The sequence below is a fragment of the Sinohyriopsis cumingii genome, unplaced genomic scaffold, assembly GCF_028554795.1.
Source record: "Sinohyriopsis cumingii isolate HCF-2022 unplaced genomic scaffold, ASM2855479v2 utg000624l, whole genome shotgun sequence".
Taxonomy (NCBI): Eukaryota; Metazoa; Mollusca; class Bivalvia; order Unionida; family Unionidae; genus Sinohyriopsis; species Sinohyriopsis cumingii.
In genome coordinates, this window is record NW_028315919.1 from 2,699,924 (window position 1) to 2,844,102 (window position 144,179).

Below are 144,179 nucleotides of genomic sequence, written 5' to 3' on the forward strand. Positions count from 1 at the left end.
TACAGTGAATACAATCATCTTTAAAAACGTCTTTCTTGGGAAAACAAATGTTTGATTGCCATGACTGATAAGTCATTTGTTAGAAAAGCAGACAGCTATTTAATACACGTCTTTCACAGAAGATATTTGATGGAAAGGGAAATAGACACAGAGTCCAGGCGACTGCTAAATTAATGTGCCCATTACCTTTGGTCTGACTACATATTTAATTTTCTGACATCATTTTTTATTGGTTGTGAAAGATAACTCAAAATCATGTTAAAAGATTTTTTATTACCTCCAATCAAAGTATCTGATTCTCCACCAGATAATTATCTCTTTAGAGAACAAGATGAGAAAAATTTCGTCACATGCGACCAAGCATACCATGATCAAACTGCTTTGTAATAGCATATTAACAATGAAAATTAACAAAATCATACATCAATGATTTTATCAATGTCGTTTAAACTTGTGTTAAAATTCAGAAAATACCAGCAAGAGCATACAATTTTTATAATGATTTTGCTTCATAAGTAAATATTTACAGACCATGGAACTCGCTATGCAGTAAGAATTTATTATCAGCATTCAGTGCTACCATATGATACAGCTAAAGCATTTCTCAGTAGCACATACAATTATACTAGTTTTACACATGAACACTCAATAAATAACAGTTATTCCACACATTTATATTATTCATTCCCAAAAAGACAAAATTATATAGAGAAGTATGCAGTATGCAAACATTTGCCAAAGCATGTGGGAAGACTTGAATTAAATTAAGTTCATTCCCAGGTGATCCGGCTTGGCAAGCTTTTGCACACAACAATTTTTGTATAATCATTCTTCATACATGCCTAAAGAGTAATTTTCAACAACAATGACTACCAAACAAAATGATCTGCACTGATGACAAAAGAAGTAGGCTGCAAAATACTCGTTGTTTGGGACAAGTAGCTACAAACAAGTCACTTGCAAACATGGTACATGTATTTTTGAATTTTTAAGTTACTACATACTCCTGTCTCTCAAATAACAAAATCACACATTCTCCCACTTTCTGCCCAAACATCAGCACCACTCCATCTCACTGTATTATTATCTGCAACTTGTACTTGAATCATGAGAAAAAAACATAAACTGTACTCTTGCAATATGCACATTTCTTATTTTGACTGACAGCCTACAACAAAAATGCATATATCATAGCAAGTAAAAGCTGCATGATTGTGTATTAATGGACTTCCTGAAAACAGTGTCTCACCTATATATAACGTTGCCTGTAAGCAGTTTTCAGTTTACATTGCTAGACAGGAGCTACAGGACCAACATATCTGAACAGGTATTATACATATATAAGGCATATGTACAATGATATGAACACTTGTATTGCAACTGAATTTTATCTATATACTATCATGTCTTTATTTCAATTAACTATATACATTAATTTAACTTTATGTTTTAATATCAGAGGACAGACTATACGAATAAGGGTTACGCTGAATAAAACATCTCACCAGAACACTGTTCTATTATATACTCCTCTGTACAAGACTTGCAAAAGCTTTAAAACAAAACTTTCAAACATTATGTTGCAGATGTATTCACCAGAAAAAGTGACAAAAATCACCATCAGTTAAATACAGGCTTGGCAAGAAGCTGGTCATCTTAAATGAATTAAGGGCAAACTGGTCACCATCAGAAGTCATGTTGTGTGTCTGTGTGTGTGTGTGATTTGGATTTTTAACATAGCTTTAACAACTAGCACTTGGGCATCATGCTGCAGACATGTAGCATCATGTCCCACTCAGTCACATTTTCCGGAAACCAGGCAAACCATTCTTAACACTAACGTCTGAATGCTGAGTGCCAAGCAAGGCAGCTACTAGTACCATTTTTCTAAGTCTTTGGTATCACTTGGCTGAGGTTCAAACCCACGGCATCACACATCTGAGGCGGGTGTTCTAACCATTTAGACCACCAGATCAGTAGAAGTCATGTTGATATGACCATCCATTATGGAGAATTACAATATTTTCAATATGTTCATACAACCATATCTGATGCCAGATTGCCACTGTTTTCATTCTGGACCAACTAGATATCAAAATTATTCTTTTGGTAAAAACCTGATGTAAATACAACTTTCCATTATGGAGGAATATCATTTTTAAGATGGCTGCCATAATGGTCATATCAGATGTCAGATTAACATAATTTTCATTTAGTAACAACTAGAGACCATAAAAAGTCTTCCAATGTCAATAGGACTTACTTTCAAGGAGTAGCTGTAAGATTTTCAATATGGTGACCATACTTGATATCAGATCAGCTCAAGTTTTATTTAAGACCAACAGGACCTAAGACATCCTCTGGTGGAAACCCTTTGCTGACATGATTTCCATTCAGGAGCAATAGTTGGATTTTCAAAATGAGTGCTATGGTCGCTATACTGGATGTCAGATTGGCACCATTATCTTTAAGGATCATCTAGACATCAGAGAAAGTTTTTTAATTCTAATCTCATGCTGATATAACCATCCATTCATGTGTTGCAGCGATAACAATATTTTCAAGATGATCACACTGGCAGCCCTACCTAATCCAGGTGGAACCATTTTCATTTTGGATCAATTAGACACCAAAAGAATTCTTCTAGTGGAAACTCCTTGTTGGTAAGACTTGATGTAAAGGAACAGTAGCAATAATAATCTTTTCAAGATGGCCACTTGGCTGGTCATAGTGGATGCCTATAGATAGAAGTCTTCTGGTGAAAACCCCAAGTCAATATTACTACCATTCTGAAGGAATGACACGATTTTGAATATAGTATTGACACAGTATTAAGATGGGCACCATTTTCATTTGGGTGTGTGTGACTAGGATTTTTAACGCAGCTTTAACAATTGATTTTATAAGTAAGGTAGAATCCTGTTAGAGACGACAGACAGCAGTTTTGGATGACCAAGAGGTCAAAACAGCCTTAGCCTCGTAGCAGCGATATATCCTGCAAGAATTATGAGCTATAAAGTGTGTGTGATTTGGACTTTTAACATAGCTTTAACAATTTTTCATCACATGGCTATGATGTCTGCAGTGTAGCAGTTTATAATGATGTCTAGCACTGGGGCATCATGCCAACAGACATGTAGCATGATATCCCACCCAGTCACATTATCCTGACCCCAGGCAGACCAGTCCTAACAGTAACCTCTTAATGCTGAGCGCCTAGCGAGGCAGCTGTTAGTACCATTTTTATAAGTCTTTGGTATGACTTGGCCAGGGATTGAACCCACAACCTCCCACTTCCGAGGCAGGCACTCTAACCAATAGGCCACTGGAGCAGTCACTTTTCATTTGGGACCACATGAAAGTCATGTTAAGTCTTCTAGTGTAAACCACCATTTCAATATGAATATCCAGATAGAAGGAGTTACAATATCAAGATTTTCACGATGGCTGCCATTGCAATCATACTGCATGCCAGATCAGCAATATTTTCATTTGGGACCAACTACACGTACTTCAAAATGAAAACCCTTTGTTAATATGACATCCATTCAAGATCAGTAGTAATGAGCTCTGCAAGAGGGCTTCAGTGCTGGCCATATCTGATGTCCAAGCGTTACTATTTCATTCAGGACCAACCAGATCTTGGGATGAATGTGTATGTAAAGTTTCATGGCAATCCTCCAAGTAGATTAGGAGTAGCAATAACGAACCTATGCTAATGGATGGGCAGATAATGGGCAACTAGCCATCTCATAAGCTACCCTAGTCCATGACTATTACAGTTATAAACTCTTACCATACAATAATTAAAATGCATAGTTCTATTACATAAGTACAACTATTAAAAAATCGTTATGATAAAAACACTACTTAGCTAGAAATAAGTAGAAATAAGGAGGAGAAAATGTCTCATTAGTAACAAGCATAACCAAACATATACAAAATCAACTCATTAATACAAACAGATCTCTCTTGCATATAATTCTCTCCATAACCACTGATAAAGATTATTTACCAATGCCAAGGAAACTCTGATTTAAATTTAGTCTCCTCGGTGGTAACAAACACAGCCATTAGACACAGATTATCATATTAATATGATTAGATCTTGTTTATAATCAAACTCAACCAATCTGTTGATGATATAAAGCACTTTAACAACTTGGATAAAAATCTGATCATCAATAAACTCAGCATGATTACTTCATTCACAAAATTCAGCATGATCACAAAACTCAGCATGATTACTTCAATCGCAAAACTGATGAATTACTGAACTTGTCTAAGATCATGATGATATAAAATTATATCCAAAGTTTGATCAAAATCAAATGAGAAAGACTGCCTCCAGAATGGTAAGAAGCTTGGTCAATTTGAGGCAAGATCACATCATTAATATGCGTGGATTTCTCTTGTTACTGCACTTGAAGAAGACATTTATGAATCAGACCAGAAATACTCAGTTCATCAGATGCAAGGTCACAGCATGCAAGGATTTCACTTATCGCTGAACTACTCAGAAACCTTTATGATATAAGCTTAGATCCCAAGTTTGATCAAAATCAGACCAGACATTGCCCAACCAATCAGAAGCTACCAATTATATGCATGATTCTAGCTCATTATTTAATCTGTCCAAACATCCTGATGATATAAGCTCAAGTTACAAGTTTGTTCGAAATCATAACTATAATCATGGTACCTAGCAACCGATGAGAGATGCAAGGATATATCATTACATCACTTGATCTTGAAGTCTGGTATTTTAAAATTGGCAGACTATTTATAAAACCCTAAAACAGTTTATAAACACCACAAATTAGTTATATGTGAGAAACATCACTCTTACCAATACGAATCTATTTACATGTCATGAACATGAGCTGCCAACAAAATTAATTGCCAAACAAATTGTTTTACATGTAATTAACACAAAAATACCTGCAAAACTAATGATTCATTGAATTAAATGCTTTCTCTTTATGCAAAAGACAAAAGCTGATTTTAATTTACTTTAATTATTTGCCTATATTGCACATCCTTGTGAAAACACAAGCCAAATATGTGAAAGTATAATGCACTGAGCTCAACCAAGATCTTGATACAACACCAAAAAAATTCTCCCTTAAATTGACATTTTGTAAAAAAAAATTAAATAATTATGGTAACAATTATTCTGTCACATAACACTCAGCATGCACCAGAAATTAAAAGATGGAAATACAATTTTCAATTTCATTAAAGGAGGGAAAGTTCTGAGGATTTCCTCAGCTCATTTTTCAAGAAATGTTAAATTTAAATCTATCAAATGATGTTGCAACAGCTTCCAAGATTTGAACTACTAACAAAATTATTTATATTATCTGAACTATTATCAGCAAGATAATGTAAAATCTCAGAGACTTGTTTAGAATTTTAGTGGGGCCGAGTTGTAGCTGTTCAATTAGGAGTACATACAGAAAACTTTCAAAACAATTGGAAATCCAACTTTCTTCCCTAAATTAAATGCTAAATATATAAACATACAAATACATGTAGAACATGCACAGAATTATCTTTATCTACAATGAAAGCATTTGACACATTTACTGAACTAGTAAGATTTACCATTTTGATATGTCATTGCTTGATATATTTGATGGATTACATTAAGAGTCTTATCTACACATCAGATATATATGTCCATTAAAATATGATTTTAGACTGAAACATTATCTTTCATGATTATTATATACAATTTTGTCTCACTCCTCCAACTCTATCAGTAACAAGTGAAACAGTTGCCTGGATACATTTAACATTTCATACAAGCAATCATTTCAATAAATATGTCAGACAAACTGAACTATACCAAGTTATGACTTCCTAATTCATTAAGTTCAGTTTGACTGTACAGTGAAATGTCACCTGACAATTATTTTTCTGGAACATCTGTATAATAATAGTAATAAAATAATAATTTCAAAGAACAAATTTAAATCAAGAGAACATCCAAAGGTCCAGATGGAGGAAAAATCTGAAATTAACTTATGTATGGAAAATCATCATTTTTCCTATACAATCTGTTGAACTGGTATCACACAATATTTTTTATACTGCACACAAACATGCCATTCAGCAATTATTCATAATGTTTTAAAGCCATCAAGTGCATAGAACATCCAAAATCTTCTTAACATCAAAACTTGGGTTACTCTAACACTTGAGTAAAGAGAAAATGCATAAAATACCAACATGGAAATTGTACAAAGATTTTCATGAAGTATTTTCCTATGACAAGGCTTGCAGATATTGCTCTTGGACATGTCTTTAAAGTCTTCATTTTGCTTTCTTTCTCTCATCCATCCATAATGGAGTTGCAGCCGCCTGAGGAACTCGTTCCACAGTGATGTACTCATCAAAGTTTTGAGATGCTTTGTAGAGATCCCTCAATTCCTGAATGGCCTGCTCTTCCATCTGAAGGAACATAATTTTACATAGGCTTAAATCAGATTTCTTTAATTTGTAGGAATAGTTGACTGAAACTTATTAACATTTTGATACATTCATTATAACCTTCCATGTTACCTATCTAATTTACATAAAACCATGTCAGACTCCCCTATTTTGTCTACATATGAGGTCTGGCATCTTCACAGATTAGAACAGGAGAATGAGTCACTTTGAAACCAAACATAACAAAACAAAACAGAAAATGCGTAAGAGTCTCTCAAAGAGATGATATTCTACTGGGTGAAAAGAATTTCCCAGGATGCAAGATAAGACAATTTCTTTCTTTTAACTGCTGATCACTGAAACCATCTCCTATATTTATCAGTGATAAAACAATTTTCCACTTAGCTGCTATGATGGGCGTACTGGATGTCAGATTGGCACCATTTTCATTTAGCACTGAATAGACATTATTAGAAGTTGTGGCAGCCATACTGTATAAACAATTCACACCATTTTCATATAGGACCAACTAGACACCAGATGAACTCTTTTGATTAAATACCCCATGTCAAAATGACCTTCCATTTAAAAGAGTAACGATGTGTGTGTGATTAGGATTTTTAACATTCCTTTAACAATTGTTCAGTCATATTGCTACGATGTCTGCAGTGTGGCAGTTTATAGTGATGTCCAGCACTTGGGCATCATGCCATAGACATGTAGCATGTCTTACCCAGTCACATTATCCTGACACCAGGCCGACCAGTCCTAACGCTTACCTCTTAATGCTGAGCGCATAGCAAGGCAGCTGTTAGTACCATTTTTAAGTATTAGGCATGACTTGGCTGGGGTTTGAACCCGTGACCTCCCGCTTCCGAGGTGGATGCTCTAACCACTAGGCCACCGGAGCGGTTCTTAAAGAGTAGTGATAACAATTTTTTCAAGATTGCCACCATGCTGGCCACAGTGGGTGTCACATTAGCACCATTTTAATTTAGGACCAGCAAGACGTTATAAATAAGTCTTCTGGTGATATGACTGTCTGTGTTGGAAGAGTGAAAATAACAAGATTCAGGACATCAGATCAGCACTATTTTCATTTAGGAGGACAAACTAAATATCAATGGAAGAAAAACCCCATAATGATATGTCCATTCAGATGGAGTAGAAATAACATGATTTTTAAGGTGGTTGCTACTGTAGCCATATTTGATACCAAAATGGCACTCATAGGCTTTTTTCCATACCCCATGTGCAAGCCATTCATAAAGTGTGGTGTAGGTATGCAAATACATATAATGTTACTGTTCAGAACCAAGTCTTCTTTTATTCATAATGACCTTGAACTTTGACCTTTTAGCCCAAAAATTAATACAGTTCTTCAAATGCAAGACATAAATAAAAAAATAACTGTAGATTGTGGAAAACTCTAGTTATTGTACAGAAACCATTTTAGTTCTTTTAGTCACAGGTAGTACAAACCTTTATAGCTAAATTTTCAACACCCAAATTAATAGGATTCCCTTCCTCACCCCAAATACAGGCCATCCACAAAGTTTGGTAACTTTAGATGGTGAACAACCTGAGTTATTATGAAGAAACAAAACTGGCAATAGACAATCAGATATGCAGACAGATGGCAATCAGAACAGTGTGCATATGAAAACATAATGAAGAATGTAATGGTTACAACATATGCCCATGTTAGCCCACCAGCTTCCCACCACCTCAGAGTGCAGGTTCTATGAAACCCACTCCAACTTTGCCTGGTACCTCAAAACAAAGAATGGTTGAGAAGCAGTGAAGCTGTCTGTCTGTCTCTCTCTATATATAGTTTAATATGTGCTGACTGACTCCTATGTCAATGTCGACAACAACAATAGTGTTATAACTTTAATCTATTAATCTACATCATTAAGGTGGCTAAAAAATGGATATTAAGGACTGTTCAATTTGGCTCTATTCAATAACTTATAAATAAGGGTGAAATGATACACCTATAGCACATATTGATATCATTCATGATACATTATTGATACACAATTAAAGTCTGATGATCATTGCATTGTTAAAAAGTCTGTTGATGGTGCGGTGGCACTAGGAAATCAGTTAGAAGTGAGGGAGCAGAGATGACTAGCAACCAAATCCTTCACAATCTACTTCCTGCACATGCAAAACTAGTGCCATAGACTCAGACCAGTGAGAAAAGAAACTGACAACACCCACTTCTACAAATTAACAAGATAACTACAAGTCATGCAATTTGGATTCTGTCCCTTAATTTTTTTAAATCTCATCACCACATACAGTTGCTGATTACATGTATTTGGGTAAAAAGGAGACATTACAAATTTGTTCCCCAAGTATGATTTAAGTACTTACAATCATTTAATAGGCATTTCTGCATAAAGTTTCTGTTGTTTTGTATCTAAATTGACCCGTATACTTCCAGTGTGTCATGCAGTATAAAACATCACAGTTCTGATTGGATGTTGTTGTTCCTTTTGTTGGGTTTAACACCATCTTTCAGCACAAGATAGGCTACACATGGTGGAAAGTATAATTCATGATGGAAGAACCCTGGAAAACCCCGGGAAGACACCTTTACCCACAAGAAGCTACTGGCAAGCTTTCTCACATACCCAAATTAGCCGAGCCCAAGACCCGAACCCACACAGACAGAGGTGAGATGGCAGTGATCCAGAATGGTGTGCACTGTTAGACCACTCGGCCATTTGGGGTCCCTAGTTCTGAGTGGTGGTTATTGTTTTGCTCTTGCTTGACCATATAATAACCACCAATCAGAATTAAATGTGATATATTTCTCTGCATGAAACACCAGAAGTACAGCCCTCAAACTCAATGTAAGAATACATGATGCAAAGCAACAACAAAACTTCACATTACTAAATGATCAGTAAAGTACTTAAATCATAGATACAAATCTGAAACTTCTTTACATTGATTGATACATGTCATCAGCTGCTGAACATGTTGATAAGTTAAAATAATCAGTATAGAGCTGGCAGGGTTGGGACATATTTCAAACTGTGATTTAGCCAACTTGTGTTTGTTAATTTATAGGCAACAATTAAGTATTGTCAACAGATTTTCTTTCTTACTAACAGAAATGATTGCATGTTTCTGCTACAGCTGCATCAAATTAATTCTCAATTTAAAGAATGAAAAGGCAAAACAAGTAATAATTATTCATGACTTTTTAGATTAAAATAACTTGTTCAAAGTATCATTTTGTATTGATTCTTAACCATTTGTTGATATTGTGGTTGTTGTTGTATGGTTTAATGCCATTTTTCAGCACAGGATAGGCTATACATGGCCAGCCAGTATATAAATGGTGGAGGAAGAACACGTGAAAACCCTGGAAAGAACCACCAACCCATGAGAAGCTACTGGCAAGCTTTCTCACATACCCATATTGGCTGAATCTGAGACTCAGACCCATGCAGACAGAGGTGAGATGGTAGTGATCAATAACGGTGATCACTTTAGACCACTCGGCCACTTGGGGCTCCCCTTACCTATCTGTATTGGTATGGGTATCTCTATCGAAAAAAATATTGATACATGGATATATAATCATTTCACCCCTGCTTATAAAATATATTACAAGAACAAAATTTTCTAGCATAATTAAACTTTGACCAATTTACATGATCTTTCCTCAACCGTAACCAGCAGGTTTACAAATTAATACAGATATGCAAAGCTGATGAACACAATTACCTCCTGCAGTTTGAGCAACAGGTAGTACATGCCATCAAGTTTCTTGGCCATACATTTATATATATCAGACACTGTACTTGAAATGGATTTTCACTGTGTTCATATGCAAACTGTACATTACTATACTGTAGGCAACACAATCTGTCTAGTGGTTTTCTTGTTAGCTCATTTATTAGTATTTCCCACCCTCTTCACCACTCCCTAAAATGAACGAAATGGGAAAATAATCTGAATAATGAACAGCAAAGCCTTAAAGGTTGGGTTGGAAAATTTAATGCATGATTTTTGTAGATTTGGATATTTTTCTGTGTGATCTCTTAGAAACATGTGCAAATACAACAGTACCATGTTGTCCTAAAATTGATCCTACTTGAATGGAAATTAGACATAAAATGATTGGTCAAAAGAATAAATTTTTTTACTTAATGTTCACAATCCAAAAACCACTCCTCTCTCAAATTTTACTCATGCAATTAGACTGTGCAGTATGCCTGCTGTCTTTACTAAGATAATTTCACTCTGTGCAGTGTGGCTGCTGTCTTTTATTAGTATTTCCTTACTGACATAATTTCATCTGTGGTACTGACTATATTGCAACTTTCATCTACATTCTTATCAAAAATAATGAACAAGCATCAGTCAGCTGTGATACCAATCAGGTTATTTTGCAGAGGCTAAACTCATGAAATAAAAAAATATATGAAGGTGCTGCAATGTTGGCTGCATTATGAAAATAAAAGAAAAAGTCCCATTTCTGTCTAAATACCTGTATTAGTCCAAAAGGCTTCTTTCTAGCCTTGATCAGAACATCTCTAAGTTCCATTTCATCCTTAACAATTTCTGAGAAGTTGCTGGCTGAAATTGACGGTGGACTTTGGGCCAAGTGATTACTCTTCTGCCATGGATTTTCAGGAGAACGTGCCATAGCACTACTCTTCTGATCACTTTTCTTTGGATCTATTTTTGGCACATGGACTTTAGTTGATGGCAGTCCCCAGCTGCAAACATATATAATAATGCTACATTAAAATTAATATGTGACCTCTTTCACTTGAGTACACATCCCAACTTCATCTTCAATATCGTTCGCAGTCATTTTGAAAAGTGCTATCAAACATTTAGGATTTATTTCAGTGCAAGAATCAAACATGATGATGATCATAAGAAAAAGATTGGAGTAAGAGTGCAAACCTATGTTGAGTAGTTTTCTGAATATGGTATATAATCATTGGTAAAGTGTTTCCTTAATTACCCATCCAGATTCATTCAAAATACAAAATGGCAGGTATCTAAGGGTGGCAGATGATCAAGGATTTTCTGATAGACAGATGAAGGTAAATTGAAAAAATTAATGATAGTTCAAGAAAATGAATTTTAATTAAATTAAGCTTTGCATAATGTCATTGCAATATTGGTTTCTCTGGACAAGTAGAAGCCAAGTTCAGATCATACTAATCATCTTTACCATACATAATCGCTTATAAGTTGAGTCGAACTGCAAACAACAATGATCATGATCTGCTGTAGCATAACACATCTGCAGATCAGGGTCTGTGTTGTTTGTCCTACGGATTATTCCTAACAAACTGCACAGATCCAGATCTGCCAGCACAGTTTGGGATGGCATATCTGGGTCCGTGCAGTTTGCAGTTGGACTTGTCTTATAAAAGAGTATATATGGTACTAAAGGCAACCAGTAATTGAAATCACTAATATGTAGGTTGTGTGAGGTCTGTAACAATTATGTATAAATCATTTGTACACTGATGAGGCTTAATGAATGGCAGATAACAAGGGTAGCAAATAAAAGTGGGGATTAAAAAGCATATCAATTGGTACACTTAAACTGATTGTTAGTAGGTAAGGGTGGCAAAAGACTGGGTGGGAAGCAAGATATCAGGAGAACAGTGTACAGTTTAAAAAAGGCTTCACTGTGAAAACATTAATGTCTCTGGTTAAACACTCATGAATGGCAAGTTTAAGAGAATCTGACAATACATATTCCATTTTTGATAACTGCATTGGGTGACTGTATTTGACTATATACAGTACATAATTATGAAACAATCTCAGATATTTCTGAGACAAAAACATTTTTGACTCATTGTATACAGGAAGTTGCTTTAAGATAGATCACTTACAATAACTAGCAACATACCAGCATATGTGTATTAATTTAGGAAGCTCATAGCACACTACACGATTCAATCTGTTTCATAATTTTCTTAAACAATTTTCATTGTCCAACAAACACTCTTGTAATATTCCCTATTTATCACTCACCTGAGAGTACCTGCAGTCAGACACTGAGGACTGCTTGAAACAGCAGGCGTCCTGTGTTTGACGGGTGGTGTAGCTAAGATTTGCTGCTCTTCAGTCATCAGGTTCCTAAAAGACTGGACCATCTCATTCTTAGAACCCCTAGCGATGAAAAACAAGAGGTCAAATTGGGCCTGATATTGCTCATCAAGGTGTTGAATGAGTTTGATAACAAGCAAGAATCTATGGATATTAATAGTCAAATGCAAAAGCTATATCCTGACAACATTTTTCTGACAATAAAAGCATAATGAATATGCCATATTTTGTTCTTTCACATAATCAAAGGCATCCAACAGCTTGATAAAAACCTATTTACCAAATTTTATTGAAACTAGATTATAGTCTCTTGATCTAGCAAGGTCACAAACTTGCCCAATCAAACACAAGGTATCTCATTAATGTTCACTGATTTCACTTATAGAATCTGACACAGATAATGGTAATACAAGCTTAAGGTGGAACAAAATCTGATTGGAGTTTGGTCTCCAACATTATAATCAGTTGATTAGTTACAATATTACCTCATTAACATGCATAGATCTTGCTCATAATCAAACACATCCAACATCTTGATGATAAAGTCTATTTACAAAGTCTGATTAAAATCATATAATACACTCAGTGTTTAGTGTAGTAAAACTATCTCCATATTAAATGCAAGAGCATCTCATAATATGTACATGTCTGGAACTTAGTATAGATCATCCAACATCTTGATTAAAATTCAACCAGAAATACAGCATTTCATTTGGTAAGAAGTTCAGCCAATCACATGCAAGATTATCTCATTAAGATGCATGGAACTTGCACATGATAAAAATTTATATATCTTGGTAGCAAAAGCCTATTTACCAAGTCTGATAAATAAATATGATAAAGTGTCAAAAAAGCACAACCACACAATGCAAAAAAATCTCATTAATATGCATGGATTTTGTTCAAATTGTGCTCATCCAAGATATTATTAATTTAAGTGTACAGACCAGACTTGGATCCGGAATACAATCACTAGAGTGGTAACAAGCTCAGCCTATCACAAGCAAGATCACCTCATTAATAGACATGTACAACAAAAATTGTCATACCTGAGCAAAATCTTGGTTATATTTCAAGTCTGATTGAAATCTGATAAAATTTTGGCTTAAAGAGTGGTGGAAACTTCAGCCAGTAAGATGCAAGACTGTTTAACTACCATCTACATACATGCCAACCTCTGGCGAGAAAAAAGTGTAATCCAAGTGGACAAAAAGAGTAATCTAATCAAAAAAAGAGTAATCCACATATAACATGATAAAAATTCAATGAGCATAATTATGTACCAAATGATTTATTTACCCCTTCTGGTCTTTTAACATCAATTACTACTTCAAATTTTCACATACAGCACTTTGAACTTTAAAAAGCAAAAGTCTCTCATATTGCATTTCAAAACACTTTGTACCAGCTGAGATTATGAATGTTTTGCACACCAGTAAAGAACCAAATGCTTGGTTATACAGCTTGGATTTGAATTCAGTTTTATTTTTGTTAACAATACTGAACAGTCTCTCACAGTCAGCATTAGGTTGGTAAAGAACCAATATTCCTTTCATAACATGACAAAGAAGAGGAAATATATATCTTCCAGTTATTGGTTCTTTTAGTTGGGAAATAAGGTGCCATTGCACATCAACTCTGTCCTCTTGAAGTACACTGTCAGGTAGAATGTCAACTTGATACTTCAGGGGTTCTCCTAATTTATCAGCAGCCTTTCCTGCAGCAAGGTGCATCATATGACAGGGACAACCTGATGTGTACACTGATGGAGACATTTTTCAAAATATATAATGCAATTTCTTTATGAATTCCAGTCATCACTGATGAAGTATCAGCTGAAAACCCCATACAGTTCTACCAACTTGTGTTTATTCAAAGCATTATCAGGCAAATAAAAAAATGTTTTCTCCAGTGGAATCGACTGTTAATTCTGATAATCAAAGAAGAGCACTCTGACTTTGCCCTTTATCTTTGTCAAAATCTCTTACAAAGACTAGGTACAACATTTTGTCATCATAATCACTGTTCCTGTCAGTTACAGTACTAAACAGCCCAATTTTCATGGTTTCTGCAATTTTAAGTAAATTATCTTCTAAACACCTAACAATATTAGATGATTTTGATCTTGCAGATGAATACTTTCTGCAATTCTGGAAGCAGGAAACATCCATTTCAACAAGGGACCAGACTTCTACTGCTCTAGTCCATATTCTATTAAGAACTTGGTAAGTAACACCTCTGCATTTATTAGTTCTGCTTTAAAAAAGTAACAAGTTACCTTAGTATTGGAGTTTGTAAAATGAGCTATTTCAAGTTTTTTTTGTTTTACCATAATGACCAATATTAAAATCCTTTCCACACAGCCTGCAGTAGGCATGAAGCTGCCCTAGAATGGAACGCTTGTGTAATTCATGTATTCATCTTTGAATCAGTTTTTCGTCTGTGAAATTATTTGAACATTTTTGCTCGAACACACGTATCTACTAGAATAAATCTGACTGGACTTTTAGCGCCAAATACCTATAGACTGGTTCTGTATCAGATATGAATTAGAACAAAGAATCTGCAAGGAAAGATTAAAATTTAGAAAACCAATCTGTACTCTCCTAACGAAGCCATACAGCTGCTATAAATAGAAACCGAAGTCAAAAGTTTGAAAGTAAAACCAGAATGTTTCTTGGAAATAGGGCAGATGCTATAAATAGAACATAATACTGTTAGGAAAGTGCAAGCAAGGTTATGGACAAGTGTACTCTTATGTCGTAGTTACACAGCAGTCGTCTTTTCCAGAATACGGTCTGAAAGATTAATGGGATGTTAATAAAAATAAGAAAACAAATTATTAATTTTTATGGGAGGGGGACTTATCAAAAATGCGTAATCCGAATATGTTTACACATAAGGCATAATTTAATGGAAAAAAAAGCGTAATGGCTGGCATGCATCTTTACTCACTTACAGGAAAAGTACAACTGCAAACTGCACTGACACAGATCATTATACACCGGCAGATCTGGATCTGGGTAGTTTATTATGAATAATCAGTAAAACAAACAACAAAGGCCCTGACCTACAGGCACATTATGCTACAGTAGATCAGGCTCTCTGTTGTTTGCAGTGTGATGCAAATTACAATTGAGTATATACAATAATATGAGCAGATCTTGGTCACTTTCGAAATCCTCCTAGATTTGGATGATATAAGGCTATATTCCAATTTTGATCAAAATCTGTTCAAAATTAGGACTTGATGAGAGATAATAAGCTCAGGTAATCAGATGTAAGATCACCTCATTAATCAGCACATATCACAACCAGTGTCAAACCTATACATGATCTTGATGATATCCAAGTTAATAACATTCAGATCACTGATATGGCTTCCAGGGTGGTATAAAACTCAGCAAATCATATCTGATATGACTGCCAGGGTGGTATAAAACTCAGCGAATCATATCTGATATGGTTCCAGGGTGGTATAAAACTCAGCAAATCATATCTGATATGGCTGCCAGGGTGGTATAAAACTCAGCAAATCATATCTGATATGCCTTCCACGGTGATATAAACTCAGCAAATCTTATCTCATATGGCTTCCAGAGTGGTATAAAACTCAGTAAATCATATATGATATGGCTTCCAGGGTGGCATAAAACTCAGCAAATCATATGCCAAATTACATCTTAAATACATGTAGATCCCATTCATTATTGAACCCATCCAAGATCTTGATGATGTAAACCTATATTTCATGTCTGATCAAAACTGGATCAGAAATATGGCCCCATATGAGTGTGTAATTAGATCCATTAATCACATGCAAGATCATCCACATTAGTATGTACGGATCTCACTCATTATCCAATACATTCAAGATCTTAATTATATAAGCATATATTACAAATTCAGATCAGATGCCTGACATCAAGAGTGTTTACAGTGTCAGCCGATCAGATGCAAAATTATGTCATTATATCATTAATATACCTGAACCTCACCCATTAATGAACACATCCAAAATCTTAATGGCACAAGTCCATATGTAAAGTTTGATCAAAACTAAGATCAGAAATATAGCTTTCATCAGGGTTAGAAGTAAAATTCAATTTTAAAATATGAGGATTTGTTCTCTCTTCTTTTTAGGATTTTTCAAGGTTTAAATAAAAATGCAGTCCAAAACACAAACAAGTTACAACATTACTTCCATGATGGTTTACATTTATTAATAATTTCATAAAGTATGCTTTGAATTTGTTTTTAAATAAAATTAAAATAAAGATAAAGTGAATATTAATTAAAAAAAAACAAATACCTGTAAGAGCTAAGAAATTTGCATGCTTTCTTTATGCTAGGCTAGCCTGAAGAAACATTGTGTCTAAAAGAACATTTTTGTATGGTTAGGGAAGAGCCATGCATATGTTTTTTTAATTGGAATGTGTTTTGGTTAAATTTAGGTTTGCTTTATTTTTTATCCATTCTTTAGGTTTCTAAGGTGAAAATGAAGACTTAGGTTTTTTGAGGTTATTAAGGTCCATTTCTAACCCCGTTTCACAATGGAGTAACAAGCTAAGCCAATAAGATGCAAGATCATCTCAGTATGCATGGATTTTGCTCATTATTGAACTCATCTGGAAAAAAATATGATATAAGCATGTATTCCAAGTTTGATCAAAATCAGATCAGAATTAAGGCCTCCAGAGTGGCAATAAGTTTAGCCAATCAGATGCAAAATTACCTCATTACTATGCACAAATCTTGCTCAAAATCAAAGTCATCCGAAAGTTTGATAATACAAGCCCCATGTCCCTAGTCTGATTGAAATCAGGTTAGAAATTTGGTAAACTAAACAAATATTGACAGACAGATGATGCACACTAAAGTACACTAGGCCATACCCAAAAAAATCATTAAATATGTGTAGAATCAGTTTCTGACTAACTTTTTTCAGATGACTGCAGATAGTTGTTCATCGGTGCAGCTGAAGGGAGCTGGGAGTGGGGAGAGCTAAAAAGTCTGCCTAAACATTAATTTTCAATGCATCATGGGTACTTGATAGGCTGAATGCAGAACATGTATTTCACATAAAGATCTTCCTACCAGTACATGCTCTTACTAGACCGCAGAAAAGAGGAGATAAAACTAAACATTAAAATTAATTTTAACTTGTTCCGAAAGAATTTTTATAAATGAATATGAAACTGCAACTACTATCTAAAAAAATAATCAGTGTACGTATGCTCATGTTGTAGCTGAATGAATTTGTATTTCTTCCAACTCCAAAGGAAAGAAGCTAATACCTGACAATGAAATTTTTGACAGTGCTCTATTCTCATCTTTTTCTAATTATAAACATTTTCTACTAAACGTGAAATTTTCTTGACAGCCCAACATGAAAGTGTGTTATCTGAAATCTGGATAATGTGTCTGATACAGTGAAGATTTTTATTTAAAAAATCCTCATTAGTATGCATGGTTCTCACTCATTATCAAAAAAGGATTAAAAATTAAACTGCATAAAATATGTCCCTATGACCAGTGTAAAATGTATTTAGGATCTAAAGACATCATTTTTAAAATTAAGACTTAGTAAAACAATTTGTAAAATGTTTTAAATTTCTTTTATAACTTCAATAACATTTAATTAGGGACATAGGAGGTTGGAAAATCAAAGCTACCGATGTCTCTTACCAAGGGCAAGTGGATTTGACTGATTGGTCTGATAATTGCTGACTAGTAGTGTTCTTTCTGATGTCTTGCTCTTGTTTCATTTGCTGTTGCTTTTGTTCTTTTTGTTGGTGTTTCTTGACATCCTTCCAGGAAAACTTGACTTTCTTTTCAGACCTGAAGAAAATATGATATGTCTGTAGAAAAAGAAGTAAAATACTTTTCTTTGAAAATATTTACCCAGTTATTTGGAGTGTCATGCATTAGGAGTAAATCCACTGCCTTAAATATCCAGACTTTAAAGATTCATGTCTATTGACTGGTTTTAGCAACAAAAGTGCAAAATCAAAATGCTTGCTTGCTGAGACTGAAGTCAAAAGAGAGTAGTACATTCCTGGATGGTTGAGTTAAAGCCATAAATTATGTTCCTTCTGGAGCAGACATGCTTGATCTTCCATGGATGTAACTGTGAGGAGGGCTTACGTGGGTGTTCTCATGATATGGGTAGGTAATTATTACCAAAGTTTACACCATAAATTGTCTTCTTATTCAAATATGTTTCCCAATTAAGGGAGAATAAACAAATGGCTGAGAGTTATATCCCCTTATCACACAGGTGTCTTTGTTTTTGTCTCCTCGTTTTGAGTCTTGTCTGTGATACTGACTAGGGTTAGCATTGGTCAATGAATAGACATTGTCCTGAGAAATGTTATGCTCCTGCCAATCAAGTGAATCATTACATAGAGGTGGCTGAACTGGGAAGGTAGCCTATTGTGCTGCTATCCCAAAATGTCAAACTGAGCACTCTGGAATGAAATGATTGGTTAAAAAAAGCTATCTGACATAAACCATTCATTGAAATAATCAAGATGTTAGGTTAAAATGACATTTAATTTAGAATAAAGAGGTGTCATCTCTAAATTCAGTCAAAGAAGTCACCCAAACTTGCAATCTTTATTTGAAGGGCTCCAAAGTAGTGATGTGATATGTTCAACAAATTCCATTAGTGACTAACCTAATAAAAACACTCATGGGTGGCTCACACATTCATTTGAGAGGGAATGAGGCAGGTTCACTTTTATAAGCAGATCTGAGAAGACAGAGCATGCATTAAATAAAAATGAGACTCAGGTGAATATTGGTGATCAGCTGGGGTACTGGAATATACACTGAAGGGCAAACTTGGAATCCACTGAAGCATGGTGTCAGCTTCTCGAGTTTACAACAGCAACATCATAATGTCTTGTGTGCCAGCTTTCAAATGAAATCAGTTGACCCACAGATATCACTAATTAACAACAGGTTAATAATTACACATGTGCAAAATAGCAGGGTATCTCAGTTCGTGGGAGAAATTACATGGCTCATAATGTGATGGAATGTTAATATTATCTGGTTTTAATGGAACCCAATGAGATTATGGAGCAATATCTTTCAAGATTTCTGTATTATTCAGATGTTTCGGCATATACGACTCTTTGCACATAATGGTGGCATTTGGAATTTAAACAAATAAAATGTGTGGCCTCCCACTCTGCATTGTAGAATAATATTTCGCATTTCATTTGTTTAATGATCAATATGAGACTTCTGTCTTGGCAAACAGATTATTTTTTGAACGCTTAAGCTACCAAAAGCCAAAAGATATGGTGAACAGTTTGGATAGGGCTGGATCTGTGAGTTACTCAATGTACTTCTAATGTGTTATGATTGGGTAATGAATCTGAAGAAGAAACATTTTGGTTCAACATCTAAAGAATTTTGCACATACATAACATGTGCCAAACAAAGAACAACAGAAGCCCAGATCTGCCATGATATTATGTGGTAACAGAGAAAGGTCTATGCATGCTTCACAGTCTATTTAACAGTTTAAGTTAACTGCTACCACATTATGAAACAACAGTTCACTACTGACTGCATGTTACACATAGAAGTACATTAGAAAAACAACAAAGCCACTTCAGGTCTGCCAGTTGTTATTAGGTCACAATAGTTAATTAGTTATATTTAGGCTTTGAGGTAACTAGTAAATCAATGCTCTGACCTTGATTTGAACTGATATTGTTGCTATTGTTTTCTCAAAACAAACATGTTACTGCTGAACACCAACAGCAACAGCTGTTTAAGAGTCATGATGTCAAAACAACTTCATAACATCGTGGCCCCAGGTAGCCAAGTGGTCTGAAGCACTCACATTTTCCGATCCCTACCAATTCATCTCTGTCCATGTAGGTTTGAGTATGAGACTCGGCCAATGTGGGTATGTGAGAAGCTGGTCAGAAAGCTTCCCATGGGTTGGTGGTTCTTAACAGTATTTTACTGGGTTCTTCCTCCCACCAGGTATACTGACATACATGTGTAGCAGCCTATCATGCACTGAAAATGGTGTTAAACCCAAAACTACATCTTCATTATGTCATAATCTCATATAAATATTTGGTGGATGTTGAAGTAGACTAAATTTGTCTAACATTTTCTTTCAAAAAGCAGAAACAAACATTTAAAATGCAGAGGATGGGATCTCACTCATCTGAAATTTCTTCCGAGGAGATTTTTCAATAACCTTATTTTATTATGTGGGTCTACCACAGTCACCCTAGGGACATGGACTCAGGATGCATCCACTTAAATGTTCATAATGCAAAGTATCAGCATAAATACCACTGAGTTTATTTCTAGAGATGACTACATATGTCTCTCTTTGGAAAGAGACAAGGGTGTTCCAAATGAATAAAATTATTCATATAGTCTTTGTAAATTACTATCAAGTAAACTGTTCATTTGATTAAGGAAACAGTTTCTGCCCTTTAGGTAAGTCAGTCCATAACTGAGGGGTTAGATGATTAGTCTAACAGGAATACATCTGACCCTCTCAGTTGTAGGGAAGCCCATAAAACTGTATTTCTTCACATGCCTTATTTAAAAAGTGAGCAGTAAGATCCACAACAATAAAAACCCGGTTTGTTTCTCTTAGACCTATCTACCATATGTAAAGAGGACTAAACTTTATTTATTTGTAACTAACCAAACAATGCAAAAAAAGAGACATATACCCAGTATCTTTCACTTCAGGAGATTGTTGTTGTTGTAATGGGGTTTAACGCCATTTTTCAGCACAAGATAGGCTATACATGGCGGCCAGTATTAATGGTGGAGGAAGAACCTGGGAAAACCCTAGAAAGAACCATGAGAAGCTACCGGCAAGCTTTCTCACATACCCATATTAGTCAAGCCCGAGACTCGAACACACACAGACAGAGGTGAGATGGCAGTGATCCATAACTCTGAATTTCAGGAGATAATTTGTACCTAACCAAACAAGGCAAAAAAGAGACACCTACCCAGTACCTTTCATTTCAGGAGATAAATGCTGCTCCTCTTCTTCCATTATGTCTTTGAAACTTACAGACCCAGTAGGGCTTTTCATACACAAAGATCCTTTAGGGACCTGTGGGGACATACTGGATACTGGAGATTTTGGGGACCAGGCCTGAGTGGGACTGATAGAGCTATGGGCTCCCTTTGGAGTCTGACCAATGCATGGCTTAATAGGTGTGACTTTCTGCTCCACGGGGATGTGAACGGCATTAGTGTTGACATTTTCCTGAAAAGCAACAAATATATCTACAAAAAAGAACTCTGTAACATACTCTATAACCTTGATAGTACATTATTTTGTAACATACTCAATAACTTGCAAAGTACATAACTGCAACATACATAATAACCTGCAAAGCACCTATCTGTAACAAACAGAATAACTTGCAAAGTACATGACTGCAACATACACAATAACTAGCAAAGTACGTAACTGCAACATAAACAATAACCTGCAAAGCATATGACTGTACCATGCACAATAACCTGCATAGCACATGACTGTATCATACTAAATAACATGCACAGTACACTGTACATGACTAATATACTCAGTGAATTACATAGTACATGTAACATACACAATAATTTGCATAGTACAGGACTAACATACTCAGTAAATTTAATAGTACATGACTAACATACTCAGTAACTTACACAGTACATGTAACATACACAATAATTTGTATAGTACATGACTAACATACTCAATAACTTACATAGTACATGTAACATACAAAATAACCTGCAAAGTACATGACTGCAACATACAAAATAACCTGCAAAGCACATGACTGTAACATACATGATAACTTGCAAAGTACATGACTGTAACATACACAATAACCTGCAAAGCACATGACTGCAAAATACACAATAACCTGTAAAACACATGACTGTAACACACATAATAACTTGCAAAGTACATGACTGTAACATACACAATAACCTGCAAAGCGCATGACTGCAAAATAAACAATAACCTGCAAAGCACATGACTGTAACATACACAATAACCTGCAAGGCACATGATTGCAACAGACACAATGAACTGCAAAGTACATGATTGCAACATACACAATAACCTGCCAAGTACATGACTGCAACATACACAATAACTTGCAAAGTACATGATTGCAAAATATACAATAACCTGCAAAGCACATGACTCTCTAACATACTCAATAACTGGCACAATACACGGTTAACATACTCAATAAGTTGTATAGTATAAAGAACAATTCAAAACTATAAACATGCAAATTTATAATACACACAACACTCCATATATATATATATATATATATATATATATATATATATATATATATATATATATATATATATATATGTGAAACTTGAATGGAAAGTCATCTGGCAACAGAGGCCTCTATACGCAACTATAAATTCTGACAGGCTATAAATATCCCAGCTTGGTACGCATTATATTTATTCAGTGTATGTATCCAAACTGCATGGTAAAATGACAGGCTCCAAAATATTATAAACTGACCTTCATTGTTTAATGTCTTGCAAAAATGATCAAGTAAACAGCTGACAGAATCATGCTAGTTAACTGTGACAGTCTAGGAATAAAGAAAATAAAACATGGCTTAGAAAAATATGGTTCTGTTTCACACTGTGAAGTAAATGTTTAATAATAAGTAAAAAGGAGTTTATATGCTGTGTTACTGACTCATACAGATAAGGCTCGAGTTTTATGATATAGTCACATATAATCACCAAGATATTTACTGGAATCTAAACTCCATCCTGTCGTAAGAAAGCTAGCCTTTCTGCAAAACAAATAAGGTCTGCTTTGGAGTTTTCTGGCACAGCAAAACATTATAGTTTTATGTTATGCAGAGGCAAATGGATCAAAGTGCCTTACTCAGGAAAACACCACTTTAGCTAGCCCGATCTGAACTGATGGTAGTTTCAAACAAAAACCCTTTTTGGTTGCAAGTCAGCCATACTAACCAGTGAGTCATTTTGGCTCTTATTAAAACAAACAAATAATTTTAACTGTTAAACAAGAAAATTGTCCATAGCTTTTTTATAAAATGATCATAATAGCATCCTAAAATGTTTATTATTTAACATTAAATTTTGGAGAAAATAAATAAATATGGATACTCAAAACTAAGTTAGACAAATGATCTACATGCAAAACTTAACCAACATGGGGTGGGTGGATGGATGGATGGATGGATGAATGGATGGACAGACAATGGTAATACAATATTCCCTATCACTGTTGTGCTGAACCATAAAACTTACTTGAGAATATACTTACTATATCTCCCCAATGGGATGGGCTGATAAACTGTCCATAAAACTTACTGAGGGTATGTCCTCTATTGGACTGGCTGATAAACTGTCCATAAAACTTACTGAGGGTATGTCCTCTATTGGACTGGCTGATAAATTGTCCATAAAACTTACCGAGGGTATGTCCTCTATTGGACTGGCTGATAAACTGTCCATAAAACTTACTGAGGGTATGTCCTCTATCGGACTGGCTGATAAACTGTCCATAAAACTTACTGAGGGTATATCCTCTATCGGACTGGCTGATAAACTGTCCATAAAACTTACTGAGGGCATGTCCTCTATCGGACTGGCTGATAAACTGTCCTTAAAACTTACAGAGGGTATATCCTCTACGGGAATGGTTGATAAACTGTACATAAAACTTACCAAAAGTATATCCTCTATGGGACTGGTTGATAAACTGTACATAAAACTTACTGAGGGTATATCCTCTACGGGAACGGTTGATAAACTGTACATAAAACTTACTAAGGGTATATCCTCTACAGGAATGGTTGATAAACTGTACATAAAACTTAACAAGGGTATATCCTCTACGGGACTGGTTGATAAACTGTACATAAAACTTACCAAGGGTATATCCTCTACGGGACTGGTTGATAAACTATCCATCAATTCAGTCAGATCCTCATCAGACTTAAAGCTGACATCAGAGCTAATTGAGACCTGTCGCTCTGTCTTACTACGAATGAAAAGGCTCCCCTTCTCTCCCTCTTCACTGACACTTCTCGATTTTTGTCTCTTTCTCTTGGCTTTAGGTTTCTTGGGAATGGAAAATTCTGATGTTCCTGTAGGGGATTGATCCTCGTCTTGGTCTACTAGGGATTCCAAAAAGGCTTTATCTGGCCTTTCATTATAGGGAGTAATTATGCGATGAGACATACAGGGTATCTAATATATAAAAGAGAGACAAATTAAGACATAAAATGTGCAGAAAAGCGACTGTAAAAGATAGTAAAAGAAAGCATATTTTAAATTATGTTTCCCTCAGAATATGTATCACATTAACATTTGGAATAAAAGCCTGATATCTTCCAAATCCAGCCCTACAAAAAAAAGAAGAAAGAAATTCATCTGTATGTCTATATCATATGGTCATCATCTGCTTCTACTTCAGGATATACCATGCCCTAAGCTAACAATGGTGCAATGCAGTCATCCCAGAAAAAAAACATGCTTAATACCCTGCTGGAAGGCAGTGAAAATAGGAGAAGATGGTTTTGCTGGAGATTTTGTCACACCTGGGCAGATGGCTGGTTAGATGACAGTATGATCAGCCTATTTTGTCACACCTGGGCAGATGGCTGGTTAGATGACAGTGTGGTCAGCCTATTTTGTCACACCTGGGCAGATGGCTTGTTAGATGACAGTATGGTCAGCCTATTTTGTCACACCTGGGCAGATGGCTCGTTAGATGACAGTATGGTCAGCCTATTTTGTCACACCTGGGCAGATGGCTCGTTAGATGACAGTATGGTCAGCCTGGTTGTAAGATGTTCAAAAGCAGGACTGATCAGCTTCAGTACCAGGAGTGTCAGAAGCATGGCTAGATGGACAGATTTTCAGCTTCTGTTGACTTCACAATATGTATGTGCACCCATCAGCTTGGCTATATGGATGATGTTTCACTAAGATTCCCATGCCTTGGGACTATGGACTAGCTGGATGGCTGGTATGGCTCCAGATAAGATGGTAGTACATGCTGGATCCAATAGATCAAAAAATACTCCATGTGAACATTCTTTCTGGCCTGAAGTCCAAGCTCAGGCTTGCAGAGGGACTTATGCCTACTGGCCTAAAAATATGGGAGCAATCCCCATTGTATCCAAGTCATCTCTGGGAGTGAAAGATGTAAAGAGAGGTCAAATATGGCTTCAAGTCAGGAACTGTGTTGCCATCTTCTGAACCAGTGGAAGCATATGCTGCTGAAAGGCAGCATGTCCAATTGTGAATGCAACACATTTGTTGATGTCATCATGGTGGAAGGTGTCATGGGGTGGGGGCCCTAGTAGTGTCCACAAGTCTCACAACTGGTTTTGTATTCAGATTTATACTAAGTACATCCATATTTGTCTTACATGATTTTCCTCTCTTCTCTTTGCCTTTGCTGATTTTTGCAGAATGGCCAACCATGTCTCATCATGGGGAAATGAGGTACTTTTTGCACACATAAGGCAGACCTCATGCATCTTCCCTGCTTTGTATTACATGCATTTACTGCATTTAGAAGACATGTTTCTGAAATGATAAAATAACAAATTAAAACATTAGTGTGTTGATAATTCATTAAATAATTTGTAAAAGAACACCCAATAAACAGATTGCATGAATGACAGATATCATGTATGTGCAAATACAGGGTTCATACTGAACTCTGATTGATAAATTCAAAGACTTTTCCCAAACTTTCAAAGACCACAAACATAGATTTCCAAGACCTATTCTTGCTAACATTTTGTATACAGGTTATGAGAAAACAATGAATGCAAAATACTACAATATTGTTTAATGATAAAATTCAAACTATAATTAATTTCTTAAAATTGCTTTATAATGATCTGGAAGATAGGTTAACATTCATTGTTATTTCAGAAATATGTAACTTATGCATCAGATTTAATACAAAAATAAACTGTTCTCTTAACAGACATCAGCACTGCTTTAAATGCATTATTATAGTGGCTTTTTTTTTCTCTTCAATCATTCTGGAATGTAAAGCCACTGCTGTCATCTTTTGCTCTGCTCTTCTCCTAAGAGCATCTGACTGTGACAAGCACAGGCAGTCCTTTTAACTCTGCTTCTTCTGCCTTCTGAACAGAGGAAGTATGTAGTCTGGCAATGTCAGCTTCAAGATGCAACTTTTTGTCTTTAAGTTCTTCCACTTCATCCATGGTTAACTCCCGTTTCTTTTCTTTTCTAATTTTATCCTCATGCTCCTCCTCTGCTTTTATCTTATCCAGATAGGCATGGTACTTATGTCTTGCAGAGGAGACATATGTCATAATTTCAATGCTAATGTTGACTTCCAACATCCACCTGCTTTTCTCATTGTGTCAATGATTAGCCTTTGACCTCTGAGGCTTTCTCTGCAAAGGTTCTCAAAAGATACATATTTGTTGACAGAAAATCGTCTCTCCTCTGCTGCCTGCCCATGTGAAAACAACAACATTTTCTGGAGAACATTCCAAAGTTCAGCATATTCCTTTCTTTTGGAAAAGACAGAATAAAACACTTCACCATGACTGTCATCTGTTCTACTGAAGCATTTCAAGGGATGATTGTCCGATTGGATGACTTCATCTATTCATAACAGTGTGTAGTTACTGTGTACAAATTTGTGTCTCACCTTTGGCATGACTTGTAAGGGCTCCTTCTCCCATTGAAGCCAAGTTGATTGTCTTTTTACACAATGTACAAAATGCCTTTCATTTACATGTTTCATCTTTTTTCAGCCATTCCTTGTATTTCTCTTGTTCAAGCCAGATATCGTTGAAAGAGCAAAGACCTGGCATTTTTAAACAAGACGTGAAACAAAACTGAAGACGTAAATCAACTAAACAAATTTTGAATCCTCAAGCGTGTGTTACTTTCTGCACTTTCTACATAGAGTGAGCACTTGTTCAATGTAACAAAATTCAACTGGCTGAACAGTCTTGTTAAAAAAATTGTGAATTAGTGTAATGAACATTTTGATTGTCCAAAGCTGATGGACTCACTCTATCAAACTGAACGTTTCATCAAAAGAAAGAAGCCAGGAAAACAGACTACATCCGAATCTAATGACCTAAAGCAATTTTGTGATTATAATAATAATATTAATAATAATAATAATAATAATAATAATGAGGACTTTGTATAGCACCTAATCTTTAGAAGCTCTAAGCACTTTACAATATTAGATAACACCTAAAAACAAATATGATATGATTATGAAAAACAAACACCGTGAAATTAGAAAACAAAAAACATGCTGAAAATAGTTATGGTGCTGACTGCCTTGTGAAGGGTGTAGCAGGCTTGCTTTGATGGAGAGTGCATGTGTTACTGAAGTCATCATGAAGGCCAACTTTGGATGCTAAACAAATGCTCGTTTGTTATTGAGGCAGCAATGCAACTGAATGGGTCATCAAAAGAAAGAAACCAGGAAAACTCAATTATAGTCTGACTAAACATCTCATTGTTTGTAAAAAAAAAAACAACCTAGATTTCAATAACAAAAACGTTTAATGTGATAAAAAGTGCACAGAACTAAGTCAATTGAATCACTGATTTATAATTTATAACCTGGCTGTGACCAGAATGGCAGTAATACTGGCATCCCCTGAACCTTGCATGCTTAATGGACTTTCCATACTAACATGACACCATATTGCATACTCTATCTGCTACTTTCTTTCCATCAGAAAACATAATAACGTAGTTCATCCTATTTGGTAACTGCCAGATATTTCCGTAAATTACCATAACCTTGAGAATTTGAAATTATAACCCTTTGCACACATGAACACAGAAATTAAACTGCTTGTTAAATCCATGTGATAGGCAAATCTGTTGTTTTCATTCTTTTCCTTTGCTTGCTTCGACATTGTAAATATCAGAAGCAGACGACATATTTATGTACATCTGTAGTCAAGCACACACCCCTTTGCTAAAAATGAACTCGTCCAGGAACTGGAAATGGATCTCGAGCATGTCCGTCTATTATATTAAAAACTTCGGTTAAGCATGAAATGTGCAGATTATGACAGTGTTAGAGTCACTCTACTCACAATCAGGTTAGAAATGATAAATCAGTGAATGAATTGACGAAGTTCCTTGCACTGTTTATGACATTAAAGGTTTCCATTATTGAAATCAGTAGGGGGGTACAAACAAACGGGATCGTTTAGTCAGACGAGTCATCCGAATCCAACAACCTTGGACAATTTTATTTGTGATTATGGAAAGAAATTAAAATTTCTGGGTTTAATTCAATTTTCAAAGACTTTTAAAGACCTCAGGGTAATCTGCTCGATTTTCCCAAACTTTCAAGGCCTTGAAAATGTTACCTCATTTTTTCCAAACTCTCAAAACCTTCAAAGACCGTACAAACCCTGAAATAATTTGAAAGTCAACATGCATCAATGAGGCATGTTGTACCATGCAGTCTAAAAGAACCAAATCTGAGAAAAAGATAAATTAATTAAAAAAATCCACCAAATTACAAAAATAATACACAACAATGCTATATGAATCATATTAATCCAAAGAATTCAAAAATTTTGAATGGATGTCTTGAATTTCACACATGAAGACCTGGATTTAATAGGAGGCTTATTCCATACCCTGTTGCACAAGGAAGTGAAGGCCAACAGTTAGCAGTGGCAACAGGAGATAATGAACAAGAGTTACTGCCCTTTGTATTACACAGATACTCCCCGCTATGCATCAATTGTTCAATGTTGTTTTGTTTTTAGATCAAATAAAATATAAATTCTTTTTTCACATTAAGTCAATGTTATTCATTTTTACATTGTCGTTCATGTCCATGCCCAGCCAGCCAGCCACAAGTGATGAATATGGCTCTACTAAGTAGCATCCTAGATGCTGTCAGCATACTGCTTGGATTTTCACGACTGAAGTCTATTATCAGATATGGTACTGTACGTGCAGAGTCTATAAAATGTCCTTCAATTATTTTCATACCATTCAAATGCTTTAACAATACTATAAACTGTGATTTTAAGGTTATGTACTTTGTTTTCGATTGCAATTGAATATATAAAACATAGCAGAGTTTTACTTAAACCTTGTTGATTTATTTGGGGGTGGGGGGCCTATGTGCACACATCCCCATACTAATATATAAATTACTATGAGAATAACTGGCATTGCACATAATGTCACTATACTTCATACTTTTCATGCACACATCCCTGACGTTAAGTGTGGTGTACCTCTATAAACAGCAAAGATGAAATTTTCATCTTTTAGTAGGGCTGGATTTGGGAGACAACAGGCTAATATTCTTATTGTCAATGTGGTCAGGGAATTTATTCAAAGGTAAAACTAAAGTGTTGTCCCAAGCATGTTTTAGAACAGCACAACACATCGACTTCCCTATATGCGCATTTTCTGGGAAACATCATGCCCTCTTTTGGCTTGCACTATCTTAAATATTCTGAGATTCATTGTAAGGCATATGGTATCACTCAACATGTGCCTCAACCTGACATCATTTGACTCTAATTTTCACTTGCAGTGCAAACATTATCTTAAAGGAGTATTAGTAGAGAGCACAAAAATGCCCTCTCTTGAAGACAGGGTGCCCTCAGTGATCTGGGCAACAAAAATGATTTGGCTTGGTTTGATTTGGTTTTATATGCCACATCAAGAGAAGTAGGTTATTTATTGCTGAGGCAACTGGAGTAAAAAGTCTTGCACAAGAATACACCATAGCAGTTGCCCCAATGGCAGGATTCAAACCCCATCCAGCTAGAAAATTTGACATGATAAAAACTAAGCCACCACAGCTATGCCCCCAATCAGTCTCTTACAATATGCAGGAGAGCACACTGGACCTATTCCGCATCCTCAAAGCCACAGGTGGTGCTTAAAAATGAACAAGAAATATGTTAATAAAAAACAAATGGGCTGCCAACCCGCCTCTGTATGACCTCAAGCCCCAATGTACAAGAGAAACTGACCTCAATGCAACTTTGCAGATCATTTAAGTGTGCAATATTGATCAAAGAAACCAATCTGGGTAAGACAGAGTTGAATTCACCATATTACATCCATAAATGAAGGTTACTGACTATAGTAACAATGCATCAGAAACGAACCTAAATTCAACACAAGCCACCAGGGACCTACTTTTGGTATGGCAATACTGTATTCTGACACTTTATGCTCCTTCCATGTTTATGGTGGGGCATGAAAATATGCATGGCAAAGAATATTAAGTAACTATCTAAATTTGTAAAGACAGTAACTAAGGTAAACTCAAGACAAATAGTTAATATAAGTAAAGTTATGTGCAAGTGTGCATTTCATTTTGACAAACTTCAAATCTGAAATTTACCTTCAAAATTACCTTATAACTAGATTTAAAGTGTCAAATGGTAACCCTGGGTATGATCAAATTTACTTTGGTTTTTAATACCCATCAACACATAAATATCATGCTAGTTTAACTTCTCACTGTAGTGTTGATAAAAAGGTCAGCATGGGCTGCAATGTAATCCTAAGTCAAGATAAGGACTATTTTCTTATTTATTATCCAGTACTATACCTCTTTTTCACTTCATATTTTGCTCATGTTCAATAATAAACAGTTTACAAATGCAACTTTTTGGGCTCAGATGTACCTCTATTCTATTAGGAATAATCATATTTTTAAAAAGTTTTTTATCCTCACAGTCCAAAATATTTACTTCAATAGCTTTTTTTACAGATCAATATAGCACATCAAACATTTTCCAGGTAATATTCTGAAAACAAAGGAAAGTACAAAACTCACAGAATTTCTGTAGTACGTTGTGAGATCTGACAGTACTTCATCACTTAAAACATCCAGAGCCCTGAAATAAGAGAGACAGTACCATTATTTCAAACTGATGTGTTTAAGTATCTTTTCAAGTTTACACTGTAAATTTATTTTTCATCTTCTTTCTTAAGGTGAAATATTTTCAATGGGCATTTTGCTATTTTAAAGTTGCACCACTATTCACAAAACACCATTTTGATTCTGACCCAAATTTTTCATTCAGAAACATGAGAAAAGATTTCTTTCTTATACATTGGTGTAGTATAGGAAATTGTCACCTATGTGATCAGAATTTTTTAAAGTCACCTGGCAAAGCCTATTATATGATGTAATATTCTAACCCTAAGGCAGAATATTCCTATCCTGCACCACTGCACATAATGGATTCTATTATTCACACCCGCATTTCTCACCTGAATAGTGCTAAGCATCCACAGAAACAGATGTGTCATATCCAGCCATTCATTTTTAATACAAAAGATTTTACAGCTATTAAAGTGATTCATTAATTAATTCTGCATCTGTCTTAAGATGAAAGGCTGTTTTCTTTTCTCATTACTTTTAATGAGCCTGAAGCTTGATTGTCTAGGAAACTGTTTGTTTACATGTTGTGGAGCATGTCAACTGCTTTTATTGATGCCAACTGCTACAACACTGTCAGTTAATCCACATGATAATTCAAGTATTCAAAGCAGTTTCATGCCCTGATGCTTGACTACTCAATCACCTGTTTTTGAGTGCAAGTAAAACAATTCAACATTTATGTTCCCACTTGCAATTTTAGCTTTCATCATCTTTTTAAGAGAAACTGGTAGTCCAGACATTTTTTCTACTATTACAAATTATTTAAAAAAAAATTAAAATGCTTTGTCCTGATAAGTGGAGCATCTATTTCTGTTCATTACATTACAATATATACTTGATTATATATTGAGTCCATCTGCAAACTGCATGGACCTAGATCTGCAGATGCATAATGCACTAGCAGAGCTGGGTCTGTGCAGTTTGTTAAGAGTAATCAGTTAAACAAAGAACATAGACCCTAATATGCTGGCACATTATGCTATGGCAGATCAGATTCTTTGTTTATTGTAATTTGACTTGACTTGTGAGTATTTGGTACATTTATGCCAATGTGTTAAGATCATTTCTTTCCCTCTTTGTTTTCTTTGGTCAGATCAAAACCACTTTTTGTTAAGCAGATATACAGGAAAGACATCAGTGCAACACAGACACAATGATCAGACCTAGTCCTAATGTGGCTTAAAGCACCAGTGGATCAGTCCATAATGTTTGCTTGCAATACCAGAAAAATGATTAGCATAGATGTGATGACACATTATGTGATGGGGTTACTATTATACACAAGGGATATGATAGATTATGTGATGAGGTTAACATTATACACAAGGGACATGACACATTGTGTGATGGAGATAACATTATACACAAGGGACATGACACATTGTGTGATGGAGATAACATTATACACAAGGGACATGACACATTGTGTGATGGAGATAACATTATACACAAGGGACATGACACATTGTGTGATGGAGATAACATTATACACAAGGGACATGACACATTGTGTGATGGAGATAACATTATACACAAGGGACATGACATATTGTGTGATTCAGGTAATGTTATACACAAGGGACATGACACATTGTGTGATGGAAATAACATACACAAAGGACATGACACATTGTGTGATGGAGATAACATTATACACAAGGGACATATAACATATACACAAGGGATATTATGAGGCAGTTACCTTGCTTCCAAAATGGTAGACAAATTCAGGCAAATAAACTGCTGGCATGTGGCCTTCAGCTGACTGGCATTGTACACACAGGAAAACTCCAACAGTTCTGCTGCATTCTTTATTGTGACTAAGACAGTGAAAAAGTGGGGGAAAATGGTTAGACCATATCATCTTTAATATAACTCACAATTAGGATGAAGAAACATAAAAAGTAATTTTAACACGGTAAACAGAGTTCGCTTTATGGGACTTTGAGAGAAATGTTGGAGAAAACAATAGTGTAGTACTGAGTCAATCAAAAGCAACAATTTAAATGGATAATATGGTGGTAATTAAAGCTGCAATGTTTGCTAAAATTTAACTGAAGCAATGCAGTTTAATTGGAACAATTAGAAACTTAATCTTTCCTTCTATCCACCCTTTAGGCATACTGGATTATTGTTATAATGTGCTTACATATAGAACTTGTGACTGTTTCATTTTTGATGTAAATGTTTTTGCTACTATTATGAAAGGATTCAGCACATAATTCGTTGTCTTTTGTCAAATATATCTGACAAGGATCATCATACTGTTTCCTGCTGCTATGTTCACATATATGATGAAAACAAATACATCAAGGACCATGAAAATGTCTTTTTACAAAACCACAAACATTTCTATTTATGGACACAAATGAAAACACAGTCTCATTAAACTCATCCAAATTCTTGTTACGGTGAATTGCTATGAACCTGACTGAAATCAAGCAAACAATGTGAATGATTGTCATTGGAATGACTATTTTAATTTGAATAAGGGCAATAAATCGTCAAGATACAAAAAAAATATGCTAAACACCAAACTCATTCAATCTCTTCTAAAGGTGAAGCACCGCTGCAAGCTTGTTTGAAATCAAATGAAAACTGAAGATGTAAGTGTTGACAATGTAGTACATTATCAATGCATATGCAAAGATGATCAAGGGCTGTAATTCTAACAAATATGGGCAGAATGTACCCATTAAATAACTTATCCAAGTTGTTGTTGACATGAGGCATCACATTAATTAAGGTTAAAATCTTTAAATAAATGTTGAAGCTAGTGTTCACAACAATGTATGTTACAAATGCATAGTCTAAAATGATCAAGGGACATAACTTTTCACAAGCCATAACTTATAGAAATACGATTGTAGAAGATACACATCATCAGACTTAACAGAACTCTTGTTGAGATGAAGCTTAATGTCAAATTAGGCTGAAATCTAAAATTCAATATTAAAACTGCGTGTTAAGAAAGATGTGCATTAGCAATGACGATGATCAAAATCGACAACTTTATTAAGTCTGTTGTCGAAATGAAGCTTCACATCTAATTCTATTCAGTATTAGGTTGCTCGTGTTTATAGGGCATGGATGGACTGAGGCCACTTCTATGTCCATGTCTTAATGGGGGGAGGAGGAGGATTACATAAATAACCATCCATTTTTATTGCAAAAAAATGTTTCAAGAAAAATTACAGCAAAATAAATAATCAGTTCTATGATAAGATAGTTCATAATGAGATAAAATTTAATGGACCCATAAAGTTTGGTTATAATTAAAGATTGGATGATAGTAGGTGAATGCCCATCCTAAAAATGAGAACAGAGAGTACTCACTAAGATTAGCCAAGGCCACTTCACAAATTTCTTTCAGACGTCCAACAAGCATTTGATCTGCAACTACCAGAATGTTACAAAGCAGCTCTGCATTCCCGCAACCTGTTGAAGAATTTGAAGTCTCAAATTTTACCAAAAGACAGCATCTCCTTAAATGTACAATTTGATTCTAAACACAACAGCATTCCATAAAAAGGAACTGAATTTTGGAACTAAGGATAACACTAATTTTCCAATGTATCAGAAAACCAATAAGCACGCAGTATATTAGAGGTAAATATAATATTTAAAGGGACAATATGCTGCCATATCAAAATTTAAAGTAAATATACCACTAGTATACATATATCCAAAAGTAGATATACATCTGTTACAGATACCCAACAGCAAATGTACCTCTAGTATAAAGACATCCTAAAGTTAATATACCTCTAGTATACAGACACCCAAAAGTAAATATACCTCCAGTATACAGATACCCAAAGTAAATATACTTCTAGTATACAGATACCCACAAGTAAATATACCATTAGTATACACATACCCACAAATAAATATACTTCTAGTATACAGATATCCACAAGTAAATATACCATTAGTATACACATACCCAAAGTAAATATACCATTAGTATACAGATACCCAAAGTAAATATACTTCTAGTATACAGATACCCACAAGTAAATATACCATTAGTATACAGATACCCAAAAGTAAATATACCTCTAGTATACAGATACCCAAAGTAAATATACTTCTAGTATACAGATACCTACAAGTAAATATACCATTAGAATACACATACCCAAAGTAAATATACTTCTAGTGTACAGACATCCACAAGTAAATATACTATTAGTATACACATACCAACAAGTAAATATACTTCTAGTATACAGATAACCACAAGTAAATCTATCATTAGTATACAGATACCCACAAGTAAATATACTTCTAGTATACAGATACCCACAAGTAAATCTACCATTAGTATACAGATACCCACAAGTAAATATACTTCTAGTATACATATACCCACAAGTAAATATACCATTAGTATACACATACCCAAAGTAAATATACTTCTAGTATACAGATACCCACAAGTGAATATACCATTAGTATACACATACCCAAAGTAAATATACTTCCAGTATACAGATACCCACAAGTAAATATACCGTAAATATACCATTAGTATACACATACCCAAAGTAAATATACTTCTAGTATACATATACCCACAAGTAAATATACCATTAGTATACACATACCAAAGTAAATATACTTCTAGTATACAGATAACCACAACTAAATATACCATTAGTATACAGATACCCACAAGTAAATATACTTCTAGTATACAGATACCCACAAGTAAATATACCATTAGTATACACATACCCACAAATAAATATACTTCTAGTATACAAATATCCACAAGTAAATCTACAATTAGTATACAGATACCCACAAGCAAATATACTTCTAGTATACATATACACACAAGTAAATATACCATTAGTATACATATACCCAAAGTAAATATATTTCTAGTATACAGATACCCACAAGTAAATATACCATTAGCATACACATACCCAAAGTAAATATACTTCTAGTATACAGATACCCACAGATAAATATACCATTAGGATACACATACCCACAAGTAAATATACTTCTAGTAAACAGATATCCACAAGTAAATATACCATTAGTATACAGATACCCACAAGTAAATATACTTCTAGGATACAGATACCCACAAGTAAATATACTTCTAGTATACAGATACCCACAAGTAAATATACCATTAGTATACACACACCCAAAGTAAATATATTTCTAGTATACAGATACCCACAAGTAAATATACCATTAGTATACAGATACCACAAGTAAATATACTTCTAGTATACAGATACCCACAAGTAAATATACCATTAGTATACACATACCCAAAGTAAATATACTTCTAGTATACAGATACCCACAAGTAAATATACCTCTAGTATACAGATACCCAAATTAATATACCTCTAGTATACAGATACCCAAAGTAAATATACCTCTAGTATACAGATACCCAAAGTAAATATGCCTCTAGTATACAGATACCCACAAGTAAATATACCATTAGTATACACATACCTGCAACTAAATATACTTCTAGTATACAAATACCCACAAGTAAATACACCTCTAGTATATAGATACCCAAAGTAAATACACCTCTAGTATACAGATACCCAAAAGTAAATATAACATTAGTATACACATACCCACAAGTAAATATACTTCTAGTATACAGATACCCACAAGTAAATATACCTCTAGTATACAGATACCCAAAGTTACTATACCTCTAGTATACAGATACCCACAAGTAAATATACCATTAGTATACACATACCTGCAAGTAAATATACTTCTAGCAAACAGATACCCACAAGTAAATATACCATTAGTATACACATACCCACAAGTAAATATACCATTAGTAGACACATACCCACAAGTAAATATACCATTAGTATACACATACCCAAAAAGGTACCATATATACTTGCACACAAGCCGATACATGTACATGTCAAACTTATTTAACATCTATTAAAGTTTTAATTGGTCAGCATTAATTTTACCATGAAATCTGACATGATTGATGTATGTTGAGTTTTCTCTTATTTGTCTTTGATTGGATGCAAAAGGGACAAAAGCTACAGACAAACTGAACTGGTAGTATTTACTCACTTGTGACTTGTGGTGCCTCATCTGTGTACAGGTAATCCAATAAAATCTCCAATATTTCCCCAGGTATAGGCAAGGTAAGGGCAGCACTTGCTGAGGTCTTAAAAGGACAAAAGATGTCTTCCAGTCAGCAAACATACATTTATATCATTTTATGTTTGCAAATTCAGTTTATACCAAATCTGAGCCCAATGGCTAAAATAAAGTTGGTTGAGTCTGGGCTACAATATATTTAATATCTGTAGCGCAATGTGCTACTACAAGGTACTTGATATGCTTGACATTCTGCACAACATGTGTGTGTCTGCAAGTTAGCATAATACTGGTTATATGGTGGTGATCAGATGTTAAGTTCTAAAAATGTAATGGTAATAAATTGCTCAAAAAATATTTAGGAAGATAGAGCCTTTCTGACAAATGTAAATATGTAGTAAAAAATAAAAAGGTAAATATGTTAGAAATCTATAAAATGAATTAAAATTTTTTTATATAAAAAGTCCTAAAATATTTTATCAAAAACAACACAAATCAATGCATTTTTTATGAACTGTCATATAGCCAGAATGCACTTGCATATATAACATTAGTGAAAAATGCATGGCCAGTATGGATATGTACTTCATTCAATGAAGTACATTTTATTTTGTAATTTCTATTTCAAACATTTTGACTAAATTTGTTCCTTAAGTTAACTAAGATTTTTCACAACACCTTTTTTGCAAACAAAATATGACATTAAATTTTAATTAAAATCTGATTCATATAGCATACCAAAGAAAATACTGCACTGCACATTACCAATATCAAGAAAAAGTGTCTTCTTATTTCCTACCACACTACAATGCAACATCATGTAAACATGTATGACATCTGCAGACCATGTTCAAGTGAAGAATTAGTAAATATATTCACTTACACTTGCCTTTTTTCTTTCTTTCTGCAATGCAGTGTTGCATCATGGCTGAGCTGTCAGTTGGGTATTTTATGTACTTCTGTCCCTAATTAATAATCAAAATATGGGGATTTGTTTAATTTAGGGGACACTTATTATGTAGGGAGGAAAATGTCCCATGGGTTCATTCATGGTGCAACATTACAGAGTAACAATAACTGACCTCCATCCATCCACTGGCCAGCATGCTGTGGAAGTACTCCAATCTGGCTACCAGTATACACTTGTGACAAGGGAAGATGATGCCATCTGAGGACTGTATACTCACATCATATACATCCAGCCTGGAGTCCCTGTAAATATTCAGACTGACATTAATGAAGACCATGTAAATGTTGTGCAAACTGATATTATAGAAGTCCTTGCAAATATTGTGTGGGTTTATATTATTGGAGTCCTTGTAAATATTGTACCAAGTGACATTACTTAAGTCCCAATAAATATTGCAAAGATTGACATTATTGGAGTCCCTGAATTTAATGTGAAGATTTATATTAATGGAGTCCCTGTAAATACTGTAAAGATGGACAATAATGGAGTGGCTGTAAATGTTCAGATGGCCAATTTTGGAGTCCCTGTAAATATTGAGTCAGTTTATATTACTGGAGTCCTTGTAAATATTGTACCAAGTAACATTATTGTAGTCCCAATAAATAATGCAAAGACAGACAATGACTCCCTGTATATATTGTGAAGATTGATATAACTGGAGTCTCTGTAAAATACTGTACATATTGACAATATTGGAGTCACTGTACATTTTGTTCAGATTGTTATTGCTGGAGTCCTTGTAAATATTGTGAAGATTGATATAACTGGAGTCTCTGTAAATACCATAGATGGACTATATTGGAGTTGCTGTAAATATTGTGCAGACTGATATTCATGGAATCCCTGTAAATAAATATCCCACAGATTAACATTACACAGATGGGGGCAGGGGTTTATATTTAAGCATCCCTATTATGAATCCGAGAAAAAGAAAAATTCTCACATTTCTTCTTTCATACCTTGTGCACCCCTGTTTTTTTTATTAAAGCTTTTTCTTAATTAAAAGAGTGCAACTGACTCAGGTGATGTCATTCTTTTACCAAATAAATACATTTTTTAACATAGTGATAAATGATAACTAGTGACACTTCATGCAAACAACCCTCTTCATGACAGTTGTTGTTGTTGTTGTTGTTGTGGGGTTTAACGCCATTTTTCAGCACATGGTAGGCTATACATGGCGGCCAGTATTAATGGTGGAGGAAGAACCCGGGAAAACCCCAGAAAGAACCACCGACCCACGAGAAGCTACTGGCAAGCTTTCTCACATACCCACATTGGCTGAATCCGAGACTCGAACCGCCTCAGACAGAGGTGAGATGGCAGTGATCCGTAACGAAGAGCGCTTTAGACCACTCGGCCACTCGGGGCCCCTCTTCATGACAGAGTGATCTGCAAACACACAGAGGATCTTTTGTTCTCGTGGGTGAGTGGTTCTTCCCTTGGTTTTCCAGGGTTCTTCCTCCACCAGTTATACTGGCTGCCATGTATAGCCTATCTTGTGCTGAAAAATGGCGTTAAACCTTAGAACAACAACAACAACAGAGGATCTTTTGTGGAATACTATCCAACTCAAACTGTCTCAAGTGGCTTCGCTGTCTTCATCTAGTTTACCATCTAAATCAAAACAAAATAAGCTTTGGAGAAAGATCAAAGCATTGATAAAGTCAGACGTATAATACTGGTTTTGCAATGGCCATAATAAGAACATTATGAAAAACCAAATTTGTATCCCTGGCTCTCTCAGGACAAAGAAAGTACAAATTAACACAGATGATAGATTCATATATGTATTTTCTGATATATATCATAAAAATAATACAACAGCCATGAGTAATGACCATCATATAAAGAGTAAAGCATTCTAAGTAAATTTAAGGCAATAAAAATAACTGGAAAACCTTCTTTCAAATATGCCTTATAATTTTTCACAGGCAAATGAATCAAAAATATCAAATTTTGCCATGGATTAGATTAGGGATAGTTACATTTACCAAGTAAAGAAAGAGTACATCAATTACAAAATTGTAAAATATCTGCCAACCTTCATTTAATGTTAATGTTACCTATTTTATGACAGTCTGTCTGTCAACCTTGATTTAATGCTGATTTTACCTGTTTTATTATAGTGAGGTAAAAAATTATTTCTAAAGACAAAGGCATGATTAATATGTGTGTAACTTAACTTGTACAACCTTTTTATAAAGTTTTATCAAAACTGTATGTGAGATACAGTCTTTAGATCAGTAACAAGCTCAGTCAATCAGATGCAAACCACCTCATCTATCTACACCAGGGTTGGGCAAACTTTGGCCTGCGGGCCGCATGCGGTCCACCAAGGGCTTTCATGCGGCCCGCCAAGGGTTTTCATGTGGCCTAGGAACAAGTCATCATTTGCTCTGACTCTGTTTATGTTACTCTGTTTATCAAATAAATGTGCTTCTTTTGAAGTTTAAGTTTAAGTTTTCAAATATTAACAACATATTAACAACTGAAAATTAATTAGATGTTATTTAGAAAAACCTTTTGTTTTTGCTATTTCAAATATTAATTATTTTACTTAATGAACTATGCGGCCCACGACAAGGTGTAAATTTGTGTATGCGGCACTTGCACTGGAAAGTTTGCTCACCTCTGATTTACACAGATATCATTTGTTATAAAGTTTGTTAAAGACCAAGTTGGAATAACCTTACTTAACAAACTGGAGCAAAATCTGGTCAGAATTCAGGCTCCCAAGTGGTAACAAGCTGAACTAATCAAATCTTGCTCATAATCACATACTCCAAAATCCTGATGATATATTATTGAGTTTAATAACCAAGTTTGATCATAATGCATTAAAAATAGTCTTCAGAATGGAAACTAAATCAGCTGCAAGATTACCTTGTAATGATGTTTGAAACTTGCTTATAATTAAATTCAACCAACATCTTGTTATATTATGCAGCCTATTTTCCAAGCATTATCATAAGAAGTGAAAAATACTGTGACTCTAGAGTGGTGAAAAATTCAGCAAATTTGATGCAAGAGCACCTCATAAATATGCATAGGTCTTGCTCATAAGAAAACAGATCCAACATATTGATGATATCAGCATATTTACCTAATCTGATCAAATCAGGTAAGAAGTACCATCCTAATTCAAGCATATTATTGACAGAATGCCAGTGGTAAGAAGCTCACCCAATCAGATGCAAATTCATTTCATTAATATGTGCTAATCTTGTTCGTATTCATTTTACAACTTGATGATATAAGCCTGTTTACAAAATCTGACCTAACTCAGATATAACAGAAAATTGCTAGAGTACTGACAACATCTGTCAATCAAATGCAAGATAACCTCATTAACATGCATGGATCTTGATCATAATTACACTCCTACTATGGACTAAGTTCCAGCAAAAATCAACTCAAAAATACAGTTTCATGATCACCATTATAATATGCATCAATCCATGCCATGTTTGATCAGAACCAGATCAGAATTATGGCCATCAGAAAGGTAGCAAGCTCAATGATGCAAGACCACATTACTAATTTGCTTGAATCCTGCTAATTATTGATTTCATCCAAAATCTACAAGATATAAACATATATTCCAAGCTTGATCAAAATCAGACCAGCAATATGGCCTTGAGAGTGAGAACAAGCAAAACACTGATATACAAAATCACCTCAATAATATAAATGGATTCCCACTATTTATGAAACTATTCTCAGATAATGACATATAAACCTAAAATTCTAAGTCAGATCAAAACAAGATCAGAAATATGGTCTCCTGAGTGGTAACAAGCTCAGCCAATCAGATACAAGATTACCTCATTAATATGCATGGCTCTTGCCTTCCATTAAGGTGAGCTAAAAAGAGAAACTATGAAAATTGTTTGCCCATCAAAATATGACAGGACCCTTTTAAAAATTATCATAGGGCCATTAGTCTCATAGCTTGACTCTTAGATTCAACTCAGTTGCATATGAAAATGTGACCTTGGACTCCACTCCCTGAGAGAACTGCATCCAGAAATGGAAACCTTCATTATTATATACTCACTCTAGGAAAAGATCATAACAAATGTGACCATTATTCCTCAACCAGAGAGGATGGAGTTCAGGTTATGAGGAGGAGTCCATATTACCTATGAAAATGTTATATTTGACCCTGCATCCAAGGTGTCAACATCCAGAAACCAAAACCTTAGTTGTCAAATACACATCCAGCTGGAACATACCAAAGGTTATATCCTTCTTTAAATAATGTAGATGGAATTCAGATAAAAACAGTGACAAACTGATGCATGGACAGATGGAGTGAATTATGATCATTAACAACCCCCAATATACCTGCAAATGTGCCAGTGTAATGATGTAAAATTTCACCAAAACATTATGGACAATGCATGGAGATTTACAGTGAAGAAATAATACTACCTGAATCTCTGTTTATCAAATTTAAGTCTTGGCTGTTGCAGCTGTTTGCCAGTGGATACAATAACACCATTGCTGTATCTAACACAATCAGCTCTGAAATCAAGATGACAGATTCTACAACACAGTTTCAATGAAGAGCCAAAAAAATTAAAACTAATATATGCAAAACAGATAACTGTACACATGACAACCTACCTACCTTCCAAAACACACACACACACACACACACACACACAATCTTAAAATCAACTAATTAATATCAAACAAATATTTACTTTCATTTACAGTTTCATTCTCTACTAAATGTAAATAAATGTACTGAAATTTAAATTCGTTATGTTAAATGATAAACATTTAGAAAAGAGTCATTCAGTACATAAGACTATGGTAATTTCAACAAGGAAACCTAATTTATAAATATTAACTTTGTATTTGTGAATTTAGCTATGAATAAACTAGGTACAAAGAATTCTTTTCAAAAAGATAGCTTATCAAATTGACATCAGTTAACACAAATATTCAACTGGATTATGTATGTCATAATATAAGAATGAGAGAAATGGTGGCACTTTGCTCAAATAAATCCACAACTACCTCTCCAACATTATACCCCTACCCCTATGTCAAAGATGAGTCTAAAGTAATAAAGTAAAAGTGCATCAAGTCTTCTGGGAGCACAATGACTGGTCAATATGCATGTTATCTTAAGATAACCATAATATGCACTAAGTTTCACGACAATCGTCAAGAGTAAATTACATTCACAAAATTCTGACATATACTGTGTCGAGCTGTAAGACAAAAAGGGCAATAACTCTTACAAAAATAGCAGAAGCAAAAAGATTTGTTAATATTCACATCTTGAAATGACCACAGTACAACTCATGCTTCGCAATGATGCATACAAAACAAGCTGCATTCACATCTTATATCACATTCAGTTCTGACTTGTATCACATTCAGTTCTGCCTTGTATCACATTCAGTTCTGTCTTGTATCATATTCAGTTCTGCCTTGTATCACATTTAGTTGTCTTATATCACATTCAGTTCTGACTTGTATCACATTCAGTTCTGCCTTGTATCACATTCAGTTCTGTCTTGTATCACAATCAGTTGTCTTATATCACATTCAGTTCTGTCTTGTATCACAATCAGTTGTCTTATTTCACATTCAGTTCTGCCTTGTATCACATTCAGTTGTCTTATATCACATTCAGTTCTGCCTTGTATCACATTCAGTTCTGTCTTATATTACATTCAGCTGCAAGGCAGTAAGTGTGTGTGTGATTTTGGATTTTTAATGTAGCTTTTTAAAAAAATCAGTCATATTGCTACGATGTCTGCAGTGTGACAGTTTACAGTGATGTCTAGCACTGGGGCATCATGCCGCAGACATGTAGCATGATGTCCAACCCAGTTACATTATCCTGATACCAGGTCGACCAGTCCTAACACTAACCTCTTAATGCTGAGTGCCAAGCGAGGCAGCTGTTAGTACTATTTCTGTAAGTATTTGGTATGACTCGGCCGGGGATCGACCCCACGACCTCCCGCATCCAAGGCAGATGCTCTAACTACTAGGCTACTGGATCAGTATCAAGGCAATAAGAGCAATGGCTAAAAAAATTAGAGCAAAGTGATTTCTTAATGCATCTTCAGATAATGGTCACACAAATTTTCATGGTGATTCATTGAAAACTGTCAGACTAACAGTGTTTATTGACAAGGACATAACACTCATATTACTGGCGTTTCAAAGCAAATGAAGTAAACAAGCAACAGACTGCTCGCTGTCGATTTCTTGTTTCTAGATTAGTCTATTTAAATAAAAAATGTATCATCTGTGTCCAATATTTGCAACATCTAGTTTTAATACTTCTAAAACAAACTGAACAAATAAATAGTAGGAACTCTGTATACATGTGTTCGATGAGATGTAAATCCAAAATTTATGGATTATTGAGATTTTCAAAGACACTGAACTACATCACATCTGTTGCCTGAAACATAAACTGGCCCAAGCAAATATGGCAACCATGTTGCTAAAGAAACTCCCTTTTGATTCAAAACATCGACAAACTGACAGTGTTAGGGACTCCCTAGCAACATTCATGTAAGACATTAAAAAACAATGAATGAAATTACTAAGTTTTGTGCATTTTTTTATATCCTTAATGCTTTCTCTTTTTATATTTGGTGGGGAGGGTACAAAACAAACAGGATTGTATGAGAAGACTATAGCAGCATTTACAAGATTCTGTCATACAGTTAACTGCAAGTCAAAAGGAGAAATAACTCATAAAAACTGCAGCAGCAGCAGTGATTTGTCAACATGCACATCATAAAAAATATGTGTTTCCAGTCTGCTGACTGTAACTGTTTTTTGTTGCCAACCATAGCACTTTCCCCACCCCACCCCCAGTTAAAAAAAATCCTGAAATTGACTTAGCATCTATTTGAGCCAGTTTAGCCCAGTGCATGAAGTGTTTTGTTCACTATATATAAATATACTAATTATTATAATAATATAATGTTTCAATTTTTTTCTCACAGAATACCTACATACCTTCCCTAATTTTAAAACCAGTGCAATATTAAACTGGAATATATTTGGGAATTAAGTAATGACCATACTATCAAAATCTGTTGTGTGTGGGGGGGATTTAGATATTTAACGTAGCTTTAAAAAAATCAGTCATATTGCTAAGATGTCTGCAGTGTGACAGTTTACAGTGATGTCTAGCATTGGGGCATCATGTTGCAGACATGTAGCATGATGTCCCACCCAGTCACATTATCCTGACACCAGGCTGACCAGTCCTAACACTAACCTCTTATTGCTGAGTGCCAAGCGAGGCAGCTGTTAGTACCATTTCAAAATCTGTTGAAGTGTTGCACTAAAAATACTGTGTCCCAAACAGTAGGACAAATAGATGTTACATATGCATGTGCTAGTGTTTTACAGCATCTCAGCACAGTAGTGGCTTTTGGCACCAACTAAAGGTAAATTTTAAAACAGATAAAACAAAAGAAATGCACAAAAGATAAACCTTTTATGGGAAGATGGACAGACACAAGGATTGATAGAATAAAAATAAATAGGTGAAATACACTGAAATAAATCTGACACAAAACCACCACTGTGCAGTTATGAAATTATTAGTGTTTTTCAATTGCATCTGGTATTTCTCCTTCTCCAATGCAAGTATTTTTAAATACCCAGAATGAAAACATCAGCAAAATCAACCAATGGATTTTTAAGGATAATTAAATCAATAAGTGACAGGTACTTTAATAGCTCCACCCACATCAACTGGCCTAATTTAGTCATAAATTTACACAAACCTTTTTTACAAATAAATTTACACTTCTGAAAAATAATTATAAAACAAAAAAAAATAATTAATAAATCATTTCAATTCATGGAGTGAGTGACTTTACATCAGTTTCTGGTATTTATAGCCTCCTATCATATCATACATCACTAGTAGGCAAAAACTGCCTTCTCTTGGGTTTAATAAGCCCATAATTGAAGTACCAATGTTCATAAAATTTATCATTCTGTTTTTGTGATTGCATCAGTTAAGGTTAATAATATTAAAATTCTCAATATACAGTGTGACTCAAAGATATATTCAAGTTTATTCAATGGCAATTCTTGTTGTGTTTCTTTTCCTCTGTCTTCATCTCCATATATTCAATGAGCTTAATGATTTTATTCTGACCTGAGCTCATTTTGAAGGAGTTTTGTAAGTAAATGCTTTGATTATGAACAATTATGAACACTTACTTTAAAGCTATCACAATTGTGACACTGCTATCTGATGATACTTATGTCATTCTGCAAAATGTACAGAGTGAGACAAAATTTCACTCTTGTTCTCCTTTGTACTGTCTGCATTACAAAACACATTCCTTGTACTCGCATGGAGCACAAGTCACATGAAAATATGATCAGCATGAATAATTTCAATTAAAGTTTAGTAATCATACATTTGACTCGCAATGAGTACTTATGTCTGGTAACTTGACAATTAGTTGCTGCACTCTCCCAGCAGAGGCAACAGTCCCATGTACAATACTGGCTGTTCATTTAGAGACAAATATAGAGCAGAATAGAAAAGATTACAGAGATGACAGTCCCATGTACATTGCTGACTGTTCATTTAGACACAAACATAAAACAAAATAGAAAAGATTACATAGTGACTGTCCATGTACAATACTGACTTCATTTAGAGAGTAGAATAGAAAAATTCAAGTTTCAATGTGCTTTTAATACTAATGAAATACTTTGTAGTTAAATTTATCAAATTTATTCAGGATGCTCATTTTATCCTTGATCATCACAATTCAACATGTCAGTACTAATTGAATTGTGCTAAAAGAATTTCTGTATATATATTTTAAGGGTGATGCTATCTTGCATGAGCCATTGCATGGTTTAAATCAACTGGTGTGTGTGTGTGTCTTGGATTTTTAATGTAGCTTTAACAATTTTTCAGTCATATCGCTACGATGTCTGCAGTGTGAGTTTTATAGTGATGTCCCACCCAGTCACATTATCCTGACCAGGTTGACCAGTCCTAACACTAACCTCTTAATGCTGAGTTCCAGGCAAGGCAGCTGTTAGTACCATTTGTGTAAGTCTTTGAAATGACTTGGCCTGGGGATCTAACCCATGACCTGCCAAATCTGAGGTGGACACTCTAAACACTTGGCCACCAGAGCGGTAAATCAAATGGACAACTTTGCTTAGTTCACCATCAGGCATTGGCAGGAAACAATTTCCAAGACCGACATATAGGTAAATTTTGTGCAGCTGAAGCTTATCTCTTTAAGAGTACACACTGATAATCAGTGGCATAATTGCATGAATGAGCATGCAAGAAGAGTTAGGGGCCATGTTAGCTCACTTGGTAAAGTGTCTGGATCATAATCCAAGGGTTGTCTGTGTTGGCTGCCTTGGTGTGTCCTTAAGAAATGCACTGAACTCATTCTATTGGCATGATATAGCCACTAATGTTTAACAGTTCCATCAAAACCAACAAAAAGATAAAACAAAAACCAAGAAGAGTTAGTTATAAAGCATAAAGTTTTGTTTTTCAGACAGATTTAACCCATTAAGTGAACTGGCAGCTGACATAAGACATGCACTGTGGTAAATTCCAAGAAAATTATAATTGTTCTAGATGGGTTTTAACAGCCACTTTCTTTCCATGAGGCATGCCAGTAGTGAAAAATCTATACAAAATAAGGGAAATTTTTGTGAGTTTTTACCCAAAGCATGCTTATTAAGGCAACTGTAGGTACTATGTCAAATGCAGTAGATATGCTTACTTTTTGGATAAACCTTTGATTCCAAATCTCTTGGCTACTTCTTGCAACATTTTAACAGGACTTATTAAGTTCGCATTGTGCTTCCCATTCTCTTTCTGGCATTCTTTATTCGGTGTCTTCTTTTTCTGATGAACTTCAAATGCTGAAATTTTCTTTCCACCTTTGCTCGAATCTGGCATGGGAAGGGCTGAATCCGGATCATCCAAATCCATGTGGAAAATTTCCTCTGCCTCACTTTCAATCTCCCTCATCTCAAATTTTGAGCCAATATTCAGCAACTCACAGGAGTCAGTGTACATGTAGAGAAGTGCCTGTTCAAATATCTGGGGAAGGACATTCGATAAAGTTACATTGGCTATTTCCTTCTCGTTATAAGTATCCTTTTGAAACAGGTTGTTAAAGTATGTACTTCTACTCTGAAGTATAAATCTATGGGCAGGCCATCTGTGTCCCTTGCACTGCAGAAATAAAAAGAAGAAAAGTAAAGATAAACTGCACATCCGGTCACATTCAAGAATTTTAAAAGTAAAAAGAAGCAAAGTAAAGATAAATTGTACATTCGATTGTATTCCTGAATTTCACATGTAGAAGATGTAAAAAAAAAGATAAATTGTACATTTGATCATAATTATGAATTTCACAAGTAAAAAGAAGCAAAGTAAAGATAAATTGTACATTCAATCGTATTCATGAATTTCACATGTAAAAAGATGTAAAAAAAAGATAAATTGTACATTTGACCATAATCATGAAATTCAGATGACAAACCTGAATTCTGATACACATCTACACATTTTAGTTCCACATGGTTATTTGCAGTATTCAATGAAAATATTACCATGCAATAATGAAACAACGTGCAATATTTTAAATCATAAACTTAAGAGAAAACCTGGGGAGGAAATGCAGGGATCATCCTGGGCTTTGTCAATGTCACAAATTGTGATTTTTTTCCTTATTGGTGACAAAATATAACATCTGGCAATTTTTTTGCCGACAACCTTTTTGGCTGTTTAATTTGTGCATACAGTCATGGATTTGGAGTGGAGACATTCAAAAGGACCATGAAAGGAAGCCACAGACTTGGATACACAATGCACTGGTATCTATTTGTTACATAAATCCTTTGTTCGTATTGACAAACCCATCTTTACAGTGCATTGTTACATCATAATCTGCTTATGTTGACATCTGGCCTGAGTACTGTATGCTGTGATACACTCAGTCATGCTACTGGACTATACCTACAATCGACCGACCTCTGAAGACGTGAACAGAAACAGCTACGATTAATTGATCGATGGCTAATCCTTGCTTTTTTTAACAAATGTACCAATAAAATAGTTTTTATTATTTTTTAAATACAAACTGCTGTGTATAAATACAAAGCAAATGGTAAAAAATCGCAATCAGAATAATTTACTGTCAACAGTGCACCTTTATCACGGCTAAACAAAAGTTCACCATTGCATGTTCATCATCTCATCCTAAGAGTAAGTTAACAAAATTAAGAGCATTTGGATTTAATGCAAATTCATCAGACAACAGTCACTGAACCTGATGTTATAACTGACAGGCCAACATCACCTAGAAGCTGTAATGGTAGCAATGCTTCAGGTGCAACACCACATCATGATGAACAGGTCAAAAGTTCCCAAAAATTTATCGACAGCTGAAAACTTGGGCATCCGTGGTTGCGATATGATACAAAGATAAAGCAGACGTTCTGTAATATATGTATCAAGGCACAAGTCATCAATTCACTTACAAGTGATTGTGATGTTTTGAAGAAGGAGAATGTCACTAAACAATAATCCAGGCGGGGTAAGTAATATATGTTCATTTTCCTCATTGATCATTTATTTTTGCTACCAATCCCGTATTATGACTCCAGGGACTTATACTATGTTCAAATGTGGTCTCAAGCTACCATATATGTTATAAATATTTCCCACATTTTATATCCCACCTTATTTCCTTATTGTCAACTCATATATGCCTATAACATTGCTTACTAAATAACATATTTATTCCAAAATTAGTTTTTTGGGGGCACATATGCTCTGTGATATGTTTCTTCATTCCTTCTTTTAATTTAATGATGGTAACTAATGCTTATATTATATACAGTACATTATTGCCAGGTGTTGACTCATGTAAGTTTCATTGGTGCAGACTATTTTGTGAAAGGCTTATATCTACGGCACAGCAATAATTTGTGATAACTCCAGGGTATTTCTTCGTGTAACCACAACTTTGCTTGGTGAATTTAAAACCATATTTATGAGAAGAAAAATCACTTTTTCTTTTTCTTCTTTCTCGATTTGAATTCATTCATAGGGACCAATTTTTTCTTCTGCTAGTAAAATGTTTCCTTGATAATACTTACCCAATCATAATACCTTAGGAGAACTACTACCTCGCAAATCCAGTGCTCTCAGGTCAAAACTTTTTAGATAAAAAGCTAATAGTTATCTGCCCACCTAAGTGGCAGCTATAGTGATCTCCCATTATACAGGGATTGGTGCCAAATCCTTGAATTCTTCAGTTACTACTGGAGCAGAAGGCACATTTTCACTATGGATGTAACTGCAGGAAGGCTGGGAGGGTGTATGTACTGCTCTCCCCAGTCCTCTGTGTTTGCATCCATACAGATTGTGATTGCTCGAGGTTGTACTTGCAGAGGTATCCCCAACATGAGTCTAGCAAGGTTTCCCTACCTTCAAGATGAAATCTCATTGTGTAAGCTGGTCCAACAAACATTCAACCTCCATTCTGGACCAAGGAATCATTTGTAATGGGAGCCCAAGAAGATGACCTGGGACTTAGATGTCTCCACTGAGCAAACCCAGTAGCCAAAGGAATTCTCTAGTGGGTTGATTGTTCCATATAAGTAAGGAAGCCACCACTGTACTAGTTCAAGTATTGCTCTATTAATTGAGTTTTGAGTTCCATACCTATATGACCAAAATCTTGAAATGGTATGAGGTCGTCAATGTCCTTGTTGACAAAGACACTGATGATGAGAAGGAGAGTAACAAGGGATATCATGTCTTACTCCAAGATATAACTTGCCTGCTATTTTGTAGATGTAGTCATTGTCGGTGAATCACAGAAACTTCCTGGAAACCATGAGTGCAAGTCCACACAAATAAATAGCATTTAGAACCTGTTGCTGCATTCCATTGTGATATAAGTTAACTGACTGCACTTAAGTCAACAACAAAGTGATGAGTACCATGTTGTAGCTCAGGTAACCATGGGCAAAGGAAGAGGTATGCTGAAAGGATACCTAGTCCCTCAGAAACCACTTGTCATGTTCATAAAGCCATCCCACCTCAGAGATCTATAAGGTGGTGAGGTGTCATCTGAGACAGAGAGGATCTCATGGAAACAATGGTGAAAACAATAGCCCTGTCATTGCCTTTTGTCCAGTCTAGTTCAGGAGAACTGTGGTTTCAACAGTTATAAATTTGGTAGGAATGCTTCACAGTGGCTTATGTTCTCGGGATGTCCTGGTGATCAATCCCTCTGCTGTAGCTACTAAGGGAGGTAAAGAAGGTAATCTTGGTGGTTTCTTTGTGGATTCCATCAGCCTGATCATTAAACAAAACATTCATTGATTAAGGATGTGAGTAAAGCTTGGCCTTATGATGGTTTTCAAGAGAGTACTTCATCTTGTTCCATCAGTTATAGATTTGTTGTTACAGCCTTGGCCAGAATATTTTTGGGCCTCTATGTTTAAGACATGAACTATTGTAGACTCCCACATGTCTGGCAAGATTTGGGGTGGAAGATAAGTTGTGTTCCACTTGTTGAAAGATCACCATAGATACTAGATCCAACATGAGCCCATGACCATCATGCTACACATCAACTGCTGGATATTCAAATGGAAAACTGGTGTGTGGGGCTCATAGAACTGCTGAATATAATTCAATAGAAGGTGTCTGTGAGAAAAAGCATCAATGGAAACTTGGAACTTGTAACTGATGATGTAAGCAGCCAAAATGTCAGTAAATCTGCCAGACTGTGGTAGCAACTGAAAGCAGATTCTTCCTTAGTTAATGATCACCTGTTGTTGGAAATGCAGCCGAAACAGAACAGGTATACTGTAATATGTACAAACTCCACACAGTAATACATCCCCTATTTAAGCCGAGTACAGCAACTTGTGTAGAATTCATATGACTTTCAAAAACTTTAACATAAAATCTTAATGATTACCATAGCTTATACGTTTAAGACAATCTCAGGAAAATAATGATTTGGGATGGAAAAATATATCTAACCTCTCTAGGGCCTTGGAGACTCTGATACCTGTCTCTGACACTCTTCTGGGACTTTACTCCATAGCTCCAACAGAACAAGCAATAACAACTTTGCATTTCAAAATGGCAAAATAATTTTCTCAAAGTTGAATAATTTTACCTGTAAGATGACATCATGGATAGTATCAAACTCATCTGCCTCCTCTAGAAGGACCCTGAAGTTGCTAATCACCTCAGAATGACAAACCATAGGAACATCTGTAAGGCTGAAATGAAAACAGCCAAAATGAATTCCATGTTCTTAACAATGATTGCCTTCTAAAGTGCTGGATTTGTTCTTATCAGACCTTGATCATTTCTGCATCTTTATAAGCACTCATACAAACCTTAAATACACTGCCAACTTAAGATGTCATTGTACTATATGTAATGTTATTTATTTACTCACTTTCCACACATGTATGATAAACAGAGGATCTCAAATGGGCAATGATTTAATATTGAATTTATGAAATGAGTTGAATAATTTCCAGCTTTTGCGAGCCATTAATAAATTTCATAAATTTAATATTAAATCATTAGCCATTTGAGATTGTTTATCACATAGTTTTTATTTGAATGGAAATAGGAGTGAAAGAAGAGGAAATAATTTCATTCATTTTGGCTCAGTGGCTGCACCTTTCATTTGTTGAACCTAAAAAATAGTCCATATAATTTTTTGTAATGTTCTATAACGAGTAAACTTTATTTCTTTAATTGTTAACAATTATAATTCAAAGTGCAACTGTACTTCCAAATAAATGGAATATTTCATGCAAACAACATAATTTTTAAATACAGAATGCATATCCAAGTCCAGTATGATGTCATATAGAGAAATGTTTAACAGCAAGGGTGTCTCACTATCATTTTCAGTTCTCAGTATTCAAATTTTTGGATATTTGATGGGATGGTAATGGATGCAGAAATTCCAGCTTTACAGTAATGTATTTGTGACCAGAAAGATGCATTCTTAAATTTGGAAGAGTATAGTAGATATAGACAAAGTCAGAATTACATCGCATGATATACACTATATTTCAGCGCAAACATGCTTTGGTTGGTTAATGTTCTTTCAGTTTGGAGGCCAGTCCATATTCTTCTTGGAACAGAGGTGAGTTTATTCCTATAAGTCAATATTTAAACTGCTCTGATATACAGGGTGGAATTCATGCCACAGGTATACTTCCACCCCTTTCCACACAAATGCTATCAATTGACCCATTCCCATAGGTTTAATTGTTGTTGTGTTCTTGTTGTTCTTTTTCAATGCATGATATCTATACATGGAATAACAAACCCATGTGGGGGTAATTGGACCATATTTAGACAGACATGACTTTTATACACAATTTCTTTGGGCAGCCAATTTGAAAAAATGAACACCAAAATGTTAGTAGCAATACTAAAAACAAAAAATTCCAGTATGCATCGTTATAAAATGTTCCTATAATCGCAGCCAGTCAGTAAAGAGAATATTTTGCAAGAATTTCATACGCTTACTTTGACCAACCAGAATCACATAAAGTAATATGTTAACATGTTATAATATCAAAAATATTAAACTGCACACACTATAGGTACAGTGAACTGACTGTGTGATAGCAGAAATTATTTTATCAATCCAGAGCTCTCTAGTAGAAATATTAAATGGAAAGATAGAGAACATTATCGGATATACCAACTAACTACACACTACATTCAGTACGGTTCAACATCTGTTTAAAATGGAGTCCAGCCATTTTAATGTTAGGCTTAATTATTCCTCCCATGAGAGCTCTGATGACTAGGCACCACTATATTTTGCCCCATTATCTTTTGCTGGAAATATCCATGTTCTCTAATTAACAACATTCTTCCTACTACTGACTTCACATTGCCAGGATTATGTAATATACCATGGCATTACTCTTTCCCATAATGACAGCTAAATGTCATAAATGGATCACCATTTCTCCTGCATGTGAAACACGGTATAAACAATCTCTGATGTAACATATAAATATTGTCCACACTGGTTTAAAAGTGTCTTGGGACCAGTGTCAGATGTCATACAAAGGGCAGACATAAAAAAACATTGGAAAAATTAGATCACAGTCTGATTAATGCATCTACCAATACTGAACAAACTTCTGCTAATGGATCTCAGAATTTATTAAGCCCAATAACGAATATGGAACTCAATACCAATCAGGTTCATCCCATGCAGCTTGCTACACTCCAGCCTTTTTTTGGATTCATTAATCCTGTAGACAATCTGATCATCCCACCAGGAGCCATGTTGCATCAACAATATGACTCACCAGCAGATGCCAAAGTGACAAGAAACTTGTGTAATACCAAGTCAGTTTTATGGGATTCAAATATTACCATTTTTTAGTTTATACAAAACAAAATATAAATTCTTTTTGATTATTCAAAAAAAATAACATGAGGGATTTGTTTAGCCAATTATTCTTTTACACCATTTTGTGATAATATTTAAATTTTTTTTTTTTTTTTTACTGCTAATGAAAGGCAAGTCTTGGCTGCACTGAAAGATAATGACATTCGAATATTGGCTGTATTAACGATAATGTCATTTGAATCTTCACTGAATTAAGCAATAATGTCATTGGAATCCTGCCTCAATTAAACAATAACAATAATGTCATTCAAATCCCAGCTTCATTAAAAATTAATGTCATTGTCATTTGATGCATTATACAATAATGTAATTTGATACATTAAACAGTAATGTCATTTGATGCATTAAACAGTAATGTCATTTGATTCATTAAACAGTAATGTCATTTGATGCATTAAACAGTAGTGTCATTTGATGCTGTAAACAGTAATGTCATTTGATGCATTAAACAGTGATGGCATTCAAATCCCAGCTGCATTAAATAAAAATGTCATTTGAATCCTGGCTGCATTAAACGGTTATGTCATTCGAATCCCAGCTTCATTAACACATTAACCCCTGGCGACGAGAATACTCGTCATACTTTTCCTCCCTGATCTCCCGCGTGCCTCGCTAAAGTGGCTGAGTTTACGTAGCTTGTATCCCAAGCACTGAGTTTGAGAGGCAGTATTTGTCAAGGCCTGTATCCCGCATGATGAGTTAAATCGGCGCAAACCATTGGTTGATTTGAAGCCATTTCCTAATTATACAGGCAGTTTAACCAATAAAATTGTAGCTTACATAGAGTGAACATTGCTGAATGGAGGGAAAAAAAATTTGACTTCGATGGCAGCAGAAATAGTGAAAATATATACATCTGAAAATGATGCAAATTGACGAGAATCAGCCACTGGGAGCAGACCTTTACTTTACAGATTATGACGGAGAATTTTCTGGATTTTAATCAGACGAGATTGATGGTGACATTGAAAAAGCTACTGGAAACAGCGGTAGTGATGAGAATGAGAATGTTGAAGAAGAAGAAAATAAAAGTAGAGCTGATCGATGATCGTAAATGATAAAACACACATTGACAAGAGGCTATACAAAGGACCAGCAATGGATTTAGACCCTGATGCAAATGAATTTAATTTCGTGGAGCTTTTTTTTCTTTTGAATAATCGTTAAATAAATGTTTGGGAAATATATGTTGTTAACATGAGTGTTCATAGTTCAAGGCTTGTTATGTGTTTTATTAGTTTTAAAATTTCAGTGAGAGTTCTAAGGAAGAAAGGTAAGTAAAGAGCAAGTAAAATATGCCCATTTGTGTACAGTATTCACTGGATGTTCAGTTTACAAGAGACGACAAGTGGAATCTCTGTGTACATAAAATATAATTATTTCATGTGTTGATGGTGTTAATAATTCTGTGTGAATTCATAATGGATTTTATGGATTATTCATGGGAAGAGAAGCAAATTGTCAAGTACATCATTTGTTTTCACCATCATGCATTAGTTTTATTTCTGCATGAAACATGAAATTTATACTATTATGTATGTAAATTTATTGAGAACTGCCGTGCCAAATTTCAGCTTAATTAAATGAATACAAATAAAATAATAACAATTTTATTGCAAGTAGCCCCCTCTATAAAAATCTGCAAGCCAATTGCTGTCAGCTAGTCTCAGGGATACAGGCACTGGAAAGGCTAACACTGCTCTAGGTGATCTCTGCAAGTATGCTGCAGGGGACTGCCTAGCTGCTTGGCTCAGGGGTTAATGTGTTAAACAATAATGTCATTTGAATCCTGGCTGCATTAAACAATAGTGTAATTCAAATCCCAGCTTCATTAAACAACGTCATTTGAATCTTGGCTGCATTAAACAATAATGTAACTCAAATCCCAGCTTCATTAAACAATAATGGCAACTGAACTGAGTGCACTGGCTGCAAGGCTTGGGTTGTGATATCACTGTCCACCATAAACTGGGGCTGCTAATCTAAATAGCTCAAAAAGTCGCTGCACCAGCTGCTGGGTATGCTTGGAGGGCTAGTAATATATAAATCTCACATTAACAAAAAATACTACAGTGATCAGTTCAACCAATGAATCAACAAGTTTTCCTCTGATGAGCTACAAGGTTAACAAAACCAGTCAGGGATTGGGAAGAATTAGACCACCCTGCAGATAGGAAGGAATGCCTCCACATTCCTTCAGGTAGTACCTTCCTTGATCATTCAAGGACTTACATTTTAATCATTTATTCATATGTACTTGACTGAAACACAGTGGAAGCAAACTTCAAAACTGTTTGGTTTGGTGTTTTACTGTGCAGCAACACAAAGTAGGCTATTTAGTGCTGAGGCAATTGGAGTAAAGTACTTCACCCACGTATAAACCACTGTAGCTGACTTTGCTGATATGATACTACCTTTTATTGAAAATTTGGCATAATGCATCACTGCAGCTCCTACCTTCAAAACAGAATACAGATCTTGAACACCTGTTTGTAATAATATATTATTTGTACTGACCCCTCATAATGGGATTCATCTTCAATGAAATAGCTTAAATTTAACATTATCCATCTTATTTTTAATTATAGTTTTCATTTACTTTCTATTTCTTTGTACCCCTCCACAAATTTTAAAAACAAAACAAAAAGCATCAAGGATATAAAAATGCACAAACTTAGTCACTTCATTCATCAATTTATAATTTCTAGAATAATTTTTGCCAGGGTCCTTAACACTGTAAACTTGTTGGCATTTCAAACCAAATGGGAGTTTCATTAGTAAGTGTAAACGCATCTCTTCCCACAAGGGTTTGTAAGGCTTATGGGCATCCAGATGCATAAATTATTTTGCAGCCCGTGGTTTATGATGGTATATCATAGGAACCTACATCTCTAATTGGTTGTGTAGTTGATCACTTGTAACCTGCTCTATGATGTGGCTATCATTCCTTTAAAACCTTTAATTCTTACAAGCTTTTCATTCCAAGATATATAAAGTCTTCCATCTGGAAAATGCCTGACAGAATTTTTTGATGTGGAAAGCAGTGATTTATATCCCATGTGTAAGGTACTCCATCCATGGGTATCCCACATAAAGCAGCAATTACCAGCCTTTTGTCCAATGCAATGATAGGACTTGATTAACACTCCACCTATACTCACTTAATGTCACAACGGTCTCACATAGACATATCTCTAATTGGTATATTGGTAATGATGTATTGGTAATAGTCACCCACCTGCTACTTATCTACTGTGACTGCCTATATACACCCCTCAATGATGTCTGATCTCTCTCAAAAAAATTGCTGCTCTTTGACTTAGCAAAATGTCATGCATTGCGGTCTCAAATCCCCACTTCACTGCTACTGCTAGTTTTGTATAAATGTCAAATGTCTTCATGACAGAATACTTTTTTGACAAACTTTTTTCAAATTCTGTTCAGTGGTTCTGGAGAAGTCTCTTAGAGGTTCAGCTTTTTTTATAATAGTGGCCATAACACATGGCAGAACAAAATTATATGTACAAACCTGAAATGACTTTATGCCATGGTAGTCTGTGCCATGCCTGGTTGCAACTGGTCTGGCAATATCTGAGATGTGAAAAATAGTATTTGCTGATGGACACTGATGTACACTGGACATCTCTGATTGCAGATTAGCATCACTTGTCTAAACTTGAAAAGTCTTATGCAATCATGCTTTCTGTCAAGCTTTCTAAAATTCCATTTTGTAAAGAGGTTTACAGATTTTTCTTTTAATACTGGTGACCATATTTAATGGCAGATCAGCTATTATTTTACACATTCAAATGGTCTTCATGTTAAGATACGTTTGATCAAACCTGGTCAAATCCTGTTCTGCTGTGGTTTTCCTATTTTTAGTAATGATGGCCAAATTCAATTGTAGATCAAAACAGTTTGTAAAAACTGGAGACCTTTTTATGCTCTCTATCATGATGGCTGAAATTGATCTGAATGTTTCTGACAAGATGTTGATAACAACATTTGTAATAAATGGCAAATTTTTCTGTTTTTGGTACTGGCAGTGATATTTGATGGCAAATAGGTAATATCTTTAAAAACCTGAAAGGCTTTTATGCCAGGAAGGTCTATGCAACATTTGATCACATTGAAAAGTTCAAATAGTAACTGTTAATGGATACCCTATGGTGGATGATCGTCCGTATCATCACTCTACATTTTAGCCTAGTGTCAGAGCTAATACATTCTGATGATGTATTTTCATAAATTGAGATAGCAAATACACTCAATTTACCGACCACTAAAATCTCCTAAATTTGCCTCTTCAAGATCAAGTTCTCAAGTGACACCATTGCAGACAAGACTGGCTGATCTGAACAGAAATTTAAAATAAGGGCAAGTTATCAAAGGGACAATTGGCAAAGCAAAGAGATTGAATGGATTAACTATGGACTCTTAAAAGCAATTTTTTAAGTTATTTAAGTAGCAACTGTGAAGGGACATGACATTTTGATGTCAATATTTTTGCATGGCTTACCCAAAAGCTGCTGTTCCATCATTATAATTGAAACTATACCAGACAAATAACATATTTAACTACACAAAGCAGAACACTGACCTGCAGTTTGGCAGTGACTGAAGTACTGCAAAGTTCCGACCCTTACTGTCAGCAGTAATGTAAGTCCCACGGTTCACATTGGCAATTCTTACTACCTGCACATCTTCTACTTCATCTCTGAGTAGCAAATCCATTAATGTTATCATCCCAAAGTCATCGTTACTCTGTTCTGAAATAACATGCATGAATCTAATTCTTAATCATATTCAACCATGGTCTTGATGACAGGGGTCTGTTTACCAAGTCTGATCAAAATAGTGTTTTTAAATAATTGCTATATCAAGTGCAAAACCTCATAAATATATGTCTATAAACATCCAACATCCTGATGGTATTAATTTTTGTTGCCAGGTTTTGTTCAAATCAGGTCATAAATACAGTCTCTCAGGTAGTAAGAAACTCAGCCATATAATCATATATTCCAACTTTGACCGAAATTGGATCAGAATTGTGGCATAGAGAGTGGTAACAAGCCCAGCCATATAATCATATATTCCAACTTTGACCAAAATTGGATCAGAATTGTGGCATAGATATTGGTAACAAGCCCAGCCATATAATCATATATTCCAACTTTGACCAAAATTGGATCAGAATTGTGGCATAAAGAGTGGTAACAAGCACAGCCATACCACATGATTGGTATGCATAGATCTTGCTGATTATCTTATTCTTCCTAGATTTTTATAATATTAATCCATAGTTGGATCAAAACTGGATAAGAAATGTGGCCTTCAATGTAGTAACCAGCAATTGATGACATGCATGACAGATGCATAGCTATAAGAGCTAATTATAATTGTATGTTTGACATGTATTAGCAGCTAACAGCTAATTATAACTGAATGTTGACATGTATTAGCAGCTGTCTAACAGCTAATTATAACTGAATGTTGACATGTATTGGCAGCTGTCTAACAGCTAATTATAACTGTATGTCTGACATGTATTAGCATCTGCCATACAGCTAATTATAATTGAATGTTGATATGTATTGGCAGCTGCCTAACAGCTAATTATAACTGTATGTTTGACATGTATTAGCAGCTGTCTAACAGCTAATTATAAATGACAGATGCATAGCTATAAGAGCTAATTATAACTGTATGTTTGACATGTATTAGCAGCTAACAGCTAATTATAACTGAATGTTGACATGTATTAGCAGCTGCCTAACAGCTAAGTATAACTGTATGTTTGACATGTATTAGCAGCTGCCTAACAGCTAAGTATAACTGTATGTTTGACATGCATTAAGAGCTGTCTAACAGCTAAGTATAACTTATGTTTGACATGCATTAGCAGCTGCCTAACAGCTAAGTATAACTGTATGTTTGACATGTATTAGCAGCTGCCTAGCAGCTAATTATAATTGCATGTTTGACATGTATTAACAGCTGCCTAACAGCTAATTATAATTGTATGCTTGACATGTATTAGCAGCTGCCTAACAGCTAATTATAACTGTATGTCTGACATTAGCAGCTGTCTAACTGCTAATTATAACTGCATGTTTGACATGTATTAACAGCTGTCTAACATCTAATTATAATTGTATGTTTGACATGTATTAGCAGCTGTCTAACAGCTAATTATAAGTGTTTGACATGTATTAGCAGCTGTCAAACAGCTAAGTATAACTGTATGTTTGACATGTATTAGCAGCTGTCTAACAGTTAATTATAACTGTTTGACATGTATTAGCAGCTGCCTAACAGCTAAGTATAACTGTGTTTGACATGTATTAGCAGCTGTCTAACAGCTAATTATAACTGTATGTCTGACATGTATTAGCAGCTGCCTAACAGCTAATTATAATTGCATGTTTGACATGTATTAGCAGCTGCATAACTGCTAATTATGATTGCATGTTTGACATGTATTAGCAGCTAACAGCTAATTATAATTGCATGTTTGACATGTATTAGCAGCCATCTAACAGCTAATTATAACTGTATGTCTGACATGCATTAGTATCTGCCATACAGCTAATTATAACTGTATGTTTGACATGTATTAGCAGCTGTCTAACAGCTAATTATAACTGAATGTTGACATGTATTAGCAGCTGCCTAACAGCTAATTATAACTGAATGTTGACATGTATTAGCAGCTGCCTAACAGCTAAGTATAACTGTATGTTTGACATGTATTAGCAGCTGCCTAACAGCTAATTATAACTGTATGTCTGACATGCATTAGCAGCTGCCTAACAGCTAATTATAACTGTATGTTTGACATGTATTAGCAGCTGTCTAACAGCTAATTATAACTGTATGTCTGACATGTATTAGCAGCTGTCTAACAGCTAATTATAATTGCACATTTGACATGTATTAGCAGCTAACAGCTAACTATAATTGCATGTTTGACATGTATTAGCAGCTGTCGAACAGCTAATTATAACTGAATGTTGACATGTATTAGCAGCTGTCTAACAGCTAATTATAATTGCATGTTTGACATTAGCAGCTGCCTAACAGCTAATCATAATTGTATGTTTGACATGTATTAGCAGCTGTCTAACAGCTAATTATAACTGAATGTTGACATGTATTAGCAGCTGCCTAACAGCTAATTATAACTGAAAGTTGACATGTATTAGCAGCTGCCTAACAGCTAAGTATAACTGTATGTTTGATATGTATTAGCAGCTGCCTAACAGCCAAGTATAACTGTATGTTTGACATGTATTAGCAGCTGCCTAACAGCTAATTATAACTGTATGTCTGACATGCATTAGCAGCTGCATAACAGCTAATTATAATTGCATGTTTGACATGTATTAGCAGCTAACAGCTAATTATGATTGCATGTTTGACATGTATTAGCAGCCATCTAACAGCTAATTATAACTGTATGTCTGACATGTATTCGCTGACATGTATTAGCATCTGCCATACAGCTAATTATAATTGAATGTTGATATGTATTGGCAGCTGCCTAACAGCTAATTATAACTGTATGTTTGACATGTATTAGCAGCTAACAGCTAATTATAACTGAATGTTGACATGTATTAGCAGCTGTCTAACAGCTAATTATAATTGTATGTTTGACATGTATTAGCAGCTGTCTAACAGCTAATTATAACTGAATGTTGACATGCATTAGCAGCTGCCTAACAGCTAATTATAATTGTATGTTTGACATGTATTGGCAGCTGTCTAACAGCTAATTATAACTGTATATCTGACATGTATTAGCAGCTGTCTAACAGCTAATTATAATTGCATGTTTGACATGTATTAGCAGCTGCCTAACAGCTAATTAAAACTGTATGTTTGACATGCATTAAGAGCTGCCTAACAGTTAATTATAACTGTATGTTTGACATTATTTTCTTTATTCCAGCTATTAAGTCAAACTACTGTATTACAGTGGGGTTCCATATTTCAATTACAATAAGGGTTTTTAAGCGAATTTGTGATGATTTTTAAAGGTTTCTCTTTGTCTGTATCAGTGGCCATATTTAACAGCAAATCAGCTAGTATATTATCAATTTGAAAGGTCTTCATGCCAAGAATCTTTCAACAATATACATCACACAGATCTGAGAAACATATTTTTTCACTTTATCTACAAACAACATATTACCTTTACTAGAATGCTGAGCATCTTTGTTCAGAGCATTCTTCTTGTTGGATAACAATCCAAGGAAGGCTTCACCTTTTTCCGTAATAATAGCAAGATTTGTGTCTGTTAACTTGAACTCAGACACAAATAGCTGTCTTCTAATGGCCCAGTGAGCTCGTCTAAGTGTCTGGTTTGTGGCACGCCACATGAAGACCTGGTTATGGACATAATAAAATACTGTAACTTCCATGATAAAGTGGCTTCAGGATACAGGCACCACAAGTCATTTTTGATAAAACTATTTAAGAAAAAACCCAACTCATTTGCCATAGTAGAAGTAATATCACATATATGGGCTTGGACAACCTGACAGATATTCCTAAGAATTCCTGATCCACCCCTCAATGATATATCTAGTTGTGTTCAACAGAGCAATTTAAATGTGCTAATGAGTTAACTATTTTGTAAAAGAACATAATTTGTGAGGGTGTACTGCATTAAGAAAAGAAAAAAGTAAAAAAAACAATCAGTACACTTAAAATATCCAAACTTGACTTGCTTTGTATCTGACATCCTTTAAAAAAAAGAAATCAGCACACTTAAAAGTATCCAAAGTTTGGTTCAGAAGTCAGCTTGCTTTGTAATAAAAATAACCTTTGGATTTGATATTCTGTCCATAAGTTCAAACAGTGAGTTTATTACTTGCTGTGTTTATTCACTACCTGGGCTTCTACTTGCTTGGCATCTGTAGTCATAATTAATACAAACAGGCACTGATGTCTGTGGGTAAATAGTATACATATCAATAACTTGCTTTACTAATACTTTTTTTGTAACCCATGCTAGTAAAAAGATTGTCATTTGCACTTAAGTGAATGTATTTTCAAATAATGATATTTATTTGCAAGAAACTGTCAAATAGTTGACCTGGATATAATTCAATCTTGGTTAGTTCACACACAACACCATGTCATGCGTGAATGGCATATGCCTTCAACCAACTGGTTGATTATCTCTTGTTTGCAATTTTGCTGGATCAGTTTTCAGTCGAATAACATATTCAAACCTTTGAACCTATGATTTGTTTCTCTATGTTCACATCAATGAACAATGTGTCACGTGTTTTTGCACATAAGCGATACACGCTACAGTATGGAAGACTATGCTACACATAAGGAGTTCATCGATATATTTTTATTCTTTAATGCTCATGATGAAAAATAAAGAGGAATAAATTATTCTTTCATTCTGTTATCAAGTATTTTGTTTATCTATTTTACTGCAACATGCAGTGGGGGGAGGCGCAATTCAACACAAATTTATTTTGTTTCTTAAGTCTTGGGACATATCACCTAGATGAAAAATATGTCACCATAAGTTCTTGGACAGGAAAAAAAATTATTTTATTGTGTCCCAACATATATGGTAAATACAGTAATCAAGGTAATTTCCTTACTAATTGATTAACAGGAATCTGCTTTATTTATAGTGTACTGTACATCTATATATAATATGTGTATTATTTTCATGATAATAGTTTTGTAAGGGTTATTAGTTAATTACATTTTAAATACTAATTTTCCCCAATGGTTGTAGTACTTTAAAGATAAGTCATACATGTGTAGTGCATCTATTCATTCATAAAGTTCCATGGTTTAGATGTACTATAATTCAGGTAAACATCATGTGACTCGTTTTCCGAAGACAAGTTCTAGTATGAGGCCAAGCTGACTTAATTCCTGGTTAGTCAGTGTTAAAACAACTGATCTGCTTGCTGAAAGAAGTGATTTTGAAATGCCAAGATGATTCATTCAAGCCTCCTAATGCATTCTCTCTAATGCATTTTGATTATATAAAAAGAATTATGTAGAAGTTGGGATTCTAAAGAGTAAACACCAGTCATGGAAGTTATATTGAGAAGAATTCATTTATTTAATTTAATCATTCATTGGAATTACAGTGCTTGAAAAATTAAAGATTTATTGAAATAACCACTGTAAAGACTTTTTGGATTTAATACTTGTCACAGAATTACTGTGAATTCATTTAAAGACATTCTGGGATTATATAAAAGTATTTTTTTGTACTGTTGATGCATCAGTACATTACTGATCAATATTCAGAATGCATTTGGAACTAATTCAGACCACTCAAAACTTTCACAATTGATAGAACTTTTAAGACTTGGGGATGTCATTCACTATACTGTAAGTTACTTTTACTTTTTCACTTGTCAATTTTACAAAATATATATCTACCTATAAATTGATTCCAACTACATAGACCCAGATTTGCCACAATACGCCAACAGATGCTTATTTGGGTCTTTGCATTATGCTAGGTGTAATCAGTAGACCACACATAATCCTAATCTGCTGATGCAATATGACATGGCAAATCATGGTTCTTTGATCAACATGTTAAAATTTTATCCATGATTAAAACTTAACAAATAGCTGTATCATGATACACTTTACTTTCATAAGTGACACTTAACGGACATTCACCATGAATACAAAATGCTCTTGTGACCTTCATTAATTTAACAAATAAGCAGATATGATTAGCTTATAATTCTGATTTTTTATCTGTATCATCTGGAATATGTTAAGTATTTTACGAAATAAATTATAAAGAAATTACCTTTCCTGATGTACTAAGTAAACCAATGACCAGCTCTGACCCTCCTTTCTCTCTCAAGATTTCTGAATCAGTGTGATCCAGATGTCCACCTCTCACTTGAATGTCTTTTATCTCATGCCACCTGAATTGACAGTTATAGAACAACAAAAAAATCATCAGTAAGAAAGAACATATTGTTTAATTGTTTGTACACTTGTATTAAGGACTTTTATCCAGATGTACTGAAGGTTTTATAAGGAAAATACAGTGAATCCCCTCAAACCATGTATCCTGCAATCCCCTTAATGTCAAAATATTTTGTCCCAAACTTTTCCTTTAACACCATCATTTTTCCCCCATAACCAAAACTTCTTTAAATAAATATCTGGTCCCACTTTTCCATTTTATGCAAAAGAAACCCCAAAACCAATATTAAAACAAAACTCAATTTAAATCTGGAGCATGAAGTACGTTTCTAAATTCGATACAATATATCTGGTCCACAAATAACTTAAGGTAGTAGGTTTAACACAGAGTATATCACCCAGAAATCTCCTAAAAGCACACAAGGTAAAAGCAATCCTCAACATGCATGCAACATATATATGGGCCAACAATGGGCTATCTTAAGTTCTGCTCCTTAAAAAAAAAAAATAGCTTTTAAGACAAATTTTAATAACTAAATGCCAGAAGATAAGCCAATTAAGATTTTTTATCTCCTTATTATCTCATCATCAATGATGCTATTCATTTGTATAAATCAGTGGTTCTTAATCCACGAGTTGTGACCAAAAACTGGACTGCGAAGTTGTTTTGAGTGGGCTGCAGAGATCTACTTTTATAATTTGAAATTTCCCACCCAAGTGTGTTTTTAAGCATTTGATGGGTGGAAAGAAAGATGTAGCAAACCATCGGTCGCAAATCTAACACCACAAACCTAATTTGGGTCACTGCCCCAAAAGGTGAAGAACCACTGGCCTCAATGATCAACATAATGTTTTCCATCTTTAAATTAAATACCCTGGGTTTAATAATAAGTCCTGTAGCTTTTGTTAATCTGTAGATGGAGACCAGCCAGAAAATATTCCAAAATTCAGATTCATTCAACTGCTTTTCCAAAGAAAAAATATCATTACATACTTGCATTTTAGTAACTAAGAATGTCGTTTGTTTTCACTCACATGTCACATTGATAAGATCAAGTCATACAGATGCTTCCCCTATCTCTCACGGACACACACACACACACAAACACAACAAATTTTCCATCTCTCTCACATCATATAAAAAACAAGTTTATACTGTTAAAAATGAACATTTTTGGGTCTAAAAATTAGGGCTGGTATTGTTGATGTACATCAACTTATACACAAAAATACATAATTAAGGCTGGTATTGTTGATGTACATCAACTTATACACAAAAATTCATAATTAAGGCTGGTATTGTTGATGTACATCAACTTATACACAAAAATACATAATTAAGGCTGGTATTGATGATGTACATCAACTTATACACAAAAATACATAATTAAGGCTGGTATTGTTGATGTACATTAACTTATACACAAAAATACATAATTAAGGCTGGTATTGTTGATGTACATTAATTTATACACAAAAATTCATAATTAAGGCTGGTATTGATGATGTACATCAACTTATACACAAAAATTCATAATTAAGGCTGGTATTGTTGATGTACATCAACTTATACAAAAAAATACATAATTAAGGCTGGTATTGTTGATGTACATCAACTTATACACAAAAATTCATAATTAAGGCTGGTATTGTTGATGTGCATCAACTTATACAAAAAAATACATAATTAAGGCTGGTATTGTTGATGTACATCAACTTATACACAAAAATACATAATTAAGGCTGGTATTGTTGATGTACATCAACTTATACAAAAAAATACATAATTAAGGCTGGTATTGATGATGTACATTAATTTATACACAAAAATACATAATTAAGGCTGGTATTGATGATGTACATTAATTTATACACAAAAATTCATAATTAAGGCTGGTATTGTTGATGTACATCAACTTATACACAAAAATACATAATTAAGGCTGGTATTGATGATGTACATCAACTTATACACAAAAATACATAATTAAGGCTGGTATTGTTGATGTACATCAACTTATACACAAAAATACATAATTAAGGCTGGTATTGTTGATGTACATCAACTTATACACAAAAATACATAATTAAGGCTGGTATTGATGATGTACATCAACTTATACACAAAAATACATAATTAAGGCTGGTATTGATGATGTACATTAATTTATACACAAAAATACATAATTAAGGCTGGTATTGATGATGTACATTAATTTATATACAAAAATACATAATTAAGGCTGGTATTGTTGATGTACATCAACTTATACACAAAAATACATAATTAAGGCTGGTATTGTTGATGTACATTAACTTAAACACAAAAATACATAATTAAGGCTGGTATTGTTGATGTACATTAACTTAAACACAAAAATACATAATTAAGGCTAGTATTGATGATGTACATCAACTTAATCCATTTTTCTTTTACTTGAGCGGCACCTTAAATGATGCTCACATTGCAGGGAAGGGTGGGAGGAATTATTTATCAGGTAAGACTTATTGGAGAAACATAATTTACTAACAAAAAATTGCTTTCACTGTCAAATACCAAACCTGATCAAAATACATTAGGACAAAAGGTAAGAGGCAGAGGAAATCATACCTCTACCTGTGTCACCAGGCAAGAGCATGCACTAAAATGATGAATTTCTCCTAATATTAAATTAGGACAATAACAGGCAGTTTGTTAATACACATGCATGGGAGATACATGCGAGACTCCACACTTGATTATTGTCTCACCATCAAAAATTTCACAGGCAAATCCAGCACAAGTTAGGCATTACTGGATCCAAAGTTTTGCTTTCACGAATGGGGGAGTGGTCATTGTCTGTGCAGCTACCATCAATCCAATGAGATTCAGTTCTCTGCTTAGTAATGACGTGGAAACAGAAACTAGAAATGGCAGATTGGGGGTACCAGTCAGCTGATTCCACTATGTCCCAAACTAAGACACTGCATGCAAGGCCAGGCTCATTAAGTTGCTTGTATTTCATGAGTTGAAATCTTCCTTAGTATACCTAATAATGTGAGAGTTCAAAGTACACTGATTTAACAAGACTCTTCAGTCAAGTGGACAGTGCTTATGAGATGATGTCTTGCATTCCTGCAGTGGTATGAATAGTCTTTTACAGTTGATGCAGATACTGTCTGCATGTCTTAGGTACCTAACATCTGAAAGCATATAATGGTTTCTGCATTGTTGCTTCTCATAACAGATCAATCAATGAGAGGGAATGAGTAGATATTGTTGGTCAGCTAGTGACATCAAACTTGTGTTAGGAAGGAAGCTGGTTATATCATTTATAGAACTAATGAACAATCAGAACAGAACTGTATATAGTTTTCATTTACAGACATTGTAACTCACTTGCTCTGCATGTTTACTGTTAACCTTATCATAAACTGCAAGTCATGTATGATCACTGCTTCAGTGTGTGTGTGTGTGTGTGTGGATCAGAATTGGAGCGCAAGTCTGAGATTGCCTTGTTGTGGCCAAAAACATTTCTTCCATGAAATTTGAACATGTCTGAGATCATTGCACAGTATCCCTTTATTGATATAGGGTCTAACTTAAGGAGAAAGTTTGCTATAGGGAATGGGTGCTGAGCATGGTGTGACTTCACTAATGTGATACCAGTCTATAGGGAATCGGTGCTGAGCATGGTGTGACTTCAATAATGTGATACCAGTCTTCAGGGAATGGGTGCTGAGCATGGTGTGACTTCAATAATGTGATACCAGTCACTTCAGCTGTTACTATCTTCTCCAGGATTGAAGTTACAAGCTTATTTTCAATCAAGACAAATCTGAAAAGAGCCAAGATTGAAGGAGGAATCAGGTTGGACAAGAATGAATTAGTGGCAATTTTGAAGACTTCAGCAGAATGGAGATTATTTGTCTGAGTATGTCACTAAATTCAGTAGACTGTTGATCCAGGGTGTTTTGGCTTTGTGCAGCAATCAGAAACCTGTAGTCTGTGCCCTGCTTTCACAATAAGGTGTATATGCTCCCATATTTATCAGCTGATTAAAATAGCATGCACAGCCCACACTTCTGAGTCATAAAAAAATGATAAAGAAATGTGAAGCATCAGATGGTCTCAACGGACATAGACCCAATGGAAGGATCCTTGAGAGTTGACTCTCCATGAAGCAATTGCTTTCCCTTGATAATGAGTAAGCCAGGATACTAAGCCAGACAGAAATGAATCATACTTGAATACTACCTGATATTGTGAGTACCCATTAAGGTATTCAACTGTTACATGATTTTCGGTCTTTGTCTGGTACTTTGTTTTGTTCAAGCTTAATTTCTGTGTGTGTGTGTTAATGCACAATATCTATTTTTAGCCTATGCTGACCCTGTTATGATGACAATTACGTCTGGCTGTAATCATCAAAGAGAAGAATGTGAAGCCCAAAATCTATCATAACATCGTTAAGCCCATTTCCTGCAAATGTCTGCTTTTATAGACAATGATACAATATTAATCTTACTGTTACATGTACTTTAGTCAACACTTATTTCAGTAGCTGAAACTTGACATTGTGAGACATGCATCGACGGTAGAGATAAACTGATTACTTACCTTATGACACGATATGAATTAATTATAGGTTCTGTATATATTTGAAAAACAAAGAGGCCACTTGTGAGGGGTACATTTTACATTTTTGTACTAATTTAATTTGTACGTTTGAGGGGTGGCCATTCTTGAGGGGTACTTTTGAATACAAACTCATCGGTGCCAAGGATTCAAGAGGGAGACTACTGTACTGCAAAATTGTTAAGTTGATCAAGGCTTCCCAGACAATGGATTTTTATACCTTGAATTAAATTACATCTTTATGCTTTCCTGATGTGGTGGGATGGATGAGATCCCTACATCAACTGATAAAATTAAATAATGTTACTTAATGTAATGAGAAAAGTATAGAAATCACAATCTTGTATATTGGTGTTTTATGCAATCAAAATGTCCTCATAATGACAGTCAAGGATTCATCTGAAATGGTCCAGCATTGTCCATTTAAGAAAGCAACTGTATCTGATTGTTAGTATTTCACAAGACACAATCTCTTTTTTGTTACTGATGTAAACTGATCACATTGCCAAAAAATAGGTTTTTAAAAATAAAAATTATGATTCCTAATTCCACTCCTCTAAATCTACTGAAACAAAACTTAAGGTTGCTGTTGCACAAAAACTCGAGTCCATCATTGTAACTGTTTTTAAAAAAATTCATTGTTTGAATGCCTTGCAAATATATGTCAATTACAATGCTTGTGAATGTTGACCGTTTGTACCAGTTCAACTTATATAAGATAGGCTTACTTTGATGCAATCTTGCGACACTGGTATTCATGCAGTACAAAGATATCTCCCTGTCCAGTTAAACAGACAGTCGCAGCATTGGAACAGCATACAGACACTATGAGCACACCCTTGAGGTTCAAGGCTGAGACTTGTCGAGGCTGGCTGATCTTCCGATCAGCTTTTACCTTCGGATGTCCTGGCAATATATAGTTTAAGAATATACTACATAACCTGTATATAGTGGTCACCCTGAAGATTGGCCAAAAGTGACCTTTACAGACAGTGGGTCTTTAAGTAGTGGTTGTATTAACTAAGTAAATTTATATATTAAGGAAGGAAAGAGCAAGCATTAACCACACACACAAAAAAACAACTTGAGGTGGTAATTAGTGTTCACAGTGAAGAAAAAATATATTTTTAATTTGCTGCTTGCTTTACCTAAACCAATAAAATAAACTCTGAACTCTCAACCCTGAAGACATATTAAAGATGCAACGAATTTATGAAACATAATGATTAAATATAGACACGATGTTAGAACTGTTTAGGGTTACCACTGACCACTGGGCAGATGACTGATATAGCCAAAGGAAATGGTCCATGTAAATTTGACCATTATGAACTGAGCAGATGACCTTGATATGGTAGGAAACAAGAATACAGGTTTCACTACTAGAGTGAAACCTAAGATCGAAAGCCAGTGGGGACAAAGTACAAGTTTCAGGTTGAGTGTTTTTCGATTTACCAAGGTTTTCAAATTTCAATTAGATGAATCAGTGATATCCCCATAAATGTGTTTATTGACTACTTTATGTTTTGTTGATATAATGATCCAGTTTCTGTTGATATTTGTGGTACATGTGTTTACTGAATTTGGTTTCAGCATTTACATGTGTACTTTTATCTAAGTTTACATGATCTGATAAAATGCCACTAACTGATACACATGACAAAACATTGTTGCAAATCTGTTCTTTTGCCTGTCTTTGTTGGCAGAAATGTAAAAGGAAAAGGTATGAGCTTGTTTCAAGTTCAAAAATCCATTGATTGAGGATCATTTCGGTGTAATGAATCAGACACAGTCAACTTCTATAGTATGATGGAGTAATGATTTAAATCAAGTATTGTAAAACAAACATTCAACTAGAAGAAACATTAGCTTTTACTCTGTTTATTGGTAAAAGTGCCAATCTATACAGCTGTTTTTGTGAATTTTTTCATCCTTCTTCACAACCTATATATAAATTAAAAATCTACATCTGACAATATAATTTCTGGAAATTACATGCACCCTCTTGGTGAAATCATTCCATACAGTCAATGCATAAACTGACACAATGTCACATTTATGATGTAGCTTACGTTATTTAGTATTTACCCAACTGTCCTGCATTGAGTCCAAAGGTAAAAACTGCATCAGATGTGTAGATCACGGTATGGAAACGTCCTGTGCAAACACCTAGGATAGATTTCCCTTTGAAAACCTTGGGATAAACCTGTAGTTATAGTAAAAGTTTTTTTTTCAAAAACAAGAGTAATTATTGAAGAAGGATTATGAGTGGCAAGACCAATTGTAAGTAAATCATTGCACAGAAAAAGTTAAATATTTTTTTATAAGAAGAAACTTACAATAACAGACCCTAAAGCTGGTAATTTTACCAGTGAAACAAAAACATAATGCATAATGCAAAATGACTCAAATGTAATGCTGAACTGATGTAAATTAAATGATTACATTTAAAAGAAAACAGTCAAGTGCAAATTCAGAATGATGAACAACAAATGAAAACAGAAAAACACGAGTACATTTCGTATTTTCAGACTGCTGTTACATTTTCATTCAGTAGCCATTATGCATAATCCTGGATCATTCTTTACGCTAAGAGCCAATATTTCACTCCTTACAAGCCACGACATTTTCCTTGTTCAAGGCAGACAGAATTACCACCACTGATGTGATGACATCTCACTGGTATCTGCATAATTTTATTTGAGTGAAAGAAATAAGATGTAAACTTTGCTGACAAATACTGTATATTCTCATTACAAGTCAAGTCCAAATGCCAACTGTACAGATGCAGAACTGCCACTGCATAATGTGCTGACAGATCTGGATTGTTTCAGTTTGATAGGAGTAATCAGTACAACAAACAGACCCTGATCTGCAGGTGCATTATTCTATGGCGGATCAAGATCTTTTTTATTTGCATTTGTATTAGACTTATAAGTAAGTACATATAGTATATATTTACATGTAATGAAATTGTGGTTATTATTGTTTTTTTGTAAATTCAATGCGATCTTGAGCATTTTACCCAACTGCCATTTTATTAAAGTACACTTTTAATAAAACAAGATACAAATGCAATAATTTCCTTCTGTGAAAAAATAAAACATGACTTCAGCAAAAGCATTTCGATTTAGTTCCAAAAAAATAATGAAAACAAAACGAAATGATGAATGGAAGTGATAACAAACATCAGAATGCATTTCTGAAAATGTCAGTGAAAAACAATTAGATGACAGCTAAGATGGAAACACGAATCAAATGCAAATGAAACAAAATGAATTTTGAATATATTTCAGATGTGAAAAAAGTGCAAATAAATTGCAAATGAAAAGCTGATATGGCAAAATTATAAGTTTCAGGGTCTGTCTCTAACCACAATGTAACAACAGACTTGTAAACCTTTATAACAAAGCTGTAAAATATAATCTTGATACTAATGTCACATCTGCTGCTGTTGCTGGCAGAAAAGGAATAAATACGCGTCACAATTACTAACACAGGTTAAGTTAAAAAAATGTATTTGGTATTTGATGGACTGGTTGGAGAGGTGGGCAACAGAAACTAAAACTATCTCAATCTTTACAATGAACTTCTCAAACACAAGTTTGTTACTTGAGAGATGTTCACCTGTTTAGGTATAAGAGACTTGTCTGGGGCAGGGAACTGTCCCAGCTGGTGACAGTCGTTCAGGCCACAGCTGTACACAATATTCCTGTAAAAGTTAAAATACACATCTGATTCATCATTTCTGCACATAACAATTATATAAATAAAATTAAAGACAAGAAAATTGATAAAAGGTGTCACAATGAATTTGTTTTTAGTCATGGGTTGCTAATTTCACTTGTGTTGTTTTTTACCCTTTCACTACCTGCCCATGAAATAATAGCTGAACTGGTATTTAAAACTCAACAATATTTTCACAGATTAGAGACCACAGACTTCTGCCTTACTGTAATCAGAATAAAATCACATCTCCACTGTCCTAAGTGAAGATCTGACAACAACCACTAAAGGGTCATGTTTTTATGATCTTTGAATTAGGCAATGAAAATGCAGCTTTCAGAAATCTGAAGGTGAATCAAATTGTTAAGCACATATTGATGCTCTTCAGCCTTGCTGCTCAGTCTCCAAAACATGAAGATATAAGACTTCATTTGATTGGCTGATATAATTAGTGATTACTGTAATAGCAAATGTCACCAGAACATGATCCTATGCAGCTGCTGTCAGATCTTCAAGGGGAAGAGTGGAGATCTGATTTTAATCAGATTAGTCTTTGTGAAAGAAAAGAAAAAGGTATGTTTTTGGTGAGAGAATATTCCACTATAATACAACTATTGAGATCACATCACAAAAGAATGCCTACCGTTTATGGCTCAAGACTTCAAAAGGCATGTTTAATTTTTTGTACACCTTATCATTTTTCACATTAAGAATTGTCATACAGCAGTGTTATCTGGTGGAATACAGGGGCATTACATTGAACTGGAGTACTGCAGCCCAGCAAACAAAAGGATAGGAGAAGAGTTCACCTAGAAGATAATAATAGAATAGCACCTGAACGTTTTTAAAACATAAAAATAGATGGAGCTTTTTATGCATGTGTTTATTTCTGTTGTAGACATATACATATGTAAGCAGTTAAGTAATTACCCTTCCATAAGCATAACTGTATGATCCCTCGCTGCTGCCACCTGTTTACATTTCTCATTTCTGATAGTCTCTACAAGCTTTGGAACCTAAGGAAACAAACACACAAATTTACATTACTTCCAAGATGACGATTCTGAAGTAACAGGACTATGTTCTCGTCAGGCCAAAAAGCTCTCATTCCCATTACTGATCCAAGTCATTTTGTAGGTAGTTTGCACACCTTTCTAATTAGCACTGATACAGCTTGTTAATACAATCATTTAATATAAAATATGTTTAACAAGTAATTTCGCATGATTAGCATGATCACTATTTACAACTGTTTTGTGTACAGTGCATTAGATGTACAAGGTATCTATCACTACTGATATGCACAACTGCATGACATGGAGGCAAGCACCAAATAGTTCAATGGAATGAAAAAGCAACCTGTTAAAACTATATTTCTGGTTCTGTCTAATATACTAAAATGTTTCTTTTTCAATATTGTTAAAATGCAATAATTCATTAAAAACCTAAATCTGAAACATAAATATTTAGCCAAAAATAGGTCTTTATTCAATGACCTTCACCTTCCCACATGAAAAAAGACCCAACCATGGCCTCAAAAATGAGGATGAAAAACCTGCTTTTCTGTTTCTTATCAGTTGGTAAAATTTATTCATTTTCCTTTTAGAGTTTATGTGAAGTTTTTGCAATAAATAAACATACCTATAAGGTAACTTATGTTAAACAATCAAATGTCTTAAAGAGCCAATATTTTAAACACATAAATCAAAATACTGACAACTGAAGCTTCTTTTATCATTCACCTGAGCTGCTTAAGACAGGTTTGCCTATATATAGTTTGGATTTGAAATTCATTCTTGTGAGACAATGTACATGACTGTATTAGTATGTAGAGGGAGACAACTTATACTGAATATGTACTTCTAAAGAAAGAAAACATCCTTCTCTATCTCAATACATGTACACCATGCCGTCAATCAAAGAAAAGGAATGTGGATGAATAAAGAGAAAAAATAAAGAAATTAAGTAAAATAGTAGTTAAAATAAAAGTAATAATTTTCAATTGCTATATTTTTTATCAAAACAACTTTTTTCGAATAAAATAAGTTTCATCAATAATACTTACCTGATTAAAATACCTTAGAAGAAATACTAACATGCAAATCCAGCCATCCCAGATTTAAATTTTTAGCTTAAAAGCTAAATGTTCTATGCCTTACTGTGGTCTCCTTGATACCAGGTGCCAAAACCCATGAAAATTTTATTTACTACTAGAGCTGAAGGCATTCTCTCTACACTGATGTAACTGCAGAGAGGCTGGGAGGGTGCATGTGTATTATGATCAGTAAGTATTATCATAGAAACAAATTTTAGTAGAAATAATTGGTTTCTTCTTCAAATATGTTACCCAATCATAATACAGTGTGACCCTGCTATAGTGTGCTCCGCTATAACATGAATTCGGATATAACACGGTCGTGGTGTGGCTCCCAAAATTTCATATACCGTATATACTCGCATATAAGCCCGTTCGCGTATAAGCCGACCCCCCCCAAACTGAAATGGTAAAACTGTTATAAAGTGCATGACCCGCGTATAAGCCAACCCATAATTTCTAGACTACCAGTACATCACAAGATGCACAAAGTGAGTTCTGAATATGTTTATTTAGGCAAATCACATTATTAAATAAAATGAAAGCAAGAAAGCTAACTTAATATGTTGAAATAAAAACAATTCTAAAGTGTTAAGTCTTAATGGAAATTTAATTAATCCTCATTCTAAAATCATGAATTATAAAAGTTCTATCACTTTTAAAATCCTTCAAAATCTGGCTCTGTATCAGACTCGCCAAAAAGTTCACAAAACTTGGCTTCTGTTACAGGCGTGCTTTCATCACATGCATCGTCATTGTCATCATGGTCATCCGATAGTGTGTCGTTCTCCTTCTCACTCTCCTTGTCATTGTCAGATTGAAATATAGCATCATCCTCTGTTCCATCCATGGCATTACTGATACGGCACTTCCTGAATGATTTTGCAATCATTTCCGATGGAACTGAGTCCCACACTTCCTTTACCCACTTGGCAACCAAATCGATGTCCGGCCTCATTAAATTCCCACCTTTTGTCATTTTCACAGCCCCTGAACAAACCCATTCTGCCCACATCTTTCGTAACTTGTCCTTAAAAGGTTTGTTAAAGCAGACATCAAGAGGTTGTATCACAGCCAGTGTTGTTTTCATTTTCTTTGCGGCCCTTTTTTTACTTCATCGGAGTTGTGTGCATGAAATATATCCCATACAAGCATTGAAGGTTTCCGAAGAATTGCACCTGGTCTCTTGTATATAGTGGTAGTATACTATTTATATACCTTATCCTGTAATTATTTCCATGTGTGGTTGGTTATCAATTTGTATTTGATAATTATTTATCATTGTGGTTTATCTGTGTGTTTTTTTTAAACTACCTGTAGTGTGATTCAATTGATCAAAATATGATTGGTTTCAGCGTGGACATTATTCAAGTATTGTGACAGTTTATAACTTTGAGCAGGAACCATGTCCACTACCATATCTCATTAAACAATACATCTGAGAGTCAGCATGTATTAGTAAAGTCACTGGCATTGTGCAACAAAACAAACCTATTATCCCCGAGGCATTTACCACAGATTAAGCATATGGTACCTATTGTACAACACTCTACCGCTAACAAACCACTTTGCTTTACAAACAACTAAACAACAGTAGTATATAGACTGTGGCTGCCGATTACTTCTAAAAGACCTGTCAAAGAAATCCCACAAACTATATTGTTTTACAATTATTCATGCTGACTCTACTGCCCTGTTATTTACCCTTCCTAAGCGTGCGCGCAACAAACCACTACGGAGCTTCTCGCTATTGTTCCTTTAAGACAATTGTACATGTATTTCTACTCTCGATCAAAATGTCTGTCATATATACCTTCAGTATCGTAATTCTTTTATTTTTTTACGTAGATTCTTTTCATATTTACACTGAAATAAGCTAGCATGCATTTGTACGATACCGTAGAGTTCAATGATTACTGATTAGTTGAGGGTTAAATACTTGACTGGAGATTACTAATATGGCGGTTCTTTTGAAAAATACACGTACCACCGTGGCTCAAGTAACACATATGGCTGCATTTTCTGGTGGATGGACATCTGTCAAATAGACGTCAAGTACGTTAAAACATGTTTTTCATTCATTATCCTACCACTTAAGTTAGAAAAAAATATTTGTTTCACTTCACGACAGCACAAATTTTATGAGCCATGTGGCATCATTAGGCATGTGATCTCATCTTCGGCGATCGACAGAAACAATAAACACTGGAAATCGAGGGAAAAACGCGTTAAAAATTTCAGACCTGGACCTTGGCCCGCAGATAAGCCGACCCCTCTTCTTCCAGGCCTTATTTGTTTCCTAAATTTTTCGGCTTATACGTGAGTATATACGGTACATGTATTTTTCTTGTGCACAAAAAAATCTTTCTTAAAAGTACGAAAAAACGTAAAAACTTTATCATCATTTTGGGGAAGAGATCACGTATGAATAGTACAAGACGACTGTAGCGTATTTTTCTCGTACATGAAAAAGTATTTTTTCTTCTTAAAAGTACGAAAAATAACGCATAAAAAGTTTATTCTGGGATCACGTGGTCTTCACCAATGTTACAAATTTAGATTGTTTTTTCTTTATTGGTAGCAAAACATACCATGTGGTGATTATTTTTTTATTGGCGACGTTGTTGGCTGTTTAACTTTTATATACAACCATTTGTTTGGAGTGCAGAAATTCAGAGGCCCCATGAAAGGAAGCCGCAAACTGGATATAAAATGCACTGAAATTGATCTATTGTTACATAAACAAATTCTTTATCCATATTGACAAACCATCTAAACAGTGCATTGTTATATTATAATCCACTTATCATGACATCTAGCATGAGTACTGTATATTGTGAAATATCCACTTTTTTGTTGTTGACATTTCTGGTAACGGAGATCAACTGGACGAGGTATTATCTCGTAATCTATCTTTCATCGAATTTTCGGCCGCTTGCTAGTAATTAATATATTTACAAAGACTGACATTTGTATGTGGACAGTAAGTAAAATTCCTCTTCTTTTCACTCAGAATTAAATCCTTCAGAACACTCACATTTTCTGTAATAATCTGTGTCATCAAACCAGAACACCTGAGTCACTATCGTCTGTTGACCCTTTGTTAAGTTTCTGATGCATGAGTGGAAGACAGCATCACTCTGCTACCACAAATGTAAAAACAAAACAAAACAAAAAAAAAGCCCCAAACAACATCTTACTTGGTTCTTTTTAGGCATGGAGGAACAATAACTACAATCAACCAAATGACGGCCAATTCCTTTTTTTTGACAAATGTACCAAGATAAAATAGTTTGCTGAAATTTCAAAGAAAACATTAACTTTGAAGCATAGATTGTTATGAAAATGTACTCAGCAAATGGAAAAAAAATCAGTCTCAATCATGCAATACAATTATTTGATGATGCCGCCACAATAAGAAATGGGTTATCCAAAGAAGTCCTGTACCTTCAGCAGTGACTGCAGTAACGCATGCACCCTTCATCAAAGAAAGCAGACCACAGATTTCAATAAAAACAAAGAACCTTTCTTCAAAGGAAGTTAGTACTAGACTTACACACCGCTCTGGTGGCCTAGTGTTTAAAGCATCCACCTCAGAAGAGGGAGGTCACGGGATCAAACCCCAGGTGAATCATACCAAAGACTTACAAAAATGGTACTAACAGCTGCCTTGCTAGGCATTCAACATTAAGAGGTTAGTGTTAGGACTGGTCGGCCTCATGTCAGGATAATGTGACTGGGTGGGACATCATGTTACATGTCTGCGGCATGATGCCTCAGTGCTAGACATCACTATAAACTGCCACACTGCAGACATCATAGCTATATGACTGATTTTTTTAAAAAGCTACGTTAAAAATCCTAATCACACGCACTCATAAAAGTAATGGAATCTGATGGATTTTTTCATTTTCCAACGTGACTGTACCATGAAAGTTTCCTTTTTTGCAGGGAAAAAGTTTGTGCTTATGAACGCTACCAACAGCGGCTTAAAAAGCAAACTAACTTTTACCCACTTGAGGCGTATTGAAAAGTAAATGTGCTTCATCATTCGTTATGTGATTGTGCTATGTTTTTACAGTGAATTCATGCCTATATGACCTGTGACAAAATTATTGAATTTTTAAATCTGTGTATATGCATATTTTTGATGGAATTACTTGCATAGTGGATTCGATGCATGTGATGATATCAGTGGAATTGTATTGTGTATTAAATGTATGTGATGATATTCGCAGGTGAGTACACGGTGTTGATACTCTATTCATGCTATGCATTAGACATGTATACATAAACAGTATACACGTATATGTACCAATCCATGGTTCCCTAAATAAAGTAAAATATTATATATGCCTTCTGTTTTCACTACAGGTACATTTCCAATTTAATATGCATTGCTTTAAGATGGCAACTGTGCCAATGAAGCATGTATTCACCGCCCGCATTTATTACCTACCCACCCATGCCTCCACCCGTAAACGTTTTGAGGTATATGCATCATTTTCTTCAGCTAACTGACCTGGTTGCTTATAACACAGTTGGGTCTATAAAACGGTCGGGTTCTATGTCTCCTAACTACTGTGTTATAGCAGGGCGACACTGTATTCAGTTCAAGTTTCTGGGTATTTCTTGTCACCTACATGACTGTTTCTTACTTAATGGCATTTAAGTCATGGTATGTGTTCATTTACCTTGTGTCATGCTCATTCATCATTACTGATATTTTAACATGTTACAAAGTTGAAAAAAAGATTATTAGTTGCCTTCTATTTCACATAATATTTGTATATATACAACTTAAAAGTGACAAGAAATGGACAAATTAAAGTTATTCTACTGACCAAAGGAACCAAAACATGAATTTTTGCAATATGTATTGATACATACTTCTATACAATATATCAAAGTTGTTTTCCAGGCAACACACAGCCTTATGAAGAAACCTACCAAGCACGTGGCCTCATCCCCATGACACAGACGACCTCCTTGACCATGTCCACAGGTATAGACCTGCCCCTCAGTGGACAAAAATACTGTGTGGTACTTACACATCACCACCTACAAATCAAAATGGAAAAGAATTTTACAGAACTGCTCCACTGAACATGCCTAACATGTAGATAATGTTGCTTCCTAAGTATCTCCTAGCATGTAACTACACAAAGTAGAAAATGTGACTTTCAAAAACTTTACACATTAACATTGTTGCAATAACATTGTTGATGCAAATCCCAGAAAAAATGTACCGACTGTAAAAGCAGGAACAATTGTGTCAAAAAAATTCTGTGGCTTTCTTTCATGGGCATGGTAATATAATTTTAGAAGTTCACTGTCTGCCATAACACAACATCAACAATTTTTCATTTGGAATAAATTCTCCATAAATTGTTCTGATTTTATGGTAGGTCTCACTATTCACAAAAAAATACAACAAGAGTACACTGATAGACTGTCTCATGACCGTTTCCTAATAATGGCCTTGATTTTTAAGCTAAGGACTGGACATGTATATGATAAGATGTGGTCCTGAGTAAAGTTTCAAAATATCTGTAGGTGTTAAAAAGTGACAACTTGGATAAAGAAACAGGTCAATGACTTACATTAACCCTTTTTGTTACCTTGATCATGTGATGGGGGGGAATGACTAAATATTTAGCAGTGGTATCTTTTGTTTCCCAGTGAAGGATTTTATAGAGGTTTAAATTCACCACTGTCAACATGTATGTCAGGTTAAAGTTTTATTAAGTATCTTTGGCAGTTCAAACAGTATACCCATACATGTATAGGTCAAGGATTTATGTTTCCCCTTGACCTTCACCTTGAAACAGGAGGCAAGGCTATCGTTTATGACACATATTCAAGTCATGCTGTATATATTTGGCTAACATTTCAATGAAATATCTTAAGTGGTCAAAACGTTTTACTCCAGACAAGAATACAAGCTTTCTTTTTCCCTTGCTGTAACCCTGAGCTTGAAACAGCTGGCATGGTTGTTGTATGCAACACACTGTCTATACATCATATATAGTACGCTAAAGTTTCATTATATCTTCAGTGGTTCTAAAGTATAAAATTCAGACAAAGATATTTGGTTTGGTTGCTTTTGTGGGTTTAATGACATTTTCAAGCACACGACAAGCTATACATGGCAACCAGTATATTTTGGTGGAGAAAGAACCTGAGAAGAACCAAACAGAAGCTACTGGCAAGCTTTCTCACATACCCATGATAGCTGAACTAAGACTAGAACCCACGTGGACAGAGACAAGATGTGAATGATCTGCAAAGGCATGTGTCATGGACCACTTGGCCATCTGATAACCCCAAACAAAGACTAAGATACACGTCAAACAATTACATTTTCAACTGCAGCTGTAGCCTTTCCCTTGAGGCAAAGAATATGACAATGGTCTAGTCATGATAAATAAATCAGTAAAATTTCACTGAAATATCTCCAGTTGGTCAAATGTTATGCTCTGGATAAAGATACAAGTCAAAGAATTACATTTTCCCCTGTTGTGACCTTGATCCTGAGGTTGATGGTGTAGGTATATTATGTGACACACCATCTTCACATGTTACAGAGTTAGTTGATGTAGGTATGTTATGTGACACACCATCTTCACATGTTACAGAGTTAGTTGATGTAGGTATGTTATGTGACACACCATCTTCACATGTTACAGAGTTAGTTGATGTAGGTATGTTATGTGACACACCATCTTCACATGTTACAGAGTTAGTTGATGTAGGTATATTACGTGACACACCATCTTCACATGTTACAGAGTTAGTTGATGTAGGTATGTTATGTGACACACCATCTTCACATGTTACAGAGTTAGTTGATGTAGGTATATTATGGGACACACCATCTTCACATGTTACAGAGTTAGTTGATGTAGGTATATTATGTGACACACCATCTTCACATGTTACAGAGTTAGTTGATGTAGGTATATTATGTGACACACCATCTTCACATGTTACAGAGTTAGTTGATGTTTAAGTACATTTCATCTGGCCATGACCTGGAAGCTGTGATAGGTCAAATGGTTGAGAAGTTATAATCCATAAGTCAAGTGTTTTGTGACCTTTGTAAAGGAACTTAACTCCCATTTCCAGAGATCTGTATTGATTAGAGAATTACATTTTCATTTTGACATCAATATGCTACAAAATATCTCTTTGTTGCCATTTTAAAACCATTTAATTTTTTTACGTTCTTTATTTCCTTTTTTTTTAATTTTCCAGCAAGATTTAATTAGAATTAAAATGATGACATCATCATATGTCATCATGTACATGTAGTCCACATTTTATTCCCAAGCCTGATGCAACCATTTTGCTTGGAATGGCTCTGACATGCAGACAGACTATTCATGATCAATTCAGAAGCAAAACTCATACTGAGCGTTTGAAAGACAGACACTCACACATAAATATAGATATGTAGATAAGATAAAACCTGTAAATAAACATACTCAATGGTTTAAAACACTGTCATTTATTGATATGTCCTTTATATGGAAGTTGGTGTTGTTGTTGTTGTTGTTGTTGTAGGGATTAACGCTATTTTTCAGCACACGATAGGCTATACATGCCAGGCAGTATTAATGGTGTCAGAAGAACCTGGGAAATCCCCAGAAAGAACCACTGACCCATGAAAAGCTACTGGCAAGCTTTCTCACATACCCACATTGGCTGAATCTGAGACTCAAACCCACGCAGACAGAGGTGAGATGGCAGTGATCCGTAATGGAGAGTGCTTTAGACCACTCTGGAACCTTATACGGAAGTTACAATTGACATTATTGGACAAGTGGCCTTAATAACGAGGTTCAATTTGTTATTTATGGACAAGTACACTATATGTTAAAGTTAAATTTGTAACTTAAAGACATGTGTCCTCGTTATGAAGGTTAAATTTGTCATTTATGGACATGTGTCCTTAATACGAGATTAAATTTGTCTTACATGGACATGTGTCCTTGATATGGAGGTTAAACTTGTCATTTATGAAAATGTATCCTTTATGGAGGCTAAATTTGTCATTTATGGACAAGTGTCCTTGATATGGAGGTTAAATTTGTCATTTATGGACATGTGTCCTTGATATGGAGGTTAAATTCTATGGTAAAACTGAAAGAGGTTCATAACAGTCCATTATAAGCTGGTGTCTTTAATATATAGGTTTCCACTAAAGCATATTTCATTGAAGACTGACAGATAAAGTGAGAGAATTAAGTAGCCTGATTAATAAAATATTCAATTTAAGCTGAGCCCCAAGTGGCAGAGTGGTTTAAAATGCTCCCCATTACGAATCACTGCCATCATACCTCTGTCTGCATGAGTTGATTCTTGGGTTTGGCCAGTATGAATGAGTAAAGCTTGCCAGTAGCTTCTCCTAGGTCAGTGGTTCTTCCCAGGGTTTTCCTGGGTTCTTCCTCCACTAGTTATACTGGCAGCCATGTCTAGCCTACCTTGTGCTGAAAAATGTCTTTAAACCCCATAACAACAACAACAAATCAATTTAAGCTGTCATACCAGGTTTACATTCAATTTAAGCTGTCATACCAGGTTTACATTCAATTTAAGCTGTCATACCAGGTTTACATTCAATTTAAGCTGTCATACCAGGTTTACATTCAATCTGAGCTACGTTATTTTTACCAAGCTAAACAACTTGCAGATTTAGTTTAAAAGTTGAAGGGAGTTCTGTTTGAGCCACATGTGTTTTTTTTTCTACATTACTTTAAGAGATTCTATTAAGACTTGAAAGGTAGTCTGAGCTGTTCCCAATGCTCAAGACAACCAAGTTCAAGCCAGCAAGATTCCATAGTAAATATTTTCACAGATGCAGATGTGTATGCTTTCAGTGTAGCTCTTTTCAAATAACTGTTATATTATGGTTCTTACAACATCAGTGACAGCAGTTTGCACTTGCGTAGTGCACTATTTCTATATGTGCCAAAAACACAATGTTTACCATAAGCTATTTATGTATAACCAAATTTATCACATAGAAATTAGACTGCAAACCTGTCTAATGGAAATACTGAGTCTTCTAAACTCATCAACAGGCTCTGGACCACACCTTCTGTTCTCTGTGCTGTGACCCAGAGTAAAGTTAGAGTTGTCTCCCCAGGTGAATATTTCACTGGGATCTGAAAACAAGAAATTACCCATTACTAAACATGTTACATTCAATCATTTTGCTGTTTAAACCATCCAAGTTATTCTTACACTCTGATCCTGCTCTGATATTATCTTATAGGGATAATCAATATTATTCATATGTAATGCATCATTTGATGTCTACCGTATCAGACACAGGACATAGTCACATCAAGTTTTAGGCAAAATCTTGAGAACAACATTTCTTCAATTATACAATATACTTGTGCAATTAGCATACCAAACAACCTCTTCAGCTGCCTTACATATATTTATGGAATGCAAACAGTTAAGGTCCATATCACATTTAGCACAAAATAGAAAAAAATTGGAACATTTCATCTAACCAGGTAGTTTTGAGAGTGCTTGTATGTTTTCTTTCACAGCTCTGAAAGTAAAGTTTACCTGCTAATTTTTAACAAATAATCAAGAATAACAAAATTTAACTATTTAAAGTAATAGGTAATTTCTTTGGTTGAAATGGCATCATGCTTCGAATATTTTTAATAAACTATCGATTGAACTAAATTTTAGTGCTAAAAGTAGTAATAATCAGCCAAATGAAATTAACACTAAGAAAAGGTGGCCATTGTACCTGATGATTCAAACATGTAGATTAATCATTTGAACATAAAAAAGCAGACATTTTTTTTCAAAGATAAAATATATTTCTTTGAAAATACCTACCTGATCAAAATACATTAAGAGTACATCCACTACTTTGCAAATACAGTGTTACCCTGCTATAACACAATAGAACCACAGAACCTGACCATGTTATAGACCGAACCGTGTTATAAGCAGGCAGGTCCATTAGCTGAAGAAAATGATGCATGTACTCGAACAAATTTGTGGGGGTGTGGGGTGGGGTGGGGGTAGGTAATAAATGCAGGCAGTAAAATACATCCTTCATTGGCACAGTTACCATCTTAAATCGATGCATAATAAATGGGAAATACATCTGTAGTAAAAACAGATAAGGCATCTGTAATAGTTTACTTTATTTAGAGAACCATGGAATTGGTACATATACGTGTATACTATTTATATATCCATGTCTTATGTACAGCATGAATAGAGTATCAACACTGTGTACTCACCTGTGAATCTCATCACATACATTTAATACACAATACAATTCCACTGAAAAAAATCCACACAGATTTAAAATATTCAATAATTTTGTCACAGGTCATATAGGTCTGAGTTCAGTGGATAAACATAGCACAATCACGTAACGAATGATGAAGCACATTTACTTTTCAGTAGATCCCATGTCGGTAAAAGTTAGTTTTAAGCCGCCGTTGGTAGCATTCATAAGCAGAAACTTTTTCCCTGCAAAAAGGCAACTTTCACGGCACAGTAAATGTGTTCCAGTCACAATGGAAAATGAACAAATCCATCAGATTCCAATGCTTTTATTTAAGTTTGCTATTGACTTCTTTGAAGAAACGTTCTTTGTTTTTATTGAAGATTGTAGTCGGCTTTCCTTGATGAAATATGCATGCGCTCTTGAAGTCACCACTAAAGGCCAGCTTTAAAGAACCAAACAAATGTCTGTTTCTTATTGTGGCGGCAACATCAAATAATTGTTTAGCATGATTGAGACTGATTTTTTTTTCATTTGCTTAATAGTTTTCATAACAGTCAGTGCTTCAAAGGTAATGTTTTCTTTGAAATTTCAACAAATTATTTTATCTGGGTACATTTTTAAAAAAGGAATTGGCTGTTGTTTGGTCAATCATAGTTACAGTTCCTCCCAGGCTATTGAATAAACCAACAAGTAAGATTATTTTTTTTGTGGTTGTGGAGTGATGCTGCCTTCCACTCAGTTTAACAAAGGGTCAATGGACGATAGAGACGCAGGTGTTCTGGTCTGATGACAAGGATTACTACAGAACATGTGGGTGTTTTGAAGGATTTACTTCTGAGTGGAAATAAGAGGAATTTTACATACCATCCACATACATATGTCAGTCTATGTAAATATGTTAATTAATAGTGAGCGGCCGAAAGATAGATTATGAGATAATGCCTCATACAGTTGATCTCCACTACCAGAAATGTCAACAACAAAAAAGTGGATATCTCACAACATACAGTACTCATGCTAGATGTCAAGATAAGAGGATTATGATATAACAATGCACTGTTAAGATTGCTTGTCAATATGGACAAAGAAATAGTTTATTGTTGTTGCTGTTGTAGGGTTTAACGCCATTTTTCAGCACACGATAGGCTATATGTGGCGGCCAGTATCATTGGTGGAGGAAGAACCTGGGAAAACCCCAGTAAGAACCACCGACCCACGAGAAGCTACTGGCAAGCTTTCTCACATACCCACATTGGCCGAATCCGAGACTCGAACCCACGCAGACAGAGGTGAGATGGCAGTGATCCGTAATGGAGAACGCTTCAGACCACTTGGCCACTCGGGGTCCCTGAAAATAGTTTATGTAACAATAGATAAATTTCAGTGCATTTTATATCAGGTTTGCGGCTTCCTGTCATGGTGCCTCTGAATTTCTCCACTCCAAACCATTGGTTGTGTATACAAGTTTAAACAGCCAACAATGTCACCAATACAAAAAATTGCCAGATGGTATATTTTGCCACCAATAAGGAAAATAAAGTCGCAGTTTGCAACTTTGGCAAAGCCATACACAATCAAAGAATAAACATTTCTTACTTTATTTTTTGTACTTTTAAGAAGAAAAACTTTATTTGTGTACGAAAAAAATAGATATAAAATTTCAGGAGCCACTGCACGATCATCTTGTGTTATTCATGCATGATCTCTTGCCCAAAATGATAATAAACTTTTTATGTTTTCCCCGTACTTATCAGAAAGATTTTTTTTCATGTGTGAGAAAAATATATGTATTTAAAAGGAGAGCCACGCCGCAACCGTGTTATATCCAAATTCGCATTATAATGGAGTGCGCTATAGCGGGGTCACACTGTACTGCCCTCTTAAGCCAGAAAAGATTTACAAGTGACTTGGCTTGGTTTAGCAACAATGTTCTAAGAACTCTATTTGCCAAAAAAGGAAGTCAGATTAGAGCATTCGCCCCTTGGATATAGGGATGTATGCCAAATATCCTTAAGTTCAGTCAGCTCTGAGACTCCAGTTTCTGAACATTGTTACAACTCAATGGTCATACACTACGTAACATTAATGAAGGGAAACCAACAAGTTTGGTTAAATCAACAAATAATTTATTTCCCCTGAATGCACAATGAAACTTCAAATGAGACAGCATTGCAGTGTTGTGAAATAAATCCAAAATAATCCTGAATGTTCTATCACAAGTCCAAAAGTAGAGAATGTTCCAAATGAATTCCAATAATTCTGTATGTCTTTAAGTACCATAACGTAATATGATATGTTCCAGAATGTCGTTGCACAAGTCCTCAATAACCCCAAAGTAGTGTTTTAGCCAAAAAGTCAATAAGAACTTTGTAATTCCAATGAGTAATTTAAATAAATCATTCTTCTAGAATTATATCTGAATACAACAACAATGTCCGACCACAGATCCTAAAAGAATGCCATTAAACAGGAATGAAATTGTCATCTGACCCATGACAAAAGAGAATACTCTTGAAAACTAACCATTTATAATAGAACAATTTACTAACTCATAAACAAGGTCAGGTCTTGAACTCAAACTCGAGTAAAAACAAAATTTTATTTACTTCTTAGAAGCATGACAAAACTCAGGTATTCACATCCCTCAATCAATACAAAAGTCAGATACACAATATAAATTAAACATACATTACTACATATATGAATCATCTTAGTTACAAATGGAATATGGGCTAAGCTTAGCATTTCGTACTAGAAATGGGTGGCCATACAACAGATTAAATTTCCCCCCCACAAATCCAATATAAGCAGAGTGACCCATGTTGTTACAAAGCTGCTGAGGGACCTGGGAGGGGGGGGAGGGGTGAGAAGCCTGCTGTCGAGTCACCAAAAGCATCACCAGATATCTGCAATGTGAGGTCTATGAAGTAGAAGCTAGAAAAGCTCAAATCTGACCTCCATCTTATGTATTGGATTACTGAGGTGAGAATAGTTCTGCTCAAAATTAAGCTAGCCTCAACCACACTGACCATATGAGCCACTGAAAGAAATTCATCTGATCTTGGGTTGGTTACCTATATCATAAGCAGATAACTAACAGTGTCCAAGATGACAGCCCCAAGTGAAGTAATGGCAATGAGTGGTGGGAAATGTTGAGATCTCACTCTTATGTTAATGTGTAGGAAGTGCATAGCTGATAATTATGAGTAGGTTGAGTATAGTTTATGATAATAAGCAGGCAGAATATAGTTGATTTTACTGAGTATGCAGAGTCTAGTTTGCTATGTTAATGAATATGCAGAGTTAGTTGATATGATCAGTAGGTAGAGTGTATTTGATATGATCAGTAGAAGAGTATAGTTGATGGTAAAAGCAGGCAGATCATAGGTGATATGTTGAGCATTCAGAGCATAGATGATATGAGTACTAGGCAAAGTATAGTTAATATGATGAGCAGGGAGAGTATAGTTGATATGATGAGTAGGTTGAGTATATTTGATATGATCAGTAGAAGAGTATAGTTGATGGTAAAAGCAGGCAGATTATAGGTGATATGTTGAGTATTTAGAGCATAGATGATATGATGAGTACTAGGCAGAGTATAGTTAATATGATGAGTAGGCAGAGCATAATTGATATGATGAATATTCAGGGACTAGACATGATAATGAGTAGGCAGAGTGTAGCTGATATGAGTATTCAGAGCATAGTTGATACAATGAGTAGGAAGAGTATAGCTAATATAATAATGAGTATTCAGAGCATAACTGATATGATGAGTTGTAAGAGTAGAGTTGATGTGATAATAAGCAGGCATAGCATAGTTAATATGATAATAAAAAGGCAGAGTATAGTCGATATGTTAGTGAGTAGGCAGAGTAATGTTGATGTGGCGATGAACAGACATAGCATAGTTGATGATGAGCAGGCACAGCATATGTAATGTATATTTAATTTAATTGTTTGTTTGTTTTTTTCGAAATTCTTTCTGGGATTTCCTTACTGATAAATTTCCACTGAGCCTGCACATTACGTTATTTAATGCAGAAAATGAGCTGCAACTACAATATCTTTTAGGTAAAAGGTTACCATCAGGAGTAATCGACAAAGAAAACTCCAAGCTATTCGTCCTGTATGCAGCATACTTTGTCATGCAGTGTGCAGCTATCTTCTGTAAATAAGGTACTGAAACTTGCAACTTATGAGTTGATGAACAGTTTGTTGATTTATATTGTATAAGAATTTGTATTCTAATATAGAATTTTTTTTTTTTTTCAAATATTTATTGATTGTATTCAGATGATTTATTTTTATATCATGTAATCTTCCATGGAAGGAAATAAAGATGATGATGATGATGATGATGATGATAGTTTTAACATCTGTTTTATTTCATTGCATGCTATTGTTTACTGGACTTGACCTTGTCCAAAATTGAGTTCATTTCTGATTGACTTTTTTAATTTTTTTAATTTCATTTATATAAACAACTAAAAATAGCTTTATTATATTCTATGTGTATGAGCTTATTAACCAAATTATTATCCTAGTAAACAACTTTTAATTTTTTTTTTATCTGTCTCTGAGTAAGAATCATTAAGTTGAGTCAAGGTCATACCTGGACTACATGATAGGTACAGTGCAACCCCGCTATAATGCGAATTCAGATATAACGCAGTCGTGGCGTGGCTCCTGAAATTTTGTATATTCATTCGCACATGAAAAACAATTTTTTTCTTGAATGAATTCAAATGTAATATGATCAGAAATTTTAAATACAAGTATGTGTATTTTTCTCGTACTGGAAAACCTATTATTGTTTTTAAGTACGATAAATAGTGTGTAAAACGTTAATTATCATTTTGGGGAAGAGTTCGCGTATGAATTTTAATATAATACAATCGTGGCGTATCTTCTGAAATTTAACATTATCACCAGGATCTTGAAGTGTTATGCCAAAATAAACATTATCAGAAATGTTACTTATTATTGATCCATGAGTAAAGCCAGCAAGTTGTCTTTGTGATTGTCTTCAATTAATTCTGTATACAATCATTGCTCAAACAATAGCCAACATGTGTTTCTTCTTCAACTGCATACACAACCAAGCAGCAGACAATGTGGTGGTTGATAAGATTCACACAATTTAACAAACATCAAAAAACAAAAGCCATCAACAAGTTTGCTGGGCTTGGTGGTGTTATTAGATGCAATCAGTTGACCAGTACATAATGTCCGCTTTATTAGCTGGAAATTGAAAGGGAATGAAATTGTACATGCGTTCAGCTTTAAATTTTTTTATAAAAGTGACTCGTGACCATTGCAGGCCTACTGCACTTAGTTCTCAGATTTTACATGTGTATGGGTTTACTTATGAACTCGTTACTAATTTCCTATTTTTTAATAAAAATATTTTACTGTTATGGAAAAGCATGTTCACAAACGCCATTCTTTCTCTGCACTTTGCGCAAAAAAAACCTTATTATCATTTTGGGGAAGAGATCATGTATGAATTTGAATATAACATGGTACAACCATGGCATGGTTCCTGAAATTTTAAATACATGTATGTGTATTTTTCTCATACCTGGAAAAATAGTTTTTTAAAAGTACGAGAAATAGTGTGTAAAACGTTTATCTCATTTTAGGGAAGAGTTCGAGTATGAATTCGAATATAATACGATCGTGGCTTGGCTTCTGAAATTTAACAATTTCACCAGGTTCTTGAAGTGTTATTCCGAAATAAACATTATCGGAAATGTTACTTACTGATCCATGAGTAATGCCAGTAAGTCGTCTTTGTGATTGTCTTCAATTAATTATGTATACAATAGTTGCACAGATAATAGTCAACATGTGTTTCTTCTTCAACTGCATACACAACCAAGAGGCAGACAATGCGGTGGATGATAAAAGATTCTCACAATTTATAAACATCAAAAAGCAAAAGCTGCCAACATGTTTGCTGGGCTTGGCAGTGTTATTAAACGCAATCAGTTGACCAGTAAATAATTTACACTTTATTTGCTGGAAATTGAAAGGGTATGAAACTGTACATGCGTTCAGCTTAATTTTATTATATAAAAGTGACTTGTGACCATTGTAGGCCTACTGCACTTAGTTCTTGGGTTTTACATGGGTATGGTGTTTGTTTATGAAATCGTTATTAATTTCCTACTTTTTACAAAAATATTTTACCATTATGGAAAAGCAAGTACACAAACACAAGTCTTTCTCTGCACTTAGCGCAATGATTAGTATAGTAGTTTTCACATGTTTCTTTCAATATTCACAAAATCTGAAGTAAAAGTTATATGCACGCTGAAAGCATGTGTTGATTGGTAATTATTCTTGCTGTAGTCGTTCAAACAAATAGACGTACAAGTGTTAATTATTGGAAATTTGCAATGGATAAATGTGCACAGAAACGCATATGAGAAAATTTTAGCAGTATGAAATTTGTACAGACACCATTCATAGACCCTTGAACATAATGAACCGTACATGTGCTTCGTCTTTCTTAACCTAATTTTGCTGTTAATTTTCCCCATTGAATTCAGACACATAATGATGTGTGACAAAATTATTGAATAGTTTAAATAGGTATGCAATTTTTGCAATGGAATTAAATATATTATGGATTAATTTCAAGCCCCAACAGTACGATATCAGACGGCAAGTAAACGGTGTTGATACTCTGTTCATGCTGTATATTAAACATTAAATTCAGACACAATGATCTGGGAATTTTTTTTTGAATATTGTAAATCTGTGTGCAATTTTTCAATGGAATTACATGCATTATAGATGAACTGAATGCCACGATGGCACAATAGTAAATGGTGTTGATACCCTATTTATCATATACATTAGTCACGAATACACGTACATGTGCCAATGAGTTGTTCTCTGAAAAGGTCAAATACTCTAAAACCCCGCATTAACGTGACCCAGATATCAACGCGATCCAATTTTTTGGACCCCAATTATCGCGTTATAGTGGGGTTGCACTGTATCATGTGCCAGTTGGTAACAAACTTCTAATGTTTCCAGAAGAATTAACTTTTGACTCACATCTGGGAATCTGTATTGCATCTTAGTGATATAACTGATGTTATGATGAAGGTTTGTCAGTTGGGCTTAAGACAATTGACACGTTAAAGTGTATAATGTTGTGTCCAGTTAGGGGTGAATTTTTATTTTCTTCAAATTATAGAAGAAAGTGATTATTTCCCTGGAAATACAAAGTGATCTGATATCATTCTTGGATAAAGACATTCACTGGAATGTTTACTGAATTCAAAACTGGAATATTTTCTGTGATTCAAAAAGAAACTGTTGACACCTCTGCACTTCGTAGCTTATTACAGACGTCATCACCTTCCATCTTGAATTTCATCAGGATTTGAACTGAGATTCACTTAGAACTTATCATTGATAGGACTTGTGTTTATAATTCTTGGATTATTTTTGGATCTGATTTGCAATACCTTAAGTTCATATTTCATATTTTTCATTTTGTATCCTAGGGAAATAAATTATTTGTTAAATTTTACAAAGTATTTTGTCTTCACTCTTTTCTGTTACTTATTTTAAGAGCATAGACTCATAACACATAGTTGACAATAATGAGTAGGCAGAGCATAGTTCATATGTTAATGAGTAGGCAGAGCATAGCTGACACATAAATGTGCAGACAGAGCATAGTTGCTATGTTAATGAATAGGCAGAGCATAGTTGCTATGTTAATGAGTATTCAGAGCACAGTTGCTATGTTAATGAGTAAGCAGAGCATAGCTGACACATAAATGTGTAGACAGAGCATAGTTGCTATGTTAATGAATAGGCAGAGCATAGTTGCTATGTTAATGAGTATTCAGAGCACAGTTGCTATGTTAATGAGTAGTCAGAGTATAGTTGCTATGTTAATGAGTAGTCAGAGTATAGTTGATATGTTAATGAATAGGCAGAGCATAGTGTCAATGAGTAGGAAGAGCATGGTTGCTGTGTTAATGAGTAGTCAGAGTATAGTTGACATGTTAATGAGTAGTCAGAGTATAGTTGATGTGTTAGTGAGTAGGCAGATCATAGCTGATACATAAATTAGTAGGCAGAACATAGTTGACATGATGAGCAGGCAGAACATGATTGATATGTCAATTTTATTCTTTATCATACCTGATCGAGAGTATGATATGCGAGGTGGCTGATCTTTCATAATCAAATCCAGAGGCCCAAGTCCTTCATGGTCTCTGGTGTACAAATCACTATTATTCTACAAAAAAAGAAAAGAAAGAGACAAACTATAGCCAATGGAAAGTTTCTGAAAAACCTGTACTACTTTGGCTTTTAAACAGTGAAACTGAAAAAATATCTAGTTTTTAAAAAATTGGGACTAAGTGAGTCACTGTTTGGAAGGTCAATTGTTTCACCTTATTCCATCAGTTTCTACAAATTAATGTATATAATAAAGCAACCAGGACATGAGTAGTGCCTTTCCAAAGCTTATTCATGTTTCTTCAAGTTTGTGATTTGTGAATTATCATATAACTAACAATTTCTTTTGGGATCATAAATCTTTGTAAAAAAGCAATGCAGGTAATGTAAATTCATATATTTTTGAGGGTTTACATTTTCTGCAGTTTAGCACAAATTTAAATCTTTGTCAGTACCTAAATTCATGGATTATGGGAGGAGTTTTAAAGATAAATCGCAGTTCATTAAGCTTTTACATGCATCTTTTATAGCAATCATAAAATACAAGAAAAAGTGGTATACTACAAAAGTGATTTCACCATAATGTGTTTTCAAAGTGAACAATACAAGGAATTTCAGTAACTGTTCACACTAACTACTCAGAATCCATAATTAAAGATGCCATGATACAAAAATAGACTTTCAATTTTGGCTCCTGCAAGGAGTTTTACCTACCAAAGAAAAACTACACTGAGGTCACATGTGACTATCAGTTTTCTGGCATTAAGAAATTTAAGTACTCACTGAAATCAACAATAAATTAATGGTTTTTTTATATTCCTTTGACGTACATTTGGCTTAAAGGTCACCGGCCACCTATTTTTTACAAACGTGTGATATTATTATAGTTATAAATAAAATGCATTGGTTATGTATGCACACCATAAAAATGTTTAATTAGATTTAAAACTCTGCTTTATAAAATGAAAAAATTATTCGGCACATCTCTGTAAACAATCGGTAGTTTCCACATGCCAAAACCAGATATGACGTACATTTATCCCTTCTATTCAACCTAGCCATTCAAGTGCTTAATTTCCCCACGTACATGTCTATGTGATATCGCATACGATCGTGCTTTTGTACAGCAAATATGGTGCACTGTGTTGCATACGGATGTAACCAAAAGAGTGATGATGGGAAAAAGTGTTCTTTCTTTTTCCGAAAAACCATGTTTACCAGAAAAAAGTGTATTTAATCTGTGGGATCGAATAGGGGAGGGATGGGAAAGTTGTATCATTTATGCCGGATTATAGTGAATTAGGCCCAAAGACAATTTGGCCCAACTTGAAATACAATTCGGCCAAACTTAACAACAGTTTGTAGGTTCTTTTTCTTCAACAAAAAAGTAGATGCTATGTAAAATAGGTTTTAGGGAAAAAAACTAAATTTAAACAAACTATTTTGATATTCTTTGAAAGAAAATAATCATACTTCATGTCATACATATTTATGAGAGAAAACACAAACTGACATATCTTTCTTGTTCTAACTGAAATATTTATATACAGTTTTAATGCTAACAAATATATGCATCTGCACAACGACATTCTCAATTTAAGTCTTCTGGTCAAATTATCAATAATCATTTATAAAACAAAAATACATAACAGATAATATTCTACATAATATGTATACATTTTGCTAAGGGTAGTGTACATAAGCTATTATAACAAATATATTTAATTTAAGGCTTCACGTTTTAACACAGCTGCATACAATACATACTAGATTACACATGAGAGAGAGAGAGAGAGAATAATGTTGAGCATTTTGTCAGTATTTAGTTGTTGCAATATGAAGCTCTTACCAGTTAATTTTATTGTTTTTTTTTTATTTTTCAAGTTGTCTTAGTGTTTGTGTGCGTAAATTGAAAGCTTGTCATTACTGATCAATATCGTCAATCATATTTACTCCATTATTCCGTACAAATTAGAAAGGAAATAATTTTGTGTTTAATTTGTGCCACACACACACACTCATGGAACACAATAAATTGATAAACATACACTTGTTTGAAAATAAAATGAAAGAAATTAACCTTGCATTGTTATCATATATTCCTTCTTTTTTCATCATGCGAAAAATTATTTTTTAAAAATATATATCCACGAAATCCGTATATGTAGCGGATGCCAGCTTGCGTATGCATCCTTAGTGTAGTGTGTATCACTTATGTCAAATAACAAAATCGCAAATGAGACGAAAGTATCACCCAATTGCTTGAAGGCACCTGCCATTTACGCATGATATGTTACTTATTGCAAACTGACCCAGACTGTATTGTATCCAGGTTAACTAGAAGTCGGTATCTCGCAAATAAAAAAAAAATCATTATTTTAAAATACATTCAATGTGAGTGCAAATGATAATCTTTCTGCTAGCATGGGTTATAAAAGTATTATTAAAGCAAGTTATTATTGTGTATACTATTTGCCCTGCAAACATCAATTATGATTACATATGGCAAACAAATAGAAGCCCGGGTGATAAACACAACTGGCAGGAAGCAATAAACTCGTTGTTTAAACTTACCGACAGGACATCAACTACATAGGTTATTTTATTACAATGCAAACCAACCCAGGAAACTTGACTTTGGTATCTTTTTAGTGTGCCGATGTTTTCTTCTGAAGTCTGCCGACAAAGGGAAGTCAAGTTTGGTTCCTTTGGATTATTTAAGTGTGCCAATTTCTTTCATAATGTTGTTTTTTTTTTATTATAAAATCTGCCGACACAGGGAAGCCAGCATTGATTCTTTTTACCTGTATTAACGGGAATTTTCAAAATAAATTGAAACAATGGAACAGTTTTGAAAGCGACACAATCTAATGCGTCATGCACGCATACCGATATAAGGCTGAACAGTAAATTAGTTTTCATTAGTTTCATCTAAATATTCCCTATCCATAGTTTATAGTGTTTCATTTTTCGACAACAAGAAGTATGTCGTCTTGTAGGGATAAATGAACGTCATTTCCGGTTGCATCCTCTATAGAGGGGAAATCGTAACTAAGGAGAAGTAACAGCGTTGTATACTTCTATTTCAAGTTATTAAATTATTATTTGTTCTTTACACTTGATAATTTTTTTGTTCTTTTTGTGCAAAGTATAACTATTTTTAATCACGTAATGCAAATCTGATATAAACAGGAAAATGTTGGAGTATGGCCGGTGACCTTTAATATAAAGAAGATCAAACTGAATCAAAAACATGGAGCCTCCATGCTAGTAACACACAAATGATGGATAACAGACACATGGCCATACCATACTGCTAAATAGTCCTTATAACAAAGTGAGCATACTGCCTGAAGAGCTAAGAACTGCAAAATCTTTTGTATGAGTCATTAAAGAATTTTGTTTTACCTGAACAAGAAGTCTAACAGCTGCAAGCTGACCATAAAACAAAGCTCTGTGCAATGCAGTCCACCCTGACTCAGTGTCTTTTGCTGTAACATCCCCATTCTTTTCTTTTAAGAGCCATTCAACAATGTCCGTCTTTCCACATGCTGCAGCTACATGCAACGCTGACCTCCCACATGAATCTGAATACTGGGCTGCATTATAACATAATCTTGAAAAAGCTTGTATCTCTCTAAGTGTGCATTTGCTAATGGCTGCATTAAACTCCTGTGCATGTTTCCTAGAGCGGCACTTTGGCCCACATTCAGGGTCAAATCCGGGCATTGTAGGTAGGAACAATTATGAATAATGATATGCTACAGTAACATATATTATGATTTACAATATTAATACTGATACAGTCAATATACAAGTGTCAATACTGGCAAAAATGGGAATTTAAGACTGAATTCATTTGGACAAATATACAGGAAGGAACCTTTTGTTAAATAATTATTACTGACATGAAGGAGTTTTGACTGATACAAGGTATCGTGATGTCATGGAATTTCTAAATGCACTAACTCAAAATGTACTGTTCTACTGTAAACTAGACTGTATGTTGAGCAAAAACAATTATTGAGGGAGGGTGCTGACTAGAATAAATAAAGAAATATAGCCCTACTTCACCCTCCCCTCAACATGCCCACAATGGGCACACATTGTTATCAGTCAGCAAGCCATGATTGGGTAGAGACAATCCTGAAAAGAAAAAGAAAAAATTGGAAAATTATTTTTAAAAATAGCAAAGTAAATCCAAACAAAGATGGGGTTCATACCATGAGTCTAAGCATGAAATACAACAAAATCCTGAGGATTAAATTATGAATGGTCATAAAATACAAACAATATTGCTATATATATGAGCCGATGATACCAAGTACAAACAACATAACCCCATAATGCACTAGCTGATCAGGGTCTACGTTGTTAACTCTACTAATCACTATTAGCAAACTACACAGACTTAGATCTGACAGCACATTATTATGTGATAGCAGATCTGGGTCTATATAGTTGCAATAAGATCTGACTTCTAAGCAAGTATATATGGTATTTGGCCTATTAAATCATTCTCCATGACCATCCTGAATGCCAGAAAAGACTCTACGGACACTTGTAACTAAATGTTCACATGCTATTTCTAATATTTACATACTGGCAGTCAACGGACCTACTGGAGAAACAAAGCACCATGTAAATCACCTCTCTATATGAACTAATAATCTAAATGCCTTTTCTGACTGGTGGAATGCCAGTCATGAGGTAAACACAAATTTTCTGGATTTTTATGGCATTAAGTTTAATCCTGCCGAAGTACATGAACATTACAATTAGTCTAATCACATTTAAATACATGAACATCACGATAAATCTAATCACATTTAAGTAAATGAACATTACAATAAGTCTGAGCGTATTTAAGTACATGAACATTACAATTAGTCTAATCACATTTAAATACATGAACATCACGATATATCTAATCACATTTAAGTAAATGAACATTACAATAAGTCTGAGCGTATTTAAGTACATGAACATCACAATAAGTCTAAACACTAAAGGTGCCAATGGGTACCCAGGTATTCGGGTACCCGCCCACTGATAATAAACTGGGTAATATAATGAACAACCAGGTACCTGTTAAAAAAAGATTTCCAAGTTCAGATCGAGACAGAGAATAATGATTAAAGTTTGAGGCCCGTATCGTGTGCGCATTTATTCATCATCACAGGGTCCTGTATGGTTGCTTACCATTTAGTTGTCATACATGTAATGTACTATATAATAATACAAGGGAGGGCATTTCTCTCCTTTCTCACATGTCCTATTTAAGAATCAACATTGATATTTCAAGCTAGAGTGTCCTAATTTTGTGCCTGTCCATGGTTCGTGTGCCATTTTTCTCGTGACTTAAACGCGTTTGTTCTGAATCAAATTCCATGTCATCTATGGCATATAATAATCCATCATTTTTTTAAGTATTCTCTTACAGGCCTATACACATGCCTTGTTTTCCTGAAGACGTTGTTTTACATTGTCATGAATGTGTTTTGTACATAACAAAAATTTTGCCTGTGGGAATCTGGCTTTCAGGATGTTCATCATGCTCTTTTCTTCATCACCTCCTATAGTTAATGAAGCTTGTGTCCAAATTGATCCCTAACGTGTGAGAAAAATGTCCCTGAAGTTTCCTCTTCAGTATCCAAATATATCATGCATGGCCTAAACATCACCAAAAAATCATTGGCTCTATTGCTTATCATGCAATAGTTTTTGTAGGAAAGACTGTGGGACATTCCAAGTTGAAAGTTCTATCAACACTAGGAACAATCCCATCATCTCCTTCACAGTTTCTGATCATGTTATCCATCTGTTGGTCACTATAAACAATGACAACAGGTTTCTTGTGTTTTTTCAAAATTATTTCTTGGATGACTGGATTATTGTGAAGCTCACTTAAAACACCACATCATCAGCTATTTTTATTCTGGCGTTAATATTTTCTGAACATTTTTGTTTATGGTCTCTGAATTTCTTGCCATTTATTTAATAGATTTTGGAGCCATGAAACTGTTGTCTTCCATATGTTATGTCAGAACCTTGTTGACTTTCTCATGCTTTGCCATTTCAGCTGCTCTCTTTAGAATTTTTGGGTCTGTCCTTACATGTGGCTCTGCGGGTCCCCCGAGTGGCCGAGTGATTTAAAGCGCTCTCCATTATGTACAGCCTATCATGTGCTGGAAAATGGCATTAAACCCTACAACAACAACAACATGTGGCTCTCATTTCTTAGAATTTCTGTGTTGTTTAAAGATTATTGGCATTTTGCCACAGTATTCCACAATGGCCAGCATTATTTTCAACAGGAAAGGAATTAGGCAATCCAGCAATTCTTGTTATGGATTTGTTTAATTATTTGGCTATCATCAATTTAGTATAATATTTATAAAGTGTTAAAACACCTGATGGCTGAGGCAATATTGGTTCTTAGGTGATTGCACCATTGACCATTCTCCTGACACAGTACTGTTCATTTTTTATATATATACTACATAATTTGTCAACAGTATTAGTGTCAACAAAACTCTAACTGTTATAGCAGTTCTCCAGTCCCAAACACCAGTCATCTGGGAAGTTTTTGGCACCATTACCATCATCAGGTGCTTTAATGACAATGTATATGTCACTTTTTATTCCGCATGGGATGCTTTTTATCTCTTTCAGTGGACATAACTTTCAGTAATTCCTTTTTGATCATGAAGTTTCCAGGGCTGCTATCTAAGGAATCACCACTCACAGAATGGCATGATAAACATATGTACTCTAGCTCAAGAGAAGACACAACCCACACGAATGCAGTTGGAAACGTCATCTGATTGACAATTTCCACATAGATATCTATTTGCACACTTTCTAGACATATCAAATGAGGATTCACTGAACGATTTTGTAAACATGTAGCACAATGACTGAAGGTATTGTGCAGAAAGACTAAACATTTGCCTGTTATATACTTTGTCATGGTCAGGTAATTAGAATAGCGGAGAACTCACCCCATGGAGAACCCATCCCACGTGTCAGGAGAAGTCGCCCCATGGTGGTCGGAGAAGTCGCCCCACTTCGCCTGGAGAAGTCGCCCCAAGGATCATATATAGTAATTCTGAGATGTCGCCACATGGTTGTTAAGCCTTTATTTATTGTTGTTTTTCTTCAACTTAATAACTTATTAAATCTATAAAATTTGCAATTTTTCAATTTTTCCATGTGTAGGATAATTTCAATTTTGTAAATATGTTTGTAATTTATTCAACGAATTTTGTAATTGACATTCATCTGAAATAATATGTCGTACCTTTTGGACTGACTACATGGTATACAGTTTTTACATGACATGGGATGACAAGAAAACTATTCCATATATTGGTGGATATTAGCTTCCTTGATATGAATAATTGCAAAGATAGTGCTATCAATATTTTTCATTACATTTACATCTAAAAATGGAACATGTGTACTAGATGCAGTATAAGTAAATTTAATCGTCTGGTGAAAATGATTTAGGCAATCAATACATTTTTTCAGTTCTTAAGCTGAATGCTTCCAGATCACAAATATCTAAAAATCTGAACCAAAGAGATGGATTAAACTTTTTGCTTTGAAGAAAATTTTTTTCTAACTTACCCATGAAAGGGAAGAGTATGAAGGAGCCATATTAATACCCATTGACGTACCCATTATTTGTATGTAATTCATATAATTAAATTGAAAATAGTTATTTCCCAAGATAAGTTTTATTATTTTACAAATATTTTCACTAGATAGTGTGCTATTATTAGGACTGTTATCAAGAAAATATTTACACGCTTCAATACCATCTGCATGCGGAATGCTGGTACAGTGTGACCCCGCTACAACACGGTAGTTGGGCGCAATAGAACCCGACCGCGTTATAGACCGAACCATGTTATAAGCAACCAGTTCAGTTAGCTGAAGAAAATTATGCATGTACCCAAAAAAATTACAGGGAGGGGGGTGTAGGTAATAAATGTGGACGGTAAAATACGTGCTTCATCAGCACAATTATCATCTTAAATTGATGCATATTAAATGAGAAATACACCTGTAGTGAAAACAGAGAAGACATATATAATAGTTTACTTTATTTAGAGAACCACAAATTGGTACATATATGTGAATACTGTTTATATATACATGTCTAATGTATAGCATGAATAGTATCAACACCATGTACTCACCTGTGAACCTCATCATATACACTGAATCCACAATACAAGTGATTCCATCAAAAATATGCACACACACTGCTTTAAAATATTCAATAATTTTGTCACAGGTCATATTGGTCTAATTCAGTGGAAAAATATAGCACAATCACGTAACGAATGACGAAGCACATTTACTTTTCAGTACGTCCCAAGTCGGTAAAAGTTAGGCTGCATTTTAAGCCCCCTTTGGTAGCGTTCATAAGCATAAACATTTTCCCTTACAAAAAGAAAACTTTCACGGCACAGTTAACGTGTTCCAGTCACGTTGGAAAATGCAAAAATCCATCAGATTCCATCACTTTTATTTAAGTTTGGTACCGACTTCCTTTGAGGAAAAGTTCTTTGTTTTTATTGAAAGATTGTAGTTGGCTTTCTTTGATGAAGGGTGCATGTGTTTCAGTATATGAATTACATCATATAATGGGTCGTCCTGGAAAATTTAAAGGTCAATTATGGCCAGGATTTTTATGAGTTTTGGGTAATATGTAGAACTGAGGTGTACGTATGTTAAGAGGGAAAGTATCAAATTCCTCATATACGGAATTATTATTTTTAACGATCTCATTAATGCATGTTGAATTTTTTTATTTAATTTCTACTGACGGGTCTTCGATATGTTTGTAGTATTTTTCATCATTTAATTGATGTTCAACTTCTTTAACATAATCATCTTGATTCATAATAATAATAGTGTTTGACTTATCATCCTTTTTAATCACTACACTGTCGTCATTCATCAGATTATATAAAGACTTAATTTCATCCTTAGAAATATTACTATGATATTGCTTTTTATGATTACCAGTTAATATCTCTTTTGTGATCACGTATACATAAAAATCTAAATATGAATCACGTAAAAGATGATTTAATTCTGTTATAAAAAGGTTATCTGGGTGACAAGTTTTGGGGTGACTTCTCCAACCAATTGGGGCGACTTCTCCAACCACTCTGGGGCGACTTCTCCAGATACACTGGGGTGAGTTCTCTATGGGGCGAGTTTTTCGCATACCAGGTAATTAACATCTCAAGTGAATACAACTGTCACAATTAAAATCAAAAGGTGTTAAGTGCTATTTCAGTCTCATCATCAAGCAATTAATTATTTGTCATTCTTATTGCGGTATCCATTTTGGCAGCAGAATCACTTGACAGATCACCAAAGCAAAATTTGCTGGTACACACTAATTTTTAAACCAACAAGAAGATCTATCCCTTTTTTCCCCCAACTACCAGTAATGTCAGGCAAAAAATGCAAGAGATCTACTTGCTGGATTTCAATTTATAATTACTTATCCGTCCTGTTTTTGTGGTGTTAGCTCGAGTTTGAAATAAATGAAAACTTTATTCATCTCTGTCTATTTATATAATAACTGAGTGGAGATTAAAGCCGAAATATATAAGACTAGTAAATTGCATTTGTATTTATTTATCAACCTGACACAAGAACGCCAACTTTTAAAGAAAAAGGTCGGATGGAGGAGGCGCTGCAGTTTAGAGATGAGGAGGTAGACCATGCGATTTGGTGTGGATTTTGTGTGTTTTGTAATACGGGTGTTAAGATGCTGACAGACCTGCCCGTAAAACGTAAGACCGCAGACCACTATCACACGCATCATAACAAGCGATAATGATTGAATTTATCTAGCTTAGATGCCAACGATGGACAACCACAAGTTTATTTACATACAAAACTATCTGTGACAACTGTGAAGAACCCAATCAAATTTGGAAACAACGAAGAAACCAGTATGCATCATGATGACAGTTGGCGGAAAATTTGCTGAAAGGAGGCAGACATTTTGAATCGTGTTTGGAAACTCTCAAAACAATGTATACTTCTTTTATTTCATTTCAGACTATAACAAATTGTGCAAAATTGTTCAAAAATATAGTTTTCTTATAAAACATTACCATGATATTCAAGATATATCCAAAATTTATGTTTATTTTAATATTTAATAAATACGTTGTTTGAGAGTAAACGCGAGTCATTCGGGCATTCATTCGCTGTTTCTGCCAGAAAAACAAAAAAAAAAAAAAAAAAAAAAAAACTCTTAAAGGTTTGACGGCGCAGCAATCTACAGAAAAACAATCGTACATTTTGTCCCCGGAAAATATTTCGACAATAAAATAGAAGAAATAAAATTTATTTAGATCACCTCAGCCAATTCTACGATTGGATTGACTGAGAAATTACGAATCGACACACACACAATAGGTCGATCATTCGTAACTTCTCGTCAATCCTCGTTTCGTAAATTGTCAAAGTAACTTTATCATTAATGTCGACCGCACGTGACAGTCTACTGTCCAGATAGGTGAACTTGTCCACTGCCAGGAAGACATGGTCATTTACTACAATGGCAGGCTCGACCTAAGGCTTTCCTGGTGCATTTTGTTACATCAACTGTCTTCTTGATATTGATTGTGAGACATAAATTGTCACAAAGCTGAACAGAAATGACTCTGTTGCAAGGGCCCCCAGTGGTCTAAAGCGCTCACCGTTACGGATCACTGCCATCTCACCTCTGTCTGCGTGGGTTCGAGACTCGGGTTCGGCAAATGTGGATATGCGAGAAAGCTTGGCAGTAGCTTCTCGTGGATCGGTGGTTCTTACCGGGGTTTGCCCGGGTTCTTCTTCCACCATTTATACTGGCCGCCATGTATAGCATATCTTGTGCTGAAAAATGGCGTTAAACTCTGCAGAAACAACAACAGCAGCAACTCTGTTGCATGTCAGGCTCAGAAATGGCATTCAGGGAATAGTCATCAGCAAATAGGAAATCAGTCACTTCCTGTTGTCTCCTCAGATTGAAGAGGTTGTCGTCCGGTAGTTGATGTTGATTCTAGTGTGATAGTAAAGTTGGTAAATAAATGTTGACACGGTCTTCTAAAGGCCCCCTCCCCCCACGACTGACTGAGTCAAAGGCTTTTGTCAGGTTGTGAATGTAGTGTACGGGTTGGAGTTCTCATTCTAGCATTTCTCCTGAAGCTGACGAACTGCAAACACTATGATCACTCAACCTTTCCTGAAGCAACACTGACTCTCAAACAGGCGCGCTTGATCGATGTGATGCACAATGCGATTCAACAAAATTATGGCGAGGATTTTGCCGGTATTGACACCAAGGGGATGTTGAAATAGCTGTCGAAAGATTGTCGCTTTTTCGCTTGTACAAGTGGACGATGAATGCATCATTCTACTCATAGGATATAATTCCTTGATTCCACATTGACTGGAAGAGTTGGTCAGTTTCTTAGCTTTATGCGAGTCTCTAGCTTTATAGACTCATGCTGGCATATCATCTGCTCCATTTGCTTTGCCGTTTGATAATAGGGTGATCCAATTTCAGTAAGCACTGGAAGATCAGCAAGTGAGTAGTGAAAGGGGGCACTTTAGCGACAATGGAAAATACATTACAGACACACACACACACACCCGGGCACGTTTAGCTACAAGATTTATAGCGACAATGGGAAAATACATTATAGACCCCCCCCCCGGGCACGTTTAGCGACAACACTTTTAAGCACACCCTGTGCGCGTTTAGCGACAACGGGAATTTAACATGGGACTATTTGGCCAGTATAGCGACAAGGAAGAGTTGGGTTGTTGTACAGGGACAAGAGGAATGGAACAGAGATAACACAGACAATATACATTATACAAACAACTATACAACAAACTAAAAAACGTTTTTGAGGCAAGAAAGCAAATCTTTTCGAGACCCTGACAAGGGCCTTTGGTTTTTTGTTTACATCATTCCGTTAACATAGAAGGTAACACATAGGTCTTTTCTTCCTCAAACTTCTTCTGACTTCTGGTCCGTAAATGAGAACTCTTTTCAAACAGCATTGTCTCTCCACATAAATTCTTTTCCAAACACTCGTTCCCGTGATCCAAGTAATTGTCCATGATGATTTCACATACATGGGCATGTCCGTACGGAACAGCATTGACGATACGAGAGTAGACGATTATACGTTTTTTCACATCTTGTGGCGAGAATAGATGAAGGGAATGAACTGAACGGGTTATTTATAGTGGAAGGGCGGATCGAAACGGATTGAGTTTATTCACCAATCCAAACACGCGTTACAAATTTCAGTCACAACACGGAGACGGTCTTCCAATCCGAAGAGAGCGACCTGTGACGTCACATTCCCTATATAGACTGCGCTAGCGTCTGTGCGCAGTCAATCCATGCGACACAGTTTTCAAACATGACGGAACCTAATAAGACTATGAATTGGGGTGTACCGGCTGTGGAGACGGGAAACAATATAATATCAGTGGCTACCAAAGTCAACACAGACTTTCTTCAAGAAGAGGTCAATTTTAAGTGGAATTAAGAGGATTTTCTTTCTTCTCAAGAATTTGTTCCGGTACCAGTACCTTCGCCACCTTATCCTTCTTTACCACACGTCGAGGATTTTAAACAGAGACAGACAGAAGAATTGGAGAAATTTTTACAACAGCAGAAGGAAGCAGAACAGCAACAGAGAGAAGAAGAAGAGGCAAAAAGGAAATGACAGGAAGAAGCAGCAGAGAAGAAACAAGATCTAGGAGACAAGGAGAATAGTGAAAAGCAAACGGTGACGGTACTCTTAGACATTTTAGCAGAGTTAAGGAACCTGAAACAAATGTATCAAACTTCTTTATTACGACCCAAGAGAAAAAGACCTTTCCGAGCCAAACAACCCAACCCTGTTACTATGCCTGCTATACCACCCCTAGTGATTTCTACCAAATCATCATTGACAGGAGCCAGTCCAGAAGTAGGCCTTGGCCGTGGCAAAGGCTTAAGGCAGTTAAAGATGATTACGTCCCGTTCCTGAGTTTGTTTTCTAAACAAACAAATACACAACGGTCCTTTTCAGGGCCACCCACTTCTCTCGAAAAGAGATACTATTTCAATTGCCAGAATCAATTAAAACTCAAAAGCCCTTTTTTAACCATGGTGTACGTGAGTGAGTGCGTGAGTGTAGGTTCTTATTCTAAAAATCAAAATCAAAAGACACTTACATTTTCTGAATGGTCTATTTTGGTACAAATTTTACAATCTAATTCACAACACAACACAACACTTTAATAAAGTTCATACACTTCCTCTGTATCTTTGCTGAGTCTCTTTTTTTTTTTTAATTTCTTAACTTTCACAGGTTTTTTCTCCTCTTCGTTCTTACTTTCTCTTCGTCTTCTTTGTTTCTAATCTTTCTCTTTTTGCACGTATCTGGGTTCATCCTTTGGGGAGAGTACCTCTTCTTTTTCCTGTTCTGAACCCCTCTCTTCTTGCTCTGTTGTTTCTTAGGGCATTCTGAAGAGCAATCATCTTTTTTTTTGACAATGATAACAGGCATCTTGACTTTTGTCTCTTCTAGCACCTGTTTTGCTTTTTTGACGGCCTGGACACTCTGAAGACCAATGCCTTTTCTTCTTACAGATATAGCAAGTATTTTGACTTTTGTCTCAAAAGGTGGGTGAGTAGTCCGTCGGCTTATCTGAAGAAAATTTTCTTATGACACCCTGCAAAGCTCTGATCAAAAGTTCGATCTGTGTGGGCTCTTCCATCGTTCTGCTCGGTTTGAGAGTGAAAAGAATACTGGTCTAATATGGATATAAAGTGACCCATGGCTTTTAAAATGTAGTCATTTGACTTCGCTGTCAAGATGAAACGATCGAATAAATTCGTGGATAAAGGAGAAGAAAGTAAGAGGCAGAAACGTGATTTATCGCCTCGTACAGTAGCTCAAGTCTTGGTTGCAATTCATGCCAATGATGTTGAAGATGACATGAGTGAGCCAGAATCCAGACCCAGAGACTCTACACTCAACCAAAGTTCATCATTAGTAAACCCTGACAAGTACTATCACATCTAAGAGACGGAAAAGCGCTCCTCTAGAAAATTTAGAACCACGGCTTACACGTACACTGTGAAGTTTAAAGATTTCAGGTCCAACGTACAGCTGGAAACAGCAGAGGGCTTGATCACCGAGGTGTGGGATTCTTTCTTAACCATTCTGAAACGGCAATGTCAAGCCAGAGAAGACGATCGCTTGAAACTTCCATTCATCACGATAGTTTAAAGTCCCCCGGTATAGCAGCCCAACAGAATTAATACCTTCCAAAGTCATCGACAAGATTTAACACGTGCAACAATCCAACGACAAGTTTCACATCACCGAAGGAAAAGCGACACTGTTCAAGACCCACGTTTCTCTTCCCCAAGGGACAGGACGCAGAAAGGTGTTATTGTTGGACGACCTTCACAGCACCAAAAAGTGCCTCGTTCAAATTAACAACTGCCAAGACCAGATGTGTTTAGCCCGCGCCATCGTGTTAGAACGAACATATGCAGACAAGGACGACACGGTAGAATGGAAAAGAGCCTGGAAAATTATTCAAAAATCGAATCGTGCCAAACAAAGAAGAGAAGCAGATGTCATGTGAAAGCAAGCTGACCTGTCCAAAGACACATCCGGTGGCATTCCTGAAATGCAAAATTGCAAGACGTCTTGGCTCCACGGTACACCTTATAAGTGCACCCTCCAGAAGTGCGCGGACCTTTGTTGTTTCGAGGTAAAGATTTCAAAGACGGAAAATACATTCACGTCTTTTATCATGATGAACATTTCCATGCCATCACCAGTATCACTGCTTTCCTAGGATACAGTTATTATTGCGAGAAATGAAACCATGGTTTTAACACTCGAGAGCAACACAAGCATTGTGGATCAAAATGCTCAGGATGTTTGGTCTCTCAATCCTGTCTTGACGAAGGACAAAAGCGTGTGCATTGCCCTGCTTGTAAGCGCACTTTTGTCAGCCCTGACTGTTACCAACAGCATCTGAAGACGCAAGGTTCACAGCAGAAAGTGCTTGTCCACTGCTGAGATTGTGCCCTACTTGTGGACAAGTCATACGTAACAATAAAATGTCAAGGCACACGTATGTTCAGGAAAGAAACGATATCACATTTGTCACCAAATCGTGGACTTGGAACACCAATGCTACATTAAAAAATACAATTCCAAACAAGACGAGGAAGATGACCAGAAGAAAAGCAATTTCAGCTTTTTCGATTTCGAATGCATGAAAGAGACTGGCATTCACATTCCTAATTTCTGCGTGACTCATCGAGCGTGCGAGAAATGAACCCAACAGCCTATCTTTAGTCATTGCCCTCAATGCAGCAAGATTCCTGGAGGACATGAAAAAAAATTCGGGGACCGAACACGCTGACCGGTTTCGTCCAATCGACGAGACGTGGAGCCAAGAGGACATCGAACGTTACGGTGATTGTCATCGCCATGCCACGGTGATGGCTCGCAATTTCTCGGGATACGATGGACAGTTTCTTTTGAGATACTATACGGAACAAAGTACCGAACGTCCGAAAGTGACTTTGAACGGAGCCGAAATAATTTCCATGCATGTGGGTCAAGTACTCTTTAAAGATTCAGTGAGTTACTTGGCCAGGCCTTTCAGTCGAATGCCTAAAACGTTTGGAATGACAGAAATGGCTAAAGGTTATTTTCCGCACTTTTTCAATACCGAGGCCAATCAACATACCGTTCTACCCCATTTGCCTGAGGCTTACGACTACGACCCCGACAACATGCGAACCAAACACCGAGAAGTTTTCTATCCTTGGTACCAGAATCACGCCTCAGACCCCTGCTACTTTCAGGAAGAAATGTTAAAGTATTTCGTTCCCACGTGAACATTTTACGACGTTGTTGTGGAAGAATTTCGAGAAATGTTCATGGAACACGGATAGATCGATCCTTTGAAAGAAGCCTGCACCATTGCCAAAGCGTGTTCCTTAGTGTACCGTCAACGATTCCTGCCCGAAAACACTCTGGCCGTCATTAGTCCTCAAACAACGAACTTTGTCAAACGTCAATACTCGGTCAAAGCCCTACGTTCGCTAAATTACTTGTACGACAAGGAAGACAATGGATACAGCACGCCCGCAATGGAGGAGACGAAAAGACCATTGGAACGTATTCGGTGGATGGTTGGGACATAGAAACCCCCCAAGATCGTGTACGAATTTAACGGTTGCTTATTTCACGGATGTCACATCTGTTACCCTCAACGTGTCACTAAAAATCAGTTTTTACAACGGACCATGGAAGACTTGTACCAGGCCACTTGTCAACGGTGCTTGAAGTTAGAACAACAAGGATACCAAGTGGTGGAAATATGGGAACACGAATACGATCACCGTTTGAAAACTTATTCTGAGTTTAAATGCATTGTGGAAGGTTACAAGCTGGTGGACACCCTGAACCCGCAGGATAGTTTGTACGGAGGACGGAAGAATGCCACGTGTTTCCTGTACCACGCTGACGAAGAGAAAGGAGAATAAATCAAATACTAGGACGTGTGTTCGCTGTATCCTTACGTGTAAATATTGTCACTTTCATTCATAGCACCCGCAATTGCTGACGGAACACATCGACCTGGACAACATCCGACAATACGAAGGATGATCAAGTGCAAAGTCTTTCCTGCCACGGACTTGTACCATCCCATGTTACCCCAAAATTGCCGAGGAAAACTGATGTTTCCCTTGTGCCGTACTTGTGCCAAAACGTGCAGTCAAGACCAGCCTTGTCAGCACACCCAGGAAGAACGAGCCTTGACGGGAACGTGGGTCAGCGTAGAATTGTTGAAAGCTCTGGACATGGGATACCAACTGTTAGAAGTGTACAAAATTTACCACTTTCCCAAGACAGAACAGTACCCCAAGGACGATTAGACTCACAAAGGCATTTTCGCAGACTACGTGGATGCCTTTTTGAAACTGAAACAAGAAGCCAGCGGCTATCCTTCCTGGTGCCACACTCCTGAAGACCAAAAGAAATTCAAAGAGAAATACTGGGAGCAGGAAGGAATCACTTTAAACCACGTGGAGAAAAACGAGGTAAGGCGATCGTTAGCCAGAGTGATGTCAAATTGCGTGTCGGGTAAAATGGCACAACGACCATTTTTACCTAAGGCAGAGTATTCGACAGAACCTTCCCGGTACTTCTAGATGATTCACGACAAAACCAAATACATGAAACACGTGGACGACGTTCGTGTGGATTTGATCCTATTCAATTACGAAGAAGAACTGGACTTTGTACAAGCTGTCGAATTTGGAAATATCATCATTGCGGCTTACGTGACAGCCCAAGCTCGCTTAAAATTGTACGAAGCTTTAGAACTGATAGGTGATCGTGTCCTGTACTTTGACACGGACAGTTGCATCTACATCGATCACCCGGGTCAACGTCACCCTGACATCGAAGGAGACCGTTTAGGAGCCTGGACAGACGAGCACCCCGACGCCACGATTCTAAGTTTTGCAAGTGGCGGTCCTAAACATTACGGCTACGAATATCTGATTAAACAAGGAGAAGTTCACACGGAGTTTAAAGTGAAAGGATTGACTCTCAATTATCGCAACAGTCGAGTGGTGAAGTTTGGCGTATTGAAAGAAGTCTTGCAGTCTGGAGAGGATGGAAGCTAAAATGACCACTACGAACTGCACAAGATTGTACATTTACCCACTCACGAAATCGTGAGTCGACCCTTGGAAAAGCTGTATCAAACTGTGTACCAGAAGCGAGTGCGACTTCCCAACCACTTCACTTTACCGTACGGTCTCGTCGATATTGGTCAGCATATAAAAAGGTACAACGTCCAAGATCGATAGTTCATTGTCACTACCAGGACCAAGCGAGAAAGATGAATCCTTTTAAACAGACATCATTCAAGTTTGGGGACTCTCAAGTGGAGTGCGATGCTGTTCCTTGCAATGAAAGCGATACAATACGCTGTGACCTCAGCGATGCAGTAAAGCATCATGGGAACTTTGTTATAACTGCTACTACCACTACACCTACCATGGAAAGTGATGCTGTGCGTGTCAAACCTAGCGGATGCAAAAGCGATGACACTTATTATCGTGGACTCTTTACTGGTTATCATTGTCAATGTCAACCTTCACTTGAGACCATGCGTCTACCACCCTACGGATGTCATCCAAAACTGAGCAAAATCCTGTCGATTTCACCCTTCCTTCATCGAAATGAACCTGTGAAAGACGAATATTTGTTCCCTGTACGTTTGCCTGAACACTGCGACTTTGAAAATTGTTTTCAATCGTTCCAAGGAAAAGGCCTAAATATCGGCGAAAGGGGATAGAGTCAAGTGCTTCAGTTGTTGTGTGTCACTACACCAGTGGGAACAACAAGATTCTGCATACCTAGAATATTCTCGATGGTCTCCGAATTGTCACTACCTACCTTTAGTGGGATGATATCAGTAATCCCTGGATGGATAATTTACAAGAGAACATTCGTGGTTTGCCTGTGGAGTTGAGAGAACGCATTTACCAAGAGTTGGTCAAAATACAAGTGAAACGCAAAGAACAATTTCATCCGTTACGTCACCGGTGTTTAAACCACTGGTACCTGAATGGTATAAGATGACTGATTCCTTTCAAAGTGTTTAATTGGTTGGACATTGATGATTCGCGTGAGATTCATAAAGTTAATGGATGCCACTGATTCTAATACACCGAATTCCAACAGACGAGATAGAGGTTTACCAAAATCTTTTACACCAAGAAATCTCGGTTCAGGAGGAAACTTTTTTACGACGTGTGGTGTGTGAGTTAGTGGCTAAATCATTTTGGTACGGAACTAAAATAAAACCGATGCTGTTCAAAAAGTACACCTATTACCTACAACAAAAGAGGGCTTAGTATGACATGATCATGGATAATTTAGAAGAGAACATTCGTGGTTTGCCTGTGGAGTTTGAGAGAACGCATTTACCGAGAGTTGGTCAAAATACAAGTGAAACACAAAAAAACAATTGCATCCGTTACGTCACCGGTGTTTAAACCACTGGTACCTGAATGCTATTAGAGCTGGTACCTGAATGCTATTAGAGGACTGATTCATTTGAAAATGTCCCAATGGTCAGAGACATTGTTCAACTGGACGAGGACCAGAAGACTTTGGTGTCTACTCGTCCTACTTGTTACATGTTGGTCTTACTACAACGAGTTCCAGAGGAAAAGTTAGAGGATTACCAAAATCTTTTATGTTATCGAGTTTTGTCTTTAGAGGAAAATTCTATGCGATGTATAGTGTGTGAACTAGTGAATAAACAATTTATATTCGTCACTGGATCATCTCTGAGCATACGATCATCTCTGTGCAGAAAGTACACTTATTACATCCGACAAAAGAGGGTATAAAACTGGCTACTATGCCACAACCTTAATCAGAAGCGATACAACAGATTCCATGGAAGGAAATCTATAAGAGTATTAAAACATTGGAAGATTACCAACATTTATGACAAGAACTGTGTCCACTGAATTGGGTCGTCGTGTGGTGTGTCTTAGTTACTTGCTTTCTAGGATTTTGTTCAACAGCCGATTCCTTGTGGACTCTTTACGATCAGTACTTACCACCAAATAAAACATGAAAGTGCTTCCTTTAAATGAGCACGAGAAACTCATTTTGTTCAAACCTTGCGTTTTCATCTGGATAATTCTCGACCTCTACGGGAAAAAAGATTTGTCAACTTTTAGGTATCGAAGATGTGTATGACGATGTGTGTGTGTGTAGCTTGTGACTTACACCCTCATTGGACAGATGCACGTGACTGGAAAAATTGGGGTTTTGAAGCTTGGACCAAAGAAGTGGCCCATTATGCTCAAGAGGTGTGATCCTCCATTCAAATGTACAAGGAAAAAATTCACTTTTAAACCTGTGTTAGTACCAGAAGAACCCGTCACCAGGACAACCACTCCCTTCAGGACAGGACTGTCAATGGCATTCCCGAAAGACCATTCCGGGAGGACACTTGTGTGACATTACTCCATTTAGAGACTGTAAGAACATTACACACTGTCCCTAGGACACCTTGGTTACCAAAACCATGATGTACAGTGACTTCTTTATATTCAACTTTGATCATTTTGATGTGTATTTTATCGTTGTACTTAACCATTTGGCTTTTATGTATTTTTGTCTTTCATGTTGTTCCATTTTAACTTGCAATAAACGTGTCCTGAAAAGGCACAAAAACTCTTGTTTTGTCTGTCTTTGTGTCAAAAGTGACAATCCTTACACTATGGCTACCTCTGCTGTCTCTGCTCCTTCTTCCTCCACTTTCAAAGTCATCGACGAAAACTTAGACCGTGCTAGTTTGGAGGCCTTGTATCTTCGCCATCTCTTTCACATGTTAATTGCCGGACCTAGCGGTTCAGGCAAAACCGAATTAGTCAAACGTTTGATCGAACATAAACATCATTTGATCGATCGTCCACCTCAACGAATCGCGTGGTGTTACAAAGAGTGGCAATCGGCGTACAGCCTCTAGCGAGAAAGTCAAGGCGATTCCATCATGTTTGTGGAAGGCATTCCTAGCGAAGACGACGGAATCGTGTCTGACCCCAGTCAAACCCATCTGGGCATTTTTCGATGACATGTTAGGAGAAGACGAAGAAGAAATTAAACTGTGGTTTACTTGCAAAGGGCATCATCGTAATGCCAGTGTCATTTACATTACTCAAAATTTGTGCAACAAAGTAAAGACCATCGCACTATCAGTCTCAATGCTCATTATGTGGTCTTGTTTAAAAGTCCTAGAGTTAAATCGCAAGTGCAAGTCTTAGCTAAACAGTTAGGAACGCCTATGCTGACTCATGCGTACGACGATGCCGCTGAAACCCCACACGCCTATCTACGTGTCGATTTTTAAAAAAAACCACCACCACCCCCGATTATTTGTGATTTCGTACCAATTCGTTTCACCATTGGTGTCAAGACAGATGGCCTATCCTTTTCACATCCCCGTCGTCGACTTAACAAAAAAATCTATAAATACCTCGGATACTTTAGGTCTGTCTCACACACCTTCATCATGACGTCCCTTCAGTCTCATCTTCCCGTCAAATTGATTCGTACCTTGTACAGCATCATTCACGAATAAAATCCACAAATACGTGCTCGTGTCTTAGAAGCCAGTCTCAAAGAAGTCTTACGATGGTTTACGGTGACAGTACGTCAATTACTGCAAGGTATCATTCACATTCCTCATCAAACAAAACGCTTTCTTGAGAGAAACAAAGTACCCTTTACGCAACTAGCCGATCCCCGCATCGACACTCAAACCAAAAAGCAAGTCATTTTGAAACCTGGAGGGAGCGGTTCTCTAGGAGGTGTCATCATTCGCTCCCACTTAAAATGGAATCCTAATGCCCCCAAAGTTCTCCCAAAAAAGCTAAACGAAGCCTGAGGAAGAAAAAGAGCAACGGTATCAAGACTAGGTCACAACTCCAGAAAAAGAAAAGTCCACAGAAAAAAGAAAATTCCCCAGAAGAAAAAAAACGCCCTCAGAAAACAGCTTCTACCAGCAAAAGTGACACTTCGGCCAGGACGCAACCTTACATTCGAAAACCACGATCTGCAGCGACGGTGACCACGTCTCAGGTAGCCTCAGGTTCTTCCACTTCTCCGTTATTGGTGATGTCTGCCAAACCAAATTTGACACCCGTTCTTCCTCATTTGATGAAAGAATGGAAACCCGCGTCTCCAAGAACTTCTCCTGCAGCGGTGACACCCTCCTCCTCTTTAGCTGCAGTAGCAGCTGCTCACATAATACCTGCTCCCAAAATCCAAGTCCAAGAGAGATCAGGCATGTTACAGAGTTTACCGGATTTGTCTACGCAAGAAGTTGGTCCCGATTTAGTCCGTTGCGAACCCCTCCACGACGCGTAATGCCGGTCATCAAGTTGATACGACGTAAAGACAATCAGTGGCAACTCGTTCCAGTATAAAAAAGGCCTGAGGAAAAGAATGGGTGTCAGTGTTTTTGTGCTCCTGAACACCCAAAGATATCACCCTCCAGAAAACACCCTTCTTCTAAACCTAAAGGAAAGAAAAGGAAAGGACTGCGTCCTCGTTTAGTAAAACATGGGGACATGTTGTCCGTCGTGTCCAAAGCTTCTCCACCCATGCGATAAAAACTCAAACCGCCTCCAAAGATGTCATCGATACCGTGTGCGAATGTTGTTTGAACGTCGTGAAAGGCACGATACCTTTGTCAAAACACCAGAAACAATGCTTAGCCAAACATCGTCACGTTCTTCGCCAAATGGCTCAAAAGAAAATACCCTTTAGGACCCTTGCTGAAAGGAGTATTGGGAACCATGCTGGGAGGACTCGTGGGAGCAAGAACAAACGGGATCAAGAAGATAAAAGAGACCTCTGAAGTCCAAAAATATTGACGTGACCCTTGAAATCGAATGGAAGGACGAAAACTGGCTTTAGAGCTATACAAACAATGGATGGAATACCATCGTTGTCAAGAACAACGGACACCGCATTTGCCTCCCAATCCAAATTTAACCGAGATGTCCCAGTTACAACACGAATTTCAGTCGTTGATGGATCGCCAAGATTTGTCCAAAAATCGCAAAAGTACGGTCAAATCTTGCAACGACTGCAACTCTTTCACCAGAAAGCTTTGAAAGAAGCATCTCTACCCACTCTGAAAGATTTTAAGGCCTTGATGAAAAGTCCATAACCACCACCACTACCACCAGTGGTCATGACAGACGCAGCCCCACGAAAGCCTGAGGAAGAAATCGGTACGAGAAGTCTTTCAAACACCGTCAGTAGCTCCTATTCCTAGTAAGATTGCAGCGTCCTTGTTGACCCCTTCCCCCTTACCCATACGAGAAGAAATGAAAGATTCGGTTAAAAAGATTATGTCCACTCCTCATTCGACAGAAGTGAAAAAGAAAGAGGGGAAACCAGAAGTGAAAAAAGAAATGAAGACCAAAGCCATTCCATTACCACCTCCACCACTACCTTTGACTTCTACTCCCGTGGCCCATCGGACACATAAAGCTGTTTCCAAACCACCCTCTCGCCCTGTCCAAAGTACCATCACCGAAGAGTGAGTGACTTATTAAAAAATGGAGAAGGTGTTAGCCAGCATCCCATCCTGCAGGTTACAGAGGAGTTCAAAAATTGTATCGTGCTGCCAAAACCCGTCTGAAAAGTCTCCGTTTACCTCAAGTGCAACGATGGTTACAAGAACAAGCCACCTACACTTTACACAACCCTATTCGATAAAAAATTTTCACAAGTCACACCAAAGTGGAGGGCATCGATCATCAATGGCAAGCCGATTTAGCTGATGTCTGTCATTTGGACCACCTACAAGCATGTCTACAAATATTTGTTTTGTGTCATCGACGTCTTTTCTAAATTTGTCTGGGTCGTGCCATTGACTTCCAAATCGAGCAGTGAATTAGTGCGAGCCCTCCAACTGGTGTTGAAACAAAGTGGTCGTCACCCTCATCGATGGCAAACCGACAAAGGCACCGAATTTCTGAACCAAGCTTTCCAAAAGAATTAAAAAAACGTGATATTCTTTTTTGCACCACAGAGAATCCCGAAACCAAAGTCAGCATCGTGGAACGTTTTCAACGCACTTTGAAAGAACGCATGTGAAAATATTTTACGCATCACCACACTCTCAAGTACATCGACATCTTACCCCACCTGGTTCAAGCGTACAACCAATCTTACCATCGAAGCATCGGACATGCCCCCCGAGAAGAGGCTCCCAACAAAGAAATGACCGTTTTCGAGCGTCTGTTTGGTACGTTCCCGACGGTGACTGTCCCGAAGAAAAGTGGAGTGTTGGCAGTAGGAGATTGGGTGCACATTGGCAAAACCAAACGCACTTTCGACAAAGGTTACTTACCCAACTGGACTACCGAATTGTTTCGCGTCACAGGACGAGTGCGTGGCCATCACCCTGCCGTCTATAAATTGGAATACATGAACAGGGAAGTGTTAAAAGGCACGTTTTACTTGCCAGAATTACAACGCGTCACCAAATAAGAAGACGAAGTGTACGACATCGAAAGCATTCTCGAACGAAGAACCCGTAAAGTGGGAAAACGACGTGTCAAAGAAGTCAAAGTACGTTGGAAAGGATATCCTCCTAGTTTTGATTCTTGGATCGACGCTTCGCAAGTCATCGACTATAAAAAGAAGTGACCATCATGCACTTCCACACAACCTCAGCTACCGCTACCCCTGCAGTGACCACTCCTTCACCCAGTTCTTCTCTGCAAGATCTACAAAAGCATCCATTGTGGGTGTGGTGTGGAGAACGAGTTTAGCAGTTAGGGTTTGTAAGTAAAATGTGAGTCCGCGCGATCCAGGATAGTTTGGGTAATGATATGGGTCAAGTAAGTTTTGGTAACGGGATGTTTTCCTTCACGTCCGTGCTTGACAAATATAAAGGTAAATGCTCGTCAGTCAGGCTACCCATCGTTGCCCAGTCAACTGCGAAGAAAATGAGTAGCAAGATTTCAAAACTTTTAGAGCTCCAAATACACTTAGAGAATGTCAGGCGTATCAAAGACGATCAAACAACGGAGGATCAAGAAGAAATGAAGTTGAAAGAGGAAGAAAAAAAAGAAGAGAAGGAGAAGGAGAAAGACATAATCCTCCTGATGAGGCCAATTTGCCATGCCCAGCCGGTAACAATAAAGAAACCACCGCCAGTGTTCACGGTGCCTCGTGCATAGGATTGGGATTTGGAGTTGGAGCTCACAGCACGGTGGCTACAACATCCCCGGGTGTAACAGCGGAGACGAACGAGGAAACATCTGAAGTTTAAAAAAACAGCCCTTTTCAGGGCTATCCAAATCTGTAGAAAAGAGACTATTCAAGTTGTTAATCTTGTAAATGTGGAGTAGTGTGAATATGAACACTCACTTCTTTACTGCTGTAATAGTGTGTGTGTGTGTGTGTGTGTGTGTGTGTGTGTGTGTGAGCACTCGTACGCTTATGTGAATAGTAGATTTTGGGGTTTGTAAGCGTTTGCGTAGGTTTGTTTCAATAATATATTTGGGTTTGTTTTGTTGTTTTGCTCCTCAACATAACCCCATTCAAGTCCTCCCCCCCCACACACACACACACAGATGGAAATATGACTAAGCAGACTGTGTCCAGTTTAAAACTATGCTAGCTAAAATAAACACAGAAAACTTAGAAAACCCAGATATTAGCATTTATCATGATAATATAATAAGTACAATCATCAATGAAGCAAGACTAAGTATACCAAGAGTCACAAACCTCAAAAATAAAAAGACAGTACCATGGTGGAATGAGCAATGCAGAATAGTACTTAAGGACAAAAAAAGAGCCCTAAATATATTTAAACGAACCAAAAGCTCAATTGACTTCCTCCAATACAAAGATAAATAAAAATTGCTAAAACAAACCATAAAAACAGCTGAAGATAATTCATGGCAATCCTTCTATTCGAAACTAAACCTAAAATCAAACGTCAAACAAGTCTGGGATAAAATTAAAGCCATTAAAGGAAAAACAACCTACTCGACCCCCAAACTAAGAGGTGCTACCACCAATAAAGAAAAAGCTGATATACTAGCCAATCATTTCACCAACATGAGCAGCAATAGTAACCATACTAAAAAAATTCAAAATCATAGGAAGTAGAAAAACACAACCCCACCTCTTTCAAGACATAGGAACCCATGATTCGAACCTAAGTAGCGAGATGACTCTACATGAATGGGATATAGCAATTGGTTCCAAAAAAGAAACATCAACAGGTAAAGACCAAATAAGGTACATAATATACAAAAACCTACCCAATAATATAACAGCCGTTATTGATCTATTAAACACAATTTGGAATAATGGTCAACTACCCAATAGCTGAAAGCAAACCATAGCTATTCCCATCACTAAACCGGGTAAAGACCCCAATAACATAAATTCATATAGACCCATTTCCTTTACCAATAACATCGGTAAACTAATGGAAACCATAATCTCGAACAGATTAAAACATCACCTTGAAAACAACAACCTACTATCTGAAAACCAATGTGGTTTTCGAAAGAAGCGCTCCACCTTCGACTAGAAGCGGATATAAAATAGCATTCAATTCCATGAGAAAAACCGACAGAAACCTCATAGCGGTTTTCATTGATCTAGAAGAATCTTTTGACCTGGTTTGGACTAAAAGATTGATTGCCACACTAAACCACTTCGGAATAACGGGGCGATTATTTAACTGGATTAACAACTTTCTAACACGTCGCAAGATTATAACAAGAGTAGGCAACACCCACCCCGAAGAACTTTCACTTGAAAATGGTACCCACCAAGGGAGTGTATTCAGCCCTATGCTCTTTAATCTTATGATTAATTACCTAGACCAAAACATAGCCACCACTAAAGTTAAGCTATCACAATTTGCCGACGATAACGGAATCTGGAGGGCGGGTAACCACGCCAGCAAACCAGTTATTAAAGAAATCCAACAAAGTTTAGATAACATAGGGATATGGGCAGATAATTGGGAGTTTAAAATCTCGCACGAAAAACAGTAACCATCATCTTCTCCCCCAAACGAAGCTATAAACTAGAGTACCATAACCTTTATATTCAGGATCATTTAATTAAGTATGTAAAGGTGGCAAGGTTCCTAGGTATGTTTTTTGACAACCACTTAACATGGAACCACCACATAGACCAACTATTACAAAATTTAAGCAAGAATATAAACCTACTAAGAAATCTCAAAGGAACAACATGGGGATACAACCAAGAATCATTGCTAACAATCTATAAATCACTTGTAGGATCCAAAATGGATTATGGTTATCAACTTTACAACTCGGCAAAACAACACTTTTACATAAACTTGAAACTATCCAAAGGAAAGCACTAATCGTGTGCACTGGCGTACTTCCCTCTGCCTCACTAGACGAGCCCAAGTTCTCAATGGGGCAATGTCGCTAAATCTGAAAAGACAAGAAATGCTCCTCAGATACTCAATTCGATTAGCCAACAATCCAAATACACTCCCCACTAAAATAGCCATAAGCAGATGCAATATTGCTTTCAGACAAAAACAAGTTCCAAATATACCAGGCGGCAAATTAGTCCTAGAGCTAAGGGAAAATCTCCCAATCCTTGAGCAACAGGAAGAATACACCAAACCAACCAACCAAGCCCCTTGGTTGCAAACTAACCCAAGGACAAACACCAAGACCACCAAATACGGAAACAAATTTGAACAAGAAAACAAACGAAAAACTCTTATCACAAATGACATTCGAACCACCTACCCTGTATTCATTAAAGTCTACACAGACGGGTCCAAAACAACTGAACCACATATCCTTGATTCATTAAAGTCTACATAGACAGGTCCAAAACAACTGAACCACCAAGAACAGCAGCTGCAATAATAGTTATCCCTGAAAATAACATCCAAATAGGGACCAAACAACCAGACCATTGTTCTATTTACACCAGAGTTCTGAGCAATTATTGAATCACTCAAATGGGTCACTGACAATAACATCCCAAAAGCTGTGATTATCAGCGACTCTGTAAGTGTAATAAACTCAATTAAAAATCGCAACACTAGATAAAGAGAGCTCTTTCTTGCCAGGGCCTACCATATGCTCAAAGAGTTATCCACAAGGAACCAAATACTAAAGTTTATGTGGGTACCATTTCATCTATTAATCCCTGGTAATGAACAAGCAAACAAATTCGCTAAAGTCAAATTAGGAAACCCGAATCCAGCCACACGTAGATACAGCTCTACAGAAGCACAATGCTACGTAAAAACCTATATTAATCAAAAATGGCAGGAACACTGGAATTCCACCCCTAAAGGTAGGAAACTGCACTAAATCCTAAAAACAGTAGATCGATCCATCAAACCACCAAAGGGTAAAAGTGTAGACCAAAAATCACTAACCGCATAATGATAGGGAAAGCAAGATTAGCAGGCAGTTTTGGTAAATACTTAAGCCCCAAACCAGCAAACATAAACTGTTACAATTGTCACACTCTAGAAGACCTAGATCATGTATTCAATGTTTGCACTAAACTCCAGATAGCAAGAAACAACTTTCAAAGAGCTCAAGAAGAAATTGGAACATCCTATACATATCCAGACTTACGACACCCAACAAATCCTAACAAACAATTAACAAATCTTAACATATTAAAATACCTTAAAACAACAGGGCTAAAATATAGGATTTAACAACAAACCCCAAATAAACCAGTCATGTAACCAGTTAAGACTGGCGACTTTGACCCGTCTAAGTGACCTGAGTAATTCAGCAAATAAACCCGTCTTAACCCCCCAAAAATACCTTTACTCCACCCCAATCAAATTCAAAGAAACCGTTCGGTAAAACAGTTAGGATGGGCGACTTTGACCCGTCTAAGTGATCTGAGTAATTCAGCAAAGAAAACCTCTTAATCCAAAACAAATACCTGCCCCCCCCCCAATCCAATCCAAACAAATCGTTAGGTAAAACCGTTAGGATAGGCGACTTTGACCCGTCTAAGTGACCTGAGTAATTCAGCAAAGAAACCCACCTAACACAAACCAGTATATATATATCGTTTCTCTCCTCTTTTTAATCTTACCTGGATCCAGCGGACGTCTACTCCGGATAGACAACAGCCTTATCCAGCAACTTTCCTCCCTTGCTTCGGCCGGACACCAAATCAAGCGTGCAATGCGCGCATAAAAATTTTCCAACATAACACACTTCATAAGAGTGAGTGTAGGTACCATTCCCACTCATCCAATCAAGTAAAGCAGAAATATTATATATAAGTGCGTGTTGGGTCTATTCCAACTTGTGTCAGCCTTCCATTCAGCTATCATGAAACGCCATGTTTCGCTAGCTGACGGCTAAATTAACATCACTCTTTGAGAGCATACAAGCCAGAGAGGTGAGGCACTGTTTCCTTCCCTCTGGATCAATTATCATCCTGACTTTGCAGGAATAAACCAGATACACATGCACATCTGTGCGCAAGCCTCTATAATCAAATTAACTAACTAACGTTCGCGTTATTCTTACACAGAGTAAACTAAGATGACCATATAACTGTTTAACCAGTTAAAGGACAGTTGGTACTGGATGATGGATGCCGCCTATGTGGTGGAAAGGCTAGAGAAGAATGGAGGTATCCAACTACCAAGGACTCTGTAACAAGTCAAGTGACCAGTCTGAACATAGCCAGGGATCTGATTCAGGGCATGATCGAAGAGGAAGTCAAAAAGTTACGATGCTTCATTCAGCTTCCGTATGTGAGAGTGGGTAGCTTGAAGGAAGCCCTTGATAACGTAATGAAAGTGATCTGGGTTTTTTTTTTGGAAGACATACTGAATTGGACACAGTGGACTTTTGTGAAGTGGGGGACGTAAAAGCTAAAGAAAGCAGAAGAACTAATAAGAAAAGTGTTGAAAGAAGAAGTGAAGAAGATAAAAGACAGGTGAGCTAAGGAAATAAAGGAGAAAGAAAACAGAAAGAAAAAGAGGAGCTTGAGAGACTAAATTAAAACTGGAAGAAGGTGCAGAATTTATTTTAGATTGATGGGCTATCCTGACTGGATGCCAGAGAAAGAGAAAAAGAAGAAGAAAGGAAAGTTTGACAAAGTGAGGACATGGTGGATAAACTGGAGAAACAAAAGAAACCAAATGCCCTTTTCAGGGCCACTCATATGCCTCGAAAAGATTTTTAGTGTGTTGTATAGTTGTTTGTATAATGTATATTGTCTGTTGTCTATGTTATCTCTGTTCCATTCCTCTTGTCCCGATACAACAACCCAACTTTCCCTTGTCGCTATACAGGCCCAATACTCCAATGTTAAATTCCCATTGTCGCTAAACGCGTGCAGGGTGTGCTTAAAAGTGTTGTCAATAAACGTGCCCAAGGGGGGTCTGTAATGTATTTTCCCATTGTCGCTATAACTCTTGTCGCCAAACGTGTCGGGGGTGGGTGGGTCTGTAATGTATTTTCCCATGATTGCTAAAGAGCCCCTCTTCACTACTCAAGTGATATGTTGATTCCACATGGGGCAGGCGATCATTAGCCTCTTTGCTGACAGATGATTGGTTGAGGTTGTCATTCGAGTGTTCTGTCAATTTTTGTAGTATCTTCTTTTTTTGCAGGGAGCAGCATGGTTATGTCAACAGTCATTATTATGGAAGCTTCTGATGGCTGTGGCCCGTAGATTGTGTTTAAAGCATCACAGAAGTAATTCATGCCATTCATGTCTGCGAAGAACTGAAGAGAATCTGCCTTATAGTGCAGTCATGAGTCTTGCAATTCTCTGAGTTTGCATTGGACAATCCTCTTGATGTTGCTGGAGGCTGTCATTTTAGATGATGAAACGCAGAACTCTAAACAGGCCACCCGTTGCCGATGTTACTCCTTCATATGTCTCTGTATGGCAGCATTGTTCGCATCTAGCCATTTTTTTATGTTAACGTGCGGTGGTATTTGTATATACAAAATTTCTGAAGGATATCCAGTTTTCCTCGAAATTCTCTGAGTTGGTATCGATTGTTTCTATTTGACTGCACCGTTCTTCGACAAATGCCTGTTCCATATTCTCCTGTTCCAGTTTGAAGACATTAGGATTGGGCTCTTCTTTGACTTACAGTCGTCTGCTAGGCCGACTGTGGATATGGAACTTGAAGAATATGAGATTATGAGACTGTTATCAGACCAGCATTCTTTATTGTTGCATTTGCCAAAGCTATTATTGCCAGTGACACCTGAAGGTCTACCAAAATTACTATGTTGCCGAAACTCCTAAATTTATCGGAAACCTGGACGGTTTGCAGACACCATGACATGAAGCTGAACCAGCTTCACTTGAGTTGTCTGAGGAAATTGATGAGAATAAGATGGCAAGGCATGGTCTCAGACATTAAGGTTTTCACAGGGGAAGACATTTTAAGCATCCACTATCTGCTGATGAAATGGGTAGACAGCGTCACCAGGATGTCAAAAGAGCGACTACCAAGAATGATCTTTTACTGCTATCAATTGGAGAGAAAATGATATCAGGGTTCCTTGAAGTCATCTTTGAAACACTTCTACACTGACCACTAGTCTTAGGAAGATCTCTCATGGGATCTATCTACCTAGCACATTAGCAGCCGTACTGGAGCTACAGACTTTGAACAGAAGAGAATTATAGAGGCAATGCAGAAGCGCCAGCGGTGTAAATCTCTGAACTACAGACCGTCCACTGTTGATCAAACAAACACAAGCGGCAACTAATGTCAAGTATGCCACAGAGAGGTCCGAGCAGAAATTAGCATGATCAGCCACTCACGTACTCACAGAAATCAAACCGGAGTTCATAGTCATCTTCGACCTCAAAGAGCGAACACAAGCAGCAAAATCTTTTAGCTATATATAAACTACATGAAATAATTAGGCCTACACACGATAATCAACAATTAGGAAAAATCAGTACAAATTATTTAGCTGTGGACTCCGCATGAGAATTTACATTAAATGCTGCATTTCAAAATACTGTAATACGATGATGTCTCATGTTTTTCAATGTGCCATTTTACATCATTAGTTGATCATAAGGTTAGCATTTAGATCTTTCTTAATATCCTTGTATTTCTCATAACACCAATGTCCTCGTTTTTGTGTTAAGACTAATGTCCTTGTATTTGCGATAAGAATAATGTCCTTATATTGTGTTAAAACTAATGTCCTTGTATTTGTGCTAAAACTAATGTCATTGTCTTTGTGATAAAACTGATTTCCTTGTATTTGTGTTATAACCAATGTCCGTGTATTTGCGATGCGACTAATGTCCTTGTATTTGTGTTAAAAATAATGTCCTTGTATTTGTGTTAAGACTAATGTCCGTGTATTTGCGATAAAACTAATGTCCTTGTATTTGTATTAAAACCAATGTCCGTATATTTGCGATAAGACAAATGTCCTTGTCAGTAGTTAAGAGGGTCACTTTAATGACAATCGGACTTTAACGTTAAAATAGGGGGTTTGCACGTGATTTGTAGGATCAAAGCTTTTTATAAGGTGAAATGTATTTGTAGGGACAAAGGGTTGATAGGGACAATCATAGACATACAGAAACAAACAAATACACATTCCAACACACAGAAAAGAGGACAGAAATGTTCTAAAGAAATACTCACACAAAGTTGGTCGTTTGAGGGCTGATGACAGCCAGGGTGTTTTCAGGCACGAATCGTTGGCAGTACACTAAGGAATATGCTTTGGCAATGGTGCAGGCTTCTTTCAATGGATCGATCCCTCCGTGTTCCATGAACAGTTCTCGAAATTTACCACAGCAACGTCGTAAAATGTCCACGTCGGAACGATAATACTGTAACATTTCTTCCTGAAAGTCGAAGGGGTCCGAGGCGTGAGCCTGGTACCAAGCATAGAAAGCTTCTCGTTCGGTACGAATGTTGTCGGGGTCGTAATCGTGGGCCTCAGGCAAATGGGGGTAGAAATGGGGGTTGTTTGTCATTAGCTTGGTCTTTTCAGCGCTAATATATATCCCATACCTTAGTGATGCTTGGCTGAGACGGTTCACTAAGGTTTCTAGTTCTTGTTCAACTCCTGCTAATATATCGATTTCATCAGGTGTGGTTGGTTGGCTTCGGTATTAAAAAAGTGCGGGAAATAACCTTTAGCCATTTCTGTCATTCCAAACGTTTTAGGCATTCGACTCATAGGCATGGCTAAGTAACTCATCGAATCTTTAAACTGCACTTGTCCCACTTGCATGGAAATGATTTTGGCTCCGTTCAAAGTCACTTTCGGACGTTCGGTACTTTGCTCCGTATAGTATCTGAGAAGAAACTGTCCATCGTATCCCGAGAAATTCTGAGCCATCACCGTGGCATGGCGATGACAATCTCCATAACGTTCGATGTCTTCTTCCAAAACGACACTTCATTGCGAGGACAAGTTATGAGAAAGACGAATAACTCTACGCAGATAAAAATAGAGAAGAGACAGACATCATTAACCTCTTTCACCACCATACCGTCACAACAAAGTGCGTCCAAGAAGGGAAAGGATTCAGCAGACCTAAAGTAGTATTTTAGCATCAAAATGACTCAGACAGCGACCTCGAGAAAATTTAGGACGACAACTTATACCTACACGGTGAAATTTAATGACTTCGCGTCTGACGTTCCAGCTGAGGAAGTAGCAGGTTTCATTAAGGACTTACTTGATTCACTGTTAGAAGAACTCAAATGTCATTGCCAAGTCAAAGATCGAGGTCGTTTGAGCCTATCTATGTATCATGACAGTTTGAACTCGCCTGTATGTCTCGGGTTTAGCGCACCTACATAACTAACTTCTTCCAAACTTTTGAGGGCTATAGAAGACGTGCAAACGATGAGAGAAAAATTTGACATCAACGATGGAAAAGTGACCATTCATATGGAATACGTTGTACCTCCATCAGAAGAAGACGATGCCTGTACTTGATCTGCTTACCGATAATTGTACCTAGCACGATGGACATGAGAGTATATTTACGAATGAAAGGGAGTACTTGATGGGAAACATCTACGCTGGGATGCCACTCGGGTTGTTTGTCATTAGCTTGGTCTTTTCAGCGCTAATATATATCCCATACCTTAGTGATGCTTGGCTGAGACGGTTCACTAAGGTTTCAAGTTCTTGTTCAACTCCTGCTAATATATCGATTTCATCAGCGAAGCACAGGCTGGTGATTGTTTTGTCTCCAACACAAAAACTTTCCTTGTGGTCTTCCAATGCATCGGAAATGACTATATCCAGGTAGATGTTGAAGAGAATGGGTGAGAGAAGGCACCTTGTCTGACTCTGACTGTAGTTCTGAACTAATCTCCTATACTGCCATTGACGAAAACTGCGCTAGTCGCCTTGACACAGTTTTTCTATGCTGGTGATTAGTTTTATATTTATGTTGTATATCTGCATGGTGGCCCACAAGGCTGCATGCCATACCCTGTTGAAAGCCTTCTTGAAGTAAATGAAGAAATGACAGAAGTCCTGTTGGTGCTGCAGATATTTTTCACAGAATATTCTAAGATTTAAAATCTCTTCCATAGTGCTACGACCTGCTCTGAAACCAGCCTGTTCTTCAGCAATGAAGTGCTCTGCTTGAGGTTTCAGTCTATTGAGGATGATCTGAAGCATAACGGTGTTTGGGTGACTGATGAGGCAGTTGTGGAACAGGAACAATAATTACCAAAAGGAAATAATTATATTTATGACGTTTTTGATGCGACTGACCAATATGGATGTTACCGAAAGTCCACGTTATGATAGACAGCCGTAGTAAATGTTGTTCTTCTTGCTGCTTTTGCTTGTTCTTGTAGTTATAATGACTTTGGCAATAATAATAATAATAATAATAATAATAATAATAATTTGATACAAACATTTTTCGATTGGACGGGAAGCAGGTATGTGATAATTGATGTACAATTACTCAGTGGTTGGAAGAATAGTAATGTATGAAAAAATAGACAGACAAATTATCAGTTTGCCTGGGAATTCATACTGAATTGAAAAGACAGAGTGCGAACAAGGTGAATTGAACTGAAAACAGAACACACACACACACACACACACACATATATATATATATATATATATATATATATATATATATATATATATATATATATATATATATATATATATATATATATATATATATATATATATATATATATATATATATATATATATATATATAACACGAATAATGTGGATTTAATCGAAAACGCATAATATATTGTACAGTGCAAATAAGGTGAATTGAATCAAAACGTAAAATAGATTGTACAATACGAATAACATTAATTTAATTGAAGACGCAGAATATATGTAAACCATGAATAAGGTGTGTTTAATCGAAAGCACATGGTATATTGTAGAACACGAATAATGTGATTTTCAATCAAAACTACGTATAAGTAAATGTAGTAAAAGTAGCAGCTATAGCTGATGCTGCTGAAGTAACATCACTACTACTACCACTACTACTACTACAAGTATTACCACTACTAAACATAATGAAAGAAATAATAATAATAATAATAATAATAATGTTATTATTATCATTATTATTACAAATTAGGCAAAACATTTAAGAGCATAAAGGTGGTATTCAGACAAGCGGTATCAAAGGCAGGGTCAAAAGGATCTATTCAGAAATATGAATGGGAATATCATCTATTGTGTTCTATTAATAGACAAGCTTTGTAGACAGTGGAGATTAATGCAAAAACAGTTTTAATAAAAGAGCCACATTGTGAAATTAAAAGATACACATTACAATTATTTTTTTAATAAAATATTTTCCTCTAGCAGGTTTCCTCTACATTCTTCTGAAGTCCAATAATATGGTTATGCTGCATGAATCAGTATATATTCATTCCGAAGAAAGGAAAAGTTCTGCATGTGTTCTTATAGACATAAACACTCGAATATAAATTCCCTATCTCTTCTTCTTCCTCTGACAACGGATTGGCTCTGTTTAGTTTTCTGTCGAACTCCCCGTCCCCTAGTTCTTAATAGCATGTACCTTTCAATGCTGTTTTAAACTGCTTTCAATGAATCTAGTTTGTACGTCTGTTCGTTCGTTTTAATTAAATTGATTAAACGGCAGCGTAGCATTTAGTTCCGATTTCAATAATTACACAGTCCAAGGAAAATGATCTAATAAAGGTTTTATTCCCTCGCTGATGGGATTCGTTTGCTTTGGAAAGTGATAGACCCATAGTCTTATGTTAACTTTCAAATGAAAGTTATGGCATTTATTAATGTATTTTAAATATAATAAAATGTACACTATATTTGTCTTTTATATATGCAGAAAAATCAAAAGTTGCAAATATTGCATTTGTAAACTGCATCAATTATAGGCCTGTTTGACGTTTTTGAGATATAATACCATGTAGAAATATTATAAAGGCCCTATACATTCTCTGCATATGTTTCTTTAATTAAAGTTTATCTGAATGGAAATCAGTCCCAGACATCTGGGAAGAATATCGTATAAGTAATCATTACGTTTTTAGCTCTATACATTTTTACCTTCCCTCTGCCCTGTGGGTAAGACAATTGCCAATAAAAACAATTCAAAATGACGTCTATCAAACACAGGATGCTTACTCCTGATTCATCTTCCAAATAATTCACTATTATTTCCTAAAGAAAACAAGTACTACCTTTAATAAATTAGCAACTGTAGCTGTATATTTCGTATAATTTCATTGCTGATTTGAGGCATGATATCATTCATTTATGTGATACATTAAATTAAAACCTTAGTCAGGTAAAAATCACTGTGCACAAATAATATATCTATTTTGTCCTGCCGCAAATTTCATGCCAGATTTGATATATTAAAGGAATATACACAAAGTATTTATAAATATGATTCTTTTCCTGCCACAAATTTCGTTTCACTTGCACTATTCGGTGCATCATTGAGACGAAGGTCGCATAATATTAATTCAGTAACCTCATCAACAAGAATTGGATTCTGCAGTCATTTATCACTATTAGACATCATTTCATGTCCTTTTCCATTAATTTTTAAAAATGTGTATAGGATGTTTTACCCAAAAAAGAATCGTTTTAGCGTGAAAAGTTATCTCTCTAATTACGAACAACCTCTTGAATACATTCTGAACAAATAGTCCTTTTTCGTTAACACTAAACAACTCAATTTCAGTTTATTATTAATTGTCAAGCAATGAAGACACATTTTCAATTAAGGTAAATGAGTGACACGTATGTAAAGAATATTGTTTAATCTTTCTCTTCTTCACATTATATGCTATTTCCTGGTTAAATATATGCTGCTATAGAGGAAATCATTCTTATAGCAATGTTGCCATCGACAAGAATTGAGAGACTAGATGCTCCCAGCTGCAAGGGAAAAGGACAAGAACTCTATCATAAATTGCAAACGCAGACGGATCGGTAAATATAAAAATCAACATATGACGACAATCACATGTATCAAGTTCAACAGATGACCACAATAAGTGAGAGACAAGCTGTAGCAGTAAGAGTGCCTTACATTGTATTCAGCTGTAACCATTTCAAAGTCGGAGCTGCCTAGTTTACGTTGGAAGAAGGCATCCGCTGCTATGCTCAGTTGAAAAAGTAAATGATCTGTCATGGATGTAAATAAAGAGAGATGGAACAAATCAATGATAATATATACCTACAGTTTAAATATCGTTGATGAGTTTCCTCTTTACAGTAAACTGATTAGTTTATTCAATCCAATGATAATATAAAAATTAAGCATTAAAACAGGAATAAGAAAATACTTGAAAGATTTTTGCTTCAACCAATGAATAACGGAAAAAGTTATCGAGTGGGTCAAAAAAACTGTATTTTCACGAGTGGCGAAGTCTTGAGATGAAATATATTTGTTATTTACTTGGAGCTAATAAATAATCTTTTTATTTTATGTCGTGAAATATATTTACCGTATTCCGTGCGATAACCTCGGCGATTTACCGTTTATGTTCTTTTGTGATTTATGAATATTTGCACATAAAATAGCACTAGTGACATTGGGTTTTAACTTGGTTAGTCTGCATACGAGGTTGCATAGACCAAACGAGAGCCTAGAAGTTGCTAAAATTTCGTGGTTATAACGTTATCGAGGTCTATTAATTTTGGTAAAAAATATTTCTGTATTCCACTCCACTGAAACATCAAAATTATTTCTCTCGGAAAATCCAGTAAATCACGGCCTATCATAAAATACGAATGCATTGTCATTAAATATAGAAAACAAAACTGCAGTGAACATTGGGAGTTCAGCCAAGATTGAATTTTGAAATACTTCATTAACCAATTAATGTTATAATCGTGAAAAGCAACTTAAATATTTATTTCACTTGAGAGATCTAGATTATTCATGAAACATTATAAATCGTATGCCAGCAAAATAACATTATATATCTTAAAATTAAAGTTTGGTAAAGATTTAAAAAGTAGAAAATGTGGTTTCCAGCACTGTCTTGATGGTCAGATATAAAATAACTACAAGTAAAGCGCACACACACACGCACACACGCACGCACGCATGGACGCACACGCACACACACATACACACACATACATACACGCACACATACATACATACATACATACATACATACATACATACATACATACATACATACATACATACATAGAGCGCAAACACGAACTAACTTGTTTGTACCTTTAATTCCAACATTACGATCTTTTTACGTAGCTGCGGTTTAATCAAATTTTCAAGTACCTTGCTGTATTATTGTACAGTGGTGCTTGTAGAAAGGATGGCTAGAGAAAATCTCGCATTCAGCGTGTTGTTAATGAATAAACAACATATAAAAACTAGCCAAATACAAATGCTGAGGTTAATCAAATACAGTACTATGATTGGTAACATTAGTTATACAGTAAATAGAACATTATTGTAGTTTTACACATAATCATCCTCTAATTCCGTTAGTGCCTTCTCCCGCTTAGCTGTTACAGCAAAGTCCAAAACTTGCCGAATGATCACATTCCAATTCGGATTGATCGCAATCTCGTTATTTCTGCGTTTCCATGTTACGCGTATTCTAGTGTTAAGAACTTTGTTCAAGAGGGGTGGCATCTTTTGTTTTAGGACATCATCTTCCACCAACAAAATACAAGGTTTTTCCTGAATTTCGGCTTGTTTTAATTCATATTTACACCATTTACTTTTGATAAAATCTGACGTGACAAGCAAAACGATAACATCACAAAGAGAAACACACCTTTCAATTTCTGAAACTATAAATCTCCCTGGTTTGGCGTCCTTTTCTCCTAAACAGACAACATCGTCCTTGCCAAAATATTTTGCCAAACCATTCACAAACTTCGGATAAAAATAGTCTTTGGCGACATCTTCATCTATCCCGCAAAATGACAAGAAAATTGGGTATCTCTTAGGGTGTTGGTCATGATGGTAACATTGTTTATAGTCGTCAACGTACTCCTTTCTCATGGTACGAAATTTGAATCTCCTATGCAAACACACTCCAGTTATTACCAAGCTGATAGTTAATAGCAAGCTTAAGATGACACCCAGAATAATAAATGGTAATTGCTTGTTGACGTTGCAATAGGTAATCAAACCATGCAAGTTCTCTTCATAGCTCTCTCCTATATATAAACCTTTTCTGCATTTGTAATTATATTTACCTTCGAAACTAATATTAGATTCCTCTATCCATGTCAAAAAGGAGACGTGTTCGCATGAACAGTCAAAGTTATTTCCTTGAAGATTTACAACAAAGGTACTTTTCTCCTCATAGAATGGTACCAAAACTGTATACATTTGATGCCATTCATCTGAACTGTTCCCGGGAATGCTTTTACCCGATAGTGATTTGCTCTTTGCAGTTCCTTGGCTTCTCAAGCTCATTGCTTTCAAATCCTCCATGATGTTCGCATCTATAGATAAAAGATCATTGTCACTAAGATCTAATAATCTCAAACTGTACAGTCCTCTGACATTAACGCCAAAACATACAATGAAGTTTCCTTGAAGACGTATCTCTTTAAGGTTCGGGGCACCAGCGAAAAATGACTTCGGCAAAGTATCCAAATCATTATATGAAAGATCGAGAATTTCTAGAGCCTTGCTGCTAGCAAGAATATTTTCAAAATCGGTAGTCCTGCTCATGACCATCAAACGGTTATGATCTAAACGTAGTTCTAGTAGAGAATGCAAAGACTGGATTAACTTCGGGGAAATATATTCCATCAAATTCCTAGAAGCTATAAAAACTTTTAAATTTAACATCTTGACTTTTAAATATAAATTGAGCCATCGAATATCTGAATTGCTGATATCCACTTCTTCTACTGCGAAAGATACACACGAAATGTTATACTCCAAATCTGTGATGCGTACAGAGAAGCCCAGATTCATGTGATGAGCGTGTATGCGTCTTAAAGACATGAAAATAATGTCCTCACAATTGACTCTAATGTGAATTATACGGCTGAGATTTTTTGAAAACAACACCGGATGTGGAATAGACACGTATGAAATATCTAGTTCTGTTACATTGCAAAACATGCTTGCTCTGGGATGTCTTGGAACCCATATTAAACTCGTTTGAGATGCATTTAAGACCTGAAGCGACGGGTAAGTAAAAGTGTTGTCAAACGAAATCAAGTTGGTCTGGCTGACATTCAAAACTTTGAGCGGCTTGTTTATGACTGACGCTGTAAACTCTCTTCCAAGAACGAATGGCTCGGTTATAAACGACTGAAGTCGAGTTATATCTAGGATTTTCAATTTCGGCAATCCGTATCGGAGCGCTCTACTGACATATTCAATACGTAGGTGTTCGTTGTCACTCAGGTCCAGAACTTCAATATTTGGGCTGTCTAGAAATACATCCGACTCAAGAGACCCAAGGTTATAATGGATTCTGAGAACCTTCAAACCAGTCAAGCCATGTAGAGAATTATTAGATATGTGTGAAAGCGCAGTCGCGCCATCTATTGTCAATTCCTGCACATTGCCCCAAGAGGAGTGTTCAAATTTGGAAACACTGAAAAAATCTGGTCTGTTTACCCGTTGAAAATGTACAGCATCAGTATTGCTGGGGAGGATCAAACGAGATATATTGTTGGTCCTATAATCTGGAACAAAGTTGCATATAATTCTTGCTGAAATATCGCAGGAGCAATCGTTGGGGCATAATAGTGATGTTTCTCCAAAGCATATGGCGCAGAAGAGCAAAATGGGCCAGAGGCCAATGATCCTAAAACCTTTAAAGTATGTATTTGGCATGACCATATCAACAGGCCCAATATTAATAAACCTTTCTTTGTGTAGGTGAGAACTAATTAAATTTGAATTATATCGTTATTACTATGTTGGTGAACATACTTTCATTTTGTCTAAATCCCGTTTGCAGTTTCTCATTTTTTTTTCCATCGTGAAACTCATACAGTGATGGCACAGTTACCCTGCTATATACAACGAGATTATCCATAGACCTGGAAAAAATAGCACGTTTGCATTAAATATTTTATAACACATTGGCACTATATAAGTAAAAACGCTAATATAAAACAACTATCAAAACGTTCCTGGAAGATTTAGTTTTATATTCAACCAACACGCTCCTGCCTACCCACATATATGTGCTCGATTATTATATTATTAGGTCACTATATATATATATATATATATATATATATATATATATATATATATATATATATATATATATATATATATATATATATATATATATATAAGGTCGGACCATCGCATCATTTAATGTAAATAATCCGTCTTCGTGATGGGATGGGCTACATGAAGCCAGTCAATCCGTTTTTTTTCCCTTCTTCTTTTTATATTTTCAAAGCGACACAAATTTAGAATTGAAAACGCCTGGAAACAGATACGGCATGCTGGTCAGTTCTTACGAGAGCAATAAAAGGGACGTGTTCTACAACTCACATCAGGAGACAATTTCAGCGAAATGTTCCAAGTAGATGGCCACAATGATAATAAACATAAACATTAACCTTAACACAACAATGTGAACACAAGACATTTTAACTAACATTTAACACCACCAATCGAACAAATCTATTTATTTCAAAAAATTTAATTTTATGGAATCTAATGTCATATTTTGGAGTTTGTTTACTTTTAATTTTTTCGCACGACTATAAAATACTTGACCATAAGAGTTATAAAATTATAATCAAACATTCACTCCAAAGGCATTTTGTAAAATTAATTATTGGAGTATTTCTGGTCACGTGCAAGTGCAATCTGGAAGCATCGGCAAACTTATTAATTGAAAAAGAAATGCATAACAGAGGAAATATATATTTAATTTATTTGAATACATGAAAGATTTTGATATCATATAAGCAGTAATACCTTAATCGATGATATATTTTAAATCAGTGGACCGTCTGAAAAATAACGGCAGCCATGATGATGTTGCAAACGATTTCAACGAGTCACAAAAACAAGATGGTAAATACTGCCCATTTTCGAAAATAATAGAAATCTGCGTATTTATTAACAACTTTCTGATTCGTTCATATTGCATATTAGATATTGAGAATTGTAATATATTCCAATAGAATAGCGCTATTAGAACTTCTTTCTTGTCTACTTTCTTGTTTGAAAATTTCTTCCGTGACAAAGTACAAACCATTAGAGATAAGCTTGACACCAAAATTTCAATTGACTCGTCGTCACCATACAGTTGGGATACAAAATTTCAACGGCAACCATTAGCAGCATTTGAACCTGTCTCTATGGATTTCGTACGTGCAATCCTGATGAAGATTGCACCAAAGTCATGTGAACTTGATCCAATTCCAACATCAGTGCTTGAGTGCTTAGATCCAGTATTGCTTTCCCTAACTGATGTTATTAATACCTCTCTTTCATCCGGGAAATTCCCATCATTTTTTCAAAACTGCCATTGTAAAGCCTCTGCTGAAGAAACCAACACTAGACCATAACGATTTAAAGAACTACCGCCCAGTTTCTAATCTCCATTCATATAAAAAAATCTTAGAAAAGGTTGTTCTATCCAAGCTTGTATCTCATCTGAATTCAAACAGTCATTTTAGCAATGTACAATCTGCACATCGCCCTTGCCACAGTACTGAAACTACTCTTCTAAAAGTAGTTAATGACATTCTCTCTGCTTTGGACAGCGGAGAGATTACAGTCCTCACCCTCCTTGGTTTGTCTGCAGCATTTGACACAATAGACCATGATATATTACTTCACCGTCTCCAGCATGTATTTGGCATTCATGATACAGCCTTACTGTGGTTCATGTCCAGCTTGGTCAACAGGACACAAATTGTGTCTGCAAATGGAATACACTCCAACCCAATTAATCTATGTTGTGGTGTTGCACAGGGGTCTGTTCTTGAACCTGTTCTCTTCAATCTATACACTCAGCCGCTCTCAAGTGTCACAGATCATCATCCAGTGTCTCACCAATTGTACGCTGACGACACCCAAATATACAAATCTAGCCACCCAACTGAAGTTGATGCTACCATCCAAGGTGTAGAGAGGTGCATTTCTGATGTGAAATCATGGATAACATGTAACAAGCTGCAGATGAATGATGATAAAACTGAGACCATTCTGATCACAACACAAAGACTTTCTCATTCACATCCTTTACCTCAAACAATAAATATCAGCAACACCAACATTAAATTCACACAGTCAGTACGAAACCTAGGCGTTACTCTGGACAGTACTCTCGCATTGCACCAGCATATCTTGCATATCTTGAACTGAGAAGCATCAGCTCCATTCGCAAATATCTTTCAGTTGATGCCACTAAAACATTTATGTGTGCATTAGTACTTTCAAGACTCAATTCTGTCTGGTTCATCTCAATATCTACTCCAGAAACTTCAAAAAGTTAAAAACACATCTGCTCGGATCATACTTAAAGTACCACGATCAGAGCACACCTCCCCGCTGCTCTGTACCCTATACTGGCTATCCATTCGATCGAGAATCAAACACAAAATGAGTTCTCTGTGCTACGTTTCACTGACAGACTCCTGTCCAACATACCTATCCGTTATCACCCATGTGTACACACCAGCAAGATACTTACGCTCCTCTTCTGACAATCATATACTCATTATTCCCACTATGAAAACAAAGTCATATTGACAACGTTCTTTTGCATACCAGGGCCCAGCAATGTGGAATGAATTGCCCGCTGAACTTAGACACAACGACACGGTGATCCCATTCAAGAGTGCTCTTAAAACTCACTTATTTCGACTGCAAGAACAAACTTAAAGACCTAACAATGTTTCCTATCTTAAATATTTTCAGCATGTTTTTTATGTTTTCTAATTTCATGGTGTTTGTTTTTTGTAATGTATCATTATATATGTCTTTTATGTTATAGGTTTTGTCTAATGTTGTAAAGCGCTTAGAGCTTCTAAAGATTAGGCGTTATACAAAGTCCTCATTATTATTACTACTACTTTTTTAATAATAAGCTTTGTGAATATTTCTAACTCCTGTCGACGACTATGAATATCGATTTAATTCAGGGTTAGTTTAGATACTGAAAACTGTAATATATTCCAACAGAATAGTCCTCCTGGAAGTTACACTTTGTTCCTGTGTGCCGCCTTTTCAAGAACAAGTTTGAGTGCATCTGTAATGTTCCCTCTCATTTTTTTCCACTTCATGTCTAAAATCTCGGTGCTTTTTAAACTAAATTCATTAGATAGGAAACAAACATAATCGATATGCAAATATCTTATTCAAACGAGCGCCCGAAATGCAATATATGCATATATAATTTCTTTGAAAAAAAAGCATATAGTACACTGTAATCAATACGAATGAGTTTCTCTCTCTCTCTCTATCTCTCTCTCTCTCTCTCTCTCTCTCTCGATCGCGATACATGTTGAGTGTGAAACTTGTAATAAAACTTAAATTTCATTTTATGCTTGAAAACATTCGATTGTATAGAATTACAAAATATTTTCAACAAAACTATTAAGCAAATAGAGATCTACATTATATATTGTCATCTGCTTCTAGGAAGAGATGACTACTCTATTTACATTTGACTTTGGTTGACTTTAAACAGATTGAGCTTTCTTTCACCTGTATGGGGCATAAATACATACATGCTTACATTGATACATACATACATACATACATACATACATACATACATACATACATACATACATACATGCATGCATACATACATACATACATACATACATACGCCTAAATTAATCGATGTAATATATGTTAAAGCGTGCATACAAACAAAGAGACGGACAGACAAACATGTGAGGAATAAAGGAACTATAAATGCATTTTTAAAAGATAAGAATGAGGTTATGAAATAGAATTAAAACATTAAGAGTAAAGTTCGTGGTTTCTAGAGAGAAGGGACGGAGGAGGCGAATAATTGCCTTGGACTCTATTGTGATGAAGTATACTTACTTTCATCAAAGCCAAAAGCTATCTAGACGAACAGTCTGATGAAAAGGTCTTTCTTCTTGATTCTGCATAACCTCTACTAACATAGGAATTTTGTATAATTATATTAATGATTCTGTATATCATTTAATTATGAAAAATGTCTACGTTAAGTCTACTTCGTGCAATAAAGATTGTTGACGCGTGATGAAACGTAACGCACATGACCATACTGAAAAATGCACCTCCCTACTCCCAACCCCTTTTTTCTTGCCTGGTGCTAAATCAAAGCCCATCTAAACGAAGAGTTGTCTGAATTGAAATTATCTCGTTGAGCCAGCAAGTTTGATTTCTGACCTTTGTTTCAGCTACCTTGCTTAGTTTGTTTGTTATTACCAACTAAGTACCATGTTATTTTTAAGCTTTTTTTCCATATGCTTCCCACAATGTCAGTATCACTTCAGCATAGATGAATTCGCTAAAGATAATATGAAACAAATACGTAAGGGTGTGTGTGATTAAAAATGGATATTTAATTCTTTCTGAACAATTTAATTTAAAAGTTGGCCGTGACACTTCTCTTATGGACAATAATCAGCTAATAGATCGGAATAAAAGATTCTCTCTCTCTCTCTCTCTCTCTCTCTTTAAAATGTCAATGCTCATCTCCATTTAGCCTCTCATCGTTAGTCCAAGGACCTGGCAATTGTTCTTTTAGGAAAAAAAACAGTGTGCTAATTTCATCTGACATGTCTCCCAGCACGTTGTAATTTCTAATCGTGAACTGTTCGAATACATTTGTAAAAATCATTGTTTCATGAACGGCGAATGAAATTAGTTTTCCCACAATGAACTGCCCGAGTTTAAGGGAAAAAAATATTGAGCTACTTAAAGCAAACGTAAGTCTCTTTATTCAGTGCAACATACTGAGTTTTACTTTTGCAAAAGAATGAAAACTGCTTCCGTACACAATGCAATTTTAGCAACGTTTTCAGTTGTATCACAAATCAAGGAGGAGACGTAATTCACAATTTTCAATGCAAATAAAAAGCTGCGAGGATGAAGAAATACATAAACCTATTTTGCATATAAATAAACAGGATATTTCTTATTACGGTGATATCCGCGTTTATTTTTGCCATCAATTAAGTCTGAAAATAACTTATTTTAACAATGTGTTAGTCACAATTGCAGTCATTTTAGTTTAGTTACGAATCCTGTTATTGCTATATACAGCAATTTGAATACAAATAAAGTAAAAGAAAAAAGGATCGAAATTACTAATGAATTTAACCTAGTTGACATTGAATTTGAAAAATATATAATAGAAGGAAGCAAAATAGTAACAAAAAGAAAGACATAGTTTTTCTTGTTTCCGAATACTCTAGACCTGAAAAAAAGAACGCCAAGATTAGATCAAGGCCAACATTCCCTTATTGCATTAATCTGACTCTTTTGTCAAAGGGAAATTCAATAACATTTCACTCAAATTCAAGGAAAATAATAAATTAGTGAAACAAGTGATAATTAATGTTCCAACTGAGTATCACGCTGTACTCTATGAAGGTCCATGTATTGATAATATTCTAGGCAATATTCTACAACAGTCTACCACTGATCAGCTATTCTCCCATGTACGTCTGATGGAAAGAAGACGTAAATTCATTTTTTATTTAATATAATATTATATTGAAACCTAAATAAGAAGGAAGAAAGATGGTTTTCAAGCAATAATTTGATCATTAACATTTTAAAATGTATTATTGAAAATATGCAAGAGTAAATGGGGTGGGAGTGGAGTAAAAATGATTAAATATCACAACTAGTATACAACCATTAAAGTAACATGGATTAGAAAACTCTGAAAAGTCAACACAAGCTGATCTAAAATATTGTCTTCTATTTATCCCAGTTGATGATAAAGCCTGTGCTATTTCATGTGACAAATGACGTAATGATTTATACGTTCCTGAATTTTTTCATGGAGAAATGTTTCCACGTGTTCTTGTAAAATTAACAAACGCGGGATCAGGGTTGCAAAATAGTCACCAATGCGCTCTTCTCCCTATTGTAAGATCAGACTAATGGAAGCTTGAGTAGTGGTGTCTCCGTGGTTATGGTGCTGGAAGGGATATGAGTTTAAAGCCCACCATCAGACCAGCCTGGTACGGCTATTGCGGTCAGTTCACAGACAATGCAGCCTATTCCAATTGTCTAGGCATTAAATAACCTTCTTGGGTCTACGTGCCTAAAACACATAACATCATTCTTCTACACCTATCAAGGATGTCATTTTTCAGTAGTTCCAATGTACGTTATTACGTAGGATACTTCCAGCTAATACATACTTGACGAACATTTGCATATTTTGTATATTAATTTACAATAAAATGCACTTTTCACCAAAATTCACCTGTGTCTCTTTCTCATATAAGCTTGACATGCTCAAGAATATATACCGTTTGCCTATATTTAAAAAATGGGAGATGCAGTAAATATCATCGTAATAATGATTTTATTTATTTAGACTAAGAAAAAAGGGTCGATTTTGCAGAGTCCAAACAAACAGAAGTTACGATAAATATCCCAATACTGACCCAAAACATCAGTATATATACTAACGTTGTTAGTAAAAGACACATCTATTATAACTGTTCTAAATTAGATTTTTCTAATTGGCAAATATATTGCCTTTCAAACGTTATCTCTCTCTCTCTCTCTCTCTCTCTCTCTCTCTCTCTCTCTCTCTATATATATATATATATATATATATATATATATATATATATATATATATATATATATATATATATATATATATATATATATATATAATTAGTTGTTTATCCTAACTGTGCAATTTTTCTTTCCCTAAGAATACAAGTATGGTAACCCACGTAAATGTGTAAAAAAAATTCCCTTGAAGGTGCAAGTGAATTAACTCATGTACAATAATACTTTTTTTCTAAAATATGACAGAATTGCCAATATAACTGAGTAGTTGAAAGAGTATACGCATATGATAAAACTTCATAGAGTATTTGCATATTTTAATGTGTATATGGTAAATAATTAATAGAGTGTGTATATTTTAAATGACAAACATAATATGTGCATATACTAAACGATTACTAGAGTATGTGAGTATGGTAAATAATAGAGTGTGTATTGATGTGTTCAACAGAATATGTATATATGTTAATTGATTAATACAGTATACGTATATGTGCTTAACAGAATATGTGTATATGTGCTTAATAAAGTTGTGCATACGCGTTTAAAAGAATATGTATATATGTTATGCACGTGATAGAATGTAGGCCTATGTATACGTTAAGTGCTCACATTTAGTGAGATTTGTATCAATCATTGACTTATTAACGTATGTGATATGACCTCATATTCATTACATAATAATGTGCTCAAGACTAGATTCCTGGTTAAATAATTGATTTTGCCTTAGCAGACACTGAACTACACACAGACACACGCATAGACACACACACACAAACACACACACAGAGACATATATATATATATATATATATATATATATATATATATATATATATATATATATATATATATATATATATATATATATATAAACAGAGAGAGAACGTACACAGTCAGACAGATTATAGAACCTACCTCAGAACTGACACTGTTGCAACTACACAAATTGTATCCAGTAACTGAAATTTAACGAAAGTATTCTTATCTGTGTTTGTGTTATGTGTGTGTGTCATTTCCTGACTGGTTACAAATTGGAAAGTACTGATCTGTTACATGACCGTGAAAGTTTCCAATGAGATGACACTTGAAAATGTCGCCTCTGGCCTACAACAAAATTCTGCATGAATCGAAAATACACAATATATGGAATAGAACAAGTCATGTGAATTTAAATCAGACCTACATATAGGTGGATGTAGTAGTATCAGCAGCAACAGGAGCTGTTATTGTTGCTGATGCTACTGTCAGCGATAGTAGCA

The 144,179-nt window shown here is 35.8% G+C and overlaps 2 protein-coding genes across 4 annotated transcripts; both read right to left on the reverse strand.

Annotated features, from left to right (window-relative positions):
- Positions 1 to 253: 253 nt before the first annotated feature.
- Positions 254 to 105,213, reverse strand: LOC149773610 (inhibitor of Bruton tyrosine kinase-like). Of its 2 annotated transcripts, none has more exons than XM_089946347.1 (26): positions 104,921 to 105,213; positions 98,402 to 99,139; positions 94,955 to 95,051; positions 85,549 to 85,673; positions 81,454 to 81,564; positions 75,339 to 75,424; positions 74,310 to 74,394; positions 72,771 to 72,888; positions 71,411 to 71,588; positions 65,940 to 66,060; positions 63,318 to 63,510; positions 59,721 to 59,889; positions 52,835 to 52,940; positions 48,404 to 48,861; positions 43,062 to 43,154; positions 38,737 to 38,866; positions 37,625 to 37,721; positions 34,868 to 34,969; positions 33,234 to 33,351; positions 31,421 to 31,481; positions 24,490 to 24,810; positions 21,549 to 21,811; positions 18,229 to 18,381; positions 12,466 to 12,603; positions 10,949 to 11,180; positions 254 to 6,456 (listed from the first exon to the last, which is right to left on the reverse strand). In XM_089946347.1, exons 2-26 carry the CDS (start codon positions 98,720 to 98,722, stop codon positions 6,319 to 6,321), a joined length of 4,014 nt encoding a protein of 1,337 aa, XP_089802473.1. In that variant the 5' UTR covers positions 98,723 to 99,139; positions 104,921 to 105,213; the 3' UTR covers positions 254 to 6,318. The 2 variants fall into 2 exon arrangements, with proteins under 2 accessions (XP_089802473.1, XP_089802474.1); XM_089946348.1 differs by lacking the exon at positions 104,921 to 105,213 and adding an exon at positions 103,201 to 103,558.
- Positions 105,214 to 133,056: 27,843 nt separating this feature from the next.
- Positions 133,057 to 143,916, reverse strand: LOC149773611 (toll-like receptor 2). 2 transcript variants are annotated; one of them, XM_089946300.1, is made up of 3 exons: positions 143,836 to 143,916; positions 140,209 to 140,284; positions 133,057 to 136,214 (listed from the first exon to the last, which is right to left on the reverse strand). In XM_089946300.1, the coding sequence occupies exon 3, from the start codon at positions 136,009 to 136,011 to the stop codon at positions 133,651 to 133,653; it is 2,361 nt and encodes a 786-aa protein (XP_089802426.1). In that variant the 5' UTR covers positions 136,012 to 136,214; positions 140,209 to 140,284; positions 143,836 to 143,916; the 3' UTR covers positions 133,057 to 133,650. The 2 variants fall into 2 exon arrangements, with proteins under 2 accessions (XP_089802426.1, XP_089802427.1); XM_089946301.1 differs by having other exon boundaries at positions 140,209 to 140,281; positions 143,836 to 143,906.
- Between the last annotated feature and the right edge of the window lie 263 nt (positions 143,917 to 144,179).

Coding starts and splice junctions, on each gene's coding strand:
- LOC149773611 (XM_089946300.1), bottom strand. CDS start 136,011: ATGGTCATGCCAAATACATACTTTAAAGGTTTTAGGATCATTGGCCTC.
- LOC149773610 (XM_089946347.1), bottom strand. CDS start 98,722: ATGCCCGGATTTGACCCTGAATGTGGGCCAAAGTGCCGCTCTAGGAAA. Junction 59,890..63,317: donor TGCTCAGCATTCTAGTAAAG/GTAATATGTTGT, acceptor ATGTTATTTCAG/AACAGAGTAACGATGACTTT. Junction 34,970..37,624: donor TGAGGCACCACAAGTCACAA/GTGAGTAAATAC, acceptor ATTCTTCAACAG/GTTGCGGGAATGCAGAGCTG.